The sequence below is a fragment of the Melanaphis sacchari genome, unplaced genomic scaffold, assembly GCF_002803265.2.
Source record: "Melanaphis sacchari strain LSU unplaced genomic scaffold, SCAv2.0 Contig12_pilon_pilon, whole genome shotgun sequence".
In the NCBI taxonomy this organism is placed as follows: Eukaryota; Metazoa; Arthropoda; class Insecta; order Hemiptera; family Aphididae; genus Melanaphis; species Melanaphis sacchari.
Window position 1 is genome coordinate 1,844,668 of NW_020270527.1, and position 144,179 is coordinate 1,988,846.

Here is a 144,179-nt window from a genome sequence, read left to right on the forward strand (position 1 = left end):
TAACGAATTCCCATAATTTTTAAATATTCAATTAGTGTTACGTCTCCTCTGTCATAAGCATTCCAATTATCAATCAAAAATTTCCTTTTAAGTTCAGCCTCTTTTCTGGTTTAATTGAATTGATTTTTTTTTTATACTATTTATTTTTAATGCAGTTTCTGTCTGAATGTTAGTTAGAACGTCTACTACATGGTGTATGTTTGGATGCGGATGGTAAAATTGTGCATTGAAATGTTTATGGGAAGCTTCGGGTCCGTTGGTTGTCCTAGTATTATTTATGGGAGCTTCTGCCCAAATATTTGGTGGAAATTGAGACTCTTTATTAATATAATTTTCAAAAATATAATCAGTAAACGTATGGTGGTTATCTGTAGGACAACAAAACCATCAATCATCATCAACTTGTTCAGGTAGTAAGAATGCTTGTCCAATAAAATATTTTAGCCATAACTCTATTTCTGTATTATTTTTATACTGGTTAAGTAAATAATTATTTGATTGGATTTTACAATACCAGATTCGACCAAAATGAAATTGGCATGCAATAATTTGTACATTTGGAAACGATTCATCGATTGCAATATGTGCACTTTTTTCAAAATCCAAATGTATTTTATTAATTTGTATTTCTTTGTTAATTAATTTCTTACAAAGTTCTTTAATCAATGTTCACATTTCCTTATATTTATCAGTTGATTTCGAATTTAAAAAACAATAAATTAAAGGCAAATAATAATTGTTTTGTAAAATGTGGATTGTATATAATTGATAAAAATATGACGTTTTTAGTTTACATTGATTAAGCTCATACGCGCCACTCCGAGGGTCGCGCGTTCTGCTCGCCGCCGATATGGCGCGTATGAACTTAATCGATGTAAACTAAAAACGCGCGTGTATGATACGTCGTGTACGATACGCATCCATGTGAAACGGGCCACTACCGTCGTGCTCGATTAAAGGTATATACAATTATACAGTATATATTTATGTTTTATACATCTATATACAATATACATATATACTAACTACATGCTATATACATAGAGTACCTATAAACTATAGTGCCCAAACGTGTTGTAATATAAGAATAAAATAGTGTCGTCCAAACGTGTTGTGATTTTGTGCCCAAACGTGTCGCAATTTGGGATAAAATGCTCAAACGTGTTGTAGCCCTAAGTGCACATCCTCCGGATATTCCTGTTGCATTAGATCGTCATAAAAGGTGTTCCACAATGTGGGTCCAAGCATTGAACCTTGTAGAACCCCAGTGGTGACCGCTTGCCATCCATTGTCTGTTATTATAGTACGGCGATCGCCGATCGAAGTACGACCTGACCATGACAACGAGATACGCCGGAAAATTTTTACTCTTTTACTCCTTAACGCGGCGTCTATCCCAGGGGAGCGGAATTGAACACGTTCGCCACATCAAGAGAAGCCAGCGCGCAGAACTTGCGATTATATAGTTGTCCGCTACCTAATATGTATCCAAGTATTCCAAGTCAGTTAGTCATTGTTTAATATCAAACATATTATTATATCATATATATATATATATATATATATATGGTTTTATCATTTATGATTAAACCTTTAGCTTCTTTGGTGAGCTTTTAGTTTGTTTTTATGTCACCCCTCCCTTTCTTCAAAAGATACGTCGTGATCCTCATAAAACTAATAGTGTACAAATGTTCATACTGCGCGTACAAATACGTACAAATTGAGCGCAAAAGATTTGCAAAAAATTTTTTATATATTTCTCAAGTGGGGGGTCTGATATGACATCACGCCAACATCTCCCCTCCCCTAAGGGTTTTTGATATAACTTAGCCCCTTTGGCCATACAAATTCTAGGCCACTGCATACAAATTCTTACAAATGTCGTACTAATTGATAGAATAATAAAATTTCCATATTTTTAAAAAGGGGGCTGGCGTAGTGTACGTGTCATGACAGTGTGCGATGATGACCAGACGTCGCAACAGTACTGCAGTTGACGTAGGAGTAGTGGGGGTTGTAATGATACGTGTATGTACTGATACGGCAAACAACGCGCGTCGCTACGCTTATACACGAAAAACTAAATATCTCCAAAAACAATTTAATTGATAAATTTAGGAATTTTCTCATTAAATGATTTAAATGGCTAATCTGCACACCGAGAAATTTCATTAAAAAAAAAAATTGATAAAAATCGGTCCAGTAGAACTTCAGATATGACGTTTTAATAACATATGTATAGATAAAGATATTGATACATTTTTCGGAAAGGACATTATTTGTTACAATTTATGTATATGCCTTAAACTTTAAAGGAACCCTGGAGAGACTTCAATATTCCTTGAACTTACTTTATAATAGATAAAAGACTAAAATTCCTTTCCACCACCTGACGCCAATGAACAGTTCTGAGTGAATTATTTACTTCCCAAAAGTTAATACACTTTTGAACCATCGAACCCTTAAGAAAAATTAATTTCCACGTCACAAAAATTGAAAATTATATTTCCTAGCGATGATCTTCAATCAAAATTATCTTCAAATTATATTAAATTATATTAAAAATAGTGTTTTAGCTGACAGGTTAAAGATGATGATATGCATATACTATACTTTACGTTTTACGTGTTATTATGATATAGTACAAGTCTAAAGATGAGTACGTTCAAATAGAAATAAATACTAACAAAAGTTTGAAATAAATTATATATATATATATATATCTATATACCTCCTACTTACAAATAAAATATTTATGGTCTAAAAGTATAACTCACAAATCTTAATAAATAATTATATGATTTTATACAACACTAAAAATAATAAATTATTTCTTTGTTCATTCAAAACAAATGTAAAATTAAAAATGTTATCTTAATATATCTTATATTGATATATATCAATTAAATAAAAATCTATAATGTATTAAAATTATGAAAGTAAAATTGTACAATTTTCGTACAAATAACATTCTAGATATTGACAAACATAAAAAATCAGAATATTTTCACTACAACTTAAACTTCAATAATTATTTTTAAATTTGTACATTAAATATTACACACAGGTTTTTCACTGTGATTTTTTTTCCAATGTGAGTGATAACCACAGTGGTGGGGCAATTCAAATATTAAATAAATTTAGTTTTTCAATATGAGAATAATAGCGTAGCAATAAAACGCGTTTTGGTAATTTAAGTAAATATTGTTCAAAAATAAAAACATATTATCAAATATTTAACTTAAACAAAATTGGTACAAAATAAATTGTTCGTTATAATATACATTCAGATCTTCATTTTTAACATTAAGAGCTCTTATCAGTTATACATTCATTTTATGGCCTCATTAAATACGTAAGGTAATAATTTGTTTTTTAATTACCATTGAAAATACAAGATAAAGTTAGATTTAGTAATAAATAATAGAAAGAGCTAGCCATGTTGATGGTTTATAGTGAATAATCTTTGGGTTTCTTCTTGATACGTATTTTAACATGGAATAAAGACTAATGATGATAGATTTTGATTATGATGATTATAATTATTAGTAATTTAATGTCAATATGTGTGTTTTTAATGTCAGTAATAAGGTAAGTCAATTACAGTGGTTGGCTTACTCTATTATTGACAATAAAAAAGTTGCGCACACAACCAATTAATTGATTTAAGAATTATTTATCTTGACTCAAAAGCAAAATTCTACGTTATGGTGAAATAAAAATAAAATAATTCCAAATGAATAATAAAAATAAACTGTAAGCAGTCGTGTTTCTAAAACTAGAACAGAACAGTAAGATACGTTATGTTGTGGTGGGATAGAGGGAACAAACAGAAAAAAAGGAATAGAAATAATTACAATAATAATAATAATAATAATAGTAATAATGTGGCGGTGATGGACGAGATCATCATGTGTCAAAATCGTCTTCTTGTTGACTGGAAAAATATGAAACGAGCCCGCCAAATTCACTGTCCCCACCTGCCGTGGTTGATTGCTGCTGCTGATGTGCTGTACTGGGCAGCAGAGTATGTTCATGCAGTGGCGGAGCTACGACCACATTTCGGTATGGAATCAAGGGTGGTGGGGGTGGAAGCGATGCTCCGGTTCCAGCGTAATCAATTGGATATGGTGAATAACTAGTCGATGACTGCTGAGGCTGAGGTGGAGGTGGGGTAGATGTTGGTGCCTGATATATTTGTTGTACTTGAGGTGGTGGTGTAAGGTAAGCGGCTGGCCCAGTAATTTTATTGGCCGCTGTCCGATATGGGGCAGGCATTACAGAAAAACTCATATCACCAGCAGTTCGCGGTACCACTGTCTTGAACACCCCTGCAGCTGCAGACACGGCCACAGGTGGTCTATTATATGTGGGTGATGGTGGAACAGATACTGTTACTTTAGTGGCATCTGGTGCATAAGGATATCCTGCACCTCCCCCATAGTCCACCAAAGGGTTGGGTGATGGACACTTTTTTTGCTGATGCTGGGGCCGCTTGCGCTTGTCTGGAGATCCATGTCCTGGGTCTATAACTGACGACGAATCTTGTTTGTCTAGTCGCTGGACAGCAACTGGTGGCAAGAATCGAAGGTTTGTATGTGGTTCAGCGACCACCGGATCAGATGATGATGATGATACCGGTTCCCTGATCACCGATTGTACACCAATAGGTGGAGGCGGAAGTTTTGTGACAGTTTGATGTGCGATGTGACTTGAAGATGGAGCTGGTGAGGATATTTCCAATTTTGGGTCAACTTTTTCCTCTTCATCCTCATCCTCTTCTTCCTCTTCTACAACTTCATCTTCACCAATATCATCATCGTCCTTTTCATCGTTACTGGCCACCGCGTCGTCTTCTTCCACTTCCAAGGTATGGTCTTCGTTCTCAACTTCTAGTTCTTCATCGTTCAAGACGTATTCGTCTTCTTCATCACTTGCTACTTTACGCTTTTTGGTTTGGACTTCCTAAAGAAAAATTGTTTTACAATAGTATTGTCCATCATTGTTTAATATAATTAAACCAATACAGTAGAACCTCGATTTTCCAAACTAATTGGAAAATTACTACTACTACTTATAAACTGAGTTCAGATAATTGAAAGTTGGATAAAAGAAATGAAAAAATAATCAGTTTTTGATAAACTGACTAATTATATACATAATACAAAAATAATAAAAATGTCCAGTTTACAATATTTATTGATAAGCTAGCAGCACATAAACATTATTAAATTACGTACATGTACTAATAATAAACTGCGATTGGGCGTGTGTGTCTTGATATTTTACACATTGAATATTGATGTTTGGATACATGAATTGAAACGAAATGTTCAAATAATAGAGGGTTCATATAACAGAGGTTCAGATAATCGAGGTTCTACTGGTCCCGTTGATAGGGCTTAGAATTGTATCAACATTCTAATCCAACTTGATTGTAAGAGGCGACTAAAAGGATTAAGACAACCCGATCCTAGAAAACGGTGGGTTGTGGCCACCACAAGGCCCACCACTAGCCGGATTGGGAATCCAGAATAGTGAGAGTCACACCCAGGTTGACTAACCAATGTCAACTTAAACCCCAATTGGTGCCACGGGAAATGGGAGCCCCATCAGGCGGTGGCCTAGGTCATCTTTTGATGCCCCTCAAGGTTGAGGAGCCTACCTCGGCTGTAACGTGGTGGCTATAGAACCAGCGCTAGTATAGTAACAAAACACCCAACCTTGGTATGAGGATGGACCCTAAGGCTTACGCTGACAAAACTTGAAAAGGTACGGTTATACCAGTGCTGGCGGATCAGATCATATATCAACCCAGACTGAGGTCTGAACCTCCATAATTTGTAATGAACTCACATGAGCTAGGAAACGGTTTATGGTTGTATGGCGTTTACCACAAACCCTGGATGAATATAACTGTGTATTATAATGTAATTTTACCTCTTCTGAATCGTCGGATTCAGCGTAAGTTATCTGTCGTCCTCTTGTTCTTCTTTTGGGTTGGTCGTCTGAGTCTGAATCTGAATTCATACCAAACTTGATCTAAGTACAAAAAAGTTCTAGAAAACCTTCCAAAAATATAATGAACATTTAATATTTATATAATATGTACAACCGTAGATTTTTTAAATTTTCGAGCACCATCATTTTCACCACGTTTTCTTTTAGATCCTTTGGCAGCTGGTTTGGATGATAATGACGAAGAAGGGTACGTATTACTACGTTTCTTTTTCTTTTTTCCCCATGTTAAGTCTTCTTCTTCACTATTTGATGAATCTGACCAAGGTCTTGACCTTTTTTTTTTAGAACGTTGATCACTCTCTTCACTTGAATCATCATTAACTATATTAACAGTTTAAATGATTATGTTGTATATTAATTTCATACCAGTACTTTGAAATAATGAATTTATTTAATATTTTATTACTTACTAAAGTCGGGATCAACAACATTTTTACGATTTCGCACAGATCGTCTTGTTGGTTGTGGCCGTCTTTTAACAGAATCATCGCTATACTCACTTAAATCTTCCTCATAATCATCGTCCCCATCTCTAAAATTAACAAACATATTTTTCTTCATAACCTGATATTAATTAGATAATAATTATTGAACATACGAAGGCCCTTTAAAATCTTCATCTGAACCATCGTCTGAACTAATATCTAGATTTGTGAGCTTTTTTGATTTTTTTCGCCCTCTTAAATGTAACAGAGCAGGTGCAATAGGTGAATCCTCTCTATCATTATCGTTTTCATTGTTATCAGAGTCATTCTTTTCGTCATTATCATTTTTATCTGTTTTTATTTCAGCTGATTTTTTTGCTGCAGATTCATCAACACCAGTCTCTTCCTAAAAAAATCAAAATAAGTATTTTATAAAACTTTTATTTATATTAAACAAATTCTTACTAAAATTGCTTCATTGATCATGTCATCATAATCATTAAAACGGTAGCTGACATTAGCTTGTCGCCTAGCTCTTAAAGTATATAATGGTTCTGAATCATAATCTTCTGATTCTGATTCTTCTTCTTCATCTTCAGAAGACTGATGTACTACAGGTGATTTTTCAGATTTAACTTCTTCCGTTTTTGATGATATAACATTTTGAAGACTTATTCCAACATAGGCCAACCGTTTACGTCTCAATTCTTCATTTTCTCGTTTTTTAGATTCTCCATCATATTTTTTTAAAGTTTCTTTTAATGCATTCAACAAAGCTTGCTATAAAAAAAATGAAAAGTTGTCAAAATTGTTATGAAAGTTATTAAGGGAATATATATGCACTAACATGACGACATGGTGGACAGTACCAGTCACCATCAGGAATCACCATAAGTGGAGGGCGGAGACAAGATGCATGCCATCCTTGATTGCAGGTATCACATAACAAAATCCATTCAGGTTGATCACTTTTGTTACATTTTTGACACATGTCATCTTTTAAGGGTTCTCCTTCATCTATATAAAAATAAAAAATTATATATAATTCAATTTTATTGTAAAAGAAAGTCCGCATATTAATTTATAATACATAATATTTATAAAAACCTTTTTTATGAGCAGTTCGCGCTCTTTTTTCAGGCAAATACTCTTCATCTTCGTCATTAATATCTGATTCAGGGGAAAACTCATGGTCTGAAATGTTAGGTTCAATTCCCGGTCTAGGAATTTCTTCCTCTTCTTCATGATCATAGTCTTCAAATAATTCTAGATTGTTTTCAGAAGAACTGTAAATATTGTTAACAAACAAATTAAAAAAAAAAAAAATGATCCAACAAATTAATAAAAAAAAATATTTACATACCTAGATTCAGAATCAACATTCCAAGGATTTACCATATTTATTTTTTTCAAAGAATCAGACTTTCCTTTCCTTCTTTTTTTTTTGAACTTTTTAGAAATAGGATCTTCTTCATCTTCATCATCAGATTCTTCTGCATTTTCCAACTAAGCGACATAAATATATTATTAGTATAAAACATTAAGTTATTGATATACATTTATATAAATGAATATATTTTTTTGGAAGGTGTTGACCCCTTTTTTCCACCTTTATCTTTTTTCTTTGGACTTTTTAATGGTATATCAATATCATCATATTGTGTAGCAGGAATAAATTGTTCTTTTATTTTTATTTCAGCAATACGCCTTGATCTACGTACATTGTCATCACCAGCTGGCTCAGGGAACACTGTCACTTCTTCTGATATAGTGACAACTATTAACATATAAACTTATATTTTAATACAATCCCAAAATTGGATGTTTATTAAAAATAATTATAGATTATTTTAATGTAAAACAAAAAAAAATTAAAATATACCTTTCTTTTGACGAGGTTTGTATGGTCGTTTAACTTTTTCTTCTGTAATGCTTTTATTTTCTTGATTGACTGTGGTAATTTTTTTAGCTCTTCCTCTTTTTCCTAGTATAAAAAAATTACGATCATGGTTTTAAATAAAAATTAAAATAACCAAATATAATTGTAAAATATGAGATTATTTATCTTAAAAATATTTACCCTTTTTCCGTCCAGGTCTACCTTTCTTTTTTGGTGTTTCTTCGGCAACTTCTTCTTCATCACTTTTATTATCTTCTTCTAAAGTTTGATCTACAACTACGCTATCATCAAACTCTTCTTTCACTAAAAAATTTAATATAAAATATAAATTGTATTTATGTAAATAATATTTAATAGTTGTATAATAGACAACCAGTCAAAAAAAAAAATAAAAAAAAAATACTTGAGATTCGACTATAACTTATACATGATAGTGATTAATTAATTCTTAATATTATAATTTTGAAAGATAAATTAATATATCCTAAAATTGATTTAGAGCAGAAATTTAATAGTTTTCGACAATATATCTTTACACTTTGGAAATTACTAAAAAACAAGGTATCAAACAACTAGTTACATTTGGTTTACAACTAATAATAATAGCTTCCCTTGGAACGTTTTATTGTTTAAAGAAATGTCTATAGAAAAATAAAAATAATAATAATATTGTAACATTAATAATATATTTAGTTTATTCAGAACCTAAAAATTGTAATAATAAAAACAGCTATATCAGTACTTACAACTTTTATTAAATACTTCTTCCTTAGTTTCATCAGCATTTTCATATGTACCCTCATGAACAGAAGAAGTAGCAATTTTCTCATCAGAAGATTTTAATATATCTTCCTCGTCATCTTAAATAATTTCAAATAAGCATTATTTCATCATAAATTATTATTAGATTGTGATAAATTAATTTAATTTTATATTAAACATACCTTTGGATTTCATTTCTATTTTAAGATTTTGATTTATTATTTCTTTATCAAAATAAGTTTCTTTTTCTATATTTTCTGGACTCTTATTAATTTTAATTGATTCATTGACATTTTTATCTAATAAAAGACATTTGAGTAAAAATATAGTAAAGCAACAAATATAAAATGATAAATTTAAAACTCCGATTTAAATTTTACCAACATAAATACAGATGAGTTTTATTAGAAAAATATAAATCACTAAATATTTATATACATATAATTCTCATAAAAATAGAAACTTGCAAATTTTAATATGTATATAATTTTTATCTTACCACCATGTAAAATTTCAACAGCATCTTCATTAATCTCCATAAAGGGTTCCATTTTTAATGTACTATCTAGTTCAGATGAATCATGCCCAAAATTGTCTTTCTTACATGGAGCACTTTGCGATTCTTCCAAATTTAATTTTTCTTCATTATGAACATTAGTATCAGTATCATCTACAATTTTAAATAATTTGTGCTTCTCTTTTAAAACTTTGTTTTGTATAGTTTCAACAAAATTTACATTTAAAACACCCTGTTTTATTTCATCTTTTTTACATTGCTCTGTAGAAATTGTCGATAGCTCATAACCCCTATCACTTTTTGTTACTTTATTAAATGTATCAATGACATCTTTTTGATTTTCTGGTATACTTGAAATTATAGGTGAAATATCTTTTTCATTTTCTATTACTTTATCTTCTTTTAAAACAGTTAGATCTTTTGAAATATCCTTACTCTTTAAATTTAATTCTTCTTTTATTTCAACCTCAGATTTCACCGTTTCAATTTTGTCTATTTCTAAATCAACATTAGAAGAGTTGGGACATTCCGATATTTCTTTAACATCATCTAATTTTTGCAATATATTATTTAAACTATGTTTACTATTAAAAACTTTTGGACAATCTACATTTACAACAGATGATCTTTTTTCTTGAAAAACATTTTCTTCTTCTATAAATTGTTCTGGTTGTTTAATTTCGGTATCAATAGAATTAATCGATTGTTCAATTTCTTTAACACTATCATTAACAACAATCATATCAGTGTCAATAATATTGCTAATGTTATGTGATGTTTTCTTAGACTTATTAATAATTTGATTACCATCAACTTGTTTAGAGATTTGAGGACATTGATCGACATTGTCTATTAAAGTTTGATCATGTGTTTTACTACTACTAGCAATTGCACTTATTATTGAGTTATCATCTTTAGTAGGTGGATTAAGGTCATTATTAGAATAAGTAGTACTAGTTTCTAGATCATTAATAGTTTGAATATGTTCAGATACTTGTTTATCTGGTTCATTTTTTTCAACTAAATCATCTACTGGTTTATCATCAATGATGGATTTATTTTCTAATATTTGATTATCTGATATAATACTTTGATCAGTTAAATTTGATAATGATGTATCTAATGTGCATACATTTTTCTCAACTACATAAGTACTTGGTTGTTCATTATTGTCATCATGTTGGCCAACTGTGTTTGCAAATGATTCGTTTGATTTTTCATATCTATTATCTAGTGTTTTTTCTTCATCACTTTGACCGCTTTTACTCGTCATCAATTGTTCATTTAATTGTATTTTATTATCAAATGAATGTTCATTGGTTTTAATAGGTTCTCCAACTATTTTAGTTGTTGATTGTTGATCTATTTCTTCTTTATTGTTTTTTTCTAATTGTTGATCAATATTGCATTTGGTATTTTCTTCTAATTTCACATTCAAATTTTTTTGTTCTACTTTTGTATCTGTGGAAATACAAGAATTAGTAAGATCTGTAGGTTGGTCATTAGTATGATCAACTTCAATTTTTTTGCATTCAGTCTTGTGATCTATGTCATATTTTTTTGTTTTGCTACTGATTTTTGGTTGATTATCTTCATTATGTGCAATAATTTCTGTCATACTATTTATCTGAGGTTTATTATAACTGTCGAATAATGTTGAACCATAAACATTTGTTGTTGTATGTTTTATACTAGTTTCGGATTTTGTAAAAACTTCATTAGCTTTCCGTTCTGTGATCTGAACTTCTTCTTCATGGACTTTAATATTAAAAACTGATTGTTTTGAAGTATTTTTACTTGAAAATTCATCTAAATTTAAAGATTTGATGCTTTGCGGTGTAGTAGTATCAACTTCATCCAATTTTTCATTTTTATTTGTTTCTTCATTAGTTTTTTTATTTATACATAATTCTTCATCAGGTTTTGTATTTTTATTTAATTCTTCAACTGTTATTTTATTTTTTTTCCATTCTTCAATATTTTGGTTTGATTGGACAACTTTAAGATTACTGTCATCGATACAAGAATCTTCTCCATTAGAAACATTATTAAAACATGGTACAGAATCATCACCAAAAAAAAAACCAGTTTTAGGAACAGAAACAATTTCTTCTTTGACTTCTTTAGACGAACTACAAATAGCTTCTATACTCCATAACTTTGGTTTTTTTACATCTTCATTTTTTGATGTATCATTTTGAGTATTTGTTTCATCAGGATTACCAGTATCACATTCCTGTCCAGAACCTTCACCCTTCACTATCATTACAGATTCTTCAATTTCTTCTCCGACAATAGGAGTATTCATTTTATCAAATGAATCGTCATCTTCATTCAATTTTCTTTTGAAACCAATAAGTTTATTAAGAGAATTTTCTTGTGAATCAAATTCATTTTTATCTAATTTAACATTAGTTGATTCTGTAGTAATACATTCTTTTTTGTTATCTTCAATAATAGGAGATTGTTTTTCAGGATTCAGATTTGAGGAGGGTAATTCATCATCACCTTCTGAACCAGTTTCAATACTATTACTATCTTCAACATCATCGAGAGTGTTGTCTTTTGCTCCAGATAATTCATTTATAAGATTAACTAAAGTGCTTCGATCTCTAGAAATATTTACAAAATATAATTTAATTAAATACATATATAAAAAAATTAATAAAAAATTTACTTTGCTACGATTTCCCAAGTATCTTCATCAATATCTTCTTTGTAAACTCGAAGATTGCATGCTCGGTCAAATTGCACCCAATATGCTACACCTGATCTATCCCAACCAAGTGGTTGAGAATGGAGTGTAGAACTTTCTAATTTATTTATTTCTGACTTAAATTTAACATTATTGTCAAATTGTGCTTCAAAAAGAGTCTTGTTAAAAAAAAGAAAAGTTATGTTAACAGATCAGATATTAAATTAAAATATTAAATATATTACTTTTAAAATTCTTAATTTCAGTTTCACAGAAATTCCTTTGTATCCATAATTTTCTAATTCCCAAAATTCTGGTATAGAATATTCTTGACAAAATTTTAAAACTGCTCTTTCCCATTTATCTGCATGTACACTTTTTTTGACTCTGCGCAATAACTTTATATGCAAATCGACTAATACATCTGGCACTAAAAACAACATAATGTTTTATTTAATGGTTTTCTTTTAATATTTATTACTTAATTAATTGAGTACTCATAATCAATACAAATTGCAACTAAATTTAAAGAACATCATTTTTATTTGAACTAGAACTAGATTATTGACATAAAATCTTAAAATGAACATTTTTTTTTCAGCCTATAATTCTGAAGATGGTTAAAATGTTTAGCCAGTAAAAAAAAATATATTAGCGTTTAAATAAAAATTCAATTTAATCTTCTTAATACAGTTGTAATTATATTTCCATATATCAAATATCTAGTATCCAAAATAATTTATAATTAATAAATTAATTTTAGAAATAAAACTGATAACAAATTTTCTTATCATACTAATCAACTTTTAATTTTGAGTAATTTTCATGTTATGTTAAAGTATAAATATCAAAAAATTTCATTAACATTTTTTTAAACGCTGTCAATTATTATTTTAATAATTATTCATAAGAATTAATAGAACATTAGCCAATATTAATAAATTATAAGAACAAACACACAACTTATTAAAAATCAATAATACACTAGAGTTTATCAGTTTAAATTTAAATTTTTTAATTTAAATATCAATATTAATATATATCATATTAGTGTGTATAAAAAATGTATTTATATATATACCTTGTTAATAAATATTTTGGAAAAAATACAAATTTCAATATTATTAAAACAAGTATTGATTTCATTAAGAGTTAAAGATGAATTAATAAGATACTACATTTATTGTTTACGTTAACTTTGTTTAATTCAATATAAAAGTAATAGATATAATTAACATTAAAATTATCAAATATTAAATTATTTCATACATACATAATATGTATTATTGATAAGTTAATAAATAATAGGTGCGTGATTTATGTGTATGTTTGTTGGATAACATTGACATATTGTTATAAGTGTTTGAATAAATGAATAGGATCAAGCATCTGATTGAGTAGTTAAGTGTATGAATTGAAAACTAGTGTTAGGTTGTATATGTTGAGAAATGTCTGTATCTACGTGCATATTATGTATCGTAGTTTAAAACGTTAATATATATTCATCACATAATAAAGCGTTTACCTTCTGTAGTCTTTTCTAACATTTCTTGTAGCTCTTGGAACGTAGGAATAGTAATACCACAACTGTCTCCGAATCGTTCGCAGAAAGCAAATATAACCGCAAAGTTGGGATCTGATGCGCACACGTCTTGTGCCTCAGCCACTGGCGAAGCGGTCATTTTAGGATTCGGCAATCCAACGTATGACGAAGTTACATTGTTTTATACTCTGAATAAGGAATTTGAATTTTCGCGAACCAAAACCAAAACATAAATAAAAAACAAAACAAAATACCTATCACGAATACGTCCGCCACCATTTTGATATCCCACTTTTTGAACCGGAAAAAAACAGTGTTGCCATTGACACAACCATCAGAATCATACAACATACTTCTCACATTTTCATTCTAGTTGTTAAATAATCAAATAATAATAATAATAATATTATTATTTATTACTGTTTGTTGCATAATATTGATATTATGATTGATATAGCGTATTTAGTTATGCTGACACGTTCAATTTTCCACAATTAGTGTATCACTGTACCGAGTGCACTAGTGCAGTACTGCAACTTGCACATAGTGGCGTACCTGAAGCTCTGTTGAGGGAGGGGCAACTTTAAATAATTTCGAAATACAATAAAAATCGTATACTTATTACTGACATGTCAGACACCTGACACAGTAACAATCGCTGACGAAGAACGATGCAGCTCGTCCACTGTCCAGTCTCCTCATTTCTCATGATCACATCAGTCTCCTAGACACCGTAATTTGTGTGGCTACTGATTATACCCATTACATAGTTATTTATTTTTTTTTGTTTTTACAAATGAACAATTATTCGTTTTGAATTCGTCCGTACATGTTTACAGAAGTATATTTAAAGGGGTAGATTATGTGTAAATGTGTAATAGTGTATGTAAAATGTACACGTCCTTAATATTTTTTTGAGAATAGTGTTTAACATTTCAAATTAATATTTTAATGCAAAAAATACACGCGTCCATAGATATATAGAAGTTAACGTTAGGTTGTTTTGACAACGAATGTCAAGTAATAATTAGTTTATTCGTTATACTAATGTGGTATTCCGATAAAATAAACATGGGATATTCTAATCTAAATGTATACATATTACACTTACACAATACAATAGACGTTACTAACAGACACAACTGGTAAAATCTATTAAGTATTATAGTTTTAATAGCTATTAGATAAAACTGTACCTACCTAGCTGTCTAAAGACTATGAGAGAGGTCCCGGGGACCTTTAAATACTTAAGTTATTTTCAACATATTGTATAATATATTATTTATCAATAAAAACAAAAATGTCAATTATTTCTGTATGAATTTCTATTAAGTACTTTATTGTTTATTACCTATACATTACCTAATATATAAATATTTTCTTTTAATTTAAAACATTAATAAATAAATTCTTTATTAATGAACAAGTACTGTTCAGTGTTTATAGTAAAAAAATAAAGGTAATTCATAAAACAAAAACTAAAATAATGGAAAATTGTATTTTTTTGTAGCACAAATACGTTGGCATTGACAAATACGAATGAATCTATTAAATTATTGTATTGTTTTTACAAATATGTGTTAAACTGGATTAAGCATCAAAGTATTATACCGTGTTTTTTTAGTTGTTTGCTACCTATTCAATTATTTATAACAATAATTTCCAATCTCATAGCTCTGTTTTTGAATTTTGTCGAATACATATTCGACATATCATATTATTATTAAATTATTATATTATATTATATTAATAACGATATTATTATCGTTAAATTTTTCTTTGTATACAAAGATTGATGATATATCAATGCTATATCTTACATTATAATAACTTACAAAATTAATAAATATAAATTTTAATATTTTTACTTTCATTTTAAATTTATTTACCTACTATATTAAATAGGTATATTTCTTTAAAAAATATGGAAGTATGAATTTCTATATGTAGTGATAGCCCCTTGGCCCCCTGAATCTATATCTGGCGTTGCCGGTGTTGGCTTAACAATTGATTTTTTTTAATGATGATGATAGCGGTGGTGTAATACATAAATATTACTAACGGCGGTCACTAAAGACGGGTTGTAGCTAAAGTTCTAAATAAAAATAGTTGAATAATAAATTTTAAATTTAGATAAATAAATAATAGATAAAAATATTAAATCATGCATAATGTACAAAGTATAACGATTAGATAACCTTCAAAATTCAATAGATGTGTATTAAATTTTGATTGGTAATTTAATTTTTGTTGCTTTGTTACAATTCTACATAGGAATTGAAATTGCTGAAATTCTTCTTCTTTGATCTGCTTATCTGATTATCTTTAAGATAATTGGTTGGAAAAATTCTCCATTTTCTAGATAATATTACGTATACGGTTCAATGTCTAGTATAATGTAATTTTCGAACACTTTCATAGCGTCCGTATAATTAAAATAAACGTTGCAGTGTCGAACCACAAAATGTGTACCTCCCAGTAGATACAAACGAACAGATATACACAATACAATATAGTAAAGTTTGTAACGATCACGTCAAGCCACCTAAAAACGCTCGTTAAATATTATTACATTTTTAAAGATTGTTCTGATTATAAGTACCATCCGTTTTATCACTTTTATCCCTATATATTAAATATATTAGGTATAAGATACTAAAAGAACACTAAAATAGTTAAATTTAAACAAGTTAAAGCTAAGATTTTTGCATAAAATCTTCGCATAAAAACTGGATCATCCATAATTAATTATAGAGGTTAAAATTATAACAGGTCTATTAAAAGAAACAGTAATTATCTATTCAGATTATAATAGATAGCCATAATTCAATAGGTAGGTAGTATATTAATAAATAACATTATTCTAAATGTATGAAATAATAAATCATAGTAATTAGGTAATTGTAATTACATTAAAATCCGAACGACTGAACCATATTTTATAACGTACATACAATCTAAATTTAATTGCTATATATTATTTATGTTTAGAAATCGAGTGGATTTACATAAATGCTAGATATATAAGTATAAAATGAAATAATTATACAATATGAAAAAAGGGAAAAAGTTTATGTATTACAATAATAGGGATAAGATACCTATATCAAATAATTATACAAACTTTTTACAAAAATGAGAAATTAATTTGTCGTACTATTTTCTTCGGTAATGTGATTATTCTGAATTCGTTGACCAAATTTTTCGTGTACGTTATTGAATGTTATTTTTGAATCAAATTTTTTAGATTTCGATTTTTTCTTAAACTTCAACAAGTTTTTAAATTTACCATAGCTTTTGTTTATAACGCTACTACTGTCTGCTGTATCTTCCATTTGAGAAGAAGACAGCAAACTGTACTTTTTAGTTTTCTTAAATTTTTTTCTAAATTTTCTTGGTATTATCTTTATGTCTGAAATATGTAATAAAAATGTAAATGGTTTTAATAGTCGCATACAAATTATATTTGACAATTTGACTAAATAGGTATATGCATTTTTATTCTTGATGGGGATGAGATAAAAATGACTTACTAAAAATAAACGATATTTTGAATTAGGGACCTACTTAGCCTTGTTATAACTTATAATTTATAAGTCTTGCTAGTCTCACCCTATGTACCAAAAATAATGATAAAATTTACTCATTATCAGGAAAAAAGTGAAAAAAGTTAGTATAGGTATCTGGTATACTACTATACGTCTTTATAAATTATAAATAGAAACATTTTATTTTTACCACGTGCCCGTATAATATTGAACTTCAATAATACAGAGTTATGATAATATTGATTATAATATAGTTACTGATATGTATCATAATATTATGCTGTGGTATAATACATGAATACATAACCAATATATGCAAACAAACATACTTTTCTCGTTCTCTTCGCGGCAACAACATGCACAGGAAATTGCGAGAATTGAACATACCAATAAACAGATTAAACCCGTAACATAATATACTGTTGGTGAAACTTCTTTCTGTAAATACATATAAATATATTTATTTATGTATACAATTTAACTGTTATAAATGTTAAATAATTAAATCATAAAAATTTAGTTTGCACCAGTGGCGTATTTGACTTGACTTTATAGGGGGTGGGGGGGAGGGGAGATGAACTCGGTACCAAATTTATTATTTATCTCAACTTTAAGTTTTAGTTGAATTTAATAATTCAATAATATTGTACTTTTATAATTCTGTATTTGTAAATATTTCCAAAAGGGTTTCCGTCTTTTAAAATTTTTATAAATTAAATTAAATAAAAATATTTATTACAAATTCGTCACCAAAATAATCTAAAATCTAAATACAAATAGTCGTATCGTATCATCTGTATACTATGTTGGACAAAGGCGAGCAAACTAATAAAAAAATTAACTCGAAGTCATTGAGTTAACACGCACACTCAAAACTAAATTATTAAGTTAAAGAATACGAGTATTATAAATTCTAATAACCTTAAAATTTAAGGGAAAATTTCAAATTTTAAGCACGGCAAAAAATTTTGTTTTATGACCCGCGGTAAAAAAAGTTTGGTTACTACTGTCCTGTCCTTGATCCTATTATTCAAGTTTTACCTATCTTTTGTAATTTTAATTTAATACTTCTAATTCTTTTATTTTTATGTTATTACATATACCTAGTGTAATACCGGTACTTACCATATAGCAACCGCTGGAAAAAATATTTCGACACTTGACGCATTTCTCTGATCCTGCGATCGGCTGATGGAAACCCTTGGCACATTTCAAACATTGAATCGACTTATCTGGACTATAATGGTGTGGCGGACAAGCAGCGCAAAATACCTCCAGAATACCAAAACCCGGTGTACAGGAAACAAAATTTTTCAAATGCATTCGGCTATGGTCAGGTTCAAAATTTGTGTCTATCAACGAAAACTTGGACATAACTGAAATAAAAATATGGAAAATATGTGAGTGTATGTATCAAGTGAATAGACAAAATAGAAAAAAAAGTAGCTAAATGGGTACCATTAATATTAGGTGTCAAGTGGATTACTGAAATGAGTGTGTTAAATTTAAATTCAATAGTATATCATTGTACATGCGCTAAACAATTTTGAGTGGAGACAGTTTTCATTTCATGATATTAAGTTTTTTGATATAGCAATTATAAATTCGTTTATTTTACTTTTAATATTTTAGTAGGTTGGTTTAATTTTTCTAAAAATATTCCATTTATTGCATTACCTAATAATATTTAATCATATTATAAGTAATATTATACTAATTTAAACTTTATTAACTTATTAACTTTTTATTTAACACTTTACAGTAAATACCGTAAAACAGCGTGAATAGTGAATACGTTCATTTTATAATTAAATAATATCTTAAATTAATCAACATATTTTGAAAACGCTATTGCGTATAGTAAAATGCATAATGTATAAAATTGCCCATAGATAATGTTTTTAAATCATAACAAAATAATTAACATCGTTATTCATTGTTAAAATATGTAATTTCTTCCCAGACTGTACTACAACTATTTATAAAAATCAATTATGTTGTCAATTTTAAAAAAATTTTAGTTCCAATATGAGTTACTTATAAGAAATATTTTATTAAATTTTTATAACTTAACTATAAAAATTGAAGATTTCATAAATTATTTACATTAAATACTTATAGCTTGTAAATGTTCTTAAGTTTGTAAAAATTTGAATTTAAAAAGTATAAAAAAATAAAATTATGCTTATGAATTATAAAAGTCAATTCTTTCTAATACTATAAAGCTAACGATACAAAATTGAATATTCAGAAAGCAAATTTACTATGCTTTAAGTTTGTTTAACTGAGTCACTGATACAACATATACACGCGGTTGTAACATTCTCTTAATGTAATATTTGATTTTTATTCTTCATTAATATTATCCATTTTACGAGCTTTACAGAATTAACCTCCACGCCACCTATTTATAGTGTCAACATATTTTAATCACGCGATCTAGTTTAACTTAATATTTAGTAGGGACGTTCACATAAGTTTCCTTTGGCACCTTCTCTAGTTGCTCTTAAATATACCTCTGTTCGTGTATGTGTTAAAGAAAGTTAACATTTACTTGGAACCGTCAACGTTTTGTTAAGGTTTGAAGCCAAGATACTGGATATTCTCGCCAGTAATTTTTGGTAGCGCAGGGCGATTCGACCTTTCTTGCTAGTTCTAATCCGAGCTAAATAATTGGCTTTATCGTTCAACGTTACCAAATATTTTACTTCCATCGTTCTCTATTTTAAAATTACAAAACTTGTTTTACACGATACAGTATATTCAATATACATGACTACATGAGTATAATAAAGATATCGGTATTCTGGTGTTGGGAAGGGAGTGTTGTAGATGTAGTTCCTCTTTTTGTTTATTTATTACAGATAATTATATAGGTAATTAAATAGTAACTAATATTTATTTTATAATATATACATCCATTATTTATTAAAAATTAATTTTCAAAATATCAACATTAACATCGATAAAAAATATGTAGGTATAATTCTTTTTTTATCCATTAAGAATAACCGCATAGAATACTTTAGATTTAAAATGATGTATGGTGGTTTGGAATTTTTTTATTTAATCACTTTAAAAAAGAAATAATTTTTTACAACAAACATCTGTTTTCAAATACAAAACTAAACCTTGAATAATTTATTATTTTTAATAAAAAAAATACATGATTCAATGTGCAAAAGCTTTTATTAGGACATTTTAAGGACTTGTAGCAAAAAAATTTTAGCTTTCTATAACTTTACATCTAAAGGTTTTTATTTTTCATAACAATAACAAGCTTCTATGCTTTATATATTATAAATTATATTCATAAATTTATTTAAAATAAAGCGATGATTATTCTTTGTGTACATTTTCATTGCTGGAGAGTTTCATACCTTATAATCGTTGCAATGAAAGATAAAATCATATAGATAATACAAAAAATGATGATGAATTGCAAATAATATTAATATTATTTTATCTAGAAACTATACAAGTGCTGTTAAAAGATCTTTTTATTAAAACTATAAAGTACAGTATTCCCCTCTCAGTCACACACTCGAGAGAATTAATACTACCTAGAAATTTGTTTTATGGACACACCAAACGACCCTATTATAATATATTAAATAATAAATAGTACATTACTTCGTCTTCGGAACACTTTGGTTTTTCGACGATCACATTGCACGCGTACCGCGACGATCCCTCGGGACACAGTTCGGTACGCATGGAACTGGGTAACTGCTTTTGCACGAGAACAGTCACATCGTGCGTACAAGCGCCGCCACCGCTAGTTTTGTAAACCGCTGAGCCGCGAATCTCATAAATGGCTTTTTCGACGGCTTTATAAAATTACGTAAGTACAGAAACATGTAATTATAAAAGTTATTTATTAGCATTAGTGAAGAGGAATGTTTTTACAGTGTATTACTCCCTATATATTTACGAATATACGAGTTAGTTATTATTAAGATGCTATAAATTTAATCACAATTTTTTATTTTTTCACTGTTGTTAGATAAACATTTTAGAGTAAATACATATACACTATACAGGGTGTTAGAGAAATATCAAACAAGAAAGGGGTATAAATAACTGATTATGTAACTTGCCATTTTGTCAGCTATTTTTTATTACATTCTGTAAACGTTTTATATATTTATAAAACTGAAAATAGTATATATATACATCTACCTACTAAGAAATTTATTTGAAGGACTTGTTAAGAACCCTGAATATTGTAGTAACATTATTCTATAGTTCTCATCGTATTAATGTAAATTTCTGATTAATAATATTGTAAACTGATACGTGTGTGACAACAGGCGAGTATAGGACTCCCTTCTCCATACGAATGGTCTAAGGAATCTGTTGAACAAGCCTTTTTGAATGAACGACCAGCTCGTATGCGAGGACTCATATACGTACCAGTTAGTCTTAGTGTAACAACAGAACATTACAGACAATTTAAGAGTATTTCTTTTAAATAAACGTTATAACAATAATTGAATAAAGAATATTATTTTGAGCCAAAGTAATTTCGACTCGTTATTTTTATTTGTTGCGGAATCGCTAAGTGCGCATCCATAACAGACTGAAGAATTGTTTTTAGAGTATATATTATATATAAATTCAGTTAAATTGACAAACCAAGTTCATATTAATATATTAGTGTAATAATCACCGTTATGGCATCATATTCATATGTACCTACAACGTAATGCTTGTAGGAAGTGCCATTTTTAGAATTTCCGACCACATCTATTGTTGGTATGCAAGTGTAATTTTTACTGTCTCCAGGTTCCAAGCCCAATATTAATAAGATACTTGTATCTGTACCGGTGACTGTTGAATCTTATAAAACAAAACATGCAATACTGTAATACTTGTATATTAGTAGCGTGAGTAATGATTGTAAGTATAGGTGAAATAATTTTTTAACTTACACCTAAAATTTGTACCTACTGAATAATTTTACGCATATTTACTAGTTTTATGTTTGCCCTTTTTAAAGTCCCATTTGAACGCACTTATTGTTGTTCCATTGCCATTGATCAGACATTTAACTTTGGCATCGCTTCCGACCAGGCTATACTGCACTGCATAATAATCTAAAAAATAGATGTTGGATAAAAATGGATACAAGAGGAGCCCCTATTAACTTGGAAAAATAACAATATTAACTGTGGAATTGAGAAAAAAAGAATAAGAATAATCTGAGCCCAGAGATATTACAATAGCTATGGTCCTTGTATGCTTTAATAATAATTTGATAATACTGATTATAACATTAATATTAGATTGTAGATCAAAGTTTTTAAAAAGAATTTAAATTCGGCAGAAAAATGTCTGTAGATCGTATAGAAAACTAAAAAAATTTAACATTATTTAATTTTCAACTGTAAATTGATTACTTAAAAATACAATTTAAACATTTGTCTTCTGAATTCAAATATTTTATGACGGAATTAAAATCAGATAACACTAACTAACTTAAATTTCGTCAAAACAATACCTAAATAATTCGTCGTGATTTTCGTACAGTGAGTAATGAATAATTTTATATTGTTATTGAGTTATCGACACGTGCAAAACATAATCAATATTACTTATCTCTTATATTTAAAAATATGGAAGTAGTCTGGTGGATGAGATGACACCCTTCTCCGGCTCATCCTCTCAATAATAATACACCAAATAATAGATCTATTTATGATTTATGTACGTCATGTACAATACGTAAGTACCCAACCATTATAATATCCTTGAAGTTTTAAAGAAAATTATTAAGTTCGTATAAATGTATAACAATTTCATAAGTCTGCACCGTTATTAGCCCTGTCCCGGGCCTAGAGCTTTTGTTCGTCGCTATAATACGAAGTAAAAATAAATCAAATTCCGAGGCCTCGTATGAAAAAAACATTGACCCGCGCTTCACTGAACTTTTAGGCCGGGCGGGACTGTTGCGGCTTACCGTCCGAAGACTTGTTCAGTCGGTAATTGACGACGTCGTCGAAATCTACTTCTTTCCACGTGGGAGCGGCCTTCTGGTCGCCGTCGCCAACGCCACTGCGGTTTCGGCCGCCGCCGCTTTTGCCGCCGTTTCGCCCGACCATCACGTCAGCCGAAACGTTCGGGGGCGCGGAGGCGGCATTGGTCGCAGCTGCTGCAGTCGTCCCGTCGCCGTCGGCCGCGGTGGCCGGATAAACGACAAACACGGTCGGGACGGGTTTGAACGACCGACAACTCAACGCGGCTGTCGAGTCGTCGTCGTCCGCCTCGTCCAAACGTTGGCCGACCAGGTCCAAAAAGTCGGTCATGTAACACACGCAAGCCCGTCCTTGGTTGGCCGACACGCACTCGTCTTCGGTGCCGAACAGGATTCGAGCGGCGGGGGCGGGGGCGAGGGCGGCGGCCACGGTGGACTTCGCGGCGTCCGGACCACCACCGCCGTCGATGTAATCGTTGCTGGTCACGTTTTTCGGCTTGTCGTCGCGGTCGGCCGCGATGTCTTTCGGATGGTGCGTGACCCGACGGCGAGCCGCGAGCCTTTTACCGACGGCGTTTGGCCTATGGTGTTGGTTGAAAAAGCCGCCGGACAGCCCGGACCGCCAAGGCACAGCTTTCTGTGTCGAGCCCAGCGCGTGACTGACGGTCGGCCGCGGTCCGGTGGACGAGCCGGCCATTATTTCGTTCAGCCGTTGTTGGAGGTATTGCAAATCATCTGACCGGTCGTCCGCCGAGCCGCCGTGGTCGAACAACGGATCGTCTTGTCCGGCGATCTGCACCTCGGCCGCCGACACTACTTCCCGGTAAATCCACCACTCGCCCATCGTCATGACAAATATTGACAGGTTCAGCCAAAACATTTTGGATAAACTGCAGTCGAATATCATTTTATCCGACGAAAAAAAAAACATCTATTTCGTCGTATCCATAATAACCAAAACGGTTGTTATTTTTATAATAATAATATTATATAGTTGCAATAACTTACCGCTGCCACCTTGTTGTGTAGTGTTACCAAGTAGTAACGCGCCAACTGAGCAATGTCGTTTGTCGAAATCTTTGACCTGAGGGTTTTAAAGCTGAAGCGGCTGCAGCCCTTCACGAATTTTCAAAATGCCTTTTTATTGTTCTGAAAACGCGAATTCCTAATAGCGGTGTTCGACATTTTTTTCCCAGCTAGCGAGACAAGATAATTTCAGTTGCACTTTCTACTTTTCATTTTATTTGCTCAGTAGTAGGTACCATGGTGGTTGACGGCAAAACGACCTAACGTGATGTCAAATGTATTCTACTGTAAATTCTCATTACGTTTCAATGAAAATAAAAAACCATGTTAAGTTTTACTATAATTAATTAATTATAAAAATTGTAACTGCAATTATTCTAAATATAATATTATTGTTTGATAATCTCCATAATTTTTAGTTGTTCCTGTATAATTTCTACAAATTTTATTAAAAAGCCATTGAGAGATCCAACACACCTTTACCTGCGAGTATTGTAGTGCTACTGCCAATTCTATATTGGACATCGCACATCTTAAGCATGTGAAAAAAATCTTTATTTACTTACAAATAACAAATGGGGGATGCAAATTTGTAAGAAATTAAATAAGTATTTAAATAAAATTTGATGATTTTTGTTATGTTTGTTTTGTAGTAATTCAAAATATAAAAATTTAGAATCTTGAAAATATTTGGACTCATTTTAAGTTAATTACACTACATTTCTATTCATGCTGTGTTAAGATACATAGGTCTTGACTAATTTGATATTAATAATTTAATATAATATTTTACAAGTGATTACTTCAGCAAACATTAGTTGATTATACCATATTATTAATAATAGAATAAATTATAAAACATCTTTAGAAATAAAGGCTGACATACTGTTTCAGATCAGAAATAATTTTTACATACATTAATTTACTGATCATCAAAATCAAATGTATACATGCGTTTGAAGTAATCTACTCAATGAAAAGATAAACTAAAACCGTTAGTATTTAAAAAAAAAGGTTGAAAACCATAAGTCTAACTTTTTAGCCACTTTATAATACCTAATGTTAAAGTGATACTATATGAATATTATTTTTCAATTTTAAATAATAAATAAAAATACATTGAATAGTAAAAATGTTTTAATGATTTTACACTAAAAGCAAAAATAAAAAGAGGACAGCAACAATTTACAAATGTTATAAAAGCATAATGGCTGTAATGAATAATAAAATAAACACATTTAATATTATTGTGTTTATCTTTAGTATATTAATACTCAGAGACAAAAATGCTTAATAACTGTAATGATAACACTTCAAATTTATATTTCAAAATATACTTGGAACATTACACCTGCTAGAAAATAAAAAATAAATAAATATAGTGGAAATACTTATATGTAAATCAATATGATTCAAGTTATGCTAATAAAAAAGACTTGTAACAAAATTAAGCATACAAAAAAATTAAAAATTAAAATTCTTATCATAAATGGAAAAAAAATTAATAGTGAGACAATAAGTTATAAATTTATAGAAATTACATATTAAGATAAGTAATTGTGTTATATTATTACACATAAAAAGGCTTAAAATTTATAAGTTTGAGTCAATATAAATTATTTTTATTTAAGTGGCCAAAACGTAGTTTTAAAAATTTAAAAATATTTTATCATATTACGGCCAAATAATTATTTTTAAAAGTACTTGCTCTTTTAAATAAAAAATTCAACTATAACCAATATTTTTTTAAATAACAAATTCAACAAATATCAAGGAAACTACGTTTTTACCAGTTAACTAAACAAATATACATAACTAATACATATCCGAGAGAGGAGAATGTTTAACTAAGCCTAGTTATAGGATTACTATTGTAATGATTTTGCTGAATAGAAAATCCATTCACAGGTCCTTGTTGTGCTGGTTCTGTTTGAATATTAAGGTTTACCAAGGAACTGATGGCATTTAACGCAGCCTAAAATAATATGAAATAAGATCATGAATTTACATGGTAGTAATTTTTTTGTGTGAATTAGATTAATGGTTAGTAAAATATTTGTTAATAATTAATAAGAATATTTTTTTAATAAGTTAGTATTTTATCTCTTGATAAATGTATGTAATAGTTATTGATTAATACTAGATTTACTCACAGCATTACGAGAATTTTCCAAAGTAGAACCAGAGCCTTGGCAGATCTGTGGAGGCATGGTTGATAGGGATACTAATGTCAAATAATCCTTGTGGTTTCCCTAAAATTATATTAGTATTGTAAAAATAAAATAAAAATGTCAACCATTTTAATAAGCAACAAAAAAATTGATTCAATATCACATATGCAACTATCAGAAATAATTTATAAATTAAAATTAAATTATATCCAATAGCATTAACGTACAGTAAAATAGATAATTTATTATTATCTAGGTAGTCTACACCAGAGATGAACAATTCAAAATTATTAGAGATCCAATTTAAAAAAAATTTAAATCTTGTGGGCCAAAACATAGAAAGTGAAAAAAAAAGGTTACTTTATACATGCATTTAAATTAGCATTTATTTAATTTATAATGTGAATTTTAACTTTGAAATTGTATGATGTAATTTGAAAATGTAACACAGGCAAGAAAAAAAAAGTCGCAGGCCACCAGTTTCTAGCCCTAGTCTACACAATGTTATTAAATATACTAGATTATAGCATAATATAGGTATATATCATAACTGTTAACCAAACTTGATTATTTTAGACTAAAATGAATTTTAAATAAACAATAATATTAATTATACACCAGGTTTTAATTATTTAACAATTAGAAATACTAACATTTTAATTTTTTTATCTTAGTTATAGTTGTTAAATTATAATTTAACATATGCAACATAGCAAAACTATTTTCACAGTATGTAATTTGTATTTTTTATGTTATCATGTATACTTAGATTATTCAAACTTTAGTATTTTGTGGTAACAAAAAATTTAAAAAATATTTAAATTAAAATTTGATAAAAATTATTTTTGTAGTAAAATTTTGTTTTTGTTATTTAGATATTTATTTAAATGAAGAAAAATAATTTCAGTTATTTTGTTGTAGTTTAAAAATAATTTTAAAGGATACTTCAAATTTTTAATATATTATTTTAAAATATTTTATACACACAAAGAAATTTTCAAATGCAATATTTTTGGTAAAAATTAATTAAATCTACTATATGACTTATTAGGAAAACACATTAATTTATAGCAATATAAATACATATATATTATATACTTAGTAATGTAGGCTAATAACTACCTTATCTCAGATAAATTATTTATATGCAATGATTTATCAATGAATTTAACACTTATATTACAGTGAATTAGTCCTCAATAATAAGGTATACTCTATGTTTACAGTAGTGAGATTAACTACTTTCCTCTATTTTTATTTTTTTATTATTTAATTATAAAATAGTAAACATGAAATAATGTATTAAGTAGCATATCCATTCATCTAAATTAAGTCCAAATGTAACATAAAAAAATTCTAGTATGATTATAATTGCTTTTAAGGTAATATACTGTATTACAAGAGATTATCCTTCACTTAAGTATGTAAAACAATAAGCATCAATTATTTTATTTGTGTATATTGATTTTCAATATTAAGTTGGTCAACATAAAATTTTAGGTTAAAGTTATAAAACCTGCAAAACATGTTATTATATTAACAAATAAAGAAAAAGCTAAAAATAATCTTCTTTTACGTAATATATCACTATTAGCTAATTTAATAGAATGAAACTCTAAAGTATAATCATTAGGGCTCAGAAATTAATGAATTTTGAAACTTATTAAATGATACAGGCCAGGTTAGGTTAGGCCACAAATGAATTCCATAAAAATGTGAATCTAATTAACTAATTTTTATTTTGCATTTTTTGTTATTTTTAGGTTCTATTTTTTTTTTTTTTTTTTAGTTAAATTTCTTGTATTTATAATTACATTTTGTTTATAAACATCTTTACATGCATAGTTTTTGTTTTACACTAATTGTATATAACTACCTACATCAGATTTATTTATATAAAATAATATTTTACACAAGTTATATATGAATTAAGTAAAGATGAAGATTTGATAGAATAAGGCAATTGCTAGCTGTCATTTTTACTTTTGACAATATAAAATATTCTTTAATAGAACAATGTAATAATTTTGAGAAATTGTAATTATTATTACTATTCCTATGTTTAAAAAAAAAAAAAATGTATTTTTAATAATTTTAATCAAGTATTTATAATTTTTTGGGAATTTTTGTCATTTTTAAGTCATATTTGCATAATTTTTTTAGGTCATGTTTTTATGGTTATCAACTTCTGAGCCCTAATAATCATAAACATTTATAGCTTTATACTACACTCTTAAGATTAAAATCGATGTATACTTGAATTAAAAGCCAACCTTTGGAAACTCAGAATACTGCACTTTAAAACCCAACATTTGTGAAAAATAGTCCAATTGTTGAGTTGGTTGAAAATTTATGACTGAAAAATCATTGGCCATGTTACTAGCAACTGACACCAAAGGAACTCCATCGTTTCCTTGACTAGGTTTATTTGTTATTGATGTGTCAGGTGATACAAGTAAAACACCAGGAGCAATTTGTCGACCATTTTTTCGTGGGCTGTCTATATTTGCTTTGTTTTCATTACTTGCCTAAAATTAAATTAATAAGTAATAACTTAATACTTATGTTATATAATATAAGTGAACATAGAAATAGAATTTACCAAAGGTAAATCATTATTTTTAATAGAACGTCTTTTAAGTTCACTCTCATAACCCATTTCCACTAATAGGTTTTCAGCTGCATTACGTTTAGCATCCTTCTTATTAGGTCCTTTACCTAATGCGGAATTCTGTCCAATTGAAACCTAAAATCATCAATAAGTTATCAATTATGCTTTAACAGTCTTTTTCTTTTTTTTTTTTTTTAAATATAGACTAACTTCAAAAATAAATTCTTTTTTACGATTTGTGTGTATGATATCTTCTTTAAGAACATATAATGGTTCTTTTTCTTTTTTAGTAGCTTGTATTTTAAAAAGTTTTGCAACTGGATCAGTATCCTCCGTTTTATAATTCATCATGGGTTCAATATTTTCAGAATTTGGTTTTGTTTCTTTGATTAGATTTTTATTTTTTTTTCTGGGCACTTTATAACGATTCTTTGTTGGTAATGGAAGTGTTGGAGAAGTATTATCATCTACTAAAAGAGATTCATTTGCTTCTTTCAAAGTTTGAAGCATTTTTTCTGCTGCACGGCGTTTTGAAATCTATGTAATATAATACAATATATAATTATAATTTCACTAAATATATTTGAATAATAAATTATATTATTGAACAGTAATATTTATTGTATATTTAAATTTCATATTTATATTGCTTTTATTAATAATAAGTTTAATTAAAATAACACTTAATAATAAGTACAAAGTATTGATTGTTCTAGATAAAATTAATGTAAAAACAAAAATATTACTTTTTTTCCATTCCCTTCACCAGTAGCATTGTAAGTTCCAACTGTACATTTAGTGATATAGGTTTTCATATGTGGTAGTCCATCTTCTTTCAAAACTTCAAATTTGATAGGTAGCTTCATTTTTAAAGCTACTTCATAAACTTGTGAAATTACTGACTTTGAATCACCAGCTATAAAAGTTATGATCAAAATAATATTTAATAAATTTGAAAGTGTTGATTACTTTTAAAACATACACTTTAAAACTTCTTTGATGTTTTCATTTTTTTCTTCATTTTTAATTTGTGTTAAAGCTTTCAACGCAGCATCATGTCTTGCTGCTTGATTAGTATTACCGTGTCCAATAAACTCATGTTTACCAATTTGAAGTTTAACCTTATAAACGCCTACAGGTTTTACTTCAGGCTTAATATAATTATTTGGTGGAGGAACCTATAATAACATGATGAAAATAAAAAAAAAGAATTAAAGGATTTATACAAAAAATTGTTAATTTTTTTTAATAACAAAACTAACCTGAGAAACATTGAAACGTGCATTATAGAAATTTGGTACATATGGTATACATCGAGGTCCGCCTCTGGTACTGTAAAAAATCAGATCCATTTTAATTCATTAAACATGCATTTACTTAATATAAAAATATTGTGTCCAATCAAAATTTATTTTTACACTAAATTATTGAAGTTATTATAAGGTCCTGTTGTTCTTGCATGTGAATACATCTCTGGTCTGAAACCATTAAATTGGTTAGGAGGTTGTGGTGTTGGTAAATATTGAGGTGTTTCTATAACAGTATAAACTGTTTGTTCTCCACGTTTCATCGCCAATGCATTGAGCTCCACAGTCGGAGTAATATTATCTATAAATAAAAAATGTACAAGTTAATTTTGGTTATTTTATGAGCACTGTTTTTGGCAGTATAATTTGTATTACTATAATGACCAGAAGCTTTTAATTTCATTTTAGTTTGTGGTTGATTATAACTCGTTTTTGATAAAGCAAGAGCAGCTGCAGCATGTTGAGCTTTTTTAATACTCATTGCATCTGCATTGTACTCTTCATTTCCTAATTGTAAAGTAACAGTAAATTTTTTTTTATGTGGTGGCCCTTGTTCATTTGTTAGCTTGTATTGATGTTTGATCTATTTAGAATTTAAATAAATATATTAGTATTTTATACTATTTCTCAAAAAAATATTGATGGATTTATAATAAAAATGAATACCTTATTAAATCTTGCTAACTCATTAACAAGACACATAGGGGTTTTATCTTTATCAATGGATGTATTGTTTTCTGCTGAATAATCATTTTGTAACAAAGAATTCAATTGTGAATATGAATTTCTATCTGAATTTAGTACTAGTGCACCAGCCATCAGATAGCCTGTAATATTATAATATGATTATAAAACATATATCATTTAGACAAATAAATTCATACATAAATATCAGATTAAATTAAACACAAACATGAATGCATAAAATATTTACTTATTTTTTTATATCATTAAAAAAATATTTCATAATCAAAAATATTAATACAATCATTTTTACAAACATTCAATAATAAATATACTTATCCAAAATGTTCTTGAGTACAATTTAAACATATACTATCATTGAAAAACAATTAATATCTAATTTTACATTTTCCACATCAATTTATATTTATTTATTAATTAGCTTGTTAACATGTATACTAAAAATAAGGTTGTTAATAAATAATAGATATATATTCTACTTTTATCTTAAAATCCCAAAATCTAATATTAAGGTACATAAAACTTTGATAAATTAATATATAAAATGTGTTTTTACAATGTCAATTTATTAGAATTCTATCATATTTAACAATGAATTTAGCTAAACCTAAAAAATTGATAAAACAGAGTGTTTTAACAACACTAAAAACACTACTCTGTGATTTAAAGAGTCGAGAATAGCTTTGAATTAAAAAATTAGTCACTGTATAGATCATTGCATTTAAAAACAATACTGAGCAAAGACTGTTTCTTGGCCTATACTATTAGGTAAATATAATTATATATTTATATTGCTACTAAAATAACGTATTTTACTATTAAGTAATACAATTAGTTAAATTAATTTTTTGGTTATAGTATAAACTACTTATAAAGAATGTTGTATTATAAATTTTAGCTATGAAAATTTAATATTTTATGAATTTTTTACTAAATATAATCAACAAATTTTTGTGATTTAATAATTTTATTGTCAAAATTTGAAATTAAAATGTGTATGATATATATATATATATATATATATTACCAAAATATTTGATTAATTGTAAACTATTAACTTTATATACTTATACCAAATTAAACATAACTTTAAATAGAAAATAAATTAGTATAATAAGTAATAGTGATATATCTATATGATAATAGTCTCTGTTCAGAATAATTTTTTGTAATCAATAGTTTATTATTTTAAATAAAAATAAATTTACAACCATCACAGTGATCTACTTAATTACTAAGTACACTCGAGATTCCTATTATACAACACAATACATACCAACCTCTCTCTTTTTTCTTTTACTTTAAAAGATACTGTCAAATTTTTATTTCTTTAAATATTTTCAAAGTATCAACTAAGTCCAATTTTCTATTAGAACCACCATTAATGTCATTTTAATTTCTACAAAAAGTGATAACAAAGAAAAAACACATTGTAAAATAAATATACTAATTGTTTTCAATCCAAATCTTAAAGCTTTATATCATATAAACTAAGTAAATTGTACAAAAATAACATTGTATCAACAATAAATAATTAAATGTTAGTGATGTTAAATCAATCAATACAATTCAAGCAGTAAAGCAACAAGTATTTACACAATTGTTATTCATATTTTCAGTATTAATCTTCTCCAATTACAATATAGATAACATTTTTTTCTATATTTCTACAACAGTGCATTTTTCATTTTATTTATATAAGATTAAAATTACTAATTATCAAATTAAAAAAATGGAACTTTATTTTAAATAAATGGCATCATGATAAATATAATAATCTTCAATAAGTTTTTTTTTTTTTTTAAATATACTAATTTAAAAGCAAAGTTCTTTTAATCATAGATAGACATTTTTTAATAATAATTTAGTATAGCTCAATAAGTTCTTTTTTTTTATGTCATAATTAGTAATTTTATTATTATTCATATTTTAGCTTTAATAAAAATACTGAACAAAATATTAAAGGAAAAACAATACATCAATATGGTACAACATCTTTATAAATACAATTTTGTTAATTAAATTAAATGTTAACCCAAAAGCAGAACACTCGTTTTAACTTATTTCTTATACAACTACCCACATTTGAATTTTATTACAAAATATATTGAATGTACAAAAATAAAACCATAATATACTATGTACCTACCTACTATCAAATATTCACTCAATATGTTTTGAACAGATTCATTTTTTTTTTTATATATATATAAAGGATAAAACTAGATTAAAAACCATCCTTACTAACTGGATTAACGATTCAATCTGTTCAGACCATCCACAAAAAAATATAACTTAATAGTTCCAATATACAAACAAAGTTATAATTCTCAAAACCTAATCATAACAGTAATACAATATAATTAGAAATAATACATAGGTACAAATTCAATAGTATTAGACTAGGATAGAATATAATTGTTTTTTTAAATTAGGATATGAAGAATTCAACAAGTTAGTCTCTAAAATAAGATAGAAAAATACTGCGAATTAATCAAAGGATAATATCAAAATTAAATACCAAACCATAGGATAAGTAAATTAAGTACCATTTTAAAGTTATCAATTAAAAAAACAAAAAAAAAGATAACAGAAAAATTAAAATTAATCAATATTGGTATTAATTAATATGTTTCTAATCTTACCAAATAATTAATTTGAATACATAAACAATTTATAGGAATAGTGTTTAAGTATCTATTTGATTAAAAAGAAAATACTAACTACATTACAATACACAAATCACTGAAATAACAACTTACAATTAGTTACATTTACACCCAATAAAGTAATTCTTTCAAAAAATAAATAAATTAAAACAATTGATAAATTAACATTGCGTTAAAACATTAAAAATATTTAAACTTTAATTTATACATTTACATTAATTACTGTATAGATATTTTAAATTAAATTAAATTACCTAGGAATTTTTTATAAATAATGACTAGGGTTTGGAAGTTACAGGAGTTGCATATTGTTTAGTATCCTCTCGATTTATAGCAGACCAAGCAAAAAATCCGAGCTATACACAATGTTAAGTTTAAAGATTGAAAATTAAAAATGCATACTTAGCATATTTTGTCAATTTAAAAGAAAAAGTGCATGTTTTTTTTATCATAATATGCATATCATACATATATAATTTCTAAGAAAAATTCTTAAAATCTTATTTTATTTTTCAATAATAGTCTTTTTTCATAATTTTTTTTTTTGTATATTAAAGAAATAATAATAAATATGTAATAACAATAAGTAATAATGACATTTATATACTCGTTTATATATATATATATTATTTTTTTAATAATTTTTTCATGTATATTTTGTCTTTTTAGCTCTTAAAATTTTCAAACCCTAATAATAACTGTTTAAAATAAACTTATAGTAAATTAAATATTATTTTATTAATTAATATCTAATTTTAAATTGTTAAATGGTTCTTTTAAACTTAAAACATAATTGGATTTTGATACAATTGGCTTCAATTATATACTTATGTGTGTTTTCAATAAATAAAGCCTAAGCCTTTTGGCATAATAATTTTTCAGTTATAGAATTAATACAAATAAAATCATACACCTAAATATTGGAATTATGTGAATGGTAAAGTTTAGGAATAGGTTAGGTAAATTGATCAAATCATGAAAAATCAAAATAGGTAGACACCTAACCCAACCTATTAAAATACATTTTGTAAAACTTGTGTTCAAAATTTAAGATAGAAATTAAATGAAGAACAATAAAGAATAAAAAAATATAGAATTAATATCTGTAATATATTTTTAAACCACAAAATACATCACATTTTTTTTGATATTGAACCATTCACTATTTTCAAAATATTTATTGATTTTTTTAACAAAAATTTATATAAATTTTTGATTTTTCACTGGAGGTAGGTATAAATTGAAAATTATTAAAATGTAAATGAGAATAAAACTTTAAAATTAAAAAATTAAAAACGTTACTATGTCATAAATACTGTAAAACATTACCTAAAGAATGGTTCATTAAAAAAAAAAAAATGAATAAAATATGTAAGCAAAATTGAACGGCCGTTCAATTGAAAACGATTACCCACAATTTAAAATGCTGTTTAGCTCAGCAGACACATACAGAAGAACCAAGTACGGTCATAAAAAATTACCTTCAACGCAGAATGATAAACCAAAAATATCTGTAAGTTCTTCTAAATCAATTAAGTCTTTATACATCAAACCGCTAGAGCTAGCAGCAAGTAGGACATGAATAATCACTACTAACCGTTTCATTGTCTTGTCACTAGCACGGCGATATGTAATCTGTTCAGCCTATACAGAGAAAAACGCATAATACTTGTCGTTACAATCAGTGGCGTACACAGAAATTTCAAATAAATTGGAAATATATATATATATATATATACATAGATGTTCTAAAAAAAATTTTCGATTTTATTGAACAGCCAAGGTTTTGAACACCCAAACCCTTAATGAGTGTACGCCACTGGTTACAGTAATTGTGGGCGACCTTAAAAACAAAAGGAAAATCTTCATCTTATCCGATATCAGCACTCCATACGTTCGGACCTGTTACGCGCGGTAAGTAGCACACGGCGGGACAATGCCCTAGTTTCGTGTCCGTCGCAAAAACGGCCGGCGCGTGTCCTGCAACGAGCTATGTGAATTGGCGCGGTGCGCCCATAAACGGTTTTCACACTTACCTACCACGATGTCGGCGGCAAACGGATTGGTATAGTTAGCGAAGGATCGTGGCCTGCGCTTAAGCAGATGGTCTAGGTCCGGACAAAAAAATTGAACTGAACAACGATAAATTCGCGGTTGAAAACAAGCAACGGTAGACAACAGCAACTGTAGGCGTCTTACGTACGTTAAGTAGCGAACAGTGACTGACTGGTAAGTACCGAGTACTCGATTCTGCAGCGGAACCGTGTAGGTGTTCGTTAACGATTGATAAGAAAGAAAAAAACAAACCGGATTGGTGACCACGACCCCGGTATCCGCTGGTTACAACAGACATTTCAATATTTATCAGTTAACACCATGTACCTATCACCGTCGGCTAAATTTCAAAATAAACAATATTACTTTTAGGCTATAGCAGTACAAACTACAAGTAGTACAAGTATAAGTGCATAACAATATTGAATACATTCATTTTACATTAATTTGATTCGTGTATTAGTTGTATTAACTTCCAACGATACATCTTGCTAGATTCTTACAGTTGTTTTGTGACAGTGAATCAAATTTACTATTGAACTACGTTCGTTTTTCATCTAGGCACAAATCGCATTCGAATATCGTCGAAATGTTACCTTAGCAACTGTAACTGTTATGTTCTGTTTGCTTAAATATTGATCCAACTATTTTTTTTTCTTTTATTTCTCAAGTGATAATATCGTGTTCTGTCTAGTGTATCCGGTAATATGTTTAAAAATACATTTCAAAGTGGTTTTCTGTCTATACTCTACAGCATTGGCAGCAAACCATTGCAGCTCTGGGATAAAACTGTTAGAAATGGGCACATTAAACGCATAACAGACAATGATATCCAATCTTTAGTGTTGGACATTGTAGGCACAAATATCAGTACAACATACATTACATGTCCAGCTGAAAAAACCAAAACTCTGGGTATAAAATTACCATATCTAATTATGATTGTCAAGAACATGAAGAAATATTTCACTTTTGAAGTACAGGTAGGGTAAAATATTAAAATTCCAATTTTTTTATATTTATACTTATCATATTTTATTATTATAGATTCTTGATGATAAAAACATTAGGCGTAGATTTCGAGCCAGTAATTATCAATCAACAACTAGAGTTAAACCATTCATTTGTACAATGCCTATGCGTCTGGATGAAGGATGGAACCAAATACAATTTAATCTAGCAGATTTCACTAGACGTGCTTATGGTACAGGATACGTTGAAACATTGAGGGTACAGTTACATGCCAATTGCAGAGTTAGAAGAGTTTATTTCAGTGATAGATTGTACTCTGAAGATGAATTGCCTGCAGAGTTTAAATTATTTTTACCTGTTCAAAGTAAAGTAAGTTATTAACTTCTACATTTATAATAAATAAAAACTAAATTAGAATATAAAGCTTTGAAATTAAATGATAATAATTAAAGAAACTTCTTTTGATAACTAAAATATTTTTAATTCCTAATTATTAATATTCACTTAATTATTTAGATATTTCTTCCAAACTAAGTTTTTAACATCTAGTAATAATTTCACCTTTATATGAAACTAAAATACAATATATTAAAATTAATATAGTGTATTTTAGTTCTGAATAATTAAGAAAAAAAATGCAACCATTTGTTATGAACAGTGATAAATACTAACAAAAAATAATTTGAATTGCTCAGTTGATTAGTATATATATGTAATCCATCAGATATCTTTCCACTCGGACTATTATTTAAAATATTACCAAAAAAAAATATTTAATTTATTTTAGCTACTCTTAAACTCCGTGTTACATAATATTATTACCTTTGAAAAATAATTTATAAGAAATAGTAGTCGCATTAACATATTAATACATTTTCCACCTTTTCATAAATAGTAAGTCTATGAAAAATTAAAATAGCACAGATTTGTGTATTATATCAAATATTTTGTCTTCAAAGTGGAACTATTAATCTTTAAAATAACTGATCCCAATTAAAGTTATAATACATTTATGTAGGTAATTAAACTTCAATAATATTAAAAGAAAAAATTTATACATAAGTAATCTTCTCCCATTGGTATTGCAGATAAATCCTAAATCAAAAGTAGTTCTAAATAAAGTTATGTACAAAAATTTTAACACATTTAAAAGAGTAAAATTACAATTAGTCATTATTACCAGCCAACATTGTTATAAACTTAAAAAACTATGAATAGTATAATTAAATTTCAGTCTATATTTAAGAAAAGATATTTATTATTAAACTTCATAACCTATAAACTACAAAACATTTTTAAATGCCATTATATTGGTTAAGAACAATGTACATGGAACAAAACAATACGCAAAGTAAATTAAATGCACTAAAATAATGTAAATATATTTATTGAAAAAAAAACTTTGAAAAATAATAATGTTTTACTTATTTACTTTAACTTTTTAATAATCTGTTTACTTTTTGATTTCCAAAAATACAATTTAACTACACAAAATTAATTTTAATATTAATCAACATAATTATCTTATTGATACCTTAAAATAAGTAAACAAACATAAATTAATTATTTAATGTTCAGATATTTCAGTAACTTCTTCCTCAGGTTTATTTTCCATGTTTTCATCTTCTTTTACTTGATCATTTTCCTCCGGTTTTTTAACTTTAGGTGAAGAACTTTCTTCAACATCACCTTGTAAACAATAAATTAATATTTCATAAACAATATATAATCTAATTTACTAAATGCAATATTTGATATTTATTAATTCAACATATATTCATTAAGTTAAATTGAAAAAAAATATTCTAATCTCCTAAATTTACATTATTTATTTATTGAACGTTAAAATATAATATTAGTACTTCCTATAAAAATTAAATTTTTTGATAATTATACTAAAACTAAATTTTTTAAATAAAATGTTGTATCATTTTTACCTTCTACTGTTCTTTTTGCAGGTCGAGTACAGACAGAGAGTAGATTGAACTTGCAAAAGCGACCATAATCTCTAACTACTGACAAACAGCAGACAGATTTCACCACCTCAACAATAATAGTTAATTTAGCCCCACCAGATAAATCCACAGTATGCTGTCCAAAACTAACCACTTGGTTGGCCAATTCTTTGATTATCTCATCACGCGGCACTGAATTGTTATATCTATGGCTATATTATATGCCATTCAATTTAATATAAATTAATAATAATTTAAGGTTTTTGTGTGAAAATTTGATTCAAATATAAATAGTTTTTTTTACTTGAACAAAATTGCAAATGTTGTTGGTTCTGTAGAAAAATACTTAGGTAATAGATTTGCACAGGCTGACTTTATGGATATCAAATTGGCCTATGAACAAAAATGAAAAAAACAATAATGTTACAGTTTACGATAACAAAAAAAACAAGCGCAAAGTTTTTTATTACCTTGCAAGTAACTAAAATGGGAAGCATGCGTAAAAGAAATTTTGTCTTCTGCACTTTGGTTTTTTCTATGTCTTCAAGTATTTTATACACAAGGTCACACGGATCTTCAACCTAAAAATAAATTCTCAATTAATTATAAAAGATTTTTAAAATTTTTATTTAGTTTAGCATAATAATATAAATAACTCACAGTGGTACTGATGAAAAGACATTGTCCAACACCAGTAGCTGATGGAGTAAATTTTTTCCAATTAGCATTGTCTTTTTCAGACAAACTTTTCAATTCATCGGCTAATGAGTTCATAATTTCTGTGGATTCTTCTACAGTATTAGAGAGATCTTCAGATGGTATCTAAATCAAAGTCAATTTAAGTGATTTCAATATAAAATATTGTGCAATCAAAAAAAATTAAATATGTTTTTAACAAAATGTACTGATTGACAATTTCAAGAAGACTTTATTCCTATAAGAATTATAAAGTATTCTATTTATTTATAACTTCATTAATATACATTTCAAAGAGTTTTTTTAGAAAAAATGTATAAAAATAATATTCTTTGAGACGAAAATGTTAGAGTATATAAATGAGCCTTGTATATTTTAATGCAAAGAAAACAAAATAAATAGAAAATTAAGTATTGGACAAGCCATAAATTTAAAAAAATATTTTTACTTTGAAGTAATAATTAAAACTATTATAATAGTATAAGAGAAAAGTTCTTCTTAATATTGATAATTATTTTTTATCAATGAGATAAAATATTATAATTTGAATTGGCAATAAAATGTATTTCAATATAAACAAGCAGGACCAATATTTTAATTTATATTTAAGATGATGGCTATCCTACATGTGAGGCGTTCATTTAAAGAAGACATAAATTAATTATCCATTTATTCATAAAAATTAAAATATCAAAAAAAATAATTATAAACATAATATGGTTAAATGTGAAAATATGTTCCATTTTTAAATTGGGAGTACTTAACTAATTAAATAATTAACAAAATATTACACAATGATTTGACAAGTGTTTATATTTTTAAAAAACATTCAATTTGTTTACATATTTTTTTAGAATTATCAATTTTTACTAAATTTAATAATCCAAAATCTAAATTTTTAATACTATTACATAAGTTTTTACAAGTAGTGTAATATAAATATTTCTCTTCACATAATTTTTCTGCCAACTCGTATTGATGGTTGTCCATTAAATTTTCATTAATTACCACTAACAAAGGTTTACCGTGGTCTAATGCTTGCATTATGGAACCAGCTCCTCCATGACTTATTATTAAATCGCTTTTAATCATATCAGGTCCAATATCTGGTTTAAATGTGTAACTTGAAATTTCTATGACATCGGAAGGTTCAAGAACAAATGTACCGTTTCCTATTTGAAGTATCATTGATGTGTAACCATTACGTTTCAAAGCTTCGAGGGTACGATGGTCAGTGACAGTATCAATTAGTTCATTAAACTTAGTAGTACCGACAGTAACAAATACTGTTTTATTTGACATCTCGTCACTTAAAAATGATAAATAGAATGTCTCGAGTTAATGAAAATAAGTTGTTTACGCAGATTTACAATAACAAATATATGAATATTTTAATTTTATATTATGAAATACATTTTATTGGAGGACTCTAGTTTAATAATAAATAATTATAAATTAATAAAAATTAAGAATATTATCAATTTACTGTTTAGTGATTTTACATTTTTTACTGTAAAATGATTATATAGTAAAATACTATCAAATAAGTGTGATAATATCACTATTGTAAATAGTGGTTCGCAAAATGTTCAAAAACTGTACTCTGTCATAATTTAATACTAGATTGAAATTGAAATTCTCTGAATTCAAAGAAAATGAAGTTTAAAATTTAGTCCAATAACAAAAATATTTTGGTATTTTGTAGATTTATTTCTTCTAAAAATAGACTGTTATTAATTTTGCGATCTTTAAATTCCCAACTATGAGATAAGTTTTGATAAAACAATTATTAATTTAGTACTGAACACGGCTTTAGATCCTATCTAAAGCCGTGGTACTGGATACAAAAATAGTAGAATGTATATAACAACATTTTAAATAGATGAATTAAATTAATACATGCTGTACTTGTATATTTACAATCTAATAATCTGATCAAATAATAAAAAATTACATATAACAGTACCTAATTCAGCGGTGTAAATAATAATAATTTTAAAATTGTATTTTTAATATTTTTAACAATAAATATTCGTCCTGGCAAAAGTAAGGTAGTTAGGTGATAAATCGTAGTTTATTTCTTCAAATTACATAATACATTCGTAGTTAACGGTAAACAGACTAACAATTCGACAGGCAACGAAAATTAGTAAGAACTTTGTTTAAATTGTTTATTGTCTTATCACGTAAGATGTAACACTGAACGGTGTGAAAAACATGCTTAAATTTACTAAAAATAAAATATACCTAGTTTCTACATAGACATAGGTTAGTTAAGTAATAAAAATAAATAATATTATAATTAGGAACCTACTTGACCACAATTAAAGCTACTAAGATAGTATATGTAATAATAAAATATATAATAAAATTAAAAATAAAAACATATTTCGAAGACCATCCTAATAATGAACTTAGTAGACAATGAATAATATTAATTAAAAACATCTTAGAAAAAACTATTTGAACTTAGGCTTACAAATACTTTATTGATAATTGAAAAACGAAAGTCCTGGTTTTACTAACGTGACCATACGTTCAGCTTTCAAATTTGTTGTCCAGCTGTTCCCGAAGAACCCAAAAATGTCCTACTGAAGTGAGAAAAGATGATCTATAGCATTTTATTCCACTAAAAAAGAGCACGTATTTAATATTTATTCATCACAACCAAAAACATTAGGTTGGTAGGTATACGAGTATTTGTACAGTACACTGATATTAATATATATTTTATACAATGAACGGTAAACCTCATATAGTTACAACTTACGTCTTACTGAATTTTAGATACCAATAGTTGTATAGTACTAATACACATGTGCTTCATAACTAATTTTTTTTTTTTTTTTTTTTAACATATAATATAATATACATTAATAATAACAGATAAATGAATATAAATATAATTCTACGATTATAAATTTGAAAATTAAACATTTCCAAAAATGAACAATTAAGTTATTTTTTTAGATATCTATTACCTAAAAAATATTCATAATTGAATAAATATTATAAGAGAAAACGAATTTAAACTTCTCTTTCGGTAATTTTTAAAAAAACTACAACAAATCGATGTAAAATTTGAATTACGATACTCCCAAAAATATTATAATCCAACCAAACTTACGTCTTTTTCTTCGCTGTATTCTCTCAACAAATTTATCGCTTCTTTCAGACAGTCCTTTTCACCATAATTGCAAGTACATAAAAATCCTTTCATGTCTGGTGCGAGTTTAAAACGATTGTTCTTAAAATTGTTATTCTTTTTACAATAATATGATGATTTATTCGGACGACTTTCCATGTTTTAAAGTAAAAATGTTATTGTTTACCAATATATAATTTTTAAGTTTTTAACAATCAAATTTTTTAAATAACTTATAATAGAGTTATTTTCATAGGTTGAGTTAATATAAGTATAAATCGCGTATACTTAAAATTTTAAATAGACATATCAATTTTTACAATATACTGTAAGTAATAGGACGTATAGACAACACACAACTACATTAGCACACGTTGAAAATCGAAATGCCATTTATTGATTATTCCGGCACGATTACTTTATCATTGATAAATGATAATAGTGATTGGAGCTTATCAGTAATATCACACTATAATGTCATGCAATAAAATATATTATATAATAATAACTTAATCAGTTAATCCCCGAAATACGTTATTTATTAACATGGTTCAGGATATTTTTATTAATAAAAATGTAATTGATTAAAAATAGTTACTCTATTAGATTAATATGAGATAGAATTAGACATTTTTGAAGTTAAAGATTTTTCTTATCTTTGTAAATATTACCATGGTTCATATTGTAAAAAAGATTAATATATATGAATGTTGCTCTTTTACATTTTAATCTTTTTATTAATTTTAAACATTGTAAAAGTGTAAAGTGTAAATTGCAATTGAGATTTCAGATTTACATTTATTTTTATTTGGGTGAAATAATTAATGTCAATATTCATCATTTCAACAATATAATTTTAGTAAAGTTAATTATTTATACAATACCAAATGGCAAATATCTAACAAATAAATTAATATTATATCAATAAATAATATGTGCAAAATATCCTATAAATGTAATCTAATTATTAATTTAGTTCACCATCTAAAAGGTTATAGGATTAAAATATTGATTGATAGTAGAAAAATAAGACTCAACATTCAAAAACCTTAAATTCAGTTCTATCTTGGTTTTCTAACAAAATATTTCAATTGTACAGTGAACAAAATTATATTAACTTTATTCAGTATTTATTTTTTCAACATAATATGAATATTAATTAATATTGTTATTAATATCACTAATTGTAAAAATATTTTTACATTGAGTATTATTTAGATTTTTTTTTTTGTATTATGTAAATTATCATCAATAATAATATATATTTCATTTGACTATAAAATGGTAAAACATTCATTTGGAGGGATATCCATTTGGTATCTGATTGTCAGAGATATAGTATACATATTATATAATAAATGTATGTAAAAAAAAAAACAAAAGACAGTAACTTTTATATGTTATCTATTCTTGATAAATAATTTTATTGTTTAAAAAAAAGTATAAGTTACACTTGAAAGTTAATAAATGTATTGCCTAAAAACTTATAAATATACAATATTACAATAAACCGGTATATTTTTAGTACATTATAACAAATTTAAATATAAATTACTTCAACAGTTTAACAATGACTAGAATAGTTATAGTAATAAATCTTGAAAGCAAACCTACTTAAATATAAATCTTAGGTATTGTTTAACATTTTTATTTACTAAATGTTAAATAAATAAAATAATAATAGATGCCTATTACCAACTAAATAATTAAATTCTATGTTAGTTTTAAATAATACTCATACATTCAGTTTAAAATATCAAATAAATTCAATTAAACTATCCTGCTTAACACCATAATAAAATAAAATATGATACATGTCAAAGAATAAATTTAATTTCTGATAAGTGTTAATCAGTAAGAAGTTATAATTTTTTTTTAATATTGTCTTATTTTAATGATCAGAAATCAAATTAATACAATTAAAAGAAACTATTATTATTGGTTTTTGAAAAACAAACACAACAATGAAATGAATCTATATTATAAGTTATATAAGTTAATATTAAGTTATATTAAAAAACCAGATAAATTATTAATCAGTTTAAAATTATTTAGGAAGGTGACGCACTTTAGAATTTAGAATATTAAAATTAACTTTTTTATTATAACACATGTCTAAAGGCCCTGGGAAGTTATTGACAATTGTTAATTTTTACAAAAGAACACTTACTTATAGTGGTATTTAAATAAAATTAATTTATCTATGATTTATTCTCAAATTAAGAATCAGTGAGTCACATTAATTGTACTTAAATAATTTGGTATCATCAAACATCACTTATGTAGTCGCTCCAAAACTAGAGTTGGAATAACAAATTAAATTAAAAATTAGAATAAATTTGATATATATGTTTTAAATATATAAATACAAGCAATGAATGTTCATTTAGTAGATAGAAAAAATGACTTACAAAAGTTCACTAGTATGAATATATTTTAATTTAAAGTCTATGATGAATCATAAAAACAGTTCTAGTTAGAGTTCTGTTTATACATAAAAATAATCAAAACTAATATAAGTTTACATTTTTTCATCATAATTTGTTGTTTTCCAAAATTTCTTTGAAGGCAAAACCTGCTCAAAATCTACAAAATACATATCCTTTACAACAATTGTTAAATCATTAATGTTTTTGCTTATTTCTTCTAAACCTGAAATTTACTTAAACATTTTTTTTTTTAAACAATTATTTTTTTCTATACTATAAAATTTAGTTTAATAATTTTCAAACCAATAAACTTTGTACTGACCAACCACTGTAATAGTTATTGGTAACCACATTATTATGAAGATTTTAGTTTTCAGAGGTTTAAAAATAATACATAAAATTATTTTTAATGTGGCCAAAATAAAATAATTTTTTAGAACTATACATTACATTATAATAAATAAGTGGAAGATAATTATTATAATGAACTGCTTAGAACAAAGAACTAAAGCCATTTTTGTTAAAATTAATTATTCAAATTAGTTTTAACCAAAATTCCACTGGTATTAAAATGTATAATAATTATTTTTACTACCTACTCTATCTTAATACTGCAAGTAAATATTTGTTCCTTAGTTGTAGAATTAATAAACAGTTAAGTGTATATGGTAGGATTGAAATAATGTTTTCATTTTTTTTGTGCGTGTGTGGTTAAAAGAACCTGTAAATGTTACCTGTATTATTATTATTATTATTATTATTTTGCAGACTATAGTATAGTATAAATAATCAAATTTTGAAAATCTATACCTAAATGCATCTTAAGTAATAAGATACTTATGCATTTTTCTTTTCAATTACAATAATTACTACTTTCTAGTATGTTAATTTCAGATAGTTAGATCTTTATTTGGTAACCACACATCAGGTCCTGAATGTTCATCGATAACATTTTTTACTTTTTCAAAAATGTCTTCAAACGAATCACCTTTTATTATAGCTGTAAATATATTAAAACATATTCAATGAAGGAAATACATATCTGAATGTTATTTATATCTGTTTACCTGTTAAATATTCATAATAATCTTGTTCAACTTTCATTTCTTGATCGTAAATTTTCTTTGCACGGTCTTCAGTCATTTTATCACTGATTTTCCTAAACGATTTAAAAATATAAAAAAACAGTTAACATAATTTATATTTTTGAAGTTAAAAAATGAAATACCTAAATACTTACATTATAAAATCAAGAGAAGATGCTTTAATAAATATAGTAATAGGATATAGGTCAGCTGCTTGCAGACGTTTAATAGCATTGGAGCTTACATCAAGAATGCAATGTTTATTCTATGAACATTTAAAGGAAACAATAAAATTAGAATAATTAATTACACAATATTTTAAACTATATTGATATACTACATATTATGGTGTACAATATTAATCATACTTGTTCAGCAACTTCTTGGACTGAAGCTAGAGATGTTCCGTATAAATTATCATTAAACTGACCAGCTTCAATAAATAAATGTTCTTTAATATCACGTTCCATTTGTTCACGTGATTTAATAAAATGATAATGGACACCATCAACTTCCCCAGGCCGAATTTCTCTTGATGTGTCTATATGATGTTAAAAACGTTTTATAATATGTATAATTAATAACAAGTAATTTATAAATTATTACGAGGTACACATGATCCAAACTCTTCTGGATATTCTGATATAAGATGATCGTTTATTTTGTCTTTGTAAATTCCAACTACAATGACAGGGCGACTATAGCTTAATGTTTTCTTAACAACAGATTCATATGGTAAAGTTGGTTCTTCTAAAATACATACATAATATTCAATTAATATCTTTCAAATAAAATATTCATTTTTTTAAATGTAAATAAAAAACAAATTATGTTGTATACAGAGTTTCACTTAAAAATTAACTCAGTTTATTTCAGTCAGATTATCTTACATTGAAATAAGAATATTTTAGAAAGATAAATAATATTAAAATATAAATTCATGATCAATTTTCAAAATGTTACTTCTTTTGGTGTAGCATACTCAATAAATAAAATTAGTACTTTTTTTTTTTAATGGCAATGTGTTATTTTTACAAAATTTAAATAATTCAATTTTTTCAAGCAACTTTGATGATTTAGTTTTTTTCAGTTGATTTACAAGGGTTTTAACAAAACTGCATTTATTTTGTCACATTTTATTATTCTTAATAATTAAAATACATTTTGTAAAAACTATCTTACAGTTAAAAGTTTGAGGAGGACAAAACTATTACAAAATATATGACTACTGAATGAAAATATATTGAGATCACAAAATTAACTTTAAATTTAAGGGGTCTCAGCAGTTTAAGATTTTTTATTGAAATTATGGCCAAGGCTTTTAACTGTTAAAATGTTATAAGTCATTTAAATTTTGAGTTAGAAAAAAAGTTTATTCATTAAAGTTGATTGAAAAAAATTGACCTATTTTAATTTAGTTAAAAATTTTAAAAATGGTCTGTGTCCTCCTCAAAAATTTTAATTTCAATCAAAGGCTATCCAGTTGAAATATTCTGTATTATTATTTAAGTGAAATAAACTATATATGATACCTAAAAAAGAATACAATTCAATAAAAAAATTACTAATAAAATAAAATATTCTAAAAATAAGAGAATAAATGTTATATACGTCATAAATATTGCTGAATACTACTTTAAATTTAAAATAATACAAATTTATTTAATTTTAATTATATTCTATCAAATTAATTAACAGAATATTAATAACCTACAAAAATGTCTATAAAAAAACTATTTTTTTTTTAATACATTGAGATATTTCTAAGGCATTTTTTACTTAATGACAGCATGATGCAATATTCAAGTTGAGGTTAGAAATTTTATAAAATGACTAGTAACACATTTGATTTAAGGAATTTTAACAATTTATTACACGTATAATTGTATTGTATTTAAATAATGAATATAAAATGTAAACCTAAATAAAAGTCTACATATTATAATACAAATGGGAAAAAAATTAATGTTAATAAAAATAAGGTCACTAAAATTGATTAATTGTTGTGATTAATGTGTAGGAAAATGTTGAATACATGCTAACTGCCGTTATCATGCAAATAGATGGGCACTATTAGTTTTAAAAAGCATAGTAAAAGAAAATTATTAAATTATAAAATATATTTCATGCTGTTAAATGGAAAATAATAAATAAATGGTTATGAAAGGAAAGAAAGGATGTATATTCCTAGTGAAATATCTCTTACCAACAAGTAGTTCAATTATGCTTATGCTGCTTAAATTAATACCTTCAGATGTTGGATCTTCATGAGTGTAACAAAGCATATAATCTGTAAACCCAATGTTTACTGTACAATGTGTATAAAAGGAAGAGAGAAGAATAATTCAACCAGTTTCAATGGGGAATCATCTTAAACCATTTTTAAATAAGATACTAGGTGGAAAAAAAATAATACTTACGATCTTGGTCTGTTCCAGTACATTCTAAACGATCTGCTTTACTACGCATGAATGGAAACATTCGACTTAAAGCAAAATTTTTCTTTTTCTTTTCCAGAGTAGAAGTCTAAATAAAATTAATTCATTGTAGCTTGGATAGAACATCAGATCATAGTAAAAAGTGTTTACTTTATCAATAAGAACTGGAACATGACCTTGAAATTTAACTGTACGATCCCTTGACTTTTGTTTTCGTTCCCAACGTTTTTTTGAAGGTACAATACCAATACGATCCTCTTCACCAGCTGGAACTAACTTCTTAGCTTGCCACCATTCATCATCATTAGCATTAAGTATGTGTAGTATACTACCATATGTAAATGATATACCACGACTTGGTAGGCCATCATCCCGGTTTGGATCATAATCAAACAAAGCCCTGATATTTAATTTTATATAGGTTAAATGGCTATAGTTGTAAAAGCTTATTTCTTATTACAATATATAATTTGTAATGTTACATAGCATATTTTTGACTGATAATGGCCTAACAAATTAAATACCTAATTAGTCATCATTCAGTGTTTAATGGTGACTGATGACCATCTGATGAAAATCCATGGTTGTCATAAAGTATATGCATTTAAATCCTAACTTAAATATTAAACTTTAACAGGTATGAAATGACTATAATACTTGATTAGAAATGCAGTATATTATGTTTATAAAAAATCATATTCTATTCAATATAGGAAATAATTTTGGTGGTCCCTTTAAGCATAAATATATTTAAACACAATAGACATACATATGGTTGATTTAGTGGAAGAATACACAGGTGTTTCCTGGTTATGGCTGAGGTTATTTTTTATAATTATAAAAGTATATAAAAATAGAGACAGTAGGTTCTGCATTATTGGCATTTTATGTATATAATCATATTATAATTTAAAATATGAATGTAACTGTAGTAGTAGCGGGATATGAATTAAATGTCTATAAATTTCTTATGAAACTGTTTCAGTAATAAACATGAATATACCCATAACAGAAAACTACATTAAATTAATATTATAACTATATTTTGAAACTAAATACCTGACAAATAACTGTAATTTTTGTGAAGGTCTTGGTAATGTGCTTGAAGATACAATAGCTTTTTTCATTATTTGTTCTTTAATGTCTGCTAATTTAATTTGGAGCCTATGATATTCTACAGGTCGTTGTTGAGCTACAATAGTAACAATTGGACCATCGCCCTAGAGATTAATTTTAATTTTAAAAACTATATTATACTAATTATTAAAATTGTATCAAAGAAAAAATAATATTACTTTTAAAGCTATAGCGGCATCATCATGTGTGGCATTTTGCATGTCAATTGCATTAACACTTAAAATACGATCACCTGGTTCTAAAATCCCATTTTGATCAGCTGGGCTACCAGGTGCCACATAAGAAATAAAAATACCTTCCTTATCTTCCCCACCAATAATGTTAAATCCTAACCCTTCATCAGACCTTCGAATAGTGGCTACTTTTTCAAGCCTGAAAAATTGTACATTTTTATAAATTATTTATGCAAAAATAAAATGTTCAAATAATAATTAAACATACATTAATGATAAATTTTCACTGCTCGATTTTGATGAAATGCTGGATTTAATTGGTGTTTTTGGTTTTATATAACGCATGCTAAGAGACTCTTTCACTAAAAGTTGTAGTAATAAAAGTATGAACACAAAAGTATATATTATTTTAAAAAATAAATGTACATACCAATGACAAGTGTTACTTTATCACCAGTTTCTTTAAGAGCAGCAACTGCTTCTTCATGAGTTACATTTTCTAAGTCTACATCACCATTCTATGTAATATAAGAATATCAAATAGTTATTTAAAAATTACTGATTTTTGTAAACCAAAAATGTTTAATTAATACCATTCATCAAAGTTAATGTTAATACTTACCAGCGTATTTTTAACAGCAATCAATTTATCACCTACTTCCATACGACTGTCTTTATGAGCTGCACCACCTTCTAAGATCTTTGTAACATATACTCCACTATCTCCAGGTAAATGAACATTACCAACACCTCCAGCTATTGTAAAACCAAAACCACCATCCTCTTTTTCTAATTCAATCTCTGTAACTGTATATGATTTTTCTGGTTCAACAAATGCATCCTTTTTACGTCGTTTTACATGCTAATTGTTTATAAAGTTTAAAAATTAATATTAAATAAATATGTAATCAATTGTTAATTTAAAAACAAAACATACCAGTGTAACAACATCTCCAGCATTTTTAAGAGCAGCTACAGCAAAACTATGAGGTACATGTTCCAACGACTGATCATTCACTTTTAAAATAATATCATTAGCACGAAGACCAGTTGCACCAATATCTGGACTAACTCGAGTCACAAGAACTAATGATTCTGAATCCACACCACCAGCAATGCTGAAGCCTAGGCCACCAGAGCCCCTTTCAACTGTTATTTTATCATATTCCCAATATTCAGTTTCATCATCCTAAATAATTATTAGAAAATTATTTTATATAGACATATTAAAGTCATTAAATATATCTTAGGTAATCAATATTATATTAATAATAAAAATAATAATAATAATAATGTCCTTTATCATGGTAAAATAAATTCCTATTTACACGAAATAAAATAAAAATTGCAATTAACAGATAATTGACATCAGAAAACTATTTAGACCAATCACAAATATAAATATCAATACATAAACATTAAAATATCTTTGTTAATTTAAAGAGCTATCAATAAAAAAAAAAATATATTCAAAGTATTAATCGTAGACATCAAATATAGGAGAGATAAACACATATATTTTTAAGAAATATACAGTAAATAAAATAAACCTTTATTTCTAGCATTTTTAAAAAATAAGATGATTAATTCAAAATAGTCTAAAAAATTATTTAATAACCAATGTAAAAATGTAAAGATAATAGTCTGCATCTCTTAAACAAAAGCAAAATAACAATAAACAACATCATAACTAGAATGGAGGTTCTTCAAACATTACATTACATTAGCATGTCCCAAATAGTGGGTCGCGACCTACTACTGGACCATGAAAATATAATACCAGATCACAGAATAAATAAAATTCTCACATTAAATTTTTTTATGTATCATTTTGTTTGATAATTTGAACTTATTAGTAAAAATGTTTACAAAGAATTTACAACATAAATAAATAATTATTGAGATTATCAACTAGACTTTATAAAAAACCTCATCTATAAATCTATAAACTCACTTAGACAGATTTAAGGGAGAATGGACATTAATAAATTTTTGGTTATCTTCTTATCAAGAGTACCCAGTTTTAGCAGAACAAGCGATAAAGTTTCTCATACCTTATGTCATGACCTATACTCATAAGTGTGAAACAGAATTTTCAACACTCATGTTCCTGAAGAATAAATACAAAAATCAGTTGGAATTGAACTTACTTTAAAAAAAATTAACGTTCTTTCCAGCAAACTTGGAGTTACAAGTTAAAAATAAACAACTTCATACTTCTCACTGATAGAAGTCAACTAATATATCAACTAATTATTACATTGTTTTTACAAATTAATGCTTCAATTGTATAATAAAATTATATGTGGACATTCAAATGTGTTTTATTTTTATTTTTTTTGCACAATGATAAATGTAAAACCTTTTGGTAGGTCATAAAGTAAAAAAATATTAATTACTGGGCCAGCTCAAACAAGAATTTGGGAAACACTGCATTACATAATAAAAATAAAAATTAATTTTGAATTTTTAAGAGACATAGAGACCACGCCAAACTTGGATATTCAATTTTAGTAAAAAATAACAATTTTAATGCATAATCAACATACGAATTTTTAGAAGTAAATTTATTTAAGTTGAATATCTAATTAGCAATAAAATAAATATGGAGTTAAAAAGAAAATTTTTAATTAAAAAAAGATGCCTAAATCATTAAATTTACTTTATTTACTATAATTATAGAATCCAGAATAGGCCTTATATATATTTTTAATTCAGCCAGTTAAAAACAAGTAAAACTATGAAATATCATAAAACTTAAATAATTCAAGTTATAATAATTAATTAAGATTTACTCTGTCAAAATCCTTAAGTATGTTTATCTATATTATAATACTGTATTAAATATAAAGTTTTTCTAACAATTATTTATCTTATTATAATATGTGTATTATGTACAATCTTTTAACATTTAAGTTTCTAGAATTAAAAACAAATGTTTTAAGTCTACTGTTTTAAAGATTATTATTATTTTTTTAAAATTTACTTTCAGTGATTTCATCTCAGTTGATTTATTTTACAATTTATTAAATTTTCCATAATTAACAATTATTTAATTATATTAGGATACACTTACAGTTTCAAGATTAGATTCTTGTTCAGTAGCATCGCCACAAGACTGATTTCCAGTATGTCCACTCAGCCCATTAATCTAAACAACAAAATATAAATATATTAACAGACACAAAATATTTTTATTTATTTATTTATGTGCATACTTGACAACTTATATCCACAAATTCTTTCTTTTTATAATCGCGTTGACATTCAGTTTCCAAGGGTTGAAAATTAAGATCATTCTGTTAAGAGACATATTTAATAATCAGAATAATTGATAACATATTTTAGCAAGGTATATAAACATGTTATTTTAAATTTTATACAAAATATCTAAATAATGTTTTAAATATAGATTAAAAATTAATGCAATTGGAATCGTGATTTACTTCACTAAATAAATAAATAAAATAAAAAACAGATTTAAGTAGTGACAATGGACGCTCAAGCCTTCAAATCTTGTACAAAAAAAAATTATCAAATTTACTTATTCTTTTATTATACTACAGATTGTAAATATATATTTATTTAAAATTAAAATAAATAAATAAAAAAGATTATTAACAATTATAATACTTGATATAATAAGGATTTTTAATTTTATTTATTTAAGTTTGTTGAAGGTTTACACTGCATAAATAAGCTTGTATTTGCAATAAGTAATGAAAAATGTTAACCACGCAGTAACCAAAATTACATTTTAATACTAAATAATTTATTGATTGTAATTTTGAAAATGTTGAATAATTATAAGTTATAAGTTATAAGTATATGCAAAAAGTTTATTTTTTTTAAGGATCAATTTTACTGTATCGCTTAATAAACACTTTTAACCTATGTAAACTACTTAAGATTAAAAATCTACCATTATCTTTGACAGCATTTTCTATAGATGCAAATACATACGCTAGTCACTTATTTATAAACTAATGAATATATTTCTAAGAATAAAACTGAATACACTCATTTTGCTATTATAAACTAAAATAGTAAGTTGTAATTACCAAACCAACTTTAGCATCAAATTGATCCAATATATATTTTTGTGCAATTGATATATCTTCATCTGTTACAGAATGACTTTCATCTTGAAGTGCCAATTCATAAAATTCTTGTATATCTAAGTTAATAAAAACAATAAGAGTAAGAGGATTATTATTGCATGCAGTGCCATGTAATGTTATCCCACTTATCACATCCATTAATATATTTATCAGTTTTGTTAATTTAAGTCTTTGGCTAATGTTTTAATTTAATTTAATAGCTAAAAATTAATGGTAGTTGATCTGAGACCAATATTATAAAAATGAATTACCAACAAGAGCCTGAAAAAGCCTAGACTTAAAGACGCTGATCACAATCTTCATAACGACTTGTAGATCATTATTGGGTACAGTGGAGAGTTTGGCATGATAGTCTTCCAGAAGGGCTAAAGCCCTAAGGGTTTCTGTAATGAAAAAAAAGATAATATGTTAATAAAATAAAACGGGACTTAACAATAAAAAAATCATCAAACAATGATTTTATAGTAATATATATAGTACATATTATTATATTATTATTGTTATATTTCACAACACCAATAAAAAATAGCACAATATAAAAACGTAAACAGTTGATTTTTATTTTTTACGAACATTAATGACATTGTCGATACTTACCGTCTTGTTTACAGACTGGCATTTTTGTGGTAAAAGCCTTGACTCTTAAGTGTAATTGTATGTTATTGTTATGTCGTACTGTGGAATAGGTTTTTGTTTAGTCCTTTGAATAGTAGCGTTTTACGAGGCGTCAACGGCGATGGCCGATAACCCTAAATGAATGAAGGACGCACACGCACGCACATACAAACCAAGAGGACTCGATGATGGCGACGCACTAACGTTAAGCGCGAGACGTCGCGGAAAAATCAATCGCGTCAGCTGTGCAACGTTAGTGGGTCATGTTGGCGAGGGTAACGTTAAAGCAGTTGTATAGCTACTTGGTTTTATAACTGTTTTTTTTTTTTTTTGAGTTCTTGACGTCGTAACATCGGACTAGCTGATCATCTGGATATGACAATAAAGATGCGATGATGATGGAAATAATAATATAAAATTGAAATATTATAACTTATAAGCATTAATTATACTTTATATTTTTATAGTATTATAGGTACTCATGTGCCGGAAATGGGTCAATGGTCTTCACTCGACTGTAATCCGGATTCCCAACGACTAACTAGAGTACGAAACCCTTATAATTTTTAATTCATATCCTAAATCCTTAATGTTTGTTTGCGGAAAATTGTTCAAGGTCAGGAGTGTGGCGGATGCTGGTTTCTTAAAATAGACAGTGTTTAAAAATACACAATTGATACATGTCGCCCTCGCCACACGTTTCCTTGTCATCACTATCGCCCGTGAAATCTACCACAGACGACGACGACGTGTAGTGTACCTAGTGTAAATACATCACAAAATTAAAAATACATTATAAAAAATAATAAAATAATAAATAATCTAATTAATTTTAAATTTTGTGACATCGACATTAGTATAACTGTGAAAAACAACGCCACGGCAATACTACGATTCGAAAAAATAATATTGAAAGTCGAGTAGTACATACACTATATGTATATTTATATAAACAATTTAGTATAGTTTCCCAGCTTTCTGGAACTGAGGTAATTATAAAGAACGAATAACTTGATCAAAGTAGTTAATTCAATTTGTTCTATGAGTTTTGAATTTCACCAAGATAAAACATAAATATTATAATTTATAATACATAAAATAAATAAAACTTTATAATGAACAATAACATATATATATATATAAATTATATATTATAATATGATGATTGATCATAAGTTTAAAAATAAAAATCAGTAGATATATTTGACCTGGTAGCGTGAAATTACACCTTCCAAGCAAATAGCAATTTAATTAACTTCAAGTACTTGGGTCTTGGATACGAATTTATATAAAAAGTTCAAAAAATAAATACAACAAAATAGTGTTGAGAATCTCAACATCAGTAATTAAAAGGAATATTTTATTTCAAAGTTCAAATTCGTAACATTTCAAACAAATGTTTTAGATGTTTACACTTTTACACTTTCAGCAGTGATCGACTTTAGTTTACAAGTTAACAACCAATCGTGCATTTGCATTGATTTAAATATGTAAATGTAATATTTTATAATTATTAATTAAGTTGTTTTACTAATGGATAATATTTCAAATAAAATATTATCAACTTGTTGAAGTATGATCGTATGAAATCATACATTCAAAAATGTTAATACTGGTTATTTAAAGTGATAAGTTCTGAGCCTAAGCCTCTTTTTACCAGCTGATATATATACTTTTAGTTTGATAACGTAATTAATTTTAATTAGTAATTAGTTTAGTATAAACAACACTAGAGTTTTTGGGGGTATAGGTGGTAGTGTAGTAGGTACTTCAGATTTGCGTCTGAAATGTATAACTTTTTAAAGAGATCAGTCTAATAAATAATAATAATAAAAAGTACCTATTTTAAGAAATTATTCGCAATCATTTATTTTCAAACTATTATATGAATTAGGCTTTACATACAGTCACCTATATAGTTATAACTATATAATTTTAAATTGATTTAAAAAAACATATAAGGTATGATATTATTTAAGCAATGTACATACTGGCTATTTCATCGAAGTGTTTTTTTTTTTTTTTTTTTAATTATTAAAAATGAATTATAAAATACCAAAAAATGTATTTTTAATGTATTAAATAAGAAAATAGCAATGTTTTTAAAGGGCCTCCAATATTAGTAGTTTCAAACCTGTCTCAGATTCAATACTGAGTATTAACTATTAGTAATAATTATTCAATTAACATGCTTTGATATATTTTTAAATATTCTTAAATATTAGAGCACTTTTCTAAAAAATTAAATCAAATAAATAATTTTAAAAATAGAAATAAGTAGAAAGAATTTCAACCAAAATGTCATGTTATTAATGAAGTAGGTAGTTCCTTCTCTTATTATGATATTGTAATCGTAATATTATGTTAATTAAACATAAGTATTTATGTTTTTAATGTTAGTTAGGTATATTGTTTTGAACTTGTCCTTACAAGTTATAAATGTATCAAATTAAAATTTAATAATAAATCAATGTATACGAAAAACGATTGTGAGCAAGGACGGTCTGTCAGTCTTTATTACTTTATTAGGTACCTATTTCATTATTTTAGGATTTGTGTTGCTATCATAAGTAGTATTGTAGTAATTTATTTTACTATTAGTAAATGGTAACACACTAATACAGCAGGTCAAATTATTTTTTTCCAAAACATTGCATTTAATATACTATTAGTATTAAATTATTTAAATAGTTTTTAACTATAAAATGTATTATTTTATCACTTTTGAGTCAATCTCAATACACATTTACGTCTTACGATTTACCTAAAGTAAATTGTTTTGATATGTGAATGCGTTCGTGGTATTTACAAGTGACAGGCAGTCATTTAATTTAAACCTATTTTTAAATATATCTAAACATTATGAAAATTGAAAATGTCAATTCGACAAAATCAATTTTTGTTTCTATTAGCGTAACAAAAGAATAATAGATATTAAATTATTAAACAATAAATTGAATAAAATATCTTAGAACAAAAAAATAAATATATTAGAAGTATTAGCTAGTAGCATAAATAGATTGTGGAACAAAAAGTAGTGGTCCTCACAGATAATACAATATGGTGATAACGACGTTATCTAAACTTTGGTATATGAGTCGCGTGCCTAGCGTTCGACAAGAAGACAGTATACCGGTGTCTGGACGTGTACGACCGACAGGCAATCTGTTTAATTTTAAAATTTTTACTGTTAGTCTTTATTTTTGATTTTGTATAGTTTTGTCCTTTGTCTGCCACAAAGTACATTAATTATAATTTATAGTCGATAGTAATTTATTTCGCTTTTTGCCTACAGTCCGAAGTCCGTACTTTGTGCATTGTCAAAACGTTATGTTCATCGAAAAAGGGAAACCAGAAGAAATCCCTAAAGGGGCCATACGTCTCACAAGAGACGAGGTCCTAGAGTACATGACCGACCTGATACACAAATGGCCAAACACTATGGAATTGTCAGTGACGATCACATTGCATGAATATCTTTTATTGAGCACAATCTTATTGGTTTTAGATGGGCGTTGAAACACGGTAATCCAATTCTATCATCGGCTGTTGTACTGTCAAGTTCGGTGATTTTAAATTTCTACCGCAAAAAACTACAACTTAGAAATTATGGACGTTTTACTTTGTTCTTACCAATTGTTCTTATCCCATCGATTTTTGATCAATTGTATCAAACCTCAGTATGTATATATGAATATACAACATTACAAAGACAACAATTAAATCATTATATTTTATAGATGACTACTAAATCAATCATTTTGCAAGAAGATTGTCCCATTTGCATTAGTACACAATCAATGTTTATACAATTGGGCACAGGAATTGTTTATCCATTGATGGGCACAATTGGTGGAACTTATATGGTAAATATTCATTGCACTTGAACAGTCACTTTAACATTTCACTAAAATTTTTAATTTTCATTGTTATAAATATTCCACCATAACTTATCATATACTTTCAGTTTGCCCACAAAATGGACACATTTTATTTGAAATCCAAAGGACCTGAGATGATAAAAGAATTTGCTCTACATGTAACAAAATTAAGTCGTCCACTCTATAATAGACTTACAGCATTTGTTATTGGTCATGCATTATTAAGTTATATGATAAGTCGTTATCAAATGGATAATTTTGAATTTTTAAGGATTAAAATGTTACAACAACAAAATGAAGAAATAGAAGCATTACGTCAAAGTAAACAAATTGATAACAAACAATGATCCATTATGTTACTGTTAGAGTAATTTAAGTGTAACTACTGTATTCTGTCCTGCGATAAAGCATGCTGATTATGCGTATTCCTATTCTACACTCTCCTATTGAGACTGGTTTCATTATGGTAGGATTTTGTTTGGGAATTTGCATAAGAATTAATTTTGTTTGGACCCTGGGGTCTTTTCTCGCTGTACAGAATATAATTAGAATTTTAAAATAAGTAGAATATTTTAGCTTATAAAACAGTGTTTTATGTCCTTTAATGTAATATAATAATGTTATGGTTAGTTTTCATATTTATGTGGGTTAATTGTTTATTATTGTGTAATCAATATATACTAATATATTGTTTATAGAATATATTATATTATATTGAAAGTGGGCATTTACATATAAAAGTAGTCAGTTACTGATTAGATTATATATTAGTTATATGATCTAAATGACTAAATGTTTATTTAATCACTCAACAAGTAAAGTCTGCATAATTGGTTACTTTCTTTTACTCCATACTCTGGCTGCTCTCTAAAGAATGAATCTGTACTTTGGCAAGAATATCAAAGTTAGCATTTAGTGACATGGCTGGTGTCAAAAATTTAAGATGAGATGAAAAACTCAGAAAAATTTTAATTTGTTATTTCTCTTGTGGAAAGTAATTATATTTTAAATACCATAAATAATGAATTTAGTAAAATATTTAACTTAATTTAATGATGAGTGATCTTAATGTTTTACTAAAAATTTATGATTTTTTCTTAAAAGTTAAATCTTAATGTTAGGTGGTTAATCAATAGTTCACTCCACTATATCAACAAACTTCATTAATCTATATACATTTTTAATACTTGTTAGTTATGTAAGTAAATACTAATTTACCATCGTAGTTAAACCTTTCCCAATAATAAGCAGCACACATAACCATTTTAGTAAATACCAACAGTTAAATCATATATTTTGAATTAATGAAACTGTACTCAAATACTTTGAATAATTATTTAAATATTGGCCCTATAATTTTAATAGGAAACAATAATATTAATAAGGTCCTACTTCTATACAAAGAAATAATTAAACATAGGTATCAAGCATAATTGTATAAATTGTATAAATTGATAGTTTCTAAATATATTCCTGCATATAATAATTGTATGTCTTATAATATCATAAGATAGTAAATATCTAGATATTGTATACACTGACACTAATATATGTATACCTACTTATAAATTAAATAAATCAATAATTTAAATTGGAATATATTTAGCAAAATAATATAATTTGTATAAAATAATACAATATGTTATTACTAATGTCAAATTAATAATAATCAACTTATAGTCGTAAGTGACCTATTTTAGTTAGGCGGCAGTTAGACCATGACCAGTTGGATTGTTGTCCCAACCAAGTGAAACTTCTGTTGCCACTTAGTAAAGCCACATTTCTACACACAGTTTAGCTTCTGAAGTACCTTTTTAATGTAATGTACATAGACAATTGATATTTAATAGATTAAAAGTATATAATTTAATCAAATGCCAACCAGAAAAATTGTTTGACAAAAAATTAAAATCATGTTTTTATAAACAAGCTTACTTTGAAATTAGTGAACACATAATAGGTTTTACAACGTTTTAAAAAATAAAACTATTATTCTTCATAAAACAATATCATTAAAAATTGATATATTCTGTTTTTAATACAACCAAGATAAATTAATAATATAAATTAAATTAATGAAAAAAATTGCTTATACATATTAATTATTAATTAATAATTATAATATATTTTTTAAGTTTAATATTCAAATAACTTAAAATCAAATACAAATTAAAAAAGCTCTTTGATTTTTTTTTTTTACTTATTTATTAAAGCATTATTATGAAAAAGTAGACTTTTTATATATTAAACTTAAAAATAATAGATAAATTCTAATAACATTAATGACTTTTTAAATTTTAAATCATAAATTATAAAATTTGAAAGTTTTAAAAATGTAGTAATGATGGAATAATTTCATTAACTCACTAAGTTAAGGAAAGATATTAATTAATGTGTATACCTAAATAATTATTAAGATGTCGGAGCACTGTTTGTTTTCTTTCATTGATCCGCACATGATAACAAATTTGTGTCCAGCAGAAGCAATCTTATTAGCTTTAATTGAGTGAAATGACTTATTATTAAATTTAAAATTAAGAATATCTAAGTCTGTATGCTCACTTTTTACATTATTTCAATTTTTTTGTAAAATATGAATTTTTAAAATATACACTCATAAAATACAGAAATATTTTAGCAAAAATATTAATAATATTATGTTTATTAGATTGATAATATTTAATATAATTTACTCTAATATTAAAGATTAGTTCTGCTGAACACAAATATGTTATATTCCATATGGGTTAGAGGAAAAAAAAACAAACGGGGACCTAACCTAACAATGACATTCTCTTAAGAAATTGTATTATCTGTTACATAGTTTAAAATAAAATGGAAATAACAATTAATTTTAAAATCATAAGAAATTTAAATTTATTGACTTATTACATAAAACCATCAAAAATGGAAATTAAAATAATATCTTTTACCTTAAAATCACAACAATTGCGGAATTTTTATAAAACTTATAATTTTTTTTATTGGTCATCTGATTTTATATTATATTGGATAATTATAATAAATTAGTGATGTTTGTAGTTGGAAATACATTGATTGCGAAAAGGGATGTGAATGAGTCAAATACATGTTTGGGTTTTTAAAAATTGGCAGTGTTGGTATTTGAGGGGCCACTGTGTCTTTTTGGCCCCAAAGATGGTGCTAGCAACGTTGAGTTTGCATATGATTCATATAATCTTGGAAACTGACTGATACAGTTTCACTTTGGTATCTAGTCAATTTTAAAGAACGACGAGTCTCGGGTGTTACATGTCCTCGATAACCTCCTTTACGCAAGAGTGAATCAATGGTTTGTATTTTGTCCCAGCCTGTAAAAAATTAATTTTTTTTGTAATTTTATAGGAAAATATAAAGTATTAAAATTAACAAATAAAAATATTAGAATTAATAGTAAGATTATGCACAACTATTATTCGTTTTACCTTGTTCTTCAGCCACTTCTGGTAAATAAGTAGCAGTTCGCCTCATCCCACGTTCGTTTTGAAACTCAATGCGTATACCGTGAACGCCGATTTCCCAATCGTTGTAATCTTTGCCTTCCTCGAAGTGTAACAATATCGATATGGTTACATGTAATCGGTTCAATTCGTCGCTTGAGATTGGCTTGAACCGTGAATCTCTCAGTGCACTGTTAAAAATATACAATAAAATCAATTGTTATTTGTTCATAAGCAACTATGTAACCAACCTACAAATACAATGTAAGCAAAGGAAAAATTCAATAACTATCAGTTTATAAAAAATTAGATTACAATTGTATCTACGATTTAACTGTAGATATATACTTTCATAATGAAAAAAAATATTGAAATCTGTCAATATTTTATAAGTTCATATTGATATATTACATTTGTTTTCTTTATTACTAATTATTCAATACCTATTAAACATTTAAAAAATATTAAAATATTACACTTAATTTTTAATTAGATTGTATGAAACAAAAAATAAAGGTTAAAAATCAAGTTAATGGACAAGAATGCAAAATATAAATTTTAAATACTAAAAATATAAATAGCTAATAAAATCCATCTAATATTATTTTATAATTTTATTACCATTTAAAATTACCAAACAACCAAATTTGAAAAATAATTTAATTAAATTTTTTTCTTATTATATTTAGTCATCTTTCAAAATGTTATGTTTAAATTGTGTTTAAATTTACCTTGTTATAGCGTATTCGCGTAAGCCACTGTGTAAAGCAATTGAATTGAATGTGCCGATGCACCCCCTGAGTTTCTTGTCTATTCCGGTCTCCCATGTTACAAACAGAGGACTGTAACAAAAACAATCGCATTACCTATATAAAAACTATAATAATTTCGGAACAATGCCCCTACTACGAACAATAAAAAAAAAAATCAAAGAGGAAAACTGATAGTAACAGATCATTATTACAACAGGGTATGATCTCAGATGACAATGTTAATAGCTATAACGACCTACCACAGGTGCACAGAAATGTTACCCAATGTTTTCCTATAATTGCATAAGGTCTAATATTACCTTTTCCCATTGAACTTACAATGGGTCATTTGTGAAATCTGGTTTCTTGGGCGGTTCCAAACTGTTCAGATAGGAATAAAGCGTATCAAAACAAAAATATCCCATTGCTGGAGTAGTGATCTTTTGAACAACACCATCGAGTGGAGCCGTCGATGCACTGCCACTACCACCATTGACGTCTAACGACACCTGATGATGATGATGGAGTTTCTGTTTCTTGGTGTTTGTTTCACAAGAACCCGACATTTTCGACGTGTGGATAGAGATTGTATTAAAACAACTACCACACAAAACAATTTCTACAACGGTAGTATTTAAGTAAAACGCTAATCGTAATAATTAATAAAAACAACTGTCTAACATCGGATTTAATTAAAATTTTATAAGGAATAAACAAAATTTGACATTTCGAACAAAGGAAGAATAAAAATATGATGTTTTGTTTCCTACAATAATATACTATTTACGTATTTATTAACTGGAAAACAAAATTTTGGTTTATTTTATCACAAAGGAAACAACAGCTGACTGACTAACTGAGTCATAATTATTATCATGGATGAGCCACAATCGAGTAATCGAAAATCACATTCCCTGGCCAGTTGTTTTGTTTCCATACAATTGTTATATTAACCATAAAAAAAAAATTACATAAACGGTGAACTATCTTCTATCACACAGTTCACGACTACAAATTAGATTTAAATATAATATGGTCATAATTTAGATTTTCTAAATATCGTGCTCATGCCTTAAAAAAATATAACTTCTATTTTTTATTCTTAATTTGTGACAATAAATACCGAACGAATGGCTGCACTGAATTTTATCGTGAATTCCCAGATGTTGGTCATCAATACAGTTGTTACTTGTTACTTGTTACTTATTAGTTGTCACTACTCACTACTCACTACTCACTGTCTCACTTGTCACTTGTCGTTGTCAGTTGTCACTTGTTAATAATGTAGTTGGTTGTTGGCTTATTAACTTAATAATATAAATTATAAACATATAATAATCATTTTAATTAATAAATAATATTTTAATTTAGCGAATTATATACAACGCACTTATGCGCCAAATATATAATTATATTAAAATAGGTATATTATGAACATAAAAATAAATTGCAAATTTACCAAGGGTCCATGGTAAATTTATGTTCAATAAAATCAATTTTATATTAATTTAAAAAGGGTCATACAAAACAAATAATTTTGATATTCATATTTCATAATGTGATTCCATAAATTTGTTGTTTTTCATTTTATGACAAATTTGTAATCTAAACTGTTTTTAGTATACGAACGGGAGTTAAAAAAAGATTAACATGTAATGATACTATTAAATAGGTACATATTAAATAAAATATTATATACAGAACATAATTAGGACAAAAATAAATTTAATTTTAAAGAAGTCCTTATTTTTGGCTTAATGATGCCTGATGAAACACAACAATTTTAAATCTCTTCTTCTTCTTTCTTCATACAGTAACCGACTTTCAAAAATTCAAAACTAAAATGGATTTTATAAAAACAATAACAGTAAAAAGATAATAACAAACCAACTTAATATTAACCCTTCTAATTTTCTCACACTTCAACAAAACCTTAATGGCTTAATAACATACAGATAAGCGTCGAATGACTTAACTATATACATAAAAAATTACAAACTTACTAAAAAACCTAATTTTAACTGTAATTCCATCCTTATAATCACACCAATGTCAAATTCTGCAAAAAATAAAATATCAATAGTCTAATACTTAACCATTTTATAAAAGGTTAATACCTTTATAATTATAATACCTTTATTATTGCACATAGTGATGCCTAATTATTTACAGTATTTATAAGTATTCATTTTTATTTTAAGTCTAATTCATAAAACAAACTGGAAAAAAATCAATCAATCACTGGACAATTTTTATTACATTTTTAAATAAAATGTACACCTACTCTGCCTCACTGAGGTAGCAGTAGTAAAAATCTTATAGATTTAAAAGAAAATGAGTTTTATATAATTATTTTTAGTGTAAACGTTAATTTCCACACCATCCTAGAGCCCGGACCCAGGTTAAAGGTATAGCAATAGACGTGGTTTTTTAAAGTGGTGTACTATACAGCATTGTCAGCATTCGACCGATTAATATTTCAATAAATTGCACTCATCACTCATCAGTCATCATTATTCGTAGTAACTATTTTTTTTTTTAGTAGGTACCTGTTGGCTGTTTAAACAAGTATTTTATAGTTTTAATAGTTTTATACGGTTATAGATATATAGTACCTACTATCAACATCTGTAGTCATCGATACAGTCTTATCTATGTTTTGTAATATAGGCTATCACAATAATTCACGTCTATGTTGTGGCGATTTGACTTGGCCCCTTGTTGTTATTACTTATTTATTACCGTCAACAGTCGACCTTGCGTAGTCTGTTCCGTATTCGTAGTTGTTGCCTTGAAGTACTATAGCTGTATCGTCGTGTAGAGTGACGGAACTTAGCGGTTGGCACAGTGGCCAGTGCGTAATAGCTATTCGTAATAAGTGTTACTGTGTTAGTCAGAAACTTTCTATGAGTCAGTAGTCACGGCTCACGGACATTTCCTTTTTGTAGCTCACTCTCGTTTAAATTGTGGTTGCTCTTAAATACCTTTCTTTTTTTTTTTTATTAATTTTTTCCTCAATCATATAATTAAAAAATTAAAAAATGTTCAAAGTATACAATAAATTAAACCGTAATCAATTAAAAACACTAGAAGAATATAGGACCATTCAGAAAACTAGAAGGTATGTCGTTTTTTTTACTGTGCAATTTTATTGACATTTGTTGCACAACTGAATGTAATTTGTATCCGTAAAGTGCGGATTATAATATTGAAAATTAACAATACTTAATAAAAATAGAAAATCTGAATTGAGTAAATAAACAGGTAGACACTATTGGTGCTTATTATTAAGTATTTTTAATTTAATTCATTTTGCACAATTTTCTGTCATTCTATCAATTTTTTTATTACATAGTAAACAACTTTTTATTGATGAAAGATTTTATTTTTCTCTATGCTCAATGAATTTACTTAACTTTTATGAATTAAAGGAAAAATAACTTGTATTTTAATACCTTGATAGATTTGAGATTAATTTAAAGCAGCATTATGATTTGTTGCTACTAGTATACTAATTATTTACAAATATTTAGACTGCTTAATTTTAATATAAAAATGTTAGAATATTAAATAATAAATTAAACATAATATAATATTTTTAAGAAGTTTATTAAAATCAAATATATATATCATTTAATGACGCAACATTGTCCTTTGTACTCAATCTAATTATTTTTAATGATTAATTTGGCTTTGATGCATCAAATTTCAATATAAATAGAGCAATGCCAATTAAATAATATTGACATAACCAGGAAGTTGATTAAAAATATTATTTTATTTCTAAAAATAATGTTGTTAGATAAATTTACCTATTTAATCAAACCAAAGTGTTTGAATATTTTAACATTCATCATAAATATTATAAATTTAATAAAAATAAAAATAAATTTTATCCTGAATTACATTTTACTCATTGAAGTATAAAATGTATTATCTAATTAGATTTCTTATATTTAGGACTTGGGTACCTTATGGCTTAGTTATTATTTTGAAATTTTCATTACTTAATGAAAAGTTGAACATAGTTACCTACAATGTTAATGTGATTCCGGTTTCAAAATCACAATCTTATAAAACATAATTGATAAAAAATACTTTAATCAAAGTCTGGGTGCCTAGTGTCTACCTATGTGGTAACCTTTTGTTAACTATTTAAAAAATTATTTTAAAAAATATCAGTTTAAATTAATAACAATCTGTTTGGTACTTATTGTTTTACCTATATGTTATTATTTAATTATTTAATTATTAAAATAATTGTTCACATTTACAATTGAATAATTGAACAATATTGTAAAAGGGTGAAAACAACTTTAAATAGTACCTACCTGGATATTTACTTTTGATTAATTTATAATGAAAATTTTTAAACAGATTGTTGTCAACAACTGCTTCACACTCGGCAGAAAAATCCTCAGATTCGAAAAAAGATGTTAAACAATCAAAATCCTTCACGATGAACCTGTTTCGTGGTCAATTACAAACTTCACAAGTTTTCCCATACCCAAATGTATTAAATGATGAACAAACTGAAACATTAACAAGTCTAGTTGATCCAGTGACAAAATTTTTCAAAGTATTAAACAAATTACAATTTAAAAAATCTATAATAATTTATATTTATTGATTTAATTTTTTCCAAGGAAGTCAATAACCCACTCAAGAATGATGAGATAGAAACAGTAGAACCTAACACTCTTGAAGGATTATGGGATATGGGCGCTTTCTCTTTACAAGTTCCTCAAGATTTAGGTGGCTTGGGTCTCAGCAATACTCAATATGCTAGAATGGTAGAAATTGTTGGTGCTCACGATTTAGCTGTGGGTATTGTTTTAGGAGCACATCAGTCCATTGGATTTAAAGTAAGTATTATCTACTGCATACATTATATTTGATACGGTTTATAAATCAATGATAAAATAATATCAGCTTAATGACATAGCTGGGAATGCTGAGATTTATTCTCAAACATTAAAAACTATTAAATACCTTGAACTTTAAACAATTTGAATAGTTAAAATACACTGTACTATATTATATTATGTAAACATACGCATAATATTTATGTATTCATTAATATTTAATAAACTGGAGTAGACATTAAGTAATATTTTAGTTATACAATCAAATTCCATGTATATTGTATATTTGCACTTTCTTTAGAACTTAGGCCAGGACTTGGTTTTTACAGTTCACATTTTCCAGATCTTTCTACATTAAATAGAGCTCTGTGATATTTTTATTTACTAACTATTCAAATAACCAATATTATATTTAACTGATCCTGTATATTTGGTATAGTTGAAGGGCATATTTATTACATAATCTTCCAGTAGTAGAATTAAGTTGTTCGAGGCCGGCAAATAAAATTTCTATGAATATTCTGAGTTTTTTTTTTTTAATTTTTCAAATTTTTTTCATATTAACTAACATACACATACACATAGCTATTTGACAATACATTATATGATAAAAATGTTATGTTCTACAATATTGTATTGAAAGTGGAAATCATAAAATAATTTTTATTATTATTTTATGTTTAGATAAAAAATTGTGATATTAAATATCATGTTTTTTTTATCTTTTTGAAGGATGGCATATAAAAGTAGAAAAAATAGTCATTAGTTGTATTGAAAGAGTGGGAGATTAAAGACAAAAATGTGTGAACTAATTTAAATTAGTAGGTTGTAAACACATTAAAAATGAAAGTTAATACAAATATGGAAATCTTTTTCTTATTTATAAATAATTTGGACATTCTATATTATATTATAATAATAATGTCAGTGTGCTGTGTGTATAGAAAAACTTTTTTTTTCATTTATTTGCTCTATAGCATGATTAGCATGACTTAGAATCTAAAAAAATAATCTAAATAAATTCTTTAGTTCAACATTTTCAAATTGTCACATAATTGTAGTTTTAATAAAAATCGTGTAATGCATAAATATATTTTCCTACATGATAAGTTTTTTTACAGTATATTATAGAAAAAAATCTTTATAAATTCTTTCATTTAATTTCAAAAATTTGTCATAACAATCATAATACTTTTTGAATTTTAAACTATTTGATTTGAAAGTGTTAATAATATTATTTAGGAGTTAGAAATGTATATGTAGTGTATACCTAGTAAAAATATGTTAGTGACTTCAGTTGTGTAGACAATTTGATATGGATATTGTTTTTTTGTTTTTCTACAGTTATGTTGCTATTTTCATTAATAAACTTCAATGACATTTTATAAATAATTTTCTAGTATGATTATATTTTCAATCTTTAAAACTGTATGATACTTTTGTTGAGCACTAGCAAAAAAATATTACATAAAAAAAAAAAAATTATGTAAACTTCTTCGTAATTATAAATAATTTAAACTGTAATATTTTAATATTCTAAGTTCTTCAATTATTCAATTATTCAGCTAATGAACATTTTAAAATACAACTCTCTTTTTTCACACCAATTTGTGTTTTGAGCTTATCTCATATTTAGATAAATAATAAAATATAATATTATTAAACAAAACCCAGTTGATAATATTTTCTAAAAAAAAATTAATCTTATAAATTACATTGTAAATATTTATCTACTCAAAAAATTAATTATAGTTTTTGGTTATAACAGGGAATATTACTATTTGGAACACCTGAACAAAAAGCTAAATATCTACCTAGAGTATCCAATAAAGAATTTGCTGCATTTTGTCTGACTGAACCGTCATCTGGTAGTGATGCTGGTTCTATCAAGTATGTTTTCTCAAAGAATTATGGAATTCTAATAATATGTTATTTTGTGTTTTTCAATTTTAGAACTCGAGCAGTCTTATCTCCTGACGGCAAACATTTTATTCTGAATGGAAATAAAATATGGATTAGTAACGGAGGAATGGCAGAAATAATGACTGTATTTGCACAAACCCCAGTAAAAGATGAGAAGACAGGTAAAACAGTTGATAAAGTGACTGCTTTTATTGTGGAACGAGCATTTGGTGGTGTTTCAAATAGTCCACCAGAGAAAAAAATGGGTATAAAAGCTTCAAACACAGCAGAAGTGACTTATGAAGATGTCAAGGTGCCAATCGAAAATGTTTTGGGTGGTGTCGGCCAAGGTTTTAAAGTTGCCATGAATATATTAAACAATGGACGGTTTGGAATGGCTGCTGCTCTATCTGGTACTATGAGATCAGTGACTGCCAAAGCCGTAGAACATGCTACCACCAGAATACAGTTTGGTAAACGTTTGGACTCATTTGGAAGCATACAAGAGAAACTGGCTCGCATGGCTATGCTGCATTATGTGACAGAGAGTATGGCTTATATGATATCTGGAAACATGGATTCTGGGTCTGTTGATTATCATTTAGAAGCAGCAATATCTAAGGTATAAACCAAATTTTAATTCTAAAAATATATAACTGATAAATAAAATGATATAATTTTTCTATAGTGTTTTGCATCTGAATCTGCCTGGTATGTATGTGATGAAGCTATACAGATACTAGGTGGAATGGGCTACATGAAAGGTACAGGCTTGGAAAAAGTTATGCGTGATTTAAGAATTTTCAGAATATTTGAAGGTACTAATGATATATTAAGGCTATTTGTGGCTTTAACTGGTATCCAGTTTGCGGGCAGTCATCTTAAAGAATTACAAAAAGCATTCAAAAATCCAACTGCAAATTTAGGATTAATACTTGAAGAAGTCACTAAACGAGCTCTCACCTCAGTAGGATTTAGTTCTACTCCATCTTTATCACACTTAGTTCACCCAAAATTATCAAATGCTGCTAGCCTTGCTGGTCAAGTAAGTAAACGCTTTGAGATTTCTTGATCAATATTACTGGTTTTGATTGTTATTTTTAGAGCGTAGGTCTTTTTGGACCAGCAGTAGAATCACTGTTAATCAAATATGGAAAAGGTATTATTGATGAACAGTTCCTTTTAAATAGATTAGCTCAAGCAGCTATTGATACATACACTATGACTGTGGTACTTTCTCGTGCAACAAGAGCACTCAATTTAGGTCTTCCTACTGCTGATTACGAAGCACTTCTGACCCAAGTCTACTGTTCTGAAGTATGTCTCTTAGATATATTATATATAATATGCATTATGCGTATACATATTTTATTTGACATAATTTATTTTTTATTTTAGGCCAGTGACAGAGTAGCAAGCAATTTATTGCAACTAAAGACTGGCAAGAACTTAGATAACTTTTCAAAAATGAGTAATATTGCTGAACAAATGTGTCAAAGTGGTGGTTTAGTTCAACCCAATCCTCTAAATTTGTAAACTGTTTAAAATAGAGTATTCTATTCTGGAATGATTAATTAATGTAAACATAGAGTCGCTATAATTAGGGTAAAGTGGTTATTTTTATATATTCCTTAAATCTTTTAATCATGTAAGCGAATTAAACTTGAGCTTAGATAAATATGTTTTATCAATATTAAACTATGTCTTCATTTATAAAACTTAAAATAATAATTTATAATACTTAAATCTGACTTCACAAAATTTTAATATTTGTTTATAAATTATTGTTATTTGTCTTATTTAGTTTATTTAATTATGTGATTTGATTTACTTTTTTGTTAAGTATTTTGTATTTTATATTATGTTTATTATAACTTGTTTAATCAATTAATATTGTCAGACTGGTTCAAAATTATTGATTTGAAAAATTAATTTTGTTTATGATTATATTTTATAAGCACAAAAAAATATATACATATTTATTTATTTATGTAGTATTTACTGTGTTATAAAAGTAGTTTATAGTTATGATTTTTATGATACCTCTTGGTTGTTGTATGCACCTGATCATATCTGTTTATTTTAACTCATGATTATTTTATACAATTTAACTTGTTAAAGTTCATGGTCTGAAGCAGATTATTTTAATGAAAATATTGATAATCAAATATTGAACAAACAGCAGTTAAACTGTTTATTTATTTTTTTCAAATTTATTAGAGTTCTAGAACAAAACCTTAAAATTAAGTTATTTGCGTGACCTTATAATTTAGTTACAAAACTTACAATTTACATTTAAGTATAATCCATCTTCAACATGTCACTTTATATGTTAATTATACAACAGTTTTTTGTTTAATTTTAAAGCTAATATGGAGACCAATTTCTTAAATATTTTTTTCCATTCTATAGCCTAGGTTGTCCCTATTTAGAAATATTTTTCTTTATTTACATGTATAGAGTGATTTATTACGAATATTTGTCTGTACATTTTCCATGCATGCATGCATTCCTTGATTTATTCAAATTCTTATTTTTGAATTTGAAAAAAGTTTACTATGTTAACAAATAGGCACTTTTTTTTTTGTAAAATCAAAAGAGTTTCCTGTGTAGGTGCAAACTTCTATATTTTGTTGTTTTGCAACGATAACTGTAATTTATTTTACTGTTTATTAAGCATATTGTGGTCAATTTTTGCATCTTTATGTTTCTAAATTAAAATTGGAACAAGTAGTTTCTGAGGTATTATGCTATAAAAAAGAATAGTTCATCGCGATGGTTGAACATAAAATAAATATTTATGTAATATTCAGTCTAGTAAATATTAGGTACTTGATTCTAGTTCAAAATCTAGAAATTTCATAGTTTCTTAACCTATTATCATACACTTACTATTTCCTTAGTATCTAAAGTATAACAATTTAAAGACTACGTGTTCAGATTTCGATTTTTAAAATATCAACAAAAAAGTTCTCTGCTTAACAATTTATAGCAAAATCAATTTGTAGCATCACACTTCACAGAACATTTCTATAATAGTGTAGACTTGTAAGAGTCATTCTTATAAGTTCCAAAATCACAATTTTAATATATTATAGGTGGAAAAAAAATTTAGGATTGTGTTGACGATGTTCGATTAATTACTTAGTATTTATATGTGTGTTTTTTTAATCGTAAATACTGTGTATTTTAAATATTTTAATTAGAGCTAAAATGTACTTATAAAAACTAGTAAGTTCAATGTACTACTGAAAAATGAAGGATATTCTGTATTTAAAATAACGTGTTTTTACTCCTAGTGTTTTTCAAATAATATATATTTTCATTAAATCAAGGTTTTAGTAAAAAACAAAATTTCTTGTTACGAACTAATATAATATACTTTATAATAAATAGTATTTTTTAATACCCGTTTATCGGTTATATTGTATCAATATAATTCATAAAAATTTTCCGTACTCGCTATATTGTAATATCTAGAGGGTGAAGGCTAAGATTTTGACGCTAACTAATATAGGCTAAATTTCAGTTTTTAACAGTTGACATTCATAAGTTTCACTCATAACTCCGATTTCCGATACCATTCTAATCCTCTTATTTTTCATCTATTAATATTACCCTTCCTGACAACATGGGTACTACGCCAACTTTACAGGTAGACACCGTGGTGTCCGTGATCTCCTGAATAAGTGATAAACAAAATATTATGTTGTTGAAGGATTCCGTCACTGCAGGATAGCTTTCCTCATTACGTGTTCCCAACGTTTCTATACTTATGTTTTATTATTTATTATGTTGTATTAGTCATCTTATTTATCATTATTGTGTTGAAAAATACTGACTATAAGTTTTAAGTTCAATAAAATAACAATTAGTGAACACTCGTTATCTCAAATAGTATTCAAACACACTTATATAGGTATCGGATTTGTTGTCAGTTACTGTATATAAAAGTTCAGTCTCCCGTACATCGTCCATTATGCCACCAACAGCGTTAATAGCAAAATTAATGGTAGATAGTTGACATTTTCACCAAACAGTTTTTAAATTAGTATTTTTTTTGCTATAATTTTCACATTTATTTTAAATTGTTTTAGATTTTTATGAGGTAAATTATAATTGACTAGAAACTAGCAAGTACCTAATAGATACTCATATAATAACATAATTTTGGAATTTTCATATGTACTTTAAGACTGTATTTTAAAACTTTTGAAATTTTTTGTAGTTATTATGGATTGTGCTGCGAAAAATTATTTTTTTCAAACAAAAATAACTCTTGTCTTATAATTTTTTTAGCAGATAACTTTTCTAAAAATGTTAACATATCAAAATCAAAATTCGAAAGGTAGTTTTTGGGTTATTTAACTTTGTGAACTAAGGATTAAACATAATAAAAATTTATGATGATGGACTATGCCGTTATGATGAATTGAAAACGTTAGTAATTTATATTAATGGTCCAAGTACCTACAATGAAAAATATATTTATTTTTTACTTGATATAAATATTTTAATAGCTGAAAAATTACTATTAAAATTATAAATAAGATGCATAAAAATTTTCAAAAAATATGCATTAAATAGTTTTCTGTTAAAAAAGAGGAGTTTTTTGTATTGCCATACTACACTCTTTAAGTAGAACAAAAATATTCAAGAATTTAAAAATACAATACTTAATATTTATAAGTATATTTAAAAATTCCAAAAATCAGAATTTCAACATGTTTATTATTATAAATCAAAAAATGGGATGAGCATGTTTGGCAAATCACTGTATATTATCATTTTTTATTCAAAATACTATTTCTTTTTAATATTCATACTGATAACAATTAGTAGACTTAAAAGTCTCGAGGAATTAAATAATGTAGAAAAAATCTTTTTTTTAAATGCCGGTAGGCCTTAGGTTATATCATTTATAAAGTTAATATTAATTTATAATATGTACGTGTTATATTACAGCACCTATTGTAATAATATTGTACAATGCACCTGTACTAAATTATACTGTCGTAATTATAGACAGCGGCCATTAACATAATAAATGTATGTAGCTCATATAAGGACATAATATAAATATGATGTATTTTTAGTGCAAAGTCACTAATATAGTAGGTATGGGTAGAGGCGTAGAGCCCGAAAGCATATTTTACCGTGGCAACTGGCAACATAATATTATATTATTATTATTATTATTATTATTGCCGCGCGTGCGAGGAGTCCTGGCTACAGCCGTCATAAGTGGAGTTCGACAGGATTGAGCGTGTGCGTGCGACAGGCGAACGACTAGGTATCACAAGGACTCCAGTAACGAGTAATAGCACTAGCTATAACATGTTTGTTTAAGTATAATTATTATAGAGTTTCCGAGCATATAGAAAATGTGTGTTACCTATATACTTTGCCTTGCGATATTCAACTAGCTTTGTAACGACTGAATGGGGCTAAGGCGCATACAAACCGTATGAGCAGTTTCGGACGAACGTGCGCCATCGTACCTCACAGCTGTGAGTTGACGTTTGCGGCCAAATTAAATTTTGGATCTGGGTCATTAGTTTAATGGAGTTGTACGAGGGCAAGACGTCATAGGTTTTAGTGCGTGTTACTCAATACTCGTATAATATAATACACGAGAGTGATTCGACAATAACCCTATCCTGATGGCTATACTAGGTACCTATACGTATTGTGTACACACGACGACACGTGAATGTGTATAATTTACGTATCTATATATAGTATAATATATGGCGTTTAATATATTATTATGACGTATGCACGTATTTTATTTATATGGCTTTTGATTAAGTGGTATCTACACAAAGATTCTATGTACATATACTTTTCACTTGTCAGTATATCAATTCATTTTTCAAATTAACATACTGAAAGGAAGTCATAAAAATGCGAAACTGTTGCATGCGTTGTTTGACAGTTGTATTGTATAATATTATTTGTTTAGAAATATTTTGACATCCGTTCAAAAACAACAACATAAATATTAAAATAATATGGTAGTATAAATATAACGACACCCGACCGTCGACGTTTTCCGACCGAATATAATATAGCTCGTCGTACGCAAAACAAACGAGTACCTATATAATATCATCTTATATTAATATATCGATTTAATAATTGTATACCTATATCATAAACTTGTAAATTTCTTCTTAAATTATCTTTATACATTCATGATTACTTTGCAACGTGTAAACTTTGCGTTACTAACATCTCTACCTATACAGCAATCAGCAGAATATCAATATCTGACCTATTATGTCATATCATATTATAATTGTTTATACTTATGATAAAAAATTAAAAAAACACTCGTTAGTCAATCGTCACTTTCAATGCTATATGCAAGTACACTTTTTATACGCTTGTAGTGTCATTTTTATCATAAACCACATTAGGATGTCGTACCCACATGTTTTGTCACTATCTGCAATTAGGTATATGCAACGCATTTATGCATAACATACCAATATTTAAATTCAGCGTTCCAGTTTTATTAGCTTAAAAAGTATCAAAGTGAATAGATACAATCTAACTTAAAGCTAAGAACATTATTTGTGTCCTATCGTTAACTTATTAGTTATCATAATATTTTAATTTTTAAGTGAGTTTTGTTAAAATGTAAAATATAAAAATTTAACAATGCTCATTGCTCATAACTTACTTAAAAATTAAAATTTTACGAAAAGCCAACAAGAGAACATAGATTATGTTCATACTTTTGAGTTAGATGATAGGACAGTTCATTTTGATATTCAAGTTAAAAAACATAAAACTGCGTAATGCAACAATACTGTAAATAATATTGACCACTACAGACATTGTCGCGTAACCTAACTTAAAGGCTAAATAAAATTAAACATTATAATTAATTGAAATATTAAGTTGTAGAATATCATCATTAAAAATTATTAATTTTTAGATTACTTTATGATAAAATACTACTACTAATATAAATACATGTAATATTGAATCATAATAATAAATTCATACACAGATAACACTGATGTCAGTTTGAAGTATGTTTATTTATTTAAATAATCTCTTAATTTTCGATGTTCGATATCTATTAAATTAATGAGTTATAAATAACTGTTCAACTATATTATAGATAAATATAGGTCAATCGAAAGTGCTTATCTAATTATTAATTGTTGGCATAAAATATTTTCACTGATAAATAACAATACATTTTACTAATTGATTGCTTCCTGTTTGTAAACGTTACCAAACGGAATAAAATATATTTATGAAAAAATTTTTTCATTGTCTATGTATTATAACAATTTATACTTGTGATATGATATTAGGTAGGTAATATCAATATTTTGCATAGTATTATATGGTACTTTGTACTTACATTCGTTTAATTGTCTACCTGCAATTTAGGTCGCAGATAGCTCATAAAATGTAAATAAAAAATATGTTTTTCCTCGTTTCAATAAACATATATTATTAGTCATTATCAAATTTTTGTTTTATCATTAAAATCGTTAAGCGCGTTCATTAAAATACCGTTAAAACAATAATAGGCACTTTATTTGTAGTTGATCAATGATGAATCAGATGGTCTTCTCATACTTACCTTATAAACATATTATTATACAAACTTTGAAATTAAAATTTACAATAAATTGAAATTAACTTTTTGACAAAATCGGAACGTTCAATTAATAGCATAGGTATACATATTAAACTGAACGAGGTCACAAACTTCATTTGTGTATTATTGTGAGGTTGAAGTATAATTATTGTATAAGTAATAAAAAAAATTAAAATTACGAATTATGAATTTGAATTTATCTATGTTGCTCAGTATAAATTATGTAAATAAATAATAACACAACCTTACAGCTATTTATTATGAGTCAGTATAATTGGTACAAGGTAATAATGCTATAGATCATATCGACAAGTCTAAAATACTTTGGAACAATTTTAATAATATTAACATGTTATTTATATTACATATCATGTAATATACAATTCGTTAAACATATAAATATGAATGCATTACAAAATTAGTCAAACCAATACATTAATAATTAAATGCATGCATTTTAAGCAAATTAAGCGTTGATAAGAATATGTACAATGGTATAATGGTATTATTATATACTTATATAAGTATATAATTTTATTAAATTATGTAATGCGTTTTTGATCAACGAGTTTGTATAGTTAAATCATATTATTGTCGTTTTTCTTGAACCTGTGAACAGATGTAACATCCAAGTATGTTAGAATAGGAATTGAATTAAAGCGTTTTGGTAAAAGTTAATAACATTGTCTAAAACCTATAGAGTACATTTGAATAAGACTTATTTGTTGGCGTAAAATATATAATACAAAATTGGGCGTTAGTTATTAAAAAAGCTATTTTTAAAATTTTAAAATTTGATTAGTTAGTTAATTTTTTAATGAACTTAAAAACTAACTAGAATAAATGTTCATTTTAATAAATTACATTTATTTAGTTATTTTGAAATATAACATGTAAACAAAAACAAAAAAATATCACTTTTAATTTAATAATTTAGTATACCTTGATATAAAACATGTAATTTACCTAAAAAATTATAATGTGTAATAATAGAAGCATGTAGTTAGTTTAAACTATTAATAAAATCATTAAAATTATTGAAAAAACTTCAAAGTTACACACATAGGTACTACAATAGTTTATTATAGATGACATCAAAATAAATATTAACTTTATATTTAAGATTTACATTTTTTTGTTTTGATAACTTTTAGCTTAGAAATTATAACGTTTTGAAAGTTAACAAAACTAACTCTAGCTATTTTTGTCATTAACTTGCCTACCTTTAATATGATGTATATGATGAACGTGATAAATAAATGTCCATAAATGAAAGGTAAAATTAACAGAAACATCATAGTATTTAAATGTAATATAGTAATATTATTTTATATCCAATATATTATAAACACATACACGCACGCACAAAAGTACACAAGCGCGTGTACACACACAGAAATAATAAAAAGATTAATACTAAAAGACAATAGCAATATAGTAGGTAATAAAAATAAAATATTTCACACGTCCATACAAAATAATAATCACATTATCTTATAAAATTTTGTCTGATGATCCATTGTTGTACAGTCTTAAATCGAAAGATCAACTTTTTTTATCGAATATTCATCAAAAATCAATCATGGTAATTATTACAAATTACAAAAATAATAATAATAATAATAATAATTAGTATTAAGAGAGCTTTTCAACTTCTTGTCTAAGGATCGTACTGGTTTTGTACCTTTTGAGGTTGATAGCCCCAGACAAACTTGTTGAAATATTCGCCAACTATGTACAAGACTGATGTGTACACAAATGTACCCAAGAAGAAAAGGCATCTCAATGGCAGGTTCAACTGAGTAAGAATTGGATATACCCACATATGGCACTGACTATACACAATATGAATCCTGAAAATTATAAAATAAAGGCTTTTTAATTTTTACGTGTAGACGAAATTCTTAACTTTAAACGATAATATAGTAGATAGTAATCTACTATATATTTTTATTTCTTTTACAAAAATAATAATTAACTACTAAGTACTAGATTAAAAAGACTTGTATTTATCGTATCCACAAGACTTAATTACTACAACCTATGTCGGCACTTGTATACATTAAATATTTAAATACTATAATATTAATATAATTATATGCTTGTGAATAAAATTATGCGAAATTAAGTATTGTGTCCGGAGTTTTGATAGGAAAAATTAGTCTTGATTTTGGCTTTATTCGGTTATGGATTATCCGATAAGCGCTCATCCAAATTTCAGTCAGCATTATATCATTTATATCTTTTAGTTTATGGCTAGACGAAATTCTTTCAGGAAATACAGTAATAAAATTGTTTTAGTATTGTATTTGTTATTCGTTCCTGTTGAACTTAGTTTGTTAAAAGATAAAAAAATTTATCCTATAGAACTGTTTAGTCAATGCTGAAAATTAAATGTTTGGGAATGCATTAATAGTTAAGATATAACATATAGGTTCTAATTTTGAAAAAGAAATTCTTTAAGTTGCAAATAAAGAATTTCCCAACTTCATTTTTAATTACATATTAGTTGACAATAATTATGTAATTACCAGTCAAGTCTGGTAGAGAAAAATTGTAGGATTATGATTGACTATGGAGTACAAAATTAAGAATTCGGAAATTTGAAAATGATTACATTACGTTTTTTGAATTGAGTTTTCTCCTTTCAAATGAAATGATAAATGTGTTTTTAGAATTAATCATTTATCAACCTATGAATTCAAGAGTTACTGAATTTAGTGATTATTTAGTCAATGATACATTGACTATAATTGTACAACTTTTCCAACAATATTTTAAATAGCTTTGGAATTGTGTTTAGAGAACGAATAATGAAAATGAAGCTTTTAATTCTACATTCAAAACTAAGAACCGATCGCTACATCCCAACAAATTTTAATTTTTAAAGTGAGCTAAAAATATCGAGATTGACACATGATCAAAAATAAATTAAGTAGATCTGGAAACTAATCAAAACATTGAAAGTATTAGTTAAAAATTTAATTAAATTATTGAATTTATTTAAATAATAAAAAATTATTATATAATAATAATATATCTAAAAAGAAATTAATTTTATAAACATAGCATTCCTCTACCCAAAAATTTCGCCATGGTACTATACACATTGAGTTATAAAGTATCTACATATTATATTTAAAATACAATTTTTTATTTTATTATTTTTTTTATTTTTACAAGTAATATACAATCTGTATCATTGATACAATAAGAATATATACTAAAAGTACATTCACAGGAAAATAATTTGATGAAAGGAGCCACCCATTGATGACACTTTCTGAAAATACAATTTAAAAAGGTGATTATATGAACACTTTTAGGTTATGTAGAAATAATTCATAATATGTTATTTTATCGTAAACATAGATAAATGAAATATTTATAAGCTGCAATTCTTGTTATTCGTTAATATTTTTTGTTTTTTAAGTTCATATAATAAAATAAGCATAAAGTAACGTAAATAATGAAAAAAAAAACCATAAAACTGGTAATGGCATTTAACGTATGCAATAATTACTAAAGCATGAATTTGTATATATTAAAAAAACCTACTTATGCAAATATTTATGTAGTTATTTTTTATAAAATGTGTAAATTATTTAACAAAAAATTTTTATTCTAAATTTATAATAAAAAAGAAAAGTTCTAGTTTAAAAATGTAATTAATGAATAAGAGTAATTATACATTATATAACATATACGGCGATATCAAAAATCATTTATCTATTAATTATCTTATATTATACTACGACGTAATCTATTACAATTTACGACAGGATGACCATATTTCCTGCATAATCGTGATTATTATTAATATAATAATATGAAATAATTAACAAAATATGTAAGCACTTATTCGTAAAATATTTAAGAAAATACATCTACTTCAAAATATGTAAAAATATGTTATAAATAATAATAAATACGTTTTATTTTAATTAGGGTTTTTTGAAACATGATAATTTTTTATCATAATTAATAAATTATACTTTATTTATATAAAAACTTACACCTTGCAAGTAACCGCGCAATTATGGCATATTTGATGAAAATTTTGAACTATTTATATTTTCATAGAGTTTATGATTCATAACATTAATTTTTAACTTTTTAAGTTATTACAAGTACATTTTATTTTCCATATTTTATCAGTAGATACTAGATAGTCACTTAATAGAAATTATTATACTTACCATATTAAATAAGATAACTGCAGACAAATATGTGTAGTCATTCCGGAAATACGGGATGGATATGGGCGGTAAGCGGTGACCATTTCCAAGCAGGTGAATACGAATACAAACGTATGCATTGTGTGGTTCAGCCAAATTGGAAAATATAAGTCTATGTCTTTAGGCATCACCAAATTGCGGTCGATAAACCATAGGCTCCAAAAAGTCGTAGACACAAACTAAAATAATTTTAATAATTTTTAATTTGGCTAAATTGTTTTTCTATTATAAATAAAATATAGTGCGATCCATCAAGAATTTATAGTATACTGAAAAAAATTAACAAAAGCAATAAAATACAGGAATATTTATACCAATTTTCGAAAAAATTGAATTTGTATTATAACATACAAACTTATAAATTAGTAACAATAATACTCATATATTTGAACAGGATATAATACTATATAGTATATAGTTAATCGTAAATATAATATTATATTATATTATGCGATGTTATTCTATAAAAATATAAAAATAAATTTTAACAACTGTATTAATAAAAATATAGAAAAAAAATTAATTAATTTTAGAATTAGAAATAAATTATAAAATACCCTTAGAATTAGAGGTTGGATTTAGAACCATTTTTTTTGTAAGCAATGATTTAACACTAGATTTAAGTATAACGTATAATCTATGACAATGAGCTACTTTGTTACTTAATGACAAAATTCAATACCAATTTGCTGTATTTTAACAGAAGAGGTCTGCAAAATTCCTGATTTCCCAAGTTTTTTTTAACTTTATAAAATGAGTTCAGCGTCCAACGTTATTATCGTATACCTGCCATTTAGTCCAATATTTTTAGCAGAAACTTATTTTAATATTTTATAATCTTGAATAATTTTATTTAATTAAAATAAATTGTTCTATTATATGGTTTTAGATTTAATAAAAAGTAATAATAAATATTGAAGTAATTTAGAATTTGAGTTGTTTCAAGTTTGAACTTTTCTTTTTATATATTTATTTTTAAAGCTTATAAAAAAAATAACATATAGCATAAGAGTATCTAAATTTTTAATATTCATAGTTCTTTAAACAATCGAATAAATATTATAATTTGATGAAATAATGTTTCTTGATTTTTTTTTTTAAGATTTATATATTATGTAAACATTGCTGATGATGGCAAAAGCACAAAAAAGTAGCAAGTATATAGTTTATTTGCTTTTATCCTCGATTTATTTTTAAACATATGTATACACGATATAAATAACTTTTCAATGCTTCAACTTGGGTTACAAACATTACGATAAATTCAGTGGAGCCAATTTTACATCTATTTATTTTTGAAATGTATGTTTCAACAATATGTCATACTTAGGATATTTGCCAAACACTGTGACAATAATAAGGAAGAAAACACTTCCAAAAACTATTATTTATAATTTTGAACCTTAAAACTTAAACATTTGTAGATGTAATAGCTTCATTCAAATTTTGATCCAAACGAATATTTTATTTGTGGAAAAATTTTATATTAGTTATTAATACTTTATCTAAGAAATTGTGGTCAATATCCGACAAAGAATAAATTACTATATACTCTATTTATCATAACATAATTAAATTTCGATGGTTTGAATTTAATACATATATATTAACTATTTAAACATTTAGTATATGAATATATGAATATATGTAAAAACGTCCAAATTTCTATAGTTATGAGTATTATGACTGATAATAGTAGGTACCATAACTTTAACAAGTGTAACACATTAGTATAATTTTAGCTAGAAATATTAATCGTATAATCAGTAGACGACACTTAGAAAAATTAAAAACACAATTTATGATTGGACGAGTCTAAAAAAAAAGAGAACAAAATTGAATTTATCGTTTCTGAATGGGTCATACAAGGTTAATACACAAGTTGCTAATGGTCTATAAAGAGGAACCTCCCCAGTGTACAACTAGACAACCTGTGATGTTAATCTAAAATTAAACATATAATAATGATAATACTATCAATTTATCAACGAACCCAAAAAAATATAGCATTCCACCAAACATAGACAAAATGTAGAACTCCAAACATTTCAAATATGATCACTCTCCGAAAAATTTATCTTTATAATCAAATTTTTACATACGTAGTTATAAGTAAAAAATTAATTACATAATTATTTCTATTTGGCTATTTATATATTCAATTAATTTTTATTATTTTATTAACCAAATTTTACAGCACTTAATAATATTAAAAATCTAAAACGTAATTAGTATTTTATGTGACTATCTGACCACTATTTAATTGTAAAACCTTTTCACCGTTATTGACTTATTGTATATTCTAAAACTAATAACAATAATAATCTTTGACATTGATTTTTAAAATTCAATAAAAAAAGAATAATATACAATACAATACATACATATGTATAATATTTTTTTTGAGTATTTGATTAATTAATATTAAATTAGTTATTTGAAAAATAGTATGAAATATGATAACCAAGGTAAAGCACATTTTCTTATTTTTCTTTATATTATTTTGAAGGACATATACAATTATATAAATGATTAATGAATCATAATTAACAAACAATAACCATAACCCAAATAGTCACGAATTCACTAAAGTACATACTCATATATTAAACATTTTTATTAAAGTTAGTAATTTATATGTCATGGTGCAATTATGAAGATATTTAATTTTTAATTATTTAATTATTATATCTGAGTTAAAATGTTCTGTATTACCTTTTCTTTGCTTATTTCTAGGCTCTTCTATAATTCTATTTTGTTTAAATATTCAAAAGTATATTATATTATTAAGTATACTATACTAGTAATATCTATATTTTAGTAGATTAAAAATTCGAAATAATAAGTACTTAAGTACTATACTATATAACATAAATACTATTATTGATAATCTTTAATATAAATACAGCATAATTAATTAATATTAATTTAAACGCAATTTGTTACATTAGTTTAAAGAATTAGGCTATTGTAAATTGTGTACTTGGTGAAAAATATCATATTGCAGTAATATACGTCATACTATGAAGTGAATACTTTAGACTTTAAGACTTGAAGTTTAAGTTGTAAATACAAAAACTATAGCAGTACCTATATAATAATTATAAGTTTAAATATATTTCAAGTATAATTTATTATTGGGCAGGTCACTGTAAATTGAATTCAATAATAAATCATTGCTTACAAAAAAACGATGCTAAACGGAGATGGTCTATCAGCTTATGTATTTTTAAGGATATTTTATTATTTATATTGCTATTAGTGATTTATTTTTCAACTAACTAGTTATACAATAAAGTTGAATTAATTTAGAGAGATATGGTGTGTTTTCTCGTTGGGTAGAGTATGAAATTATTTAATATTTTTTCAATTGACATATCAGAGATCAGTATGAATAAATTAATGGTATAAATAATAGATTAAAATTATCTAAATATTTCCAAAATTGAAATCTGTATAGTAATCAATAATATACGTAGTTCCGAAGAGTTATTTTTTAATGAAATATCTTATTTTGTACAAATTTGAATTTAAAATACCTAAAAAATTGTGATTTTATATTAATTTATAATTATAACTACCTATAAAATAATTTACAAATTTTTATGATGTCAAAAATTTAAATTTAAATGCTTATAAAAAAAAATTAAGCCAGTGAATTTTTAAATCATTGTAAATAAAACTAATAATGAATGCGTGTGCTAATTTTTCAAACTTTTTTTCATAACATTTATGAAAAAAAATCACAAAATGAGCCAAAATATTTTGAAAAATATATCATATCTATACATATATATATATATCGTACATGCTAATATGAATATTTTGCAAACATTTTAAGTCTTTACAGTCATAACATTTTTAATTAAAATAAAAAATACCAATAAAATAGATCTAATTTACTGTCAAAAACCAATTTCAGATTTAAATATCAAAGCATTTTAGTTTTAAAAATGTGACCATCAAAAATAAATTAAATAATGGGTTAGGTACTCATGTATAATAATAACATTTAGGTATAAACGTTTTTAATAAAAGCGCTTAAGAACTAAAGTTAATAATACCATAGTTAAAATAATCGAAAACAATCATATTTTTCTTGGCCGATATAACAGGAATCTTTCAAGTTAAATAAAATACAAGGTTTTAAATAAAATTATAAATTATATAATTTCATCGATTGTTAAAATAATGAATATAATCCAACTAATTAAACAACTTTTTTATAATATATATGAGTTTTAGTGATGATTTTTTTAGGTGTCTATACATAATATTGTGTTAAATATAATATAAGTATAATATTCAAAAAATTAATTTACTAGTCTTTTACATAGTTTTTAGAACAATTTTTATATAAGAAAAAATGTAACAAAAGTTAATAAGTTATTTTATTATATTATAATTATTTAAAAAAAAATTAATTAAGCCATATTTTTTTTTAGTGCTTTTGTTGGTTTTATATAACAATACAATTTATTATTTTGAAAGTTAAACATAGAAATTAAATTCAATGGGTATAAAATATTTAAATTAAGAAGCCAACTTTAGTACCCAATTAAAGAAAATAGTGAAGAAATAATCAAAGGAAATCAATAGAAAAGAATCTTATTGTAGTATAGAAAATTGTAATCTCTCAACTGGCGAGGATGTGTATCCGAGGGAGGAATGAAAATAGAAAAATTCTTAAACAGTCAAACATATATTATAAAGAAGCTTCCTCTAAATCAACAGTTTTAAATCGGTGAATAATGGTTCGATGTTGAGTCATGTGAGTTTTAGAACTAGGTGATAATAAACATTTGATTATTCAAAAAAAAAAAATTATATGATATGGTAAAAATGTATTGCATTCAATAATATTGTACGAAGTAAATAAAATTAACATAACAATACAAAATTAGTTAAAAATTGGTCCGATTTTACACATAAGGTATACTATTTATCAATAGAATTTCTTTCAAACATGCGTCACAAAAATAAGTAAAACTTAAATGAATCTCGATATCAGTATGGTTTAAGATTACTGCTCTGAATAGAACGTAAACGTTTAAAATAAGTTGAGGAATGGTATATATAAGGGCGGATTTAAGGTACTGCGAACTATACAGCCGCATAGGACGGCAAATTTTTAGAGGACGGTTTTTTATATGCAGCAAAATTCTATTTAATATTTATTTTGTTCTTGTATAGAAAATACTTAATTTTTTTCTTGAATTTGTTAATTTCAAAATAAATAATTAACATTAAAACTACTTACATAACTAAATAGTTATTTAATAAATTTATTATTATTTTTTTCTTGTATAATAAAAATAAAGAGAACATATTATATTTGAATTATAACGTTTTTATTGAATTTTAGTTAAATGAAAAAATAATTGCCTACATAAAAATTATTATTATGTAAGGAAATTTTGTTATACAGTGGTGATTTTTTTAAATAAGGGCGGCAATTTTTATTTTGGTAATGGAGCGGCAAATTGTTAAATCCACCCATGGGTGTATAAGAATAGGAAGAGAAAACAGGTGTCATTTTATAAATAATAATAAATGGTAACAACATTCACGTTTAAATGTCATGCATTTATTGCAGGTATATGTATACTATAGGTATGTATTCTTTGTCCCAATTTTTTTTATAATATTGAAATTATTAATTAATATCTATAAATCTTGACACTAGAAATATTAAGATTATGATTATATTAAAAGTTTTACTTACCATACTTAATGGAAAAGCAATGCTGGCGAAGAAAAAGTATTTCACTTGAGCTAATGTTTCCAAGACCGATGATTTAGAAGGGAAAATCAACGGAAAAACGTCCACAATCAAAGCATATAGGAAAAACAATGCTTGAAAACACTAAACAAATAAAATAAATATAAATTAAATTAAACATAGATACCTATTATTACAAGTAGTTAACAATAAATTAAGACATAAAAAACATAACTTAAAATAATATATATTCATCAAATTCTTGATATTTAATACGATTTTTAATAGGAATATTGGTTTTACTATGTTATTTTAATTGTATTATCTAACGCTTTTGAATGAAGAAGTGCTCAAAAAATGTCACCTCTAGAACTTGTGTAGAAATTGAAAACCAAGTCTAGGTGGTACCTTAGAAAAATATTTTTCAATTTTATTAATAGTTTATCTAATCTACTGTTAAGTGTAGTTATTACTAAGATTTACTCCAGTAATACGTATATATTATAGTGTTTGCTCTGAATTAGTTTGAAACAGAGTCGATAATTTTTTATCTAGGGGAAGCTTAACTATAGGATCCTTCAATAAGTACCTACGCTAATGCTATGGGTATCAAATATTTTAGGCTTTTTCAGTAATCTTCGTACGAATTGCAATTTTAATACATTGTTAAATGTAACATAATAATTAACATAATATGGTAATAGGCACCGTAATCATTACTAAGTATAAGACAATGATAATTGATTTTTTACTTAACACAATTTTAAGACAAGATCTATACTTAACAATTTTAAAAGTTGTCAAATCATATTTTATTATATTCAATAGTAATAGTGCTATTAAAGAATATAAAGATCGGGACTATTGTTATTTATAAGTTATAATTTTTTCCTAAGAACTAACCATTTAAAGTAAATGTATTTTTAATTAAATGTTTAAAAACCGTGTGAAACTAGAATACAAGTATACAATATCATAAACAAAATGGTACATATACGATTGATTAATCGAAGGTTACGAAAAATGCGTATAATATGTACTACAAAATCGGTATTATTTATTAATATACCTATATGTAGACGTTTATTTATTATTTCACTAAGTAGCTATGCAGTATTGCAGTATGCAGTATTCATACATACGATATTTATACTTGATTACATACAATTTACAAACTATTTTGATCTGTGATGAATAAAAAAAAAAATGCAATTATACTGTAAACGAAACAAATCACTTCAACACAGTAATAGTAATATACGAAGAATTTATATATATATACTATGTTTATTATACGTAAAATATATCCTAAACGGCTATACTATATAATATGTATTTTTATTTTTTTCGAATGTTATTTTGTAATTCTATTATTTCATTACTTTAACTGTGTTATTATTTTTTTTTTTTTTATTTGTTAGCGCATGCCCACACTTCAGGAGTGTGTTAATAAGTAATAAGTACATTGCAATTATACTGACCAACTAAAAAAAATTCGTTAAATTTACAATAGAAATAACACCGTAAACATTTGGAACCAATCTTAAAACATAATTTAATCAGCAAATAACAATCATGATTTATGATTATAAATTATAACCTTAACGAGGACACGCTGTAAAAATAACAACATTAATTAATGATATTTATAATAAATTTACCCGTCTGTTTTTAAAATTTGAAATATATAACACTATATTTTAGGTAAGTTGGTTTATGTTTTATAATAATAAACTATTATATTGTCTGTAAATCGTGAGTGTGTCCTTGGAAATTCTTAAATCGTAATATAATAATTTGCCATTCATTCGTCTACTCAAAACGTACATATTTATACATAGATAGTTATAATAACAACTAATAAAATACCATTGAATTAGGATGAATAGAATATAATTTACCTCAACTATTACATTTTATTCATTATTATTTATTAATAATTATGTAATAATATACGCATGAATAATAGATAAGTATAGTTATACTATGAAAAATAATAAATTTGTGACATATTTATAAAATGTAGTAGTACCTATAGCTAAATATATTAATAAAGAACAATACAACTGTATGCAATATTTTTATATTAATATACGTTACATTGGTCAATGTTATACTTTATAATAGCACAACGATGTATCAAAATTAGTAAATATAGGTACAGTTAGTTTGAAAATTATTCCTAATATGAGCGTAGTTTTATATTTAAGAGTAGTAAAAACTAGTCAATTTTTAACTTTAAAATTCCTATATTTTATAATTCCAAATTGATTTTAATAAATTTTTGATTATGTTATTATAAGTAGGTTGTACCTACATAATTTCCATGTAGGTATATCGTACGGTAGGTAAGCAAAGCTATTGCAATTTGCATTTATAATTAATTAGTAGTTATAATAGTCAAAAATCGAAATAGATTAAATTTAAACAAACCTACATAATAATTTAATAACAACAAGTAACAACTGATAATAAAGTATATTAAAGTGACTATGTTAAAAAAGTATACATTATGCAGATCGTGTTTAATATTTATTATTATTACATTGTGTTTCTCCGTAGATCATTTATAAAAATAATATCTATTTATGTTTTCACTTAAATATATTTTGTTATTATTCATTTAAAAAAATAAACGAATAATGAATCAAACTTTTAAGTCTGATTCTCGTGTTCGAAATCAATTCTTAGTGTATCAAGGATAGAAGTTGAATAATGTGTTATACGAGTAACATATTCTTACTTTCACTATATAGTCGTCTTACTCGTTTTTTGCGTTATGGCAGTTGTTATTATTATATAAAAAAAACTGTTACGATACGAAGAATGAAAATTAAAAGTATGTTTTTAAAAAGTAAAATCACCAGAAAGTTATAACCTAAGTTTAACCTAAACAAATGTTTAATGGTTGCTTTTAAATTTTAATTCCTTAATATAACTTATCAAAACTAGTATGAAAAAAATAAAATAATAACAATAATCTCATAATATACGTACCATAATCGAACAAAAATCACAGGACACATAGTAATAGTATATTATTAAAGTATAACTTGATTAAATAAGTTCATCCAAGTAATTTCTATAGAGAGTATCTATACTATGTACATTTACTTATATTTCTTTAAAATATATTAATTTTTTATAACTCATTAATAATTAAGTTTGAATGCATACCCAAAGAACTATATCTTAGATACAACCACAACTAAAATTATCTATATATGAAACTTATATAATATATGTATAAATATAATTTGGATACATAAACTTGGCTTCAAACTATTAAATGAAGGGTTTGTTGAAAAATATAATAATATAAACTATCAAATCAGTTTGAACACCGTATAATGTTGAACAATTTACAAATCGTAAAACACATTGGACCTTGAAATAGATTATTATAAATCATAAAAATGTTGAAGTCTATTGATTAATTTTCTCACGTGTGTTACATTTGAAACTTATAGAAATTTATAAGCTCATAACTTGACTTATGATTAACTTATATTTTAGAAGTTTATAATTAATTATTATAATAGCTTATTTATTGAATCTTTAATAGGTACAGTATTTACCATTTATGTAATTTTCCTTAATTAATTCTCAAAAAGTGACCACAAGATTTTACGGTTTGTGATCATATATTACCATTGAACCTACATGTAATAAATTTTTTCATTTAAAATAAACATAAGTATACAATATACGTTTGTATAGCTATAATATTACATATTATATATATCGAAGATTTAATGTTATATCAGTATAAATGCACATCTTTAAATAAATACCTACTCATGTTTATTCAATACTTCAATAATTATTTTAATTTAAAAATTAAATTTTCAATTGATGTAGTATAATATTGACTGTGCATAAGACGTATTAGTTGTAATTTATAAGTATAAAACACAATTACATTAATAAGCTTCAAGATAACCCATCTTTCTATAATTTATGTATGTAGAATATATGAATAAATAAATATTAATAGTATTATTTGTTATTTTCGTCAATGTTTCTTTTTTTAAACTATTGAAACACTAACAAATCATGATTTTACTTACTTAGGAAAATTTTATATATTCACGAATGTACTTATATTTGTATTATAATTTATATAAATTTATAATACCTATTTATTATTTAAACTTTAAATTTTTTTAGTTATTTTGCTAGTTTAATACTTTTATTAAGTATTGAACTTATACAATTGTTTACAAATTATTTTACTTAATTTTAATCATTATATAACCTCCCTCCGTTTTTAAACCTTATACTATAAGCTGTATTATATACACACTACATAAAGTTTAATAACTCAGTAATTAGTTACTAATTAGTAATTACTTATTCAAATTTTTATCCACATCAATTATTTTTGTTAGGTTTTAGATTTAAGCATATAGGATATTTTTTTAATATTAAACTTCTATAAATACTATCATTAATTTAAAAAGTATCAACATTTAAAAAATATATATATATATATATTATATATTTACATTAATTGAAGTTTTTCTAAAACAAAATTTAAAAACAATATAATTTTTAGGTTTTACTTAATTTAAAGTATCTATATATATTTTATTAGTTTATGATTGTTAAAATAAATAAAACAGTATTAATAAATAACCTAAAATAATTTAAATAAAACTATATAATAGGTACCTACATATTATCTACATTAAATATTTAATTAAGTAATTTAGTTATAAGATATTTTAAATGATAGCGTAGGAGTATTTACATTTGTAACACACATATAATTAGGTACATTTGAAAAACAGTTTTTTAGAGGATTTCGTTTCATCTAAAATTTTTAAAGATTTTTTAAGACAGATTTGTTTGCTTTTTCTGAGATTTTACATTTCTTTCCCCTTACTTTTTAGGTTTTAATATAATTTTTCAACAAATGGTGGAAATTAAAAAATCTATAGGTACATTATAGAAAACATTTATAATTTATAAAGGTACATACTTAAGAAGTACTTTAGGAATATTTTAAGTTTTTATTATATTGTATAATTTAAAAATTTGGTTTAAACAATACATTTTAAAACAAATAACGAGTATGTGGTAAAAAATTAATCGATTTTATAATGGACGTTTATATCTGTTATAATTTTTAAATCATATTAGATTAAATTAATTTGTTATTTAAACATAATATAAACATATTTTTAAATTGCATCAGGCTAATGAACAATGATCTTTCAAAATTCTCTATACTTTAGTAAACAAATATTATATTTATCGATTAAAATCTAAAATCTGCAGAAATTTACAGGATTATTTCAAAGGTTTAAAATATGCGAGATTTTATAAACTAGAGTCCTACATTACTTAGGAAACAATTATCTAAAATTTCCGATTTTCTCGTACATAGATAGATAAATTATATGAAACTTTTGTGTTTTATAGTATTTACTTGGTACTCAAAAGATAATATTCTTTTTTATCTGAAATAGTGTTTAAAAAGTTAAGAAGAAACTATACGAAAATTTCATAATTTTAAATTCGATATACATAAATATTTTAACAATAAGATACAACATATTGTTTATGGAACTTAACATAATAGTATTAACTTCTGATTTGGTAATATTCTGATTAAAATACTTTAACTTTATTTTTTATTTATGTCTGTGCATCTTTTGAAATAAAAATAAAAATGCAATTAGAAATTTCTGATTGAATTTAATTTCAAATGATTATAGGTACTTAGAATTATTTAAGATTAGTAAATATTGATTAAATATATACTTATTGTACTTGGTTTTTTCGTGGTCATATTTAAATGGATTTGCAGCTCGTGGTCGAGGGTACTATATATTATATATATTAATAAAACTCATAAATATAAATAGAGCTCATATAATCTATAATCTTAACTTCCTAAAATTCTTTATTTAATGCTCATTTGATAATTGCATTATTATAAATAAGTTTCTAAAATATATACATAAGCCAAAGCCTAACTCCAAAAGGGTTGATAGGGGAAGATTTGGCAAAAATTTTAGATTTCAGTAAAAATTACTAACACATTTTATAAATATCTATTATTTTCTTAAACAACTTGTATCGCACTAAATGTTTATTGTTTACTAATAATTTGGATAAATATATTGAAATTTCGAGTAAAGACAAGTCATTTTTTTGGGGGGTGAGGGTTGTATGCATTCACACTTATACGAGCGGTTATTATCTTGTAAAATAACAAATGGAAAAAAAGAAATATTAAATAAGTTAGCACAATAATAGGTATGCACGATAGTTGATAATGGTTTTAAAATAATCAGCAAAAATTTAAATTCGAAAATTAAAAACCTAAAATGACGTACCAACTCGCTTATTGTTCTATTATAAATTCAACTTTAACATTAACGAAAACGATTTCGAAAATTTTTAAACATTGAAAAATGAAACGTACCTACACATAAATGGTCCATACACAATTATTTTTATGTGCAACAAATGTACAGAACATGCGCGTGCAAATACATGTAGTATCGATAATAAAAGCACCGGGAACAGAGGACATCCGGATATATATATAGTCATATAGGTACTAGATACCTATATATTGTAATGAATATGTTTAGTAACTTAAATTCGATTTACTTACTCCATCCAAAAACGTGAGGTATTTGAATTTGCCGCCGAACGCGTCGTCGATGGGATTCACGTGCGTGGGTATGTTGACGTGAACGTAATTATAGTATACGGAGAAGACGAACGTGATACTGCCAAGCACGTGCACGGCGATGTTGGCTACCGTTAAATACGACGTCAGACTCATGACGGTGTTTTGGGTGTTTAATCGGATATACGGACAAAAATAACCGGAGACGGGTCTGAGCGTTGCGTGTATATAATGCGATTTAATGTAGATGTCAACAATATTTATTATATCGTTACGAGCAGAACGAAATTCACGCCCGCACACAGGGCGCGGAGTCAGCGGTAGGTAACGATAATTTGGGCCGCGACGACGTGTAACATCAATCGGAATAACATACACAGAAATTCGAGAGAGAATCGTTAAAACGGGATAACGACGAAACGATCACACCCCACAGACGGTCGAATGATCACTAAACAGTAAATGACCGTCGCAACTCGCAAACGCCTTCGAATAATAACAGTCGTTGGCGAGCGGCGTCGCGTTGCGCGCGCTCATGTTTATGTCACGCGTGCGTGCGCGCGTGTGTGTGTGTGTGTGTGTGTGTGTGTGGGCGTGTGTGCGTTTGTAATGTCTGTACGAGTGTGTGTATCAGCCGTCACAATCGTCTCAGGCGCCGTGGTGGTCGGTGCTAGCGAGCGGTCGCGCACGCGCGTCACGAGCAGAAGGGCAAGTCCCGTCGGTCTGTCGCCGATCGTCTCTTTACGTCCATTATATTCCCCATCCGCTCGTCCGCTGTAATGACTTTGTTATATAAGAAACATATAAAAGAAGTTAAATAATATTATAATATATTATGTTTAATATATTTTATAGTATAATAATTAACGTATAGGTAGTAATGGTAGTATACATTAAATGCCGAGAAAATGAGTCATTAAATAATTACTAATAATTATTAATTGTGTATTAACTTAACTCTATGCGTGACGGTAGTGTGCCGTGTGGTACACGTTAACGGAATAATATCAAGTCCATTTCGTGCTAAATAATATACTTCAACGTTCAACAAAATCGTGGCGTTGTTAAAGATAAACAATAATTATAATATAATTATAAACCTTTTTAAAACTCCGTCGAGTTCCATCAGTGGGCTTTTCTTCATAAAGTGTAAGATTTTATTAAGACATCCGCATGTTGTCTAAGTCTTATAAATTAAACAATGTAGCAGATTTGAGTTCAGATGATCAAAATTTGTAATATTATTTAATATCTTTTATATTAAAAAGTGAATTATTGTTAAATAAAAAAAAAAATTTTAATTAACTGAATTATCACTTATCAGTAGGTTGGTATGTAAAATATTACCATAATTTTAAATACTTATAAGTTATAACTCGTTTAAAAATTAAAATATCGCAGAAAATCAACTTGCTAACACTGCAGATAATGATCTAACCTTAAAGTTAAATAACAGATAGTTTACTCTAATATTAAAGCTAACAACACAAAAATGGTTTTACTGATTGCAAATGAACCGTGTTCAACGTTTATAAGTTTGAGACAACATTTGAGGTAAAAACGCAACCACACTGGTTGCGTGAGTATCGGATCACTGTGGCCGGTATTAGCGGACATTTTAGCGGTCCCGATGAAACAATATAGTTTGTTTCAGTATTTAATAATTGATTATAAATTTACAAATATTATAAGATCATAATATTTTGATGAATGAAAAAATATTCACGAAGTATATAAAATATGTATTATGTAATTTTAATAAATAATAAGTACAATAATTATTCTAAAATTATCTAGGGCACAATGTGCAGAAAAATAAAATAAAAAATACGAGTATACCACGTACTTATTGTATTATCTACTATCTCATATTTGCGATCGACAAACTACATATTATATTAATCTTTATAAATAATGTAGTTAGTATATACAGTTAATGATTTATTGCTAAAAATTCGCGGGTTACCAGTATAAATATTTAATATTAAATTTTTCAACGCCTTTTTGTGTATGGGCAGATACGACAATAATAAAAACCCTATCGTAAAGTAAAAAGTGTGATTCGCTCGTACAAATTAATTACACATACCTACATTTACTATATAGATCAATTTGTATTAGGTAGTTGATTTAAAAAAATTTACTTTGAATTTTTCAAATATTATTTGTAAGATAATATTAAGTATGTAATTACGTATAAAATTGATATTTTTTAGATTGCTAAAAATAAATAATAAGCATCAAAGTTGTGAATTATAAATTTTGGTTGATCATTGTTTCAACATTAAAAAGATAAATTATAAATATTTATTTGTTGTTGTTGTTAAAGTCGTGCTTCTGAATTCTGATACTTAAATATATCATTGGATAACACGTCATTACTTTTTTTTACATATAATATGTACAAAACAAAGAAGTAATTCAACAAAAATATCTTTATAACTTTAATATATTTGTGGAGTAATAGGTACTAATTAATAGTAATAAAAAAAAAAATGTATAAGTATATTTATTTATATTGTAAGCAATGTAAAGATTAAAAATAAGCATTAAATTTTGTAATATATTTTTTTTTTTAATATTGAAAAAATGTCTATTAATTTTAATTATGAATTATGTTAGAATTCTATTTATTAATAATTTATTAACTTCAAATTTTTTTACAACGAAAAATGCAAAATACTAAAAACTTTATTAGGGCTCTAAGCTTCTAAATTAAAAGTGGTGACTTTCTTCGACTAGTTTCGCCACCGAGTATACTGGCATGAGTGCGAAACATTTTCTTTAATGTATTATTATTATTTATGCTTGTTGTACATTATTTATTTTAATTTTGAATATTTGAATAATATTCATCTTATTGTGGATGTTATTTAATTATACAAAAAAAAAAACGACAGCATTATATAAGTTACGTATATTATTATGTTATTATGCGTTTATAATCTTTTATAATAATTTATACCTACTATAACGTCTTTCTGTTTATATTAATATATAGTAATAAACTGGTTCAAGCCAAAACTGGTTTCATAGTTTTACGCATTTTGTTTTGCAAATCTGCAATGTTGATCAACGGGTTAAATGTGGCGTGATTTGTAAAAAATTATATTATACCAATTTCCTGATGTATATTTAGCTTAATTGTATACCAGATTTTCGTACGTATAAAGTAGGCACTTACGCTGTTTTCTATAACATACCTAATATTACATTACTCGTGTATAATACAAAATCTCGATTTCCAAATCTTGCAGGCAACGATATAAACATGGTCGTTGTAATTTGTAACAAATCGTAATAGGTAAATATATTTTTTTATTTGATCTTAATCTGCAGATATAGATAAGTTTTAAATGGGAATACGCAAGAAGTACCTACAATAAATATAACTAGATATTTTATTTTTACGTCACTTAAAACAAGTTGCTAAAATAAAGCCAAGATATCCGATGGACCTTAACAAATTATATAGTCTAGGTATACGAAGACTTAATGATAAAAAACTATCATTTTTATCTTAAATTGTTTTTTTGTTTACAAACAACTACAATATCAGCCCACTGAATGATTAAATTATCTATAACAATTTAAAGTGGAAAACTCATCAAATATTGACTGAACATCTACTCGTCATAACAACAAATATAGTGACGATAGTCGATAATAATTAATTCAATTTTACGAACATAATAATATGTTATTGAATATTGATAATATACAATAAAAGACAACTTTTCGATATATATCTATAAATATGAAATAATATCTACCAAACTAACTTGTTGCCAATAAAATTACTATTACATATAAATTATCCACCATAATATAAAGTAAGTAAATATATAAAGAGCTCATGTAACATCTCGTATAAATATCATGATATTGTTAGAGTGCATTTTTTATTATTTGAGAAGATAGAAACAATTTTTTTTAATTTTCTGCGTTTAAGGGAGCCACCGCATATCCTGCACACTCCTTGGCTACACTTTATGAATTACTAGAGTATTTATATAAGTATGAGAAAAAAATGTATAAGATTGATATAATTATAATGTAATAATCAAAATAAAAAATAATATAACATATAACATATAACTTTACTATGAGTATCAGAAGATCCTTGAAGATGTCAAGAAGCACCTAATTAGAGAGGCTTAGATAGTTAGTCTGGTCTATACGCACTCATACAGGTATAAAAGGAAGATATCCTTGACATTATTATTGTTGAGATTTTTGATCTTAAGGGCGCAAAACGTATATTTAGTGAATAATAGGTATAAAATATATACTATATATTGGAGTGAATACCCGAAATCAGTTTAAACCAAAATTTACCAAATACCAAGAAAAACTCGATTTTATTAAGTAGACCTAATTTATGCTATTGACTACACTAAAAACGTGAACAATTTTATTTATATTTAGTTTTTACAAATGACCTTACAGTAAATACTAATTTTATTTTAATTTTTAAATAGACAATTTATTGATATTCTTTTATCAGATATAGAATAATTATATTAGTTTTTATAGTTAATATAGTGTATTTAGATATATCAATACAGTGACATAGTGATGGGGGTAATCGAGAGGCGGTCGTGTCTCAGTTTTTTGGGAGATGGTGAGTGTCATAGGGTGAATGGGAAATAATTTAAATTCATAATTACGACTTTAGGAAAATAACATAAAAAAGATATTTTTTAGATACTTTTTAATAGTTGGTTGATGAGTGAGTGGGTGGTTATCGAAAATTATAACTGCCTCTGAAATATTTGAGTTTGCCCCGCCACTATATCAATAGATAATAATAAAAAAAATGCAGTTAATAGTTACAATTTATTGATATATTTAACAAGTAATAAATATCATACTGTTATCTTTAAATTAATTATTTTAGTAAAGGTGTTCAATGGTGATTCGATAACTGATATATCACGTGTATATATCTTAGTGAATAATAGTCTTTAATTGATTAATCATAAATATTAATCAAAAAATGTAATATGAGTTCATCAAAATACTAATTTTAAACATTTTAAATTAAAAGAACGAATTTTAAATTTATTTATATATGTATATATATATATATATATATAATATTCTCATTTTTAGGGTTCCGTACTTCAAAAGAAAAAAACGGAACCCTTATAACATCACTTTGTTGTCCGTCCGTCCGTCCGTCTGTCAAGAGCGTTTTTCTCAGGAACGCGTGGAGGTATCAAACTGAAATTTGTATATGATACTCAGGTCTACTGTCCCTGGAAGCTGTAGAAAAATCAACCTTCTAAGCCAACGCAATCAAAAGATACAGCCATTTAGGCCGCAAATTTCCGCAAATTTTCGAAACTCGCACGGGAATCAAAACCTACAGGGTACTTCCTGTGAACTTAGAATCTTGAAGTTTCGTACGAAGTCACGTCTTATAGTACAGATATAGGAAAAATTACGAAAACCGTAAATTTTTAGTTTCATCATATAAAAAAAAAATATTTTTGAAAAATATTTTTGACAATTTTGAAAATTTCAAAGTTACTACTCCTTATCTCATGAACGCGATGAGGTATTAAATTAAAATTCATACTAAATACTTAGTCTATAATACCTTAGCTGTAACAAATCAAACTTTATGTCAACGCAATCGAAGAAATAATAACAATTTAAGCCGCATATTTTCAAACTCGCGACTACTTGCGGAAATTAAAACCTTCTCTGTAAACGATATTTGATGTTTATTGAAAAATACAGAGCCATAAATAAAAACTTACTTATATACCTACAGGTTTGTACGGAACCCTCGATGAAATCGCGGTAACTCTGCCTTACTTGATTTTACTGGTTTTGTTAAATAAAATAATAGTGAATTATTTAAGGAAATTAAAAGAGTCAAAAACATATATTAGTTAAAACTTCAATGCATCAAAGCATCGAAAATAATTCGATGTGTCAAAGCCAGAGCTAGGGATGTTGAAGTTGTTATCAGGACATTGAAAATATGGTAGCTTCATGGCTTAAAGATAATAAAACATTGAAATGATCACTAACGGTCAGAAGGCTTACCATTTACAGAATTCATGAAAAATTGAGCTTGGCATTCTGGTAATAAACAGAGCCCAAACAAAATTATACTTGGAATAGAACCATAAGTTTGACTTTCAACAACTTCTTTTTATTTAACGGCATAAAATGAAAAAGATTTAAATTAAATCTTAAAAAAACAATGAAACTAGAACACACTAAAGATAATGTGTTTGAAAATTCTACCAAAAAACATTTTTGGATATGCAATTATGGCATTTGATTACGATTTACAAGTAGGGCCCACCATTTTGATATTCTAAAAAATATTGAAAAATTCTCAAAAAAATTCAAATACAAAGAGGTAAAATGAACCTATGGTGCTCGTAAGAATTGAACTATTTTTGTCACTAATCATCTATATTCAATATTCATGTTACCGCAGACGGTTTTGGGCAGTCGATTGCATATAAGTTACGGACGCGCGACGATCGTGACCTACTGATGATGACAACGCGACTGCAACGGACTGCGAGAGCGACCCGTGCGATACGGCGCACTTAGATGATAGAGATGGCGAACGCGGATTACGGAGACTTGAGCGAGTGCAACGGCTGGAACGGATAGCGACTGACGGGATATCCGGACGAAAATTCGATAAACCAGTGCTTTCGTTCGTATTCGATACGTCGTTTTCGTTCCGGTATACTCAGCCAGTCGAGTCCGAACGATCGGCTGCCGATGTGCCCGGAAACGCTGCGACCGGTCGCAGCATTGCGATTACATAATATTGTGGATTCCCGAATCTGCTTCACTGCTTTTGTAGCCACCGCAGTCACTGCCATCCACGGACACCGGTGAGCCGTGTCCATGCCCAACATCCGGTTGATGTAATGGAGCTATCCGATCCTTGCGTCCGTCGCGCCCGCGACCGGAGTCGACAAACCAGTCGGGCGGTCTTAATACAAATGTCATCCTTCAACGCAACCGATGTCCGCCACAACGCGTCCATCTAACAGCTATCACGACCTCGGTAAACCGATAAACGTGATATAGATAACATACTGCCTTACACGATTGTGTACTCTCGATCACCACCCCCTTTTTATGTCTACTTATCCGAATATCCGTCAAGCACGACTTAACCTCTTCTAACCCCGATCTCGCCATTTTGGTAGCACGGCATCGTACAACCACAACATTCGGTAACATAAAAGGTGCCATCATCAACGTCTACACCTTTAGGAAATCTGCAGATGTGTGTAACTCGTTTAACATTTCAGTGACCATTTGCTTTATTAGGCATACATAATCTATCAGGTTTTTCATTTTTGCTTGATGTGTTCGCCACATTTATCTATACGATAGGAATAGATGAAAAAAAGAACAAATAACTATTAACTCTTTTGAAAGTAAATGATGAATTGAAAATTGTCTCCATGGTATACTAGATATTATAGCAATACTAATACATAATCAAATATTCTTAAAATATGAATTATAGAACATGTACTGTCGGACTGACGACCTGCAAATAGACTATTCAGAATCATTTTTAGTTTAGATATTAGGTACGATGGTTTATTATTGAGTTCTAATTACAACAGTACCTACAGTTAATCAATAACGAGACAGTTCGATTCTTATTAGAACTATCAAACTGCACAACAGCTTGCTCGGTTTTAATATCGTCTTCAAAATTCTATCATTCTTCTGAGAATCACATATTAAATCATCATGTCACTATGTTTTAAATATTAAAAAATTATGTTTAAATCGTATTTTGAAGAATTATACAGAGTTTTTTATTACTATTTTTGACATGGGTACGAGTATAGTAAGGGTAAGTATATTCTCGAGTATAAAAGTTACGCAATTACACAAGATAGAAACTCATTGAGTTACATGATGTAATAATTTAACAAGATAATAAAAAATTAGCCACTCAGAATATCCACTTACTATCCGGCAAACCATAAACGATCGTCGTTGCAAGATTCTCGTATGTTCACAAAACGACGGGTAATTATCAATTTCACGCTGAAATATGTGGACTACTGGACTAGTCTTTTCATCGTGGCTGATGAGTTATGACGACTCCACATTTGCACCTGAAGGGAACGATGCACATTACAGAAATGATCCTGTGAAGTATGATCTTAATTTAAAAATGGCGATTTGCACACACATATAACAAAAACCCTCTCTTCGATACGTCAGTTGAAAATTAATAAAACTCGTACATTAGGTAAATATCGAATATAATACTGTTTTTTATTTTACTCTTCGATTATATGATAATATAATCGAAGTACATAAGACTGTGTTAGAAATTTATAAAATATTTTTTTTGGTTTATATTATTAAAGTAAAATCACAGATTTATTACGATTTTCAATAGATACAAAAACATTTTAGAAAATCGCTATTTATCGAATTGGAAGTATGCATCAGTTGTAGGTATTGTTCAAAATGTCTTCGATTTGGTTTTTGTTTTTTTTTCTTAATCCGATAAAAATAATTTCCCAAAACATTCATATAATATATAATTATATTACACTATTGTTCTAATAACCATCTGATCACATGTCGGAGTTTAAACGTTCACTGAATAAATTGTCAAAATTACACAAAATCATTGTTAACAATATTCTTAGGATACGGCTAGACGGGTTACGGACTCACCAGTTACCACTGATAGGTATACTCACTATATTTTACAAAATTTATTTATTGAGTCCATTGAGAAAAGAAGGTTAAACAAAATAGATTATACTTCAATAATACCACCGAAAAAATTTAATTTAATCTACTATATGGTAGTATTTTAGTGGTAATCACGGTCTTAGAAGATATTCTACCACAGAATGAACAAAATTAACACATACATAGCAGATTATTGCTGTGATGTTACATAATCTGTAAGACATCTCAATTTTATATTTACTAAATTGAGTTAAGTAAGTTGTGAAAATCCAAACTTTTACTACAGTATAATTCAATATATTTTTTTCATATATTTGTAATTATCAAAAACAATTTATACATAAAAATTATTACAAATAATAATACAAAATATAATAATCAACAGTCTTAACAAAATCATCACATAATTTAATAGGACAATTCAGACTTGATAGTTACAATGGAATATTAGTAATGGAAGAACATTAGAAATTGTATTTTTATAAAAAATTACAATATAATAATACAAAATATTTTAAAAGTTTTGTTTGTTTGTATTTGTGCTTATAATTATTAAAATATTGAAACATATTCAATAAAACAAATTTTTTAAATAATTGTATGATACTACTACTCCTTAAAACATGATCTGCTTTAACCTCTACAACCCTTTTAATTTAATTGGATAATAAAATATTCATATTTTATTCGTATACATATATTATATATTTTATCGTATCACCGAACTTAATATTAATTTAAGTTATTTGAATAAGATGAAATATTAGTAGACCTAAATTAGATGTAAATATTTTTATTGCGAAGGTTGCAAGTAGCACAAACAATAACAAACTTTTACAACAAATAACAATCAAGTTTTAAAAAGATCATTAGAATTTAGAATTTAGAAACAATCAGTGAAAAAAAATCCAGACATTCCAGACGAGCTATATAAAATATAAATATTCCAATATTGCAAATTAACAGTGTAGGTACCTACAAACCACATAAAACTTAAAAAAAGGGAAATATCTGTTTCCTGGCAGCACGTTTAATTTCTCAAAATGACGGACCGTTTTTGGTTAAGTCTTAACTCTTAAGATTAAGATACCGTTCTGTTTATTCCACAGATATATACTAATACTAAATAGTATATATCTGTGGTTTATTCTGTCATTCTGTGGTATAATTGAGACATTTTATCAACCTATCTTTTTATAGTATATGATTTTAATATTTTTAATTTGTAATTTAAATAATTGAATTAATTTTTTGTTGAAATAAAATTATTCAAGTTTATTAATGTTTAAATTTATACACATATTTTATTTGAAAAATATTTGTTTTGTGCTCAATACATATTTGCTGGAACTTATTTTCTTTCTTTAGATTTCCCAATAAAAGACGAAGTTGCCAAAGTTTTGCTAAATGCTTGGGGGAAATCAAATAAAAATATTAAAAATGGTGAGATATACAGTCAGAATAACATTTATTCATCTGTAAATAATATATATTTTTAAGATTCTATTCAAGCTTATTTATTTAATTTTGAATTTAAGACATTTTAAGTCATATAATTCTTAATTATTCACTAAAATGTTTACAGGAACTAATACCATGTGTTATTTTCACAATAATTATTATTCACACTACATTTTAAGAAATGAAATTAAGTATAAACTTGTAATTATTACAAGTATTCAAAATTCATAGTAAATGTAATTATAGTAATGACAGTATTAATATTATCATCACAGAACAGTCGGAATAAAACATATATTTAGTGCCATTTTAAAGCAAAATTATATTTAAGATTAATAACTTCTTTGATGAGTTATTTAAATATTTACTCTTTGTTTCTAAAAAATTTAATTTTTGTCAGCAGAAACATTCTCCTACTATTTACAATACCATTAGTATGGATCAATCTGAATTTGCAATGAAGAATGAAAGTCACCATTCTGTTAAAAATGAAAATGACATTTATTATGATGTTCCTCTTTTAAATTCTGTAAAAGAGGAAGTTGTCTGGTGTTTTGATAATGGTGACAGTGATAAATTTCTTCTTATAAATAAGTAAGGCTTGTATTAATTTATAATAAATGTGCCCTAGATTTTGATTAGGTAATATTTATATTTTTATTAATTTAGCAGTATTAATAATACTGTACAAATACCGAAAAAATGTACAGGAGAAGACTGTCAAGTTAAAACTGAAGTTTGTGTATTAAATAATATAGAAACAGATAGTCGTTCCATTAAAGTAGAATCTGAAGATTTAGATAATAGTTTTCAAGCATAGTGAGTGAATTAACATGTTTTAACCTTTTATACTTTTTTTTTATATTATTAACTGCTACAAGCTTATTAAGTAGTACTTAATACAGTTGTGCAATTGTGCCAAATAGTGGCACATTCTTAATGCTTATATGATGGAGGATCAGCAAAAAAAAAAATTAATCTATGTATGAAAAAAAAATGTTTTAACATATTTATAATGTTCTAAAGATAATAAAAAGATATAAGTGTATGGAAATTCAATTTTTACCTAAGGCTTTAAAAAAAATATTATTTTAAATTAATTAATTTTTAAAATAAAAGAATATGGGAAAGTAAATAGCTATCTGATAACTAGGTCACTCCATTTGTGTATACTCATAATACCTGAAGAATCCTAATTTAAACTTATTTTGTAATCTACTAGTTGTTTATATATATATATATATTTTTACAATCCTTTTTAAATTGTTAATACCATTAATATTAATACTCAATATATATTTTTATTAAATCACTTAAAAACTGTTATCTTTCAGTGATACTGTTTTAGGAAAAGAAACCGATAATTTTAAATTAAAAATGGAATACGATGATAAAACAGTTATAATTGAAAAAGAAACACTTGGAGATACTGTATTTGAAAGTGAAATTGTTATTGAAAAAAATGAAATACTTTCAATTTCAAACGAAGAAAAATGTATTGCTGGTTATTATTCTGATTTAGTTGATTTACCAAGAACAATTTATAAGGACTTAGTTAATTCTGATTATAAATCTGATAAAAATAAGAGTAAAAGTGAAAAATACATTTATACTTGTGATTTATGCCATCAATCATTTATTAGTAAAAAGTTACTAATTTTTCATATGAAATGTCATTTCCCTAACAATGATTATTGCTCAAATAATAATTCCAAAAGTTATCAAATATAAACAATTAAAATGTAAAAAGAATATTTGTGTGCAAAATTTGTTGCAAACAATTCAATGATCAATCTAATTATCGAAGACATACAATAAATCATGTTAATACAAATAAATTTAAATGTCGTTTTGTGAGAACATTCACTGTTGAATATAATCTCAAAGTTCATATTAGATTACACACTGGTGAATCCCCATATAAATGTGACATTTGTCATTTAACATTTTATCGTAATGACATTATGTTAACACACAGAAGAATTCATGAAGAAAAACATAACATATGATTGTAAGGATTGTCTCAAACCGTTTTTATATAAAAATTCTTTATTGCGTCATGCTAAAATTCATCATATGGAAAATATTTATTCGTGTTATCATTGTCAAAAAACATTTACACGAAAAGATTCACTTATTGTTCATTTGAGATCAAAACATACTGGTGAGAGCCTTAAATGCCAAATTTGCGAAAGATTTTTGAGACAGTGTTCTTGCGCATATGATGATCCACAATAAGAGAAAAAATAAGTTTAATCATAAAAAAAAAAATGTATAGTTATATTAATGATATAAGTATGTTGTACTAATAAGAATGAAAAAAAATACATTGAAAGTATGTACGCCTTAGTAGTCAATTTGTTTCTTATTTGTATGACTATCAACATTTATTAAAATAAATTGACAATTAAAAACACATTGTGTAATAGTGATCATAATAAATGGAAAAATATTAAAACTTGACATTTTTTTACATTTTAATTATTTAATTGTTTTTTTATACTTACCTTTTTCTCAATATTTTACCAAAACATATATATTTTGAATTATCAACATGAGCCATGACCTTTGATAATAAAGCTTTGTTCGGAATTGTTTTATGAATGGTACTAAATTATAATGTAATTGCTTGCAAATTTTATATTATCACCTATAGAACAATACTGTTTCATATTAAGTTGAAAAAACGATAATAGTCACAGATATATAGACTGTTTTCTGCCAGTCACATATTCTATACATTAATTGAAAAATTTCATTAACTTACATCTAATGTAATTAAAACACAAAAATATTTTTAAAAGGTTATTTGGTTGGTAATTTTTATTTTAAACTTAATTACAAAAATATTAAATTATTTTGTCCATAAATTTTATAATAGAATAATATTTTTAGAAATAATTCAGTCGTCACAATAACTCAAATCTCAAGAAGGATAAAAATTAATTTTACTTATGTATTATTTGAGTTACATTCTTCAAATATAACTTATAGATACTTTAAAAGGAAAGAAAAGAATTTGAGTTATGAGTTATCATAAATCAACTGTAACATAATAATTAATAAATTGTAAGAAAAGAAAAAAAGAGAAGTTTTGTGATTATTACATCACTTATAAGCTAAATGACTAATTATTGTTCATTAAGTTAGGTAAAAAAAAAAAATCAACAAATCTAAAAATCTAAACACAAAACATATATAATATAGAAAAAAATATTTGTTGTTGAATTATATTACTGTAAAATTTGAAGGTCATTAAGGATCGACAAAAGATATCATAATATATCTTGTGCCATTAGTGACTTCGAGTCCTTCATGGTAATGTGTAAGCCGTCCCGGGTGCATAAGCATCCAACCTACTTTCATGTCTGTAACTTTACACTTATATCTCAAAAAATGGCAGCCTCCTCCCTGTAAAAAGAATAAAAATAATAAATAAAATGGAACGATTGATTAGATAATGTTAATTAGTGTGAAAAATATTATACCTGGTAATCTTTTCCTGGAGAATTTAAAGCTATATTAATGGTATAGGTAGATGAATCGTGGTGTGGCCTCAACGAAGCCTGTCCAAGTGGGTTGTATTTGACGACAAAGTTCATCACAGAACGAGGGGGCTAAAATGTGTTTGTAAAATAATATTAATCATTGATTATTTGTTTTCAAGATAGTAATTAATCACAATTAACCAGGGCTACATGCATTTAAATAATAAAATGTAATACTGAAAGCTACATAAATAATTTTATTTTTCTATCAAAATGTTAATTTTAATTTCTATCTGTTATTTTTTTTGGTTTAGGTTAAAAGATTAAAAAATATATTATTCTTTACGTGTAAATTGATGTAATATAGATTTAATAACTTATTATAACGTATTCTCTGATAAAATAGCAAGGTCAATAAGCGATTCAAGAGATTATAAAGAGGCACCCTATTATATTATTCAATAATGTCATATACTAGACTTTAAAATATATTATTATCTAAATAAAAAGTAGTATTAATAAATCATAGGTAATCTGCACATTTACAAATGGTATTAAATATAGAAACAATATAATATTATAATTAATAACAGAAGTGAAGCCAACATAGGCTTTGTACTCGAATCATTTTTTGGGTTCGGGTATCAGATATAAGATTTACTCGGAAGTTGGAGTTTTAATACCAGAATAAAGAATTTATATCATCATTAAATTTAGGTGTTATTAATCGTTATTATTCGGGTTGAAATGAGTATCTAGTACCTAACTCAGAAAAAACGTATAAAAATATTAAGAGTGATTAGATTCACGCCGTAAATAATTAAGGGGCGTAATAATTGTAAATACTGCTTACACTTTAAAAAATTTATAATGTTACGTCTGTAATATAAATTATAATTCAAATTAAATCGTTGATTACCTTTTTTTTTTATTTTTCAACAATTATTATGAAAACAAAAAAACGTTATGGCTCTCAGTCGTCATATCTGACAGTAAAAAAAATCTATTTTTATATTATTATTTTTAATCTATTAATACTCAATATTTGTGCGTCGTGCATGTTTTAAAACTGTTTACTTTACACGAGCTCATCGATACGATATACGTTCAGTGTTGTAGAAGGGGACAAGAATTTAGACACTACCTATTTGAAAGTCACTTGTGATTTTGCATACACCACACTGTTACACGTAACACGATATATTTACGTCTAATTTTCGTATTATTTTTATTTATGATAACTAGAACTATTATGCAACTGAAGTGTTAGGATTTGTCGTGTTTCTACATCATAGTCTAGGTATAATTTTATTTTATTTTCCAATGGATCTGTCTTCATGTTCTTCTGGTGTGAATTTAAATGTTAATAATTATTGTAAATGTATTATTGAACATTTGAACAATTAATTGTAAAACCGTTCGGGTTTTACACTTTTTTTAAAAAACAGAAATACAGAATGTTTTAAATAAAGGTAGACAAACTCTAAAACTTTCAGATTTGAAAATAAAATGTAAAAACAATTTTTGTTATTTTAACTACGATTCTAATAAATGATTATCTGGTAGTAAAAAAAACCAAAAATTATACAGCTGGCTTTGTCTTTTATTTTCATATGAAACAAATCAATGTTTGGTTGAAATGTGGTTGCAACGATTTAAATAATTATCACAATTTAAAGCATCGTCATGAAATAAGTTGTTCTCATATTGAATCTTTAATTATTTTAAAAATTTTGATGATGTAAGAAGTAAGAATAGAAACATGAATAAGTGAAGCGTATAAAATAAATATCGAAAAATATAATGAAACCGTAAAAAATAATAGATAATATGTTCTAAATCAATTTATTGATGGAACAATGCAACATGTTATTTAGCGAAACAAGAGCTTCCGTTTCACAGACATGAACAACAATTCATTTTAACTAATAGGGGAAATAGGTAATGTAGAATTGATAAATTTGTTAGATACACTTGATCCTAAATTAAGCTGACATCTTTCAACTGTTTTTTTTCTGGCCTATCAAAAGCTATATTATTTAGTCTTTTCAAATACATTACTGACAATTACAAAAATTGAATTTAAAAATACAGATATTGTATCTAATCAATTATGGACGAAATCACAGACATTGTATCTAAATCTCAGTTATTATTTTACGATACATGAATTAGGAAGGCGTACAACAATAGTTTTTGGGATATATAGATGTTAGTTCTGATCATTCTACTACTTATTTATTCGAACATGTATTTCATTATTTATATGAATATAAATGCGAAAATAAACTAGTATCACAGATTTATGGAGCGGTCATTATGTCAGGACAACATAATTGTTTACAAGCAATGGTTAATTTGGTCAAAATGTAAAAATGCAAGTTTTGTTCATTGTTGTTCTCACAAACTAAATTTTATTTTAAAACAATCTGTTGACTGTATAAAAAAATATAAAATATTTTTTATAACTCTTTGAACTTTTTTCATTTTTTTTAAAGTCAATAAAAAGAATAAATTCACTCGGTCAAGAAGTCAAAAAGAGATTTCCATCTGTCGTCCCACCTCGATGGAATTTTAATAGTAAACTCATTGAAATAAAATTATGATTGAGTATAAACAAGAAATTTTAAGTCTCGTTTATTTAATTGTAAAAAATGGAAAATGGGATAACGAAACATAATCGTGCGCAAGAGGATTTTGTCAAGCAAAGAATTTGATTTCAACTTTTTCTTTTAATAATCGGAAATATTTTACCCCAAGCAACGATTACTTTTAATACAATACAAACAAAAATATTTTACACAACTTATTGTAGCAACATTTTTTAAGATTTTGTAGATAATTTAAAAAGTACGAGAAATGATTTTGATTGTATTTTGGTAAAATCGGAACAGTGTATATAAATGCTGAGACACCATCAAAGCCTAAAAGATAAAAAATTACAAAGGTTTCTGTTGATAAAAAAATAAAGTATTGTAGAGTATAAATGAAAATCATTGATTCATTATTTGTAAAAACTAATAAAAAGTTATAGAAATCGATCAGTTAAATTTTTTTATTAATAGGTTTTTCAAAATCTGATTAGTATGTTTAACATTTTTTTACAAATGCAATGAACTCATTAAAAGAAACATACAGTGAATATTTTGAGTTTGCTTAATTACACAGTGAATTCTCTATAATGTATTTATCGAAAGAATTCCATAAAGCAAACATTTGCTTACTTTGGGTTAATCTTAAATTTACAGATTTATTGGATAGTTTATCGCAAATTACAAATTTAGCTTCATTGATTTTAACTATCACTTTTACTGATCGAGAAAAAATTGTTGATCAGTGTTTAAATAAAATTATAGTTTATACTTTAATCATAGTTAGGTTTATTAAGTTAAAAACAGCTGTACATTTTTTTTTTTTTATTAATCACATAGGTATAGTAACAAATTTTTAATATACTAGTTTTTTCTGTTTATATTTTCTTAAAACCCACTCTACACTACTGACTTAATACAAACCATAATAAAGATATTTTTTGGGCATCTTTAAAATAATTTAGCTTTCTCAAAAAAATTAATAAATGATGAGCCTATTTGTGCCTATGATATAATTAATACCTATTTAATTTATTTTTAAACAACTTTTTGCAAAACTTAATATTCATGTATGAAATTTGTAAGATGAAAAATTATTTGAGTTTTGGGTTAACTTAAATGTATTATTCAGGTTTTCAGTTAATTCTGGTATTTAGTAAAAACAAATATAATTTATAAACTAAGGTAAATAATAAGCATTGAATTTATAATACCATAAATAGTTATATGATATGATAAATTCTCATTTAAATTTAAAAAAAAAATGAATCCCTTACTATAACTTTTTACTTCTAGATTTAGCAATTTAAATTACTGTTAAGATGTATAAAATCCAAATTACTTGATAGAATATAAGTTAGTTAAAGCAAGCAAACAAAAACTAATATTTTATAATAATATAATGTACAATTAGTTTATGATTAATAAATAATTAATAGTAAAAAGCAGCTTACGCCATCTGAGTAATAGCCAAGATACACATGCTCCTGTAATCGGGAAACGTATAGTCTTAAGAACTCTAGCCATATATTTTGTAACCCCACTTGTTTCATATGAATGTCTCGCGTTGGTACAGCTTCATATCCATTATCCAATCTGGGATCCTATGGTTTGAGGTTATCATGCACTAATGTTAATATACTACTCACACTATTTAGTATTTATATACACATAATAATTATATTATGTTTATTATTTTAATGTCAAGCAGAGAACACACACATGCTATTATATTGTTTAAATTTTTTTGGTTATCATTCCCACATACGTCATGAATGTAACCAATAAACACTTTTTTTTGTATTGGCAGAACATATGAACGAAGAAATTCGAGCCAATGCTTCTCAAGTCCAACTTGATTCATGTGTATGTCTCTGGTTGGAACGGCTTCATAACCAGTTCGAAGGCGTGTGTCCTTCAATTTAATTTATGTCATTTGCTGTTCAAATTTTAATATCACAAATATTATATTTACTAAATGACTTACATTATTTGTACCATCTGACCATTGACCAAAATTCTCCATAATTTCAATGAATTCTTGGCAAAACTGTTCAGTTACAATTGGAAACCAAAATACATCTGGACATGGCTTTAAAATAAAATAAATAAATATTTAAAGAATACTTTCAATATTTTAAAAATTTAATTAAGATTTGGTAAAAAAGATACCTCAGCTGGTTTTTTATCTGGATTGAAATTTTCCATATATTCTGGATGAATATAACGCTGTTCCCAATCATATCTGTTTTCAAATAATTGGTATATTTCAGGATTTTTAAGAGTTATATCAAATGTTTCTGAATCAATCAAATGCCCATAAGTATATTGATTATCAATATACATAAAAACTCCCTAAAAATAATATTTTCATAAATAATTTTCTATTTTTAAACAATATATCTTTAAAATACCTTTTCTCTTAATGATTTACTAAATGCCATATCATAGTCCAAGTTATCTTCTTTGTATGATGGCCTGGTAAATTTATTTTCCAAAATTGTACCTTTCATTAAGTAACAACTGCTTATATAAGGTACATTCCAGATACCTCTAAAACATTATCATAAATATTTCATCAATAAAATAATTTGTTTTTTATTTTTTTAGCAAATTTTTTATTATAAAATGCAACAGGGGAATTTAATAGAATTAGCAATTTAAAAGGAAGTGCCTTTTAATTGATCATAAACTAGGATAGGGTCAGAATTGCATCTAATATGACGAGGACACAGTTAGTTTTTCATTGTAGTCAACAGAATAAAGTTGTGCTAAGGCATAACAAAACAAGAAAAAAAGAAAAGACATTTGATACTTACTAAAATACGTGTATCAATAGAGAATAAAAAAACTCAAGTAATACATATTACATTTTAAAGTTCTTTTATCAGTGTTTAATAATGTGGATTATTAATAACTAGTTATTTTTTAAATATACAACTTAATTCAAATAACTACACTATAAATAATTCTTTTTGATGATTTCAGGTTAATGTATAATGGGATTTAAGAATATAATAGTCACTGTATTAATAACAGCAAGTATATTTGCCATAATAACAGATGTCAATGGTAAACGTGGCCGTGGAAGAAGTAGATCAAAGAGCAGAGTGCAGATTGGATTACCTATTACAGGAAAATACAGAGATCCAGAATCTGACCAATACTACAATCATAATGATGTAAATGTGCCAAATATTTTTTGATAGAATTAAGAAGTTTAATTATTATTATCTATTTTATTTTAGGGAGCTAAAATAGTCATGGCATCACATTTTGATTACGAATATGTACTTGGGCATAAAATAGTATTTGTTTGTGTAGCCAGAGGAAATCCGAGACCTCAAATTACTTGGTATAAAGATGGTACTGAATTGTATTATCATTATAATCATCATGTAAGTAAAATATTTTGAAACATAATTTAAAGGGATCAAATTAGATATTATTTAATTAATATATGAAATAAAATAACTACAACATAAGCAACTGTTAAGTGTTTACATATTTTGAATAATTTGTTCTTTAAATAATAATATAAGCAATATTATATTTAATTATGATTTATGAATAAACTTTAATGTAATAGATTTCACACTAGTTTGTTTTATTTAAGGTGCATGAATGGAATGTTGCCCAAGATAGCATTAAATCTAAATTAGAAATTGATCCAGGAACACAAATGGATGCTGGTGTGTACGAGTGTTCAGCTGACAATAAATACAGTATAGACCGAAGAAGTTTCAAGACAGATTTCAGTATAGCATTTGAATCATAGTAAAAAATAATTATAAATAAATATATCTTAAACAATATATATTTTTCTTGATTAATACTTACGTTTTATTGTAATTGACAATATCCATATAATCAAATGATCGAGCATAGAATCCATCTTTAGATAAGGCTCCCCAGAAATTAGACCAAGCTTTAAATGGTCGTGTGAGCATTGGGGCAATAATTTTCCTACATACAAAAAAAAAAAAAAAATGAAACATGATTTGTTATAAATAATTGACAAAAATTTTCTTACTTATTACGCTGAATTAATGTTTTCAATGTTTGTGGATTATCTAAATGAGCTTCACTTTCAATGTAAAACAAATAGTCACACAATTTGCTAGTGCATAATGAGCTGTTAAAAATAATAATTAACAAGTTGAAACAATTAACAAACACAGTATAATTTTAACGATATAATTATTCTAAATAAAATTTACAATGTAAAGTGCCGTGCATGTATGCTTTCTTCTGCAGTCTTATGGAACACAAATGATGCATTGTATTGATCACCTATCCTAGAAATAAATTTATCCACATACTCTTTATGATATTCCACCTAAATATTTAAAATTAATATATAGAAAATTAAGAGCATATACTAATTTAGTTTTTAATTAATATTAAATATTTACAAGTGTAGTTATAGACAAAAACAGTCTACTTTTCGGATAATCAATATTTTCAATTTTGCTTAAAAACTCATCAAAAAATGGAGTTGGCTTATCAACAATTATAGATAATAACACTGTTGGATAATTTTCTTCCTAAAATATATAAATATTAACAAATTATAATTTATACATTAATTAATTACAAATTTGTACGGAAGAGTTATAGTTAAAAGAACCTTAAGCATTGAAAGATCCAGATTGTTGTCATAACATACACTACAGCCACTTTCAGGAGACCACTTGTTTGGGATATAATTTGTGTAGCTATTGAATGTTATTTTAGATAATCCATTTCCATGGATAACAACTGGTTGTGTATTAAAATTAATATTTTCCAATACGTATGATTTATTTACGAGCTTCAATTTTATATCGTCTGTAATTACAAGTAAAATACATTTAGACTAATTGATAAAAAGCAAAAAAGAAAAAAACAGACATTTATCACATGTCTAGTATAATACTAATATATATATATTAGCTACAGGAAAATGTTATTAAATCAAAAAATTATTATTACATTCTAAAATTTGAAGAGCTGTTGTTGCTTAAACAGTTTTTCTGAAATTACAAAAAAAAAGAAGTACAAACTGTATTTGAAGAGATTATAAATATGTAAATTATAAGTCAGAATATCATGTATTTATCATAATATTCAATAAATGTAAATATAAATAGTATATGTAAAAACTATAAGCATTAAAATGTATTACTTATATGAAATCACTCTAACTTGATATCTAAAATTTGGATAAAATAAATTTAAAAATGTTCCAACCTTCAGCAAGATAGACATTTTGAAACAATTTCGCATAATTATCCAACTTAATGTTAAGCTTTTCACGTAAATCAGTATTTAAATATAAATTTGTCAAATGCAATTGGTCATCTCCAAGATTTTTTATCGGCTTCTCTGATAGTAACTTATACAATTGGCTAGCATAACCAATTATACCTGTTTAAATAAAAGTTTTGAAATTAATAACATTTTATAAGCAATTATTATTTTCTATAAGTTTAAACTGAGTACTAGAAAATAATATAAAATATTTAAGTATTATTTTCTAGTATAATATAATCAGTATTAACTCACTATATTTAAAATTATATGCTGAAATTAACATGTAATTGTAAACAAACCTCCAGAGTTTAAAAATCTATAACCATTCTGATCAACAGTAGGATATTTATCTGCTAATTTTCTATCGGGCCAACAACTGTTTTCAGTAGAAATTACTATTGAAGAATCAAATTCAGTAAACTTCTTTAGAATTGTACTGCTGTTAGCTAAAATTACAATATCATACCTAAAAATGCATAATATAATTTAATAAGTAACCTAGTCAATGAAATATTATTTTAATTATAAATATATATTACGCATCAGTGAGTAATACTGCTAAATTATCATTATTTTTATAAGGTTCTAGTGCTTCAAGATATAAGTTTAGTTTGTAACCACCACCAACACTATTCATATTGCCTCCTTGCCATGGCTTATCAAAACCAAGTACCTTTATAAAAATACATAAATTAAATATTAAAACTAAATACATAACATTTTTAAGAAATAAACTATATTTACTTTAGTTTTAAGGCCATATAGGTTAGCAGAATCAATGAATCTTTTGTAACCATCATTTTTTTCAGAAGCTACTGTGAGAACAAGTAAATCTAAACATAATTAAAATTATTATTTTATTATTTTTTTTATTTTCACACTTATAGAGAAAAATGTAATTGTTTAAATGTTTTATGTAATTTTAAATTGTTGTAATTTTAAAAATACCTGTAATAAATAAATATGTACATACCTTTTCTTAAATTACTTACACAATTAAAACATAAATTTGTATTATTATTTATTACTTTATTTGCTATGAATTATAATGAACCTATAAAATATGAAGTACTTGATTGTGCTACTTATAAATGTATAATGTTTGTTACAGAATTATATTTATATTTACTTATTTAAGGAAAAATTACAGACAGCCAAATTCAAATTATACAAAAAATGAACTCAATCATTAATGACAAACAAAATTTATTCTTTATCATACATCAATAAAATAAAATAAATAAACACATAAGCATAATATAATTATTTATATTATAGACTACAAAATTTTATCTTTTCTAGGCTTCTATACAAAATATATATATATATATATATATATATTATACAGGAACATTAATATTTTTGGTGAATTGACGGTGACAACATCTATGTTGGCCAAGATACCTATACTTAACAATAATTAAAAACCTAAGATTTAATTATTTAGCTCTTTTAACATTTAAAATATTTTATTTAAATTACGATTAGTATTTTAGTTAAGTAATAAAAAATAATAATAACATACAAATAATTACCAATTAGACACCTACAAATTTTAAAGTGTCTATATGTTACCGTAAATACCCGATCACTAGGTAAACCTAGGTTTTACTAGTTAATGTTAGGTTTTACTGTTTGTACTCAGTAAATGCTGAAATTCTTAATTTTATTCAGGCTTTTACTAAACACCTTGTGTACATCCTAGGATATACAAATTGACTTAGTAAAAGCTGATCAATACACGACACATAACATTTAAGCTGTGTAAAAATTATAATTATATATTATTAAAACAAACTACTGACAGTTATTTAAATTCTTTATTCAAAATAAAAATTAATTTTAAGTTGTACATTTTTTCTGGCAATCATATCTCAAAAATTTTTGCTCGCAACGATTAATAGCAATTATTTTGCGAAGATAAATTTACGACTACAACGTGTAGTTACAACATTATATGTATAGATATTAGATATTAATAATTTACATTAGGACTTGCATTTTATCGGGTTTAAAATTAATATTATATAAATTATATTATGATATAACTTAGTAAAGCTGATATATATTGATTGATGGCATTAACAGATACGTAATCGCTTAGATATTATTTTATTAGGTACATGTTCAGTCTGTTTGGATTTTACGTGATAGACAGATCCATTTATATAACGGTAATGGTGTGATGTGTTGTGTGCGTAGTGTTTAAATTGAATTGTGTTTAATTAAAATAATTTTTAATTACAATTAATTTTTAATTATATTTATTTTCATAGTTAATTTTACATAAATATGGCTAATTTTTGAGGTGTGATTGCCAGAAAAATGTACAACTTAAAATTCATTTTTATTTTGAATAAAGAATTTAAATAACTGTCAGTAGTTTGTTTTAATTATATATAATTATAATTTTTACACAGCTTAAATGTTATGTGTCGTGTATTGATCAGCTTTTACTAAGTCAATTTGTATATCCTAGGATGTACACAAGGTGTTTAGTAAAAGCCTGAATAAAATTAAGAATTTCAGCATTTACTGAGTACAAACAGTAAAACCTAACATTAACTAGTAAAACCTAGGTTTACCTAGTGATCGGGAATTTACGGTAACATATATATACTAAATTTAGAATTTTTTTTTTATTGTTTTAGTACACCTAGCCTATTTTTAAAGTATTGTTTTATAGTTCAAAACTTAATATAATTACATCAGAAGTTAATAAAGTTAATAACAAGGGTACAGTTATTATATATTTATTTTGATTTATAAAGAATTAATAAATTATTTTCAGATGTATAAAGAATTAATAAATTAGGTTCATATTTTGAATTATTATTTATATTAACAAATATTCATTTCTATATCAGCATATTTTAAAATAAAATTATCAGATAATATGTTTAATGTGCAACAGATCTACAGATTGCACAATACATATAAAACATAAGATAAAAATGTTGTTACTAATAGTTAGTTTAAATAAAATAAAATAAAATATTATATAATATTATTAGATAAAAGTTTGTAAATCCATAAGTGAAATTAACTAAATATTCATGCGAACACATGTAAGGAAGAATAAACAGAATGACATTTCCGACTGACCCTAGTAAAAATAAATGATAAAATGCAAACAGGAAACACACTGATTAATATTACAGATAATAAATAATATATTAGAAAAATCATACAAAAATATATTTTATTTATATGGTAATATTAGTTAAGTAATATAATACCTATTACTTATAAGTTATAACATAATTATTTAATAATAATTATAGGTATATATTTTATACTATAGAAATATTGGATAGATAATTTTTTTTTCTAAGAACTAGAAACAAACTATTAAATCTATGAGAAAAAATGTATGGTAGATGATAGTGATAAGTAAAAAATATAATGATTAAGCTGTATAACAGTTCCAAAGTTTGATATTTTCAATACTATTTATCATGTATGTTAATAATTAATTAGACATATTAAAAATGTATTATTAATATTATTTTAATAAAATTATACTTTTAATTTATTATATACTTTTCTATATTTTTGACTAAATATGTTGTAAATAGTGATGTCACTAATATTCGGATTCCAATACTATTCGGAATAATTTGGATATTTTAAACTTGTTGTTTACTTATTAAAAAGACACGATCTATATTCTATGATATGAAATATAATGCTATTAACTTTTACCTACTCTATCAACCGTCAATATATTTTTAAAACTTTCTTTTATAATCATGAGATATGTAAAAATTTTAAATATTCGATTATTAAATTTTGGATCAGGATATCCAAAAATCTGGATTTTTACCATCACTAGTTGTAAATAATTCATAAAAGATAAGAGTATACCTATATACCTACTTAAGAAAATCATTAGTAAGAAAATGTTTACATGCTTAATTTGATTAATTTTACATGAAGTATTTAGAATAAAGATTCTACAAAACAGCTCCATACTTCAAAATAGACTAGTTTTATAAAGTCTTAAATTTAAATTCAGAAGTCATTGCTCATACATTTTTCTTATTAAATCAAGAACTTTTAATGCTTAATTTTAACTCTTCTGTAATCAATAACTAGTATATTTAACAATTGAATTAATTACAAGCCAATTAAGAATGGCAGTGTATAATATTAAAAATGATCAAGTATGATCTGAAATTTGCAAGAATAAATCAAGTATTTATATTTTTAAATTCGAATGATATCTAGAAAAATATCATAATTAATACATGTATAATGTATGATTGTATACATTTGTCTATTACAACTATCTTTGATCAAAAACATTTTAATTAAAATTTGTCAATTAATTTTCCGCAGCATACAACAAGTAAGATAGTTCAAGTGACAACTAATTACACAGTTGCATATTGATTCGATACACATTAACCCAGAAGAAGTATAAGTAATCAATTAAAAGATGAGAGAATTTTTTATTTTATAAAATTAACAAACAAATAAAAAATTGGTATTTAATTACATTTTTTACTATGAATAATAATATCACCAATTAGTTTTAAATAAAAATAAAATTTTTGTTAAGTATTTATGAGTTAGCCTATCAAATGAGTTTAATAAATAAAAAATTAAATAAAAATCCATCCTGTGAAAAAAATGTATTAATGCCACTGTACTATTTATTGTTAATTTTTGTTTGTCAATATTTCTACATAGCCACATAGGTAGGCACTTAATATTTAATATATTTTTTATTGAAATAGAAATTAGAAATTACACTGATTGTTGATTTATTGTATCTACATAAATGTTGAATTAGATATTTACAATTTTGTTTTTGAATTTACATGTTCTAGAACATGAATTAACTCAGAACCGCAGAGACGTTGAAGAGTGATGTTTTTAGCACGATTTACTTTCGTATAGGTTATAAAAATAACATACTAGACGTTGTGAAACAATAAATTATACTCACTAAGATCACTTTTGGCGCTCACGTCTTTTTCGGTGGACGCAAAGTCCAATGCGAAGAACAAGCCGCAAACGGCTATGCAAACGCCGAATGGGGTTTTCATCGTTTTGACGACTATTCAATTATTTATTAAATACATAACAGTTTAAAATTCGCTCTGTGAGTACTGGGAGTCGATACACTTAAATTTACGCCAATTGCAAATTATTGCACTAATTGATGGTCGACGACAATAACTATCAGTACCGGACAACCGCACATGTACGATTACCAGAGGACGACTAAACAGTAAACAGTAGTCAGTGAACAACAAACGGTATCACTTATAAATTTACATCGAGAATTGAACACCATGATATATTATGGTATAAACGATCTACGGACTACGGTTCTCGGTGTGTGATTCGCCCACCAGATTAGTTTATCGCGTTACCGGAAGAGCATGCGCACCGGACCGGACATGAACAACACAAGTTTCGCCACCTAGCGGTACGAGTGTGAAAGCAACATTATTATAGAACTGTGGTCTGTGGTAATTATTTGAGATTGAGTATTGAGTATGCTTAATCACGGAGCAATACATTTGATGAGTAATGATCATTACATATAATAAACGTACTTATGTATCTACCTAAAATAAACGATAATACAGAACAATCTGGCAATCTATATAATTATAGTTTAGTCGTATAGATTATTGCCTACAGGGGCTGGTTAAGATTTTTGAACTGACACGTCAAGCTGACTAATGTTTTGATTTTAAATTCCAAAATCCTATGTTTTAGGTATACATATTCAAGTTATTATAGAGATAGTTCAATCCAATAAAAAGAAAATAATAAAACGCATTTTTTTCTTTGTTAAGTTTTAGCGAAATAAAATGATGAAATTATTGTTATCACTTTTTAATCTCGTTACATTTCTATGTACCTAACTATCCACTTCCTCAAATAATTTTGATCAAAGATTTTAAAATGTATGTATCTCAGATATAACAGATACATATGGCGTAGCCATTAAAATAATTTAATAATTTTATTGCTGATTTAGAAATGTTGAACATATTATGTGCTGAGTGCCGATTGCCGACCGAAAGTCTAATATTTCTGCCGAGTATCACAACTCACAACCCCATGTAACATGACCCTTTTCGATTCATCTCTGATATATTAGTATGCTACATATATAATCAAAACTAAAGAGTAAGCATACAGGTATACAAATAGTAACAGTGGAAATTAAAAAAAAAAAAAAAAGTATTGTTTAATATTTATTTACAATTTAAACTCAATCAGCAATCTGTTTAGATGTAGCTTCATAATCATAATTATTTTTTAAAAATTGGAAATAGTTTTTTATCGAATGACTGAACAAGTTCCTCCGAACATGGTAAGTTCTACTTATTCATTAACGCTCATTAAAGTTATTTTACTGAATCTTGCTACTTCCATTGAATAACGTGGGTAAGGACTTTAATATAAATGACTACCTATATATAATTTACTATAAATTATAATAGTATAAAAGGTACAAATAATATTTATAATAATTATTTGAAAATTTGAAAAATATGATACCTACGTCAAATTTGTGTAATTATTTAGTAAAATTATGGTAAATATAAAATAATATAAAAATATGGTAGAAAATTACAGATGGTTTTTTTACATTGTCTGTGGTACCGAATTAATTGAAGCTACTATAATTTCTTATCGATTTACATTGTTAAAATTCGTACACACCGTTAGCATGACGCGCTATTAGAAATTTTTAGTTTTAATTCATTTTTATGCAATATATGATTTCTAACTTATAAATGTATTTATATTTTATATACTAATATAAAAAGTACCTATATTCACGTTACGTTCTGACGTTTATAAAAATCAACATAATCTATAAATTATAATTTATAATACTGTCGTTGCTTAAACATGTTACGACATCGTAAAAAATAGTGCCCAAACGTATTATATTATTTCGTGCCCAAAAGTGTTAAATTTTGGGATAACATATCCCAATTGTGTAGTAGCCACATAATTATGGCTTACACATATTACATACGTTATGACATAATGTATTGTAACTTTTTAAGTGAATATGAAATTTTACTATAAGTTTTGCCTCCTCCCCTATATGTACACCACATAAATACCTATTTAATTCCTTACTTATAGTTACTTAGCTATAAGTTAATATTAATATTATTATATTCTACCCAGAAACCATAAATTAAAAATGTATTGTACCTATTGAATGAATATTAATTCATTGATTAGCTTATATTTACTATTTATTATACGTATTAATATATTACATAAGTATTCAAAGATTCCAAAGTGATTTTAAAGGTAATAAGTCATTTTCTACAAAAGCGTTAGTTTTTGGATTTTTTTTTTTATATTTTGAAGTCACAACAGAAAATTCTTTTTAAAATTTTTTTTTTTCAAAAAATGTATATTTTTACTTTTCTTGATGGCAGCATTACTGGTAAATATAAATGGAATTTAAATCGAGTTAATGGACTTTAAATTATATATATAAATAATTAGTATGTATTTAAAGTTTTAATTATAGGAGTGGAAGAACACTGTAGTAAAACTCCGAAAAAATACGTACTCTGTCAGTCCACATTTCACTATTCCGCTCATCTGTATTTTAAATAGGTAATTATAAGTTATAACTAATTATTAATTAATTATTCATTTTATTAAATTTCTTTTTTTTATATATATTAAAATTATTAGACAAATATTCTGTTTTAATAGATGAAATTAATAATGTAAAATTTCATTCAAAAAAGTAAAAACCTTAAACAATTTAATAATAAAAATATAATTTATTTTAAAAATGTGAATTTTGAATGACTAAATTAAGTAAATAATTAAACCTTTCAATATCCCCAATTGACATTGTTTATTCAAAAAAAAAAAAAATAAATAAAATAAGTAAGAAAAATTATATTTTTCCAAATTTAAATACTATTTCTCTATTAAATAAAATGCATTTTTACCTTTAAAATAATCACCTTATATATTGGTTAGTTGTTAATAACGGATATATAACATGCAATGGAATTAGGTACCAATGGTCAAATAATAAATTTAATAGGTACATTGTTAAATGGATACATCACTATTCACTAGTTAGTGTTATAATTAATAATGTGGTTATACCTTACATATTTATGATATATCTACCTACATCAATAAATGATAATAAATGTTTAACATTATGATTATTATCTTAAGACAAAACATATGCTTAATGAATAAATATCTGTAATATTATAAACTAATACTGACCAAAAAAAATGATATTAGCATGAATGATAATAAATAAACAAAAATTAAGACAACTCAAAATCATAATAGTTCACTTAGTATTATATGTATTGTGTTTAAAATTTTAGTAAAATTAACACTGTGTAACGGTAACGAGACTTTAACACATTATAGACTGACAGTTGATAGTTACAAAGATACAATACCTAGACGATTTTATTTTTTCGCAATACCTTAATATTACTTACTATGGGTAGTAGAGAGGATGGAAAGCGTGACAAATAATGATGAAATGTATTAAGGTCGCGTTATCGTTGAATAAGCATGTAATTATACATAATATAGTTTTTCGATATTTTACAAATCATATTTTGGTTTTAATTATTTGAATGAATACAATAAATTTTAGTGTAACTATATATATTTATGTTATCTACCTATAATTAGGTGAATTTAACATAAGTCATTTTAGGTAATCATAAGTACGTAACAATTTCCACGTTTAAACCCAAACACGTACATTCATGTCCCAGGAACTCGTGACCACAGACATACCATTCGACGATACACTCAAAGAAGTCACTCTGTTCTCGTGTCCATTTAAAGTACCTGCCGTAGTAAAACATAACGTATATTATTATTTATTAGGTGCATCTCTAGACCGTAGTTTATAGTATTATCATGGCTGGATTTTGAAATGCATCGAAGTTTATGGGACTTACATCCTGAGACTTGCGAGAAACCCTTTTATTCTCAAAAATGAAGATCCTTTCACCTGTCACCTGAATATTTCAGTATTTTGTAGTGGCTCGCTTGGCACGTTTAGAAGGGTGTGAGCTTACATGTAGGTGTGATACTGTGATATTTCCGGAGGTAGATATGTACATTCACATAGTTGTTAGTGATAACTGGTAAAATTCTACACAGAATTCCAAAATATATTAAAAATTTGAAATTATATAGATTCGGAACACTAATTATTTTACTCACTTTCTAAACTTACACGACTGAAGTTAAATAATATATGCTATTAAAGCATCATCTGTGATTTTCAAATGTCTACTTAAGTATTTATACTAGATTGTCAAGATTTCAACTAAGCAACATATTAGTTTTTAAATCCAACCATGATGCGTAACATACATAGATTAAATTAATAATTTGTCTACACGAAATTTTCCTATTAACTTAAATTTTGTTAAAGCGTGTATAAATGTTAATAGAAATGTCCAATTCTGGGTCACTATTATTGAATCACCAATATTTATTAACTGAACTCAAGTTATCGTATAGATTAATTGTGTTATGAGCTTATGACTAATAATAATTTTCTAATCATGGATAACATATATAATTACCGTTGTGTTGGACTTTCATCGTGTCCCACACATGAATCGAGTTATCATCGCTACCAGCCAACAGAAATCTACCGGATACCGATAGGCCACACGAAGTGAATCCTGAAGTGGAATTTGGTGGTTTGTACATAGCGATTTGTTGATCAGACCTAATGTCGTATAGACGTGCGGACTTGTCCTCCGAAGCTGTAGCAAACCCAAATCCACTGTTATGAAACTGTAACAAAACACAAGACGTTTAATCATTATTATAAATTATAATTGCTAACATTATAACTAAACAAGTATTATAAATTTAAAAGAAACATACACAAACAGAATTCACGTCAGCTTCATGTCCAAAAAACACTTGTTTGCATTTCAGTTCCCTGCGATCCCATAATTTACAAGTCTTATCCACGCTGCCCGTCACGAAAATATTTTGATCAGATGACAATGATAAAGAAACGACATCTCCACAGTGGGCGGCTTCTATTTCACTTGTTTTTTTACCAGCTTCCAGGTCCCACATACAACTGTGTAGTTAAAACACGAACAAATTAATAAATTTTTTTGATACATTAATAAGTAAGTACGTATACAATCAATAAATTCAAATCCAACCAGTTTAACTTTTAATTAGAATTAATTTCTACTGTAGGCTCAGCATGGGGTACAAAGGTATGTACATTATGTACATACCAGTATAATGTATATACCATTTACCTACTAAATTATATTTTATCACATTATGTTTTATAATTTTATGGTGTGTACCTACTATTTATGTTAAGTACATATAATACAAAAAAAGCATTACAATTATACGTATAGGTAATAAATTTAGATGCAAAATAGTTACAGTTTCATGTCTCCAGATCCAGTGATTAGAGTTTTATCGTCGACAAACCGACAAGAAGACAAAAAACCCTCGTAACCCAATAATTCGCGTACCATTTTCGCTCCTCCATTCGAGTCACGATTATTTAAATCGTAAACAGTGCACATATTATCCATTCCTCCACAAGCTGCAAAACACATATTTTTATGTTCAAGTAAAATTTAAAAACAAAATAACGGTGTCATCATATATTTTCGAATTTTATTGCTTTTTGTCGTTATTTGTATTCATATTCATCACCCTCAACACGTTTTATGACTAACGGCACACCCATCTATCCACCCACCACTCAATAAAAATTAGTAGAATTGCTTCGCTTGGTATACGTATTCGACGTCCGATTGATAGAATATATTGAAACCTATATAATATTTGTATACTAACCGACATAATTGCCCGTAGGTGCAAAAGCCACAGACATAACCCAGGCTGAACGTAATGGTATGATTTGTACTTTATTACCGGTCCATGTGTCCCATATGATAAGTTTGCCGTCCAGCGATCCGGAAACTGCGTGTCTGTTAAATAAATTATTTCATTATTATGACATCATGTTTTATTCATTATAAAATTATAATGTAGATTCCGAGAATAGTGGTAAGTATATTGTATATTATGTTTTGGTATTTGGACATTTGGTTGTTATTTTAAACATTTATTTTACCTATTATCACCGCTATAGTGGACAGAGTTCACTTTATTAATGTGTCCTTTGAGCATTTTCTTAGTGACCAATTTACACTTTGGCACATCAGCCATCCCATCAGATATTTCTTCAATGGTTTTGTCTTGTTTGCTTTTTTGGTCTTGCTATAATCATGGTAAATAGACAATATTGAGTCTTGATACTTAAATAATTTGAATTAAACCATAAAAGTTATTGTAAAAATACCATTTCAAAATAAATAATTTTTAAATTTTTTTTTATTGATAAATTTCTAAATAATGGATATTTTTCGTGATATTGGTTTTTTTAAGTTGTAAACTTTTTTAAAAATAATGGTATAATTTAAATTTTGTTGCATTATATAACTTTATTCAGACTTACCAATAAGATAACACCGGCCAAAAAAACTGAATTTGCCAGATTAAAAACAAAACAAAATCCTAATCTTAAAAAATGTGTATGGGTATAATTTATTTATGAAAATAGTTAATTAAGAAAATTTTCGTATTCTAGACAAACAAAAATTTAATTTATATAATAATTAGTATTTAAAAACTAAAGTAATTAGTCCTTTACAACAAATTGCATTTTTAAAGTTATTGCATACCATATCGTTAGGTACATATTTTAACGTATATTATAGTTTAAGAAGAGGAGAGGAGTATTTAAAAAGTTAAAATTTACTACACTACTGTACAGTGTGCTTCTTCCGCTCTGGAAATGAATTTTTATGACAATCATCTCCTAATAACTCTAATTTCAGACACATCATTGTTTTTATATTTTTGTTTTAACAAAATATTGTTATAATATTAAACTAAATTCTTATATAAGCTATATCATAATATGTACGTATACCAGCTACATATTAATTAAGTATCTACACTCTACAGTCTATAAGTGTGAGGGAACCTCACAATTTTATAGTGAAAATTTGATGGTTGAGTATTATTATAATAATTATGTGATACGGACGGGAAGAAATATTGTCAATTTTTAAAAGTTGTATTGAAATTCTAAATATTTTTGTGCTTTTAAATTTTTTTTAAATGTCTTAGAAACTGACTATGAAGTGCTCCTCTTAAAAATCAATACTTATGAGCCCGGTTTTCAATACAAAGTGAAATTTTTTTTTGGATGCTTTAACAGATATCATTTCAAGTACATAATTATCATTTCATATTGAACAAATACCTCAAAGGCATAATGTTTTAATGAAAATATGAGATATGACGTATTTATTTTAATTACCTATCTATAGAGATTTATGTGGTGTCTTATTGGGAATCAAACAAACAAAAACTAATCGGTCAGTTAAGATTATATTCTTACATTGAGATCGCCTTTATTTTGAGTACAGCTATACTATTTATTGATTTATCATGCCTAAGTTCAATACTTTTTTATTATTATGTTAAATTAGTCAAGATAAAGAAGTTTTAAGAATGTGAAAGTTAAACTGTCGTTTTCGTCTCGCTTGTGTGCCTATTAAAAAAAAATTGGGTCATTTCTTGGTACATTATTGCGTTGAAGATATTTTTGGTTATTTTTAATAGTTTTTACTGCATTTAAACCCAGGTCCTACTCATTATTCATTCACAATTTAAACGCAAATTTAATTTTTTTTTTAGTTTTTCCACAACATTGCTTTCCAACGTCATTTGTTTCATACACTAAAGAGCTTAAAAATCAAACTTTCATTTCGTTTTTTTTATTTTTAATCATTTTTTAAACTGAGTTTCTATTTTTTTCTATATATTTTATAAAAATGATTAAGAATTGATGAATTTTTACTAAAAACTAATATCTTTATCATTAGAAAGAAAAGATTTGAATAGATATTATTTATTTTGCTTTGTAATATTATTATTACGTAGGTATCTGTTTGAACATTGTATGCATCAGACGTATACGGCAACGACAATTTAATGGTCTGACAAACATTTTCATTACGCAAAGGCACATAAAAGCAAATATAAAATATAAATAGGTCATTTTATTAATGATTTACATTTGCAATAACGTCAAAATTATCAAAATTTTTAAAATTTTGTAATATCTACCTATTTGTATTGTTAAATTTGTTAGTGTTGAACTATAATATTTTAGATTCTGAGCGGACCAAAAAAAATTATTTGCCAGGTAGAAACGGTTAAAAATGTAATATCAAACCTCATAGAATATTCTTATACCTCTATAAAAAACATTAAAAATACATAGGTATAAATTATTTTTGTATGCATATGAAGTTAAAATGTTGACAAAATTCGTAAAAATTACAAAAAACTACTATTTTGTAGTTAAAATACACAAAAAATTTTCTTTTAATAGGTACCTACTTAAGTTTTGAAAGTTTATTATAAGATTTCTCATAAGTAACTAATATTGGAACCATTAAATCTAAAAAATATATTAAGACATTTATTTTATATGTATTACTATTTTAAGTTTCAATTTAGACAAAATTACCTATTTAAACAATAAATAATGATATGTTAATTATTTTGTTATAATTTAAAAATATTACTGAGGGAACTTAAACTTTCGTATATTTTATACTATTATATGAATTTTATAATACACAATAAGATTTTTTGTTTATTTTAAAGTATTATTTATTCATGGTGTTATTATTGTATTTTTCTATTTTACGGTATTTACAGAAATATGTTATTAAATAATAAATTTTGAATTATATTAGTTGATAAAATATAGCATAGACATATATTATTATAATAGTATAATAAATACAATGTTTTTAAAAAACCATTATCATTTGGTGATATAAGCTGATAAGACTGTTTCCATTCAAAATCGTTTTTCGTATTCAATCATTTACCATTAAATTCAGGTTTAACAGACTTTTTTTAACAGACACCCACTTGGCATGTACAGTAGAGCAATACTCACTTATCTACCTTTTTTTAAAGACAAATGTCTTGTTTTGGACTTTATATTTATGTTCTACTCAATAGGCATAAAGTTTAATGTAAAATAGTATCACAGTATAAATGTGCATTTATACTGTGTTAAGGTTATAACAACCAACAGGTTTTATAGTTAAAAGTCAATACATTAAGTGGGACTTTTAAATAGAACTATAGAATTTATTAACATATTAATTAAATTTACTCTGTAGTTAAAATTAGTCTTCACTATTTGGATTGGCAGTCATTGAAACTGAGCAGGTTTCACTGTCAATATACTTAATAAGAATATATGCTTATCTACAACTTACAAGAGAAAACTATAAAAAAAAAAAAAATCATAAAGCAAATGGCTCTAACTATGAAAATTATATTATAATGAAGAAATCATATGGATGGTTTATAATTTTTAAAACTAATGATAATATTACGTCTACATAGTATATATTATATACTAGCATTTTTAAAAATCAATAGTTGTCTCTTTTGTACAATATGAAACCTTAGTAGGTACATAAATATATTTTAATACCATATACTGGCTACAGGCAGTACTAACACATTTATAGTGATTTTTTTTCTATTTTATTAGTAGGTTATAACTTATTATTTCGTTAAATATTTATTAAAGGGTAGAGTAATAATTTTTAATTTTAATTAAATGTTTGTAATATTATTTTAATTTATTAAATATTTTGTGTTCAAAATGTCACATATTTTCTTAATTGTAACATAAAAAAATATAAACATATAATAAAGGAATGATAAGCAAAATTAAAAAATAATAAAATATCTTGAAAATGCAAATTAAATTATTATGTATGTTTATTTCAAAAAAATTAAAATTAACATAATGCAATAAATGTGTTTATACATAATATATAATATGTACATATATACAGTTAAACTAGTGAACAAATGTTATTACCTGACATTTTGCAACTAAATCTTCTAGTTCTTTTCTAAGAGCAATTAATTCTGGATCTTTTGGAGGCATTATTAATAACTAGTAAAAATATAAAATAATGAAATGTTACGTTCACAAAAGACAAGAATAAAGTGAATCATTAAAAATATGTTTAATGTTATTACTGTCATTACTAAGTTTAAATCCAATTAGAGCAAAACAGGCAAAACAGGGCTTCTGCTTCTAGATGCGTGTAGTACACACAAGCATACTAACAGCGGTTTAATGCAGCTTGTGCAACTTTTACTCTATTTGTTAACAATTTTAGTTTATTATCACTTAGGTCTTTTGAAGCATTTTTAATAAGAAAATGACTTAAAAATAATGTAAGGCCTTCGCGGAAAAACTGCAAAGTAGGATTTTTTGATGCTTTTAGAAATATATTGGTTGTTTCTTCTTCATCAATATCTTGTAACACTTTGATTAAAGTTTGTCGAACAAAACTCACCATCAATTTGTTCAGGCTTCCCCAGTCAATATTCTAATAAACAATGATTTATTACACACATGTATTACTTTAAAAAGGTTGTATTTAAACATTACTTTTAAAATTGTGATTGGTAGTGAATGATTGCGTAACATTTGTGCTAAAAATGATGCCAAAATTGGTATTTGATTTTTTTTCAGATTGTCAATTTCTTCTAAACGCACATTTATTGATTTTTTGAAAAATGCCTAAAAGTAATTTTAATAATTGATAATAATAAGATTATAAAAGATGTTTTCAATAATAGGTACTTGATATTTTCTGTTGGATTGACATAATTGTTGTGCTACATAAGCAAAAAATGGATTATACATTTTATAAACTAATAAACAATGAATTAAGACACTGACAATTTCTTCTTGTTGAAGACCTTTTAGACCTAATCGAACAAGCTTGTTAAATGCATCCAAATAGTCCTAAAAATAAGTTTAAATTAACAGCAGTATAATAACATGATTCTTTTTATAAAAAATAAACATAAATAACAAATATACCTCAGCAGTGAATAAAATACAAAAAATGTTTTTTCTTGTATCAGTATTCATACGATATTTTTTTGCCATATCCAGTAATTTTTTATCATACATGTCTTTTTTCTGTAGGTTATTAGTATTTTTTTGATCATCACCCTTCCACGCTGAACCAACAATCCACCAACGGCCTTTATTATCAGCTGATAATTATAACAAAAATAAAAGATACATATATTATTTTTGATCGTGTGTTAATGTAGGTTTTTTAAAATAACAAAAATGATACCAACCATTAAGTAAATCTTCATAGGATATAGTTAATTCTGCTGGAGTTTTATTATATTTGTAGTAAGTACGTATAACTTTTTGTATTTGCTCAATGTATGTTGAATAACATTGTTCTGAACTAGTAGGTATTTTATTTACATTATTATTTTTAATTGCTGACAGAATTTCCAACATAAATTTAACTCTAGAGCTAAAAAAAAAATATTAAAATATAAATTATAATTCATACATATAAAAAAATAAAAAATATTAATTATAAATTGAAAAAAAAAAACTATTCAAAATGTCTTCAATTTGTACTTTGTCGTTGATCCACATATATCTGAACTTTTTTTTTGAATATCTAATAACAATTTTTTGATTAATGTAGGACTATCTTTTCTAAGGTTAAATCCTATAGTTTTTAAGATACTTAGAATTAAATCAATATGCTTTTCTTCAAACTTATTAAGTAGTTTGTTTAAAATTTCAAAAATAAAACCACTATGAAATACCTAGAACAATAGAATGTAATAGTTATAAAGCAATTGAAAAAAACTTAATAATAAAAAGTAACAACAATATAAATATCAGAATTTAACGTGTTTACAATAAACTATCATGATTAAGATTATTATAAATATTTAACTTTATTTCAAAAATTAACCATTGCATTAAATTTAGATTGTAAGTAAAAAAAAAACAATTAAACAAAAACTACCAGTTATCACTAACATGAAATACATTTAAAATCTGTAACAGAAAAATAACCAGCTGAAAAGCTATGTTAGAACATCAATAGTTGATTTGTGTGATAAAATATGTCATCATACGTTTTAAGGACTATATTTTGCTTCACAGATGGAGTACAAAATTAAATATTTATTAATATTTTATGTATACTTATATTTATTTATTAGTATATATTTTTAATAAGTAAGCTAATATCAACAATATTATATTGCACCTGATTAACTTTATTGTTCTTGCACATGGCAATTTAATTAGATAAATAATAAAAACTTAATTTTTTTTTTTTTGGAATAGATAAATAAATTATAATAAAGTTTATAATCAATTAGAAATTTATTTAATGTTAAAATGATTTTTACTTACTTTAAAAGCATATAGACAACATAATAATAGGACAATATTATCTAATTCTTTATCTTCAACTTTTATATTATTACTCTCAATAAGAGTATTAAATTTGGTTGCCAAATTTTGTAAAAAAAATGCACCTAAAAGTCAATATACAATTAAATATTATTTTTTAAATAATAACATAAATTATTTAATTTAACATAAAACCAACAACAGTATATACTTGGTAGAGACTATAATGATGAGATTTCTATGAATACACTTGAATGATAGATAAATGGTGTTAAATAAAAAATTTAGATAAGAAGAAAATTGCAATGATAAATTATCTAAAACATAATTATATTTATAAATCTTTATATTAAGTATAGTAAATAACAATTTTGTATGATTATTATGTAAAATAATTAACATGTTGACTGTCCTATGACCACATGATATGTATTATTGATATGCCAAATATATTTTTTCATCTTATTCTTAATTTGTATAAACAATTTTATTTAAAAATATATATAGACTTAAAAAAATATATTTATTACATCAAAAAAAATTTTAATTATTCTATTTTATTGACCATTACTTCTCATAAATGTATTTAATTTATAAAATAAAAATAATTTTAGTTACCTATTTCACTTCCAACATTTGTATGTAAAACTGTTATTAATGTGCTACTTTCTACAATTATTCTGTAAGGTGATACACATTCTGAACGTATTATAGCATCAGCTATACATTTATATAGTGTTTCGTTCATATTGTTTCGGCTGTTAACTTGATAAAAGTCTTCAATCTATAAATAATTAAAATAACTAATGTTATAAAAATTAATAATAATTCATGTATTCACCTGTCTACTAATGCTATGCATATTAGTTTCTGCTAATCTATTTAATAACCCTTTAACTTGTTGCCTGAGACGTTTAAGTTGTTCAGATTCATCACTTTGTTTTTTCCTTAAATGTGGAGGCACATAAGTTATCGACTGTTCCTATTATTAAAACACAAGGATAAATACAAAATTAAATTTTTTAATAGGGAATATTTAATTCTAGTAACTTACCACTATAGTGCCATCAGATTTCTTTATTCTACCATAAATATCTTCTTTCATACTTATAGGTTTTTTATCATCGTTATTCTCTAATACATTTTCATCATCAGATTCACTGTCAGAAAATGTTTCTTCTTTCTCATCATTATAATCAAATTCTTCTTCATAGTCGTAGTTAAATGTATCACCATTATTATCATTATCATTTTCGTCAGACATACTTTCATCATCATATTCTTCATCAAGAGTTTCTTCACCAGATACACTTTCATCTTCAAACTCCTCGTCCACAATGTCTTCATCAGATAAATTTTCATTTTCATATTTATAATCAAAAGTATTTTTATTAGATAAGTTATCAGATGATTCAAAAGTAACTTTTTTTTTGGATTTAATTTCTGGCTGTTTCTTTTCTTTATTATTTTTTAAAGCATTAACAGTATTATAATCATCATCAAAATTTGAATCTATATCCATCAAACTTTCTTTTAAAGATGAACAGTTCTTACGTGTTTCGGGATCACATACATCCAACAAGTCTGATTATAAGTTATTAAGGTTTATTTTATTTATGAAAACTAGAAAAATTCAAAACAGATACCTACAACCTACCTAATGTTTTATAATTAAAAAAGGATACAATCAAGTCCATCATCAATAAAAGATTTGCCAACTGTTTTCCTCTTGTCCAATTTTAAATGTTTGGCCAATCTTTTGATCTCCTTATCTTCATCTTCATTAGCATGTTTCATTTGCTCACGACGACTTTTCTCAAATTGTTTTTGTAATTTGATTTCTTCAACTTTTTCTTTATTTCTATCCAATACTCGCCAGTCAGTGTTAGACGTTTTTGGTAATTTTTTATTGGCATTTACCTTTTGTACTTTAACTTCTTTAGTTATAATTTGTTGCAAGTGTCCTTTTTTTTGTTTTTTCATTTGGCGTATGGCTTTACGTTCAGCTTTTCTTGATTTGAAAACAAACCGTTGTTCTGAGCTGGTTTTCACTGATGATTTGGTCTTCATTGTGAAACTAACCAGTAAAAATTAAATACTGTTAGACACACACATATAATTATTTTATTAAATCTATTATGATATTAAAACTTACATTTCGTATCACGATGTTGTTGATAGAATTGTAACTTACACAAAAATACAAAATTAATATTAATGAAAGATAAAATAATTAATATCAAAAATAACCGAATAATGAATAGTCAAATGTAAGATTTCTTTAAAGATTTTAGTTCTTATAATGCACGAATACAATAAAATAAATTAATGATGTAGGTACCCACATTCATCAGCATCTAACAGTTGCTGCATGCCGGTTTGCTCGAAACTAGTGATTACTAATATTATCAACATTCATCGTTCAGATATCGTTATCAAGACAAGTTGGCCACGAGGATTTTATCAAAATAAACAAGTAGGTATGTACAATTTGACCTATACGACACACACAAATACACGATTAGGATTTATATTATGACATCAACTTAATGTATGTCCATTTAAATTTAAAAATTTTTTTTATTTTTATTTTTAATTATTAGAGAATATATAATCTATACGACTATACCCAAAGGTATAATAAGAATATGTGCTACATTATATTAAAAAACATGAATAGGGTGAGGGAAGAAACCATCCAGTGATCGCACTTCCTTTTGCTTAAATATATGTATGTGTAAGGTGTAACTATATATATTTTTTTAATTATTATTTATTATCTATTTTTTTTTCGTTATTCATTAGGAAGATCTCTGCACCAGTTTCTTTTTTAATGTCGTGGAGGGTATCCAGGAATTGTGTGAGTGGCTACTGGCTAGAGCGGATATCAGAGGATTTGAGTGATCAGACAGTTTGTTGAAAAAACGTTTGTAAAAGGTTTTAGCTTCTTCGTGTATAGTTTTCATTTTTAAGTCTGAGTTTATATCTAAATTAGAGATATAAGGGGGGGGGGACATTGGTGACGGAGTGTAGGATTTTATTTTTGTTTTGTATTTTGTTGAGGTTAGATTTTTTGGCATTACCCCATAGTTGGAGACCATATGTCCACATGTCCACAAATTTTAAATTTAACCATTAATTTAGAAACGTAGAGACTACGATATACCTATAGAAGTTCTTTTGAAATGGTAAAATAAAAATATGTACTATAAACTTAGTAGGTATATAAAGCATATGTTGATTACTCTACACTAAAAATAATGTGTTTATTGTTTTGTAACTAGTTATGGATGATTCGTTAAAGTTTTTTATAATAATTAATAAGCATATTATATATACTATAATGTTTGATAGTAATTTTATTTTTTTATGAAAATGATAAATTAGTACAAACATTAGGAGAAAATATAATTGAATAGAATTATTAAATCGTAGGTACAGTTGTTGTATTCGTAATCAAAGTTAGAAATCCTAAAACTCGATAGGCCGTTACTTTGCCTATCCAGCGCGACGCTACATATGTATAGGTGTAATAATATATATAAGTAGACTAAAGTATAGACCAATTTTGGAATCTGACCCCTTTTTAATGACATTTCCTATGACATTTAACACATGAAAAATATATTGTTATAATATATTTTAAAAATTAAATTATATTTTTGTTCATAACATACACATTTATATATATATTATATAGTATTATATATACCTATATACATATATAATATTATAATAAATAATATATATAATATAAACATATATAAAGTAGAGCACTGAAACGGCTGATTTTAAAAATAGATTTTCTTAGAAATAATTAAGATAAGAATTCTTACTAAATATTTGAAGTTCAAAGATAATTTGCCATTTACGTACTATTTAGAAATCATGGAACAGTAGAGACTAGAGTGGCGAATAACGCACTTATGCGATAAAACCGTTTTACAAAAATAATGAGTTACGTAGCTCGGTAGTTGCACTGTGTTCATTTCGTTTTCATTTTAATCTTAAACACCTCGATTCGATACCATCGGTCTAGATTAATTAAATATGTATAACCGACTTTGAAAAACCGTGTTTTGTATTATAAAAGAAGCCTATACGAAAAAAGCCATACGTACTCCTGAAAATATACACCTTTGGAAGTGATACACCGTGTAGTGGTCAGTGGAAAATATACAAAATAAGCTAGAAGAGTGCTTCTGGAGGACATACTTTAAAAATAATAAATGACAAGTTTGAAATTATGTACTTAATTATAATAAATAATAATTCATTTTTTTTTTTTTATAATTTATCTTTGAAAATCGGCTGGTTTAGATAGTTTAGTGGTCCATAGTCTACTCTGTAGATATTTATACAAAAATATTTCTAAAAACAGGAATTTCTTACAATTTGCTTATAAAACAATAATACATTTTTACCAGCTCTGTATAGAAATATAGAATATTAACATTTATGGAATAAAAGTAAAATTTAGTACGTACAATTTGTTAAAGCATAAATCGACCAAGCAATAAGTATTACAATACTATAGAGATTATCGTTTATCTAAATTTCTATCTTTAATATGAGTAAAACTGGCTATTAGGTTTAGTTAATTAAATAAACAAAATAATATTTTATTTTATGATAAATATTTTTTTTCTTCACTAGCTACTTTTTAGCTTTCTTTGTACCACTAATGATATACGTACCATAGGTTGAGAAACGTTGATATAGCTTAGATAGGTAAGCATACCGACATACCGTACACCTAAATATATTTTATTGAAGTTTCTATATTTGTCGTGGAGGTAAATAGACTTTTGGAATCTTCAGGCTACTTTATAAATTACAAATTTGATTAAGTATGTGCTATGTGCATAATATTAAAAAATAATATTAATATTACTTCAAATTAATCGATGTTTGGTTTTGACTATTATGATATACATTAATATAATATAGTATAATACGTAATACAACACTTAAAGCAGGCAGTAGACGCTGACGTGAAATTTATCGTCCTATACAGCTAGTCTATCGTCTAACGACCATTTTATTTCGGTTTATTTAAACAAATAAAACGTGGCCGATTATATGTTCAATTGCCGTGAAGTTATAATCAACAATTTTTCACATCCTTGGCAACCCGGGGCCAAGTGTATTTACAAAAATCAGACATAGTATAATTATCTGAATAAAATTTAAAAGTAACGCACTTTTTACTTCTTTTTTTACGGGGCATACCGTACTGATAAAAGGTCACGGTGACAGTTTTTTATGACAGTTGTTAGATATATATTAAGATTTATATTGAATAATTACCATAATATAATAAAAAATAATTTTAGATTTTGAGCGGATCGGGAAATCTAGGTAGGTATACTGGTTTTAATTTCTTGAAACAAGTTGGAAATTTGATATGGAATATGGATAATGAATACTGATTAATGATATTTTTGGAGAATAATATTTTTAGCCTTTAAATGACTTGTTAAATATAGTCACTAAGTAGATACTTTAGTATAGAAGTTTTCCATCGAAAAATTCGATGAAATCTGCAGAATTCATAACTTATAAGTTGTAAAGATTTATTTTTAAGTAAATATATACCATCCATATACTATATACATAGTCAAATATTATTGTTTATTGTTATAAATCAATTTTATAATATACTCGTATTGTTTAATTTTAAATTATAAGACTGAATGTTACAAGTCAATACAGAGTAGTATATACTAATTACTAAGTACGTTTTACTTTAATACTTTACCTATATATAATAGGTTGTAATCTGTACACTTTTATCCGTTCACAATTTTAAAATCTGAGCTTGAACGTATTGATTTTTAATTGATGTATGAAATAACAAATAAATAATGAATAATTAGATAAAAAAGCGATGACTTTATTTTTTCTACAATAATTTTATTACATATGTATTATGTTTTTATTCTTATTGATCCTTTTTTTAGTACATTAAAGATAGATTTTGGTTAAAACATACAGTTACACTATTCTCACCAGCCATTACAGAGTCTTTATGAACTCGGTACTACTTACGGTTGAATACTAGTAAAAAACATTATTATTTTAATGTTTTATTGTTTATAACATACATAAATAAAATTGAAATTTTAAAAACAAATTACGGAAGACTTGTCTATTGTATTTATGTGTATAATTGTAGTGAGTTATTGAATAATATTTCTATTTTATTTAGGACAGATACTATTATAATATATATATATACCAGTAGGTATGTTAATTAATTTTTTGTTTATATGATTTTCGATGTATTTCATGTAGATTTTATTGTTTGAAAGTATAAATAATAACAGCGTTGTGATTTAAATAAAAAAACCACCAATATGACCTTCGTATTATTGTGTTTAAATGAAATATTGTACAATTGTTCAAATGAACATGACTGTATTAGAATTTTTCTAGCTTATGGAGATTATGAGTACAAATACGTAATAAATAATTTGTTTTAATATTCGATTTAACACAAATGACGCACCCCTTTCACTTTGTTTATTCTAATATCATAATGTACCTATAGCTACCTACGAGTACCTACTAAGTAAATGGCAGAATAGGACAATAAGTAATCAATATTGATGTATAGAAACTAAAATCATGTAGTTATGCAAGTATAATAAAAGCAAGGAACTTAATTTCACAATAACATAATATTATAAATTATAATATATTAGTATAAACTACAATACAACGTTACAAAATCATATAATTTAATAGGTACCTATATCTATTTAAAATAACTATTGTGTCCTTTAAGCGTTATATTTTGAATCAATTATTATTGTCGTGTATTTACAAACTATAATACCGTATAAATAAATATAATATTAGCTAATAAGTTTAATATTTGTTAATAATTTTTTTTATAATTTATTTTAATTAACATGTTAAGGTATTTTGTTCGTTGTTGCCCTGCCATTTGCCACCAACCAGTATACAATTCATCACCCCGTCGTTGGATGATTGTTCGTTGTACTATATGATATTTTTTATGTAGCGATATAAAACATTTTTAACGTTCTAAAGCAGTGGCGACCAAGTACGGCTCGCCAAAGTAATCAAAATTAAAAACAAAAAAATATTTTGAAAATGTAACGTTTGTAAAATTTAATATAAATGAATATCTCCGAGCTATTCTTCGTGTAAATTTATAAGTAAATTAAAACCTGATATTGATGTTCTCTGTGAACAAAAACAAGGTTAACACTCAAATAAAATGTAAATATATATGATAATAGAATGTATTTATGTTCGTTACGTATTTCATTTTGTATTAATTTTGTTTAAACTTGACCACTCAGACTGTCAACAGTGTCAACCCACTAACCGGCGAATCGTAAGCGTTCATCGTTGCATGATTATCATGATCTCAGATCAAAAGATAAGCAGCGATCTCACGCTCAAGTAGATGGACAAGTCTCATCATCGTGGCTGATGACGACTCCATATTTGCACCTGGAGGGGACGATGCATACTACAGAAATAATCCTGTGAAGTGTGATCTTAAAGTAGATTAACGATTTGCACGCTCTTATAATTAGTTCACTATGTTCGACATATCTATTGATAATAATTATTAAAGTACGTGATGTGATGATCTAATATGTTTCGGTTATTATCTTTCATATTTCACTATTATAATATTATGTGTATAAAAATTTGAGTTAGAATAACAAAATATTTATTGGTTTTCGATTATTATTAGTGTTATATCATGAATAAATTTTGATTTTCAATAAATTAAAAAATAATTTAGAAAAGCGTAATCTGTTGGATATATGCGATAATTTAACTGTTCAAAATTTCTTCGGTTTGTTTTTTAATTTTCTTATTTTAAAATAAAATTACAGTAGTTGTTTAGTATTTATATAATAGACCATAATCTTGTAAAAATAATTTACTGAATGTTCATATCATTTTATTTTTCTAATAACTATCGGATTTATATTTGATTTAATACTCGTAACACAATGATATAGTTTAAGCAAACTATTTATCGTAATACTGCGTTTGTTATAATTTTATATTTTTTCCTCGTGCAAAACATTGCGATTTCACATAGGGATAAGTTAATAGCAGCGTTGTATATATTTATGATGTTAATAATTGTAAGTCATAAACATTACACTATAGTGTATAATGTTAAATATATAAATATATTTTTATAAGTTGTAGGTATGGCGTATACAATCCGTTGTCGTCACAGCACATTCAAAATGAGGACATCGGCTACGTCGTTATGAAAATATTATATTATAATTATTATTTATTATATTATGATGATGACGATGTTACGAGCTTGGTGAACCGCGTGATAAATTCACAAAACAGACCTACACACAACTTTGCTAGCAAACCGACTAAATCGTTGCCCCGGCACGTTTCGGAGACTTGCGACAGACACGTATAAGTATTATCATTATTATTATATGATATTTTAGTATACTAAAGCCGCCGCGCATGCTGCATAATATTATGTCAGTGAATTTTTTAGTACCCCCCTCTGACACACACATCGCTCATCTGTATTCAACGCCCCCGTACCGCTGAGTTTGAGTCGGTTGCATCATGCCGTCTGCTCCCGAGTCCCATTGGATGTTTTATCAATTGAGACAATAAACCGTAGATTTATTTGTATATCATAAAACCCATAAAGTGTAATATAACCTCTGGATCACTGTTTATTACCTATTTTTACCGTAAAAATAATAAATAACAAAATATTTATTTTTACTCTAGTTTCATTTTCTTTTATTATTACCATAGATCTTAGAGTGACAGATCATCAATTCTTTGATTATTAGTTATTACTAATAGAAGTGATTAAGAATTGTTTTAAGTTTTTTTAACAAATTTAAAGCCAAATATGTTATTATTATTTTTGAATGAGGTGGATATACACAATATATAGATATTTTTAATTTTCACTGAATAGGGTCTGTTATTAGAGTTATTTGTAATGAAGTCTATGAGTATTTTATAAAACTTAATAACAAACTTTGTAGGGCACTAATTAACAGTAAAAACTACAAAATTTCTCATTTTTAATTAAGTTAAGTAAGTCTATTATGGTGATATAGTTAGTATGGCTTTGAATATGTACATTTTATTGTAAGTATTGCATGCAGCATTTTATTGGGAAATGTTAATTATTCATTCATTTGTAATTTATATTATAAGAATTCGAAGATTAATTTATAATGCTACTTTTTCTTAATCATAGTAAATATATTATGTACGCATAGAGTATTTGAATTGAATGGTTATATACTAAATATTTAATTAAATTAAAATAATTTAAAAGCTGAAAGTTAAAAATAGCTTTTATTTTACATATTATACGAATCTTATTTGTCATGATACCAATAATATACGTAAATACATTATATTATATTGAGAAAAAATTATAGGGATTTTAAGTTCACACGACCACCTTCAAATAACGTTAGGTATTTAATTTTAGCTAAATTCTAGATGTATATAAATACACATTTAACATAATACAATTACTATATTATAATCATTGATAACCATGAAATGGTATTTTAACCATTTGTTTTGAATATAAAAACATTATTTTTTAAGCTTGTAATAAGTAATTCAATTTAGTTAGAAAAAATAATAGTTAATTATAAATTATTATCATTTTAAAAATGAGTTAAACTATTAAATAAAAACAAATATTGATAATTTTTCAGGAATTAGTAAATTCTTATATTTTATCAGTTCAATATTCTTATTCTTTATTTTAATGCATATATATTATATAAGGTACGCTTTAAGTTAATATTGTCAAATGTTGATCATTATAATAAAAACTTTCACGTTTTAATTATATATCATTTAATACTACAGTTTCTGATAATTATACAAACTCTTCCCTCCGTAATGTTTGTCAACTATTATAAATTAACATTTTTCCATATTAAAATCAATGTATAATATTTTTGAATTTTGGCATAATATAGTATTTAATTGTACTCTAAGTTAAAAAGATCACGGTACCTGCCTTACAAAATACAATTGACTTAAATACTATTTATTCGATAACACCTTGTTTTTCACATAAGCTACTAAAACCTTTACACATAATGGTGTAATTATTTTCTCACGGGCAATAACAACAGGTATTATTTAAAAGGGTTTCTACGTTTAAGAGCAATAACATTTCTACATCGTTGGTGATGTTAGTACAATCGCACTGTTCAATTTAATCGTGGAAATTAATTCAACTTGGTTTTGTTTAATTTCATAATCTAATTATGAGTATTATTCGTACAAAACCGAGCTGCGTCTAGAGCGCCCATATACGAAATGAATTGTAGACAGAAAAGCGAGTCTCATAAGATTGTTATATAATCTGAAAATAAATTTATTGTTGAAAACTTTTAAATGTACCAGATTTAATTTATCACAAATTATAATTGATTAAATTCATTGACACGATATTGACCTAAAAGATCTATTCTTTTAGAAAAATCATTTTGTTAAAATTACGTGATCTATGAAGCCCTTGGGCAATCAACGAGGTCGTGTCGTCGGACTCTATAAATTTTTTTTTTTTGGAATACATACCCTACGGGCGAGTTTGTAGGTACCTACCTATTTGTTTAAATAGTTATCTAATAGACTAATGATTTATGCATATATGCGATTATTTTGAAAGTGTCATGCGGGTTTAATGTCCTTGCAAAGATTGTAATAATAATATCTTAAATGTCATTAGATCTTTAATTACCTACTTGTTTCACTACAATTATACTTATCTATTTATGTAAAGGTATTTGGATTGCTGTCATCTTCTTGTGTTTTTAGTAAGTGAAAGGAGAATTTTTTTGAATAATGTATAATTTAAAATAAAAACTAAGAATATTTTTACATATCTACCTAAATTAAACTATATAGATTTATACTTCGCATAAATGCATTAAATAAAAGTAAACATGTATAACTTAATAACTATGTAACTTACAAGTTAATAACAAAGATTAAATTTAACGATTGTATCAATATTTTGCTTAATATTATAATGTTCGATTGGTGATTTTATGTAAAAATGTGTACTATTTGTAAATGCAAAATCAAAACTAAAAAGCACATAATATTTTAAGAGTAGGTATATATCTATCTGGTACGTGGTTGTAATTCGCGATATTTACAATTTACATGCAATATTATGCCGCAGGTATTTCGAAATAAATACGTGATATATACCTATATATACTTGTGAACTTATCTCTCGAGCACACACTAAACAAGTGTTATAAGTTATAACTTACTGAAAGTCTGAACAATGTCGTATTGCTGCATTTTGCTGCGTAAATACAATGAAGTTATAGTATAAATATAATAATATGTAGTTAACAGATACCGTTCTACTGTTCTAGTAAGGTATTTAAAGTATTATATTATACGTAT

General features: G+C 26.0%; 14 protein-coding genes, 2 non-coding genes and 1 pseudogene across 27 annotated transcripts; 4 read left to right on the top strand and 13 right to left on the bottom strand.

Annotated features, from left to right (window-relative positions):
* Positions 1-2,906: 2,906 nt before the first annotated feature.
* On the bottom strand, positions 2,907-14,130 carry LOC112591231 (remodeling and spacing factor 1). The gene is made up of 18 exons (XM_025334988.1): positions 13,846-14,130; positions 12,566-12,750; positions 12,303-12,499; positions 9,608-12,237; positions 9,291-9,407; positions 9,093-9,206; positions 8,527-8,649; positions 8,329-8,430; positions 8,024-8,223; positions 7,810-7,952; positions 7,554-7,732; positions 7,294-7,463; positions 6,912-7,226; positions 6,620-6,852; positions 6,432-6,553; positions 6,116-6,342; positions 5,941-6,042; positions 2,907-4,965 (listed from the first exon to the last, which is right to left on the bottom strand). Exons 1-18 carry the CDS (start codon positions 14,000-14,002, stop codon positions 3,910-3,912), a joined length of 6,372 nt encoding a protein of 2,123 aa, XP_025190773.1. The 5' UTR covers positions 14,003-14,130; the 3' UTR covers positions 2,907-3,909.
* Positions 14,131-16,948: 2,818 nt separating this feature from the next.
* LOC112591252 lies at positions 16,949-24,295 on the bottom strand. The gene is made up of 8 exons (XM_025335008.1): positions 23,374-24,295; positions 22,388-22,510; positions 22,110-22,253; positions 21,045-21,241; positions 19,966-20,131; positions 18,537-18,787; positions 17,741-17,849; positions 16,949-17,275 (listed from the first exon to the last, which is right to left on the bottom strand). Exons 1-8 carry the CDS (start codon positions 24,293-24,295, stop codon positions 17,007-17,009), a joined length of 2,181 nt encoding a protein of 726 aa, XP_025190793.1. The 3' UTR covers positions 16,949-17,006.
* Positions 24,296-26,098: 1,803 nt separating this feature from the next.
* LOC112591218 (double-stranded RNA-binding protein Staufen homolog 2) lies at positions 26,099-36,121 on the bottom strand. Of its 4 annotated transcripts, none has more exons than XM_025334968.1 (13): positions 35,918-36,121; positions 35,359-35,521; positions 31,170-31,330; positions 30,879-31,086; positions 30,615-30,804; positions 30,459-30,528; positions 30,179-30,374; positions 29,943-30,112; positions 29,407-29,733; positions 29,188-29,331; positions 28,859-29,113; positions 26,568-26,666; positions 26,099-26,389 (listed from the first exon to the last, which is right to left on the bottom strand). In XM_025334968.1, the coding sequence occupies exons 2-13, from the start codon at positions 35,480-35,482 to the stop codon at positions 26,258-26,260; spliced, it is 2,076 nt and encodes a 691-aa protein (XP_025190753.1). In that variant the 5' UTR covers positions 35,483-35,521; positions 35,918-36,121; the 3' UTR covers positions 26,099-26,257. The 4 variants fall into 4 exon arrangements, with proteins under 4 accessions (XP_025190753.1, XP_025190754.1, XP_025190752.1 ...); XM_025334969.1 differs by having other exon boundaries at positions 30,888-31,086; positions 35,914-36,121; XM_025334967.1 differs by having other exon boundaries at positions 35,914-36,121.
* A 159-nt stretch (positions 36,122-36,280) lies between these two features.
* LOC112591215 (cilia- and flagella-associated protein 20) lies at positions 36,281-38,951 on the top strand. Its single transcript, XM_025334964.1, has 3 exons — positions 36,281-36,915; positions 36,980-37,273; positions 38,863-38,951. The coding sequence occupies exons 1-3, from the start codon at positions 36,640-36,642 to the stop codon at positions 38,887-38,889; spliced, it is 597 nt and encodes a 198-aa protein (XP_025190749.1). The 5' UTR covers positions 36,281-36,639; the 3' UTR covers positions 38,890-38,951.
* LOC112591214 (THUMP domain-containing protein 1) lies at positions 38,404-42,879 on the bottom strand. Its single transcript, XM_025334963.1, has 6 exons — positions 42,683-42,879; positions 39,520-39,681; positions 39,330-39,440; positions 39,164-39,252; positions 38,842-39,071; positions 38,404-38,593 (listed from the first exon to the last, which is right to left on the bottom strand). Exons 1-6 carry the CDS (start codon positions 42,857-42,859, stop codon positions 38,472-38,474), a joined length of 891 nt encoding a protein of 296 aa, XP_025190748.1. The 5' UTR covers positions 42,860-42,879; the 3' UTR covers positions 38,404-38,471.
* On the bottom strand, positions 40,366-40,939 carry LOC112591216 (UDP-N-acetylglucosamine transferase subunit ALG13 homolog). The gene has a single exon (XM_025334965.1). The coding sequence runs from the start codon at positions 40,855-40,857 to the stop codon at positions 40,366-40,368; it is 492 nt and encodes a 163-aa protein (XP_025190750.1). The 5' UTR covers positions 40,858-40,939.
* A 1,861-nt stretch (positions 42,880-44,740) lies between the features above and the next one.
* Positions 44,741-55,005, bottom strand: LOC112591170 (disks large 1 tumor suppressor protein-like). Of its 5 annotated transcripts, none has more exons than XR_003114491.1 (20): positions 54,681-54,999; positions 54,335-54,466; positions 54,024-54,139; positions 53,181-53,261; positions 53,039-53,113; positions 50,900-51,151; positions 50,585-50,824; positions 50,393-50,480; positions 50,231-50,324; positions 49,948-50,161; positions 49,712-49,872; positions 48,803-49,052; positions 48,635-48,740; positions 48,421-48,504; positions 46,821-46,964; positions 46,583-46,755; positions 46,370-46,479; positions 46,197-46,288; positions 45,729-46,129; positions 44,741-44,997 (listed from the first exon to the last, which is right to left on the bottom strand). XR_003114491.1 is itself a non-coding variant. In XM_025334888.1 (19 exons), the coding sequence occupies exons 1-19, from the start codon at positions 54,700-54,702 to the stop codon at positions 46,020-46,022; spliced, it is 2,535 nt and encodes an 844-aa protein (XP_025190673.1). In that variant the 5' UTR covers positions 54,703-55,002; the 3' UTR covers positions 45,338-46,019. The 5 variants fall into 5 exon arrangements, 3 of the variants coding, with proteins under 3 accessions (XP_025190674.1, XP_025190673.1, XP_025190672.1); XR_003114492.1 differs by lacking the exon at positions 44,741-44,997 and having other exon boundaries at positions 45,339-45,850; positions 45,940-46,129; XM_025334888.1 differs by lacking the exon at positions 44,741-44,997 and having other exon boundaries at positions 45,338-46,129; positions 54,033-54,139; positions 54,681-55,002.
* Positions 55,006-57,799: 2,794 nt separating this feature from the next.
* On the top strand, positions 57,800-59,215 carry LOC112591172. 2 transcript variants are annotated; one of them, XM_025334892.1, is made up of 5 exons: positions 57,800-57,887; positions 57,994-58,147; positions 58,207-58,378; positions 58,439-58,564; positions 58,666-59,215. In XM_025334892.1, exons 2-5 carry the CDS (start codon positions 58,029-58,031, stop codon positions 58,924-58,926), a joined length of 678 nt encoding a protein of 225 aa, XP_025190677.1. In that variant the 5' UTR covers positions 57,800-57,887; positions 57,994-58,028; the 3' UTR covers positions 58,927-59,215. The 2 variants fall into 2 exon arrangements, with proteins under 2 accessions (XP_025190677.1, XP_025190676.1); XM_025334891.1 differs by having other exon boundaries at positions 57,811-58,147.
* Positions 59,216-61,272: 2,057 nt separating this feature from the next.
* Positions 61,273-63,494, bottom strand: LOC112591158 (AMME syndrome candidate gene 1 protein). The gene is made up of 4 exons (XM_025334872.1): positions 63,129-63,494; positions 62,769-62,879; positions 62,023-62,228; positions 61,273-61,908 (listed from the first exon to the last, which is right to left on the bottom strand). Exons 1-4 carry the CDS (start codon positions 63,353-63,355, stop codon positions 61,742-61,744), a joined length of 711 nt encoding a protein of 236 aa, XP_025190657.1. The 5' UTR covers positions 63,356-63,494; the 3' UTR covers positions 61,273-61,741.
* Positions 63,495-65,480: 1,986 nt separating this feature from the next.
* LOC112591111 (very long-chain specific acyl-CoA dehydrogenase, mitochondrial) lies at positions 65,481-71,303 on the top strand. Its single transcript, XM_025334783.1, has 8 exons — positions 65,481-65,910; positions 67,167-67,368; positions 67,436-67,654; positions 69,423-69,544; positions 69,608-70,178; positions 70,245-70,601; positions 70,661-70,873; positions 70,955-71,303. Exons 1-8 carry the CDS (start codon positions 65,831-65,833, stop codon positions 71,090-71,092), a joined length of 1,902 nt encoding a protein of 633 aa, XP_025190568.1. The 5' UTR covers positions 65,481-65,830; the 3' UTR covers positions 71,093-71,303.
* A 6,311-nt stretch (positions 71,304-77,614) lies between these two features.
* LOC112591130 (androgen-induced gene 1 protein-like) lies at positions 77,615-94,281 on the bottom strand. Of its 2 annotated transcripts, XM_025334827.1 has the most exons (5): positions 93,775-94,281; positions 87,147-87,287; positions 81,383-81,600; positions 78,868-79,036; positions 77,615-77,792 (listed from the first exon to the last, which is right to left on the bottom strand). In XM_025334827.1, the coding sequence occupies exons 1-5, from the start codon at positions 93,946-93,948 to the stop codon at positions 77,772-77,774; spliced, it is 723 nt and encodes a 240-aa protein (XP_025190612.1). In that variant the 5' UTR covers positions 93,949-94,281; the 3' UTR covers positions 77,615-77,771. The 2 variants fall into 2 exon arrangements, with proteins under 2 accessions (XP_025190612.1, XP_025190611.1); XM_025334826.1 differs by lacking the exon at positions 77,615-77,792 and having other exon boundaries at positions 78,486-79,036; positions 93,775-94,280.
* A 7,469-nt stretch (positions 94,282-101,750) lies between these two features.
* Positions 101,751-101,971, bottom strand: LOC112591268. The gene has a single exon (XR_003114497.1). It is a non-coding gene; the product is annotated as a small nucleolar RNA U3 (small nucleolar RNA).
* Positions 101,972-103,768: 1,797 nt separating this feature from the next.
* On the top strand, positions 103,769-113,891 carry LOC112591261 (annotated as a pseudogene).
* On the bottom strand, positions 106,908-120,696 carry LOC112591260 (procollagen-lysine,2-oxoglutarate 5-dioxygenase 1). 2 transcript variants are annotated; one of them, XM_025335020.1, is made up of 16 exons: positions 120,306-120,696; positions 116,096-116,184; positions 115,891-116,024; positions 115,651-115,817; positions 115,289-115,465; positions 114,687-114,886; positions 114,472-114,603; positions 114,277-114,395; positions 114,090-114,191; positions 113,897-114,022; positions 112,471-112,609; positions 112,229-112,411; positions 112,044-112,148; positions 111,511-111,660; positions 107,466-107,594; positions 106,908-107,388 (listed from the first exon to the last, which is right to left on the bottom strand). In XM_025335020.1, exons 1-16 carry the CDS (start codon positions 120,403-120,405, stop codon positions 107,233-107,235), a joined length of 2,208 nt encoding a protein of 735 aa, XP_025190805.1. In that variant the 5' UTR covers positions 120,406-120,696; the 3' UTR covers positions 106,908-107,232. The 2 variants fall into 2 exon arrangements, with proteins under 2 accessions (XP_025190805.1, XP_025190806.1); XM_025335021.1 differs by lacking the exon at positions 111,511-111,660 and adding an exon at positions 111,825-111,971 and having other exon boundaries at positions 106,912-107,388; positions 120,306-120,694.
* Positions 120,697-123,668: 2,972 nt separating this feature from the next.
* LOC112591151 (guanine nucleotide-binding protein subunit beta-2) lies at positions 123,669-130,607 on the bottom strand. Of its 2 annotated transcripts, none has more exons than XM_025334863.1 (8): positions 130,520-130,607; positions 130,347-130,424; positions 126,489-126,634; positions 126,209-126,342; positions 125,786-125,951; positions 125,255-125,459; positions 124,945-125,161; positions 123,669-124,195 (listed from the first exon to the last, which is right to left on the bottom strand). In XM_025334863.1, exons 2-8 carry the CDS (start codon positions 130,413-130,415, stop codon positions 124,089-124,091), a joined length of 1,044 nt encoding a protein of 347 aa, XP_025190648.1. In that variant the 5' UTR covers positions 130,416-130,424; positions 130,520-130,607; the 3' UTR covers positions 123,669-124,088. The 2 variants fall into 2 exon arrangements, with proteins under 2 accessions (XP_025190648.1, XP_025190647.1); XM_025334862.1 differs by having other exon boundaries at positions 130,511-130,598.
* Positions 130,249-135,106, bottom strand: LOC112591150 (nucleolar MIF4G domain-containing protein 1 homolog). The gene is made up of 12 exons (XM_025334861.1): positions 134,884-135,106; positions 134,414-134,805; positions 133,783-134,312; positions 133,570-133,710; positions 133,347-133,512; positions 132,729-132,853; positions 131,934-132,127; positions 131,636-131,823; positions 131,367-131,545; positions 131,124-131,288; positions 130,929-131,060; positions 130,249-130,866 (listed from the first exon to the last, which is right to left on the bottom strand). The coding sequence occupies exons 2-12, from the start codon at positions 134,796-134,798 to the stop codon at positions 130,597-130,599; spliced, it is 2,475 nt and encodes an 824-aa protein (XP_025190646.1). The 5' UTR covers positions 134,799-134,805; positions 134,884-135,106; the 3' UTR covers positions 130,249-130,596.
* Positions 135,107-140,053: 4,947 nt separating this feature from the next.
* On the bottom strand, positions 140,054-140,266 carry LOC112591267. The gene has a single exon (XR_003114496.1). It is a non-coding gene; the product is annotated as a small nucleolar RNA U3 (small nucleolar RNA).
* Positions 140,267-144,179: the final 3,913 nt, after the last annotated feature.

Bases quoted from the DNA above. Each gene is read 5' to 3' on its own strand.
- LOC112591214 (XM_025334963.1), bottom strand. From the start codon at position 42,859: ATGGAAAGTCGTCCGAATAAATCATCATATTATTGTAAAAAGAATAAC. The intron at 39,253-39,329 runs GTAATAAAAAAC...TTTTGTTCATAG, and splicing joins CCATTTTAGTTACTTGCAAG to GCCAATTTGATATCCATAAA. The intron at 39,072-39,163 runs GTAAAAAAAACT...CATATAATATAG, and splicing joins ACATTTGCAATTTTGTTCAA to CCATAGATATAACAATTCAG.
- LOC112591252 (XM_025335008.1), bottom strand. From the start codon at position 24,295: ATGATATTCGACTGCAGTTTATCCAAAATGTTTTGGCTGAACCTGTCA. The intron at 20,132-21,044 runs GTAATGTACTAT...ATTTTAAAATAG, and splicing joins CAAAGTGTTCCGAAGACGAA to AGAACGATGGAAGTAAAATA. The intron at 18,788-19,965 runs GTAAATGTTAAC...TTTTTATTTCAG, and splicing joins CAAAACGTTGACGGTTCCAA to TTATGTCCAAGTTTTCGTTG.
- LOC112591172 (XM_025334892.1), top strand. From the start codon at position 58,029: ATGTTCATCGAAAAAGGGAAACCAGAAGAAATCCCTAAAGGGGCCATA. The intron at 58,148-58,206 runs GTCAGTGACGAT...TATTGGTTTTAG, and splicing joins TGGCCAAACACTATGGAATT to ATGGGCGTTGAAACACGGTA. The intron at 58,379-58,438 runs GTATGTATATAT...TATATTTTATAG, and splicing joins ATCAATTGTATCAAACCTCA to ATGACTACTAAATCAATCAT.
- LOC112591170 (XM_025334887.1), bottom strand. From the start codon at position 54,702: ATGCCAGTCTGTAAACAAGACG. The intron at 51,152-53,038 runs GTAAGTGTATCC...ATAATTATTTAG, and splicing joins AAGAATCTAATCTTGAAACT to GATGATGAAACTGAATATTG. The intron at 49,873-49,947 runs GTAATATTATTT...ATTAATCTCTAG, and splicing joins ATGCCGCTATAGCTTTAAAA to GGCGATGGTCCAATTGTTAC.
- LOC112591158 (XM_025334872.1), bottom strand. From the start codon at position 63,355: ATGTCGGGTTCTTGTGAAACAAACACCAAGAAACAGAAACTCCATCAT. The intron at 62,880-63,128 runs GTAAGTTCAATG...TTTTTGTTACAG, and splicing joins GATTTCACAAATGACCCATT to TCCTCTGTTTGTAACATGGG. The intron at 61,909-62,022 runs GTAAAACGAATA...AATTTTTTACAG, and splicing joins AGAAGTGGCTGAAGAACAAG to GCTGGGACAAAATACAAACC.
- LOC112591231 (XM_025334988.1), bottom strand. From the start codon at position 14,002: ATGACCGCTTCGCCAGTGGCTGAGGCACAAGACGTGTGCGCATCAGAT. The intron at 7,733-7,809 runs GTATGTAAATAT...CAATATTTACAG, and splicing joins AATGTTGATTCTGAATCTAG to TTCTTCTGAAAACAATCTAG. The intron at 6,554-6,619 runs GTATGTTCAATA...TGTTAATTTTAG, and splicing joins GAAGATTTTAAAGGGCCTTC to AGATGGGGACGATGATTATG.
- LOC112591218 (XM_025334968.1), bottom strand. From the start codon at position 35,482: ATGAAACGGTTAGTAGTGATTATTCATGTCCTACTTGCTGCTAGCTCT. The intron at 31,087-31,169 runs GTATTCATTTTT...AATTCTAAATAG, and splicing joins AGTTAGCAAGATTTAATAAG to ATCAAACATCAATACAAGCT. The intron at 30,805-30,878 runs GTAATACAAATT...TTTTATTTATAG, and splicing joins AAAAGCTTCTGGTCATTATA to ATAATATTACTCCGACTGTG.
- LOC112591260 (XM_025335020.1), bottom strand. From the start codon at position 120,405: ATGAAAACCCCATTCGGCGTTTGCATAGCCGTTTGCGGCTTGTTCTTC. The intron at 114,887-115,288 runs GTTGGAACATTT...TTGTAATTACAG, and splicing joins AAATGTCTATCTTGCTGAAG to ACGATATAAAATTGAAGCTC. The intron at 114,396-114,471 runs GTAAATATTTAA...TTAAATATTTAG, and splicing joins TTTTGTCTATAACTACACTT to GTGGAATATCATAAAGAGTA.
- LOC112591111 (XM_025334783.1), top strand. From the start codon at position 65,831: ATGTTCAAAGTATACAATAAATTAAACCGTAATCAATTAAAAACACTA. The intron at 69,545-69,607 runs GTATGTTTTCTC...TTTCAATTTTAG, and splicing joins AGTGATGCTGGTTCTATCAA to AACTCGAGCAGTCTTATCTC. The intron at 70,179-70,244 runs GTATAAACCAAA...ATTTTTCTATAG, and splicing joins TAGAAGCAGCAATATCTAAG to TGTTTTGCATCTGAATCTGC.
- LOC112591215 (XM_025334964.1), top strand. From the start codon at position 36,640: ATGTTTAAAAATACATTTCAAAGTGGTTTTCTGTCTATACTCTACAGC. The intron at 36,916-36,979 runs GTAGGGTAAAAT...TTATTATTATAG, and splicing joins ATTTCACTTTTGAAGTACAG to ATTCTTGATGATAAAAACAT. The intron at 37,274-38,862 runs GTAAGTTATTAA...TTCTTTTTGCAG, and splicing joins TTTTACCTGTTCAAAGTAAA to GTCGAGTACAGACAGAGAGT.
- LOC112591151 (XM_025334862.1), bottom strand. The intron at 125,162-125,254 runs GTATGTTTCTTT...GTTTTGTTACAG, and splicing joins CTGACGTGAATTCTGTTTGT to TTTCATAACAGTGGATTTGG. The intron at 124,196-124,944 runs GTAATTATATAT...TTACTACGGCAG, and splicing joins GATGAAAGTCCAACACAACG to GTACTTTAAATGGACACGAG.
- LOC112591150 (XM_025334861.1), bottom strand. From the start codon at position 134,798: ATGAAGACCAAATCATCAGTGAAAACCAGCTCAGAACAACGGTTTGTT. The intron at 133,513-133,569 runs GTGAATACATGA...AATTATTTATAG, and splicing joins TGCATAGCATTAGTAGACAG to ATTGAAGACTTTTATCAAGT. The intron at 131,289-131,366 runs GTATATTTGTTA...ACTTATTTTTAG, and splicing joins GTATTTTATTCACTGCTGAG to GACTATTTGGATGCATTTAA.
- LOC112591216 (XM_025334965.1), bottom strand. From the start codon at position 40,857: ATGTCAAATAAAACAGTATTTGTTACTGTCGGTACTACTAAGTTTAAT.
- LOC112591130 (XM_025334826.1), bottom strand. From the start codon at position 93,948: ATGAGTCTGACGTCGTATTTAACGGTAGCCAACATCGCCGTGCACGTG. The intron at 87,288-93,774 runs GTAAGTAAATCG...TTATTTGTTTAG, and splicing joins ACCTCACGTTTTTGGATGGA to TGTTTTCAAGCATTGTTTTT. The intron at 81,601-87,146 runs GTAAGTAAAACT...AAATTATTTTAG, and splicing joins TTGCTTTTCCATTAAGTATG to TTTGTGTCTACGACTTTTTG.